The 121896-nt window shown below is 34.8% G+C and overlaps 14 protein-coding genes across 15 annotated transcripts; 3 read left to right on the top strand and 11 right to left on the bottom strand.

Moving 5' to 3' along the window:
- Positions 1–4108: 4108 nt before the first annotated feature.
- Positions 4109–5156, bottom strand: LOC104892545 (uncharacterized). Of its 2 annotated transcripts, none has more exons than XM_010678508.4 (3): positions 4980–5156; positions 4687–4716; positions 4109–4596 (listed from the first exon to the last, which is right to left on the bottom strand). In XM_010678508.4, exons 1-3 carry the CDS (start codon positions 5092–5094, stop codon positions 4424–4426), a joined length of 318 nt encoding a protein of 105 aa, XP_010676810.2. In that variant the 5' UTR covers positions 5095–5156; the 3' UTR covers positions 4109–4423. The 2 variants fall into 2 exon arrangements, with proteins under 2 accessions (XP_010676810.2, XP_010676811.2); XM_010678509.4 differs by having other exon boundaries at positions 4687–4713; positions 4980–5148.
- Positions 5157–10165: 5009 nt separating this feature from the next.
- LOC104892544 (40S ribosomal protein S4-1) lies at positions 10166–12904 on the bottom strand. The gene is made up of 5 exons (XM_010678507.4): positions 12747–12904; positions 11675–11752; positions 11399–11579; positions 10970–11067; positions 10166–10772 (listed from the first exon to the last, which is right to left on the bottom strand). The coding sequence occupies exons 1-5, from the start codon at positions 12747–12749 to the stop codon at positions 10341–10343; spliced, it is 792 nt and encodes a 263-aa protein (XP_010676809.1). The 5' UTR covers positions 12750–12904; the 3' UTR covers positions 10166–10340.
- Positions 12905–26701: 13797 nt separating this feature from the next.
- On the bottom strand, positions 26702–29850 carry LOC104892543 (uncharacterized). Its single transcript, XM_010678506.4, has 2 exons — positions 29174–29850; positions 26702–27865 (listed from the first exon to the last, which is right to left on the bottom strand). Exons 1-2 carry the CDS (start codon positions 29718–29720, stop codon positions 27804–27806), a joined length of 609 nt encoding a protein of 202 aa, XP_010676808.1. The 5' UTR covers positions 29721–29850; the 3' UTR covers positions 26702–27803.
- A 2238-nt stretch (positions 29851–32088) lies between these two features.
- On the bottom strand, positions 32089–43270 carry LOC104892542 (protein TIC 56, chloroplastic). Its single transcript, XM_010678505.4, has 6 exons — positions 42430–43270; positions 37913–38110; positions 33693–33975; positions 33264–33426; positions 32577–32777; positions 32089–32459 (listed from the first exon to the last, which is right to left on the bottom strand). The coding sequence occupies exons 1-5, from the start codon at positions 43118–43120 to the stop codon at positions 32577–32579; spliced, it is 1536 nt and encodes a 511-aa protein (XP_010676807.1). The 5' UTR covers positions 43121–43270; the 3' UTR covers positions 32089–32459.
- A 2467-nt stretch (positions 43271–45737) lies between these two features.
- LOC104892541 (hypothetical protein) lies at positions 45738–50866 on the top strand. Its single transcript, XM_057394945.1, has 5 exons — positions 45738–46170; positions 48882–49024; positions 49110–49210; positions 50122–50195; positions 50541–50866. Exons 1-5 carry the CDS (start codon positions 45993–45995, stop codon positions 50645–50647), a joined length of 603 nt encoding a protein of 200 aa, XP_057250928.1. The 5' UTR covers positions 45738–45992; the 3' UTR covers positions 50648–50866.
- A 60-nt stretch (positions 50867–50926) lies between these two features.
- On the bottom strand, positions 50927–51590 carry LOC104892540 (gamma-interferon-responsive lysosomal thiol protein). Its single transcript, XM_048645022.2, has 2 exons — positions 51392–51590; positions 50927–51323 (listed from the first exon to the last, which is right to left on the bottom strand). Exons 1-2 carry the CDS (start codon positions 51515–51517, stop codon positions 51111–51113), a joined length of 339 nt encoding a protein of 112 aa, XP_048500979.1. The 5' UTR covers positions 51518–51590; the 3' UTR covers positions 50927–51110.
- Positions 51591–52895: 1305 nt separating this feature from the next.
- On the bottom strand, positions 52896–53508 carry LOC125497938 (gamma-interferon-responsive lysosomal thiol protein-like). The gene is made up of 2 exons (XM_048645657.1): positions 53233–53508; positions 52896–52991 (listed from the first exon to the last, which is right to left on the bottom strand). The coding sequence occupies exons 1-2, from the start codon at positions 53506–53508 to the stop codon at positions 52896–52898; spliced, it is 372 nt and encodes a 123-aa protein (XP_048501614.1).
- A 1211-nt stretch (positions 53509–54719) lies between these two features.
- LOC104892539 (NADPH-dependent pterin aldehyde reductase) lies at positions 54720–60890 on the bottom strand. The gene is made up of 5 exons (XM_010678501.4): positions 60586–60890; positions 59768–59837; positions 58786–58979; positions 55843–56015; positions 54720–54991 (listed from the first exon to the last, which is right to left on the bottom strand). Exons 1-5 carry the CDS (start codon positions 60823–60825, stop codon positions 54922–54924), a joined length of 747 nt encoding a protein of 248 aa, XP_010676803.1. The 5' UTR covers positions 60826–60890; the 3' UTR covers positions 54720–54921.
- A 10806-nt stretch (positions 60891–71696) lies between these two features.
- LOC104892537 (ubiquitin-activating enzyme E1 1) lies at positions 71697–81949 on the top strand. Its single transcript, XM_010678500.4, has 7 exons — positions 71697–71854; positions 72148–72526; positions 74250–74467; positions 77100–77894; positions 78967–79835; positions 79922–80354; positions 81083–81949. The coding sequence occupies exons 2-7, from the start codon at positions 72166–72168 to the stop codon at positions 81677–81679; spliced, it is 3273 nt and encodes a 1090-aa protein (XP_010676802.2). The 5' UTR covers positions 71697–71854; positions 72148–72165; the 3' UTR covers positions 81680–81949.
- Positions 81950–82091: 142 nt separating this feature from the next.
- LOC104892728 (WAT1-related protein At1g43650-like) lies at positions 82092–87714 on the top strand. The gene is made up of 6 exons (XM_048645023.2): positions 82092–83507; positions 83656–83835; positions 84589–84835; positions 86310–86468; positions 86735–86886; positions 87305–87714. Exons 1-6 carry the CDS (start codon positions 83329–83331, stop codon positions 87516–87518), a joined length of 1131 nt encoding a protein of 376 aa, XP_048500980.1. The 5' UTR covers positions 82092–83328; the 3' UTR covers positions 87519–87714.
- Positions 87715–87794: 80 nt separating this feature from the next.
- Positions 87795–92180, bottom strand: LOC104892535 (importin subunit beta-1). Its single transcript, XM_010678498.4, is given in 4 exon segments — positions 87795–88401; positions 88502–90287; positions 90290–90917; positions 91864–92180. Coding segments are annotated over 3 exon segments (2601 nt in total). The 5' UTR covers positions 90906–90917; positions 91864–92180; the 3' UTR covers positions 87795–88202.
- A 9092-nt stretch (positions 92181–101272) lies between these two features.
- On the bottom strand, positions 101273–102693 carry LOC104892534 (hypothetical protein). The gene has a single exon (XM_010678497.4). It carries the CDS (start codon positions 102261–102263, stop codon positions 101544–101546), a length of 720 nt encoding a protein of 239 aa, XP_010676799.2. The 5' UTR covers positions 102264–102693; the 3' UTR covers positions 101273–101543.
- Positions 102694–103076: 383 nt separating this feature from the next.
- On the bottom strand, positions 103077–111521 carry LOC104892533 (ethylene-overproduction protein 1). The gene is made up of 4 exons (XM_010678496.4): positions 109019–111521; positions 106635–106926; positions 106246–106555; positions 103077–103859 (listed from the first exon to the last, which is right to left on the bottom strand). The coding sequence occupies exons 1-4, from the start codon at positions 111073–111075 to the stop codon at positions 103549–103551; spliced, it is 2970 nt and encodes a 989-aa protein (XP_010676798.1). The 5' UTR covers positions 111076–111521; the 3' UTR covers positions 103077–103548.
- Positions 111522–115616: 4095 nt separating this feature from the next.
- Positions 115617–116456, bottom strand: LOC130591326 (uncharacterized). The gene has a single exon (XM_057394599.1). It carries the CDS (start codon positions 116454–116456, stop codon positions 115617–115619), a length of 840 nt encoding a protein of 279 aa, XP_057250582.1.
- Between the last annotated feature and the right edge of the window lie 5440 nt (positions 116457–121896).

The raw sequence follows: 121896 nt of genomic DNA, 5'->3' as shown, positions 1-121896 counted from the left end.
TAGACAGAAATTCTTGAATTCATATTACTTATACTTTCTCCGTTCTGTTTTAAATCAAACATTTGCTTTTTCACGCAACCTTATGCATTTCTTTAATCATTAATATTTTTAGTTGTGCACATGTAAAAAAATATAAAAAGTTATAATTTAATAGTATGCATCGAGATGAATCTAAAAAGATCCCACTCGACTATGTTTTTCTTCATATAATGGCGATAAATTAATGTCAAAATTGATCAATGAATAGTGTATTTCACCCTAATATTTTATTTTAAACAGAAGGGAAAGTATCTACTTTGACAAAAATTATTGAAATAGACGGTCTAATTTTAATATAAAAGTAGATTTTTTTTAGGGGAAAGAGAAGTGCATTAATCAAAGGGACAAGGTGTCCATAAGTACATAAGGTCGAACAATACTGGGACAGTGACGCTCCCAACATTGCTCAACACCAAAAGGCACTACTCTAGCAAGGTTATGGGCAACAGAATTCCCATCCTTTTTAACATGAGAAAAAAAAATAGAAGAAAAAACATTATACATAGAAAGAATGTCCCCAAGTATTGCATCCAAATCAGAAAAGAAGATTGCTGCTTTTGTTAATCTTTTCGTGGCTACTAGAGAGTCAGACTCGAAGATCAAAGCTACCTCGAGAGGTCAGTAGGCACGCACACGTCTAGATGCAGCAAAGCACACCTTACCTTCCGAGTCGCGGGCTACCACTCCAAGTCCCACCCAACCTTCATCGGCCAAGCTTGCATCCGTGTTCAATTTAATAACGTCATCAAGGGGAGCATGCCAACGACCAGAACTAGGAACCGCAGGGGGCCGACCTCCTCCATAAATCCTCACAACGTAGTTATTAAAAGCATCAACTTGTCTCATAATCCTCTGGCACACAACAGTGGCAGGGTGGCTTGTATGCTCAAAGACTTTCCTATTTCTTTCAACCCAAACATTCCATAGGATATAGCAACCCTTTTGAACCACACATGCCTCCATCTCACTCCATGAGGATATCATACATGGCTTCATCTTCCACCCCTAGCAATAATATAAAAGTAGACCTAATCACTAAATGAATTAAACTAGTTACTATAGAGCTAATTCTCTTTTTAATATTGGGCTTATCATTGCCTAATTTTAATTTAAAAATAGGCGGTCTCTCACACGACAAACTAAGGGTTTATATTTATATTTTTTTAAAAATTAAAATTCATTCATAAGTCATAGGATTTTTAAGAGGTTCGTTAATTGTGTGACTCTATACTTCAATAATTATCATAATTGATAATTATGGTTAGTTTTAATTTTTATTAGAAATATGAGTTATAATAAAGATATGATAATCCCCTTATAATATATTATTATCTTACGTAAATTTCCAATGAGTATTGGATTAGGATAGGAATAAGAAATATTTTCCTAGTAGGACTCCTATTATACACCTATATATTGTACTCATGATTCAGTGTTGAAAACAGAACAACCATCAATGTAATACAAACTCTCATTATTTCTTCTTTGACCCAACTTTTGAATTTCCGAACTTTCTACGTATATAATTCAATTCAGTTCAGCTGTTTTATGCCGAAGAGAACAAGCCTTAATAGAAGTCCTTTTACACCGATATATATTGTATGGTTGTACCCAAGATTCACTGTTGAACACCAAGTAATATAATATACACGCTTATTAGTTTATTCCTCGACACAACTTTTGAATGTCCGAACGTTCTACGTATACAATTACTGCTTTCTTTCAAAATCTTGACATGGAGCATGATCCTTCAGTAGAGTTAATTAATTGGGTTCGTCCACCTGTTGGATTCATTAAAATCAACACAAATGCAAGCATTCGAAGGGTAGCAGTGATTTTGGAGTTGTTGTTAGAGACGATCAACGATGTTGGTTAATGGGACATTGTGGTTATTATACCGGGGATGAATTTAACAAATATATCGGTTCATATTCAGGAAAAGTGATTTTAGGTGAAGCTAAAGCGATTTTGATTGGACTTTTGGTAGCACGAGCAAGTCAGTTTAAGAGTGTGATTATTGAATCAGATTCTAAGACTGCTATTGACTTGATTAATCTTGCATCTAACATGGATAAATATCGTTGGTTAGATAATGAAACTGTAGAGATCGTTTTAATATGTAGGGAATTGTCGAACGAGCTAGGTAATTGTATTTTTCAACCTCAAAAGAGAGAGGTAATTACTGCGCCGATACATTGGCTAAACTTGGTGCTAGAAGAAGTGAAATTGTGCAATGTTTTCAGGATGCTCCGGAAGAAGTTGTTCTGTATCTACTTGCAGATCAATTAGGGACCCGTTTTCAAAAAGGTGTGAGATTGACAAAGCGAAAAGTGTTAAAATTAGTGGGCTTGAACAAGGCTGTTAAAGCTAGAGGTAATTCAATGGTAAAGATCAACGTTTTTTAGGTACAGTATAGGAGTAGAAAGGGGTAAATTATTGACAGTGATTTTGACCTGAAGAGATGGTCAAGTGTCAACTACCAGTTTGTTAGATGTCTCAATGAAATCGGCATCAATTTGCAAAGTTATTTTTACATGGACGAAGTAGTTATTTTGAGTATCTTTTATTTTGCCATATCTTTTATGTAAAATTTATATTATGAACAGTTATGTGTGTTATATGTAAATTTTGAGTACGATTTATTTTGTCATACCTTTTATGTAAAATTTATATTATGAACAGTTGTGTGTTATATGTATATATGAAGAGTATATGAGATGGATCACCATTCCAACTTTAACCCATATGAATATAATGATGGGACATTTCTTGAAGTAGTCAAAGCACCCATCGAATGTAAAGCTAAGGTTGCATCATTCATAAGTTTCCTGGGTGGTTGTATTTTTGCAGGCAATTATTCAGATATGTTTCTCTCTATAGTGTAGCCGTGCAAGTAAACATATTGATCAAAGTTTCTTATAATTATCCCTTCATATTATTAATCTCGTTGTATTAACAGGCGGCACTAAGTTGTGATCACTGTATTAAAGTTGTATGCCTTCGTATAGGGAGATACATCTTGTGTCAATATCGATGGTAATGCAAAAACTCATAATTAAAGATAGAGAAACATCATTACGGACATTAGGACTTTCTTCAAGTAAATGATATGGGTGGAAACAGAGCGGAAAGTAAAGAAAGTGCGTAGATTAAAATGAATTGGACTGATAAGTGATAACATAAGTTGCTTAACAACTTGTTAGTTAGTTCTCTTTATAAGGTTCTGGAAACACAGTAGAAACCTTATTGTTTATCAGAATATAAGAGGACAGTTAAAGCAGATTATAATAGAGAATCATACTTCTTTGAAAGATTGGGCATGTTGGAAAAGAAGACGCACTCTATGTTATTGCTATGCCTTTATTCTTCCTCTTTTCCACAAAGACTGGTGAAGAACATCTGATTTGATGCTACAAAATGGAATATGTACTCCACTTTTCTATACAGTTTCATCAATAATTTTTCATCCAAGACCAACTTTTCTCATCTTTTGAATTACTTGAAGGTTTCGGATGCAAAAGGAACGAAAATACTCGTGTGTAGGTGTAACAAGTCATCTTTGATTGATGATTAACCTCATGATTCTTGAACATGGCATCTGAGTTAAAAGATTGTTTTTTCTTTGTAGATTATTGAGAAGAACACAAGGTCTAAATTGTTAATAGCAGCTAATTTTAATTAGATTTAAGCTAGGTAAACTCAATATCAATCTGCTAGGAGAGCTATAAAATGGGCATTTTCACTTGTAACTAACAACTTTAATTAACTTTCAAGGATTCTCTTTGGGGCTAATCAATCTTTGTTTAGTTGTTTATCGATTGTGTCACTCGATTGAGATTGTTTTCGAAAGGATGCAGACTAATTTAATGTCTGATAAATCTTCCCTCGCTGTTTGCCTTATTGGTTGGCAGGCAAATGTCATTCTGGAAAATGTTTTTCGTCCAACCAAACAGATTTTTTTGTCTATTCAACAATGATCTAAACATAAAGCTTTCACTAGCCCTTCATAAGCTTCTGTCATCTAACTCAGCTCATCTGTTGTTCGAATTTGTAGCGAGAATATAGGAGATATTTGGAAAGATGTGTTTATGATTATAGCTATAAATGATCCACATCTTCTGTTCTATCATTTTTGACAGCTAAAGCTTCAATACACAAATCAGAACTTTATTTTACACAAAATTCCCCTGACATGATTGTGTTTATATTCTCATTTCCTTCAGCTGTCGGAAATGTTCTTAAATATAGCCTCAGAAATACCTGATTTAACATCAATACTGAGAATCAAAGACTTAAAACCTACTTATTTTACAAGACAGTCATCTGAAGTAATCCATATTTATCTCAAGTACTAGTGTACTACTATCTCTTTCAGAAATTTCTGTCAGCTTGGCTTGAAACAGAATACTAAATATCGCGGTCCTCTGCAGTTTTCGTTGCTGTGAATATCCTTAGAACAAGTCGAATGGATCATCGACCACATAGTTTCGATATCAGCATATCCTTCACATAACTCCTTGTCTTTGTAAAGACTCACAAGCCCTTTTCTTTTAGTAGCTGCCAATTCAATAATCACATTAGTGTGCTAATAATAGAACTAGCAACAAACAATCAGTAAGAAAAAAACAAATGTTACTGCAGTTTTACCTTGTTTTGCTCCAAAAGTATCATATCCTGCTGATTTAAGCATATATATTAATACAGAATCATTGATCAGAATATGAATACAGAATCATGTGGTGAACAATAACATATTCCTTTATTCACAATAATGTTTTTCATGTAGGAAAACTGCATGTTTTATGGGCTTCATTTGGTTGAATAAATGAAATTCGATTTTCCAAAGGAAAAAACACAATTGTAGATTTTATAACCAATGTTTTTCATGAAGGAAAACTACTCGTTTTTCGAGCAAAGAGACGTAGGAGGAGGAGATTTACCTTTGGCCTTGAGCCAAAACCGCGAAGGAAGCTTAGTTAGCTTGATTGTACTTTGTAAGATAGGTGAAGATGAATTGTTGAGCTTGAAGCAGAGGAAGCTTCTTAGTCTCTCCATTATCTTAGTTAACCTTACTATGCTTTCTTCACTCCTTTTATATTCACTCAAAGTCAATGATGTTCCTAATAAAGATAAAATGAAATAAGAAAATAAACAAATTATTATGTCCTAGAAGAAAACAAAAGGTGTAAATAAGGAAAAGGAAGGTTTTTTTCATAGTAAATCAAGGCTTTTTTTTTTTTTACTAACTTTTGCCCTTTACTTTTATTATAAGATTTCTAATGATAAATTAAATAGGAGATTAAGGAAATAAGCTTGAAGTTTCTGGGGTAAACCTGTTTCAACCAACAAATTATGATACCTCATAATTAAAGTGGGGTTTTTAAATACATTAGTGGCTACAGTTGGTAGAAATTTAAGTGATAATAGCAGAATAATGATATAATCTGAACAATATATGAGTGGTGTACCAAGATTATGTTAGGAAAAAACTTTATCTACCCAGTGGGTCAACAACCCACTACTAATAGAAATGAATAAATAGTGGAATCCAACTCATCAATTCTAATAGTTTTTTAATGCTATATTTCTAGTGGGTTAACTACCCACCGGGTAGATGTAGCATTGAAAGCGCACCATCAAATTTTGAGTTATGTTTGAGGAATGAGCACTCAATTGTCATTTTAGTGTTTAAATATTATTTCCTCCGTCTCAAAATATAGTTCTCATTTCTCTTTTTTCACGTTAATTTATGCAAGTAGAATATAAGAGAGATAGTAAATATTTGTTGTTTATTTAAATAAATATTGTATGAGAAAATATGATTTTAGGAGAGGGAATGGAAAATAATTGTGAAAGAGCATTAATTGTAACATTTTGGTTGAATAAACAAAGGAAAAAACAAAAATTCAAGGAGCAAATAAATAATGGGACACGGTTTTTCTAGACAAATTACAAAAAATGTGGAACTAAATATGGAAATGGAAACTATATTTTGGGACGGATGGAGTATCTTACTTGAATTATGTAATAATGACTGAAATCTGAAGCAAGAATATCACAAATATTGAGCTCACTAATTTGTGATCCACTTAGGATATGGTTAGTTATTAGTTAACCTTATTTTTACTGATCTCTAATCTGAACTTTGTGATATTTTGATCATATAAAATGTTAGATAATTTGCCAAAGATAAGATATATGAACAAAAGGGTTTTATATAATTAATCAAAATTCTAACTCTAATGGTCCCAAACTTATAGGTTACATTTCGAATTTAGTATGTTAATATTCTATAGCAAAGAATTCTGAAGATAACATTGGTAAGAGTTGTAAAAGTTTACAATGGACAATTATCTTGGAATTATACCTCGATTCTTATTATAAAAATAATTCAACCTATATGTGACTTATTATTTGGGATCAATAGCTGTAGTAATTTATTCAAATTTTGTAGTGAAAGATTGGTAAGCTATCGTAAAAGCATAGTCAATCAATCCTAACTGAGTCCACCCACTGTTTTAGTGGTAAATACTTTTGAAAATAAAAAATCGATCTTTAACTATAAATAGTAACATGTAATCACATAAAAGAAGCAAATGGAATATAGACATATAGTAGTACACTTTCTCTATTTATTTTTTATCTACAAAGTTGATTATCACAATAGTCAAGCCATAATTTTTTTTATATACTTAATATTCAAGCCATAATTTAGAACATTAATTTTAATTATCAATGAATCAAAATTGTAAATAATAGTTGAATTTTTTAATTAAAACATACACTAAGACAACGCTAACAAGATCGTACATCACTATGATTTTAACATATACTCTACTTTCTCCGCTTTACAAAAAATGTAATACTTGAGTTTTCACATTCTTTAATACATAATTTTCAACATAAATATCTTTTATTACGTATTAATAAAAATTATCAAAACAATTATATTTTGAAACTACTGTTAGAGGACCAACTTAACCAAAAGTTTAAGTTGATGTTTGGAGTCCTAGGAATAGTTGGCTTGAAGTGTGGATGCAGCACAGGCTTCCCTTGTACCTGGCGCTAAATATTCCACTTAGAAAGGAGGGGGTGGATGAGATTTGAACCCATGACTTTTATGTCACGCTGGCTCTGTTACCATGTCAAATGACCAACTCAACCAAATGTTTAAACTGATGGTTAGAATCCTAGGAATAGTTTAATACTCTATCAATTATACATTAACATAAATCTAATAAAGTTTCACATCACGATATTATTATTTATATAGTGACGGAAATCCTCGATCAAAAATTGTAAAGTTTAACTCTAACAGTTAGTCTTGTAAGAGACCGTCTACTTTTAATTTAAAAGTAGGCGCGGCCCAAGCCCAATATTAAGAAGAGAATAAATCATCTTTTTCAATATAGTGACTAGTTTAATCTATTTAGTGACCATTTTAATCTATTTAGTGACCATTTTAATCTATTTAGTGACCAGTTTAATCTACATTAATAACATTCTTTAATTCATTTAGTGACTGATTTAATCCATTTAGTGACTAGTTTAATCCATTCTGTAAGACTGTCGGAATATTTTAAAAAGTGTTTGTTCTAATTCGAAATTCAAAGGGAAATAAAGGAAGGAGAAGAAATTGACGACTATGATGGTGCAAGATACCTAAAAATAGTGTTAGGTTTGAGAGAAATTGAATGGGCTTATTAGGAGAATGTAGGCTTGAATTGTCTAATTTTATAATAAAATTAGACCGTCTATTATAATAATTTGTGTAACTCTAAAAATACAAGTGTTGCAACGTTTTTGGGGCGGAGGAAGTATAACTCAACCGAGCTCCTATGATAAGCCATGGAAGTTAAGATCGAATTTCTTAAAGCATGATTGGTGCATATGCTCATCATATGTGGACATGCGATGATATGGACATTATGGTAAGGCGGAATTTTTACCTTTGGAATTTGCTTTATTCTTTCCTCTTCCTTATCCTTCTTTACCAAAGATTCCCAATTGCAATGTTTTATGGTGTAGGTGGGTCCAAGTCAAAATACTATTTTGGTGTCTTCTATATTTGATCTTTGTGTGTCAAAGTTGCATAAATTTAATACTCTTCTTGATTGACACCTAAAACATCTAGCACTCTAATTATTTCATTAAGGCTCCGTTTGGTAGGGTGTAAAACGTTTTACCGGAAAACTATTTTCCTCTATTTTCAGTTTTACATTGTTTAGTTGGCAAAAGAGTGTAAATCCACTTTCCCTTGGGTAAAAAACCTCTCCCAATGATGGAAAACCATTTTCCTTTCAAAATGAAGGGAAAACTATTTTCCTTATCACTCTTGTACACTCCTCTCACTACTTCCTTACTTTCCCTTTCATTTTCCTTTCATTTCATCATTTTTCTTACATCAAACCAAATAACGGAAAACTAATTTTGGAATTGTGTTTTCCATTGTAAATTGTTTTCCATGAAAGTTATTTTACACTGAAAATGTTTTACGTCCTAACCATATAGTAGTATCACTTAAAATAATGTGATTCTTCATTTAATTGTCACTTATAAATGGAGATTATATTGGCGCATGTAATATATCATACATTTATGGTCATGTCTTCAACAACCGCAATGTCGGTTGCATGTGAGTTTAACCACTTTATAGTGTTGATAAACCAAGTAGTAAGTATAGAAGATAATGGGTACTAAGTCATTTCACTTCCACTAAAGCTACACAAGGTGGTTGCACTTCTCTAACTTCCCCCCTTCTTGATCCTACCATATGTGTGTAACTTCCCCCTTCTTCATCACCATATACGTGTCTTAAAAGAATTGGAAAACGAAGTTATCGGATACTTTGTGGTTCAAAGCTCATTCGTTTATATCTTAATATATATTGGAAGGGAGGCGAGTAAGAAGTGATAGTTTGTTTAAGGTATTTTGTACTTTTCTTTGGAACTAATAAGCCCTTATTCCACCTTATATTTACACCCAACTGAATTTGATCAACCCGAAAACTTGACTTTTTAGGTAAAGTGAATGTTATCTTAGTTCGCCCAGGACTCATAATGTTATTTTCGTCGGTTCTAATTCTCAATTGTATCACTACTCCAATTTCACTTCAATGATAAAAGATCTTCATACTTTTCGCATTTGGAACCTTCTTAGCCAAACTGGCCATGATAGGGTCAAATCGTATAATTCCTCACCGTCATATTCCAGATTTAGTGGTTGATGTGCTCAATGGCGTGGTTGTGGTGGTAAATGATAGTAATATTGTCGATTTTACGATGGTTTCAAAGGATGGTGCCCTTGGATAGATCTCGTGACGTAGCTTGTAGTGGGTGGTTTATGGTGGCATTGGGTTCATGATTCATGGTGGTTAGGATGCTGGAGTTTTGGTGTTGATAAAAGAAGAGTAACGGGGTTGAGATGTCGAAATCCGAATTGGGGGGTTGTCGAGAATCATGAAGAGACCTCAAAAACAGCATCAAGAGAAACAAAAGTTACAACGTTTTGCAAATAAAAATGAGATTACTATGTCACATTAAATCAAGACATTGCCTTATGTTCATAAAAATGCCAACTAGTTTAGTTAGTAAAACCTTGCACATGATACTCCAAATCTTGGATCACATTGCAATCGCACAAAATCGAGCTCCATTCTCACCGTACGTTGGTAAACTAAGATGGCATTTCGATTAGAAAGATTGTCAATGGAACTCATGCACATTTGATGCCTTGAAGATCAGATAGCAACCTACTTTCACTCCATTATTCTACATGACTACATGTGACTGATATAAGCATCCAACATTATTCACCACAAAAGGAAGTTTTAGGCTTCCAGATTGGTACAATAGTTAGGTTGTTGATGGCTACAACACAGAAGCACCCAAGTACTTGCAACGTTATCGTCCAAAAGTTCTAGTATACTGCCCTCTACTAAGCACATGATTCAGTCGTCCAACAAAAGGCATATATGCATTCTCACAGTTAAACTATGAACTGGTATATGGGCTTTAATAAAACAACTAAACTTAACAAGGAGATCAACGCCTACGAGTAAAAGAATTTACGATTTTCGCAAAGCAGCAAATCCTGATACCACAATATCCCAAAACATTAAAAACACTTCTGCAAAGGGAACAAAATCTTGCAATGAAGAATAATAAGGTCGAGCTACAATCATGTTCATCTCCAATATAGCAAATAAACATCTATCACCGCAAGTCAAAAAAGCCAAAATTGTACTGAAATAGGAGTAAAAAATAACGCGTACATCGTATAGAAGACTATTACCAATCCAACTAAGCAGTTGTAGCTTCCTTTTGCTGCCTCTTCCTAGCCTCCTCAATAATAGTCAATTTAATACCCTTACCCTTGGGAACAGACACCCATGGTTTGGTGCCCTTGCCAATGATAAAAACATTGCCCTGACGAGTAGCAAACTCATGGCCAGCGGCATCTTCAATGTGAATGGTCTCAAAACTTCCCTTATGCTTTTCTCTGTTCTTGAGGATTCCAACACGCCCTCTGTTTCTCCCTCCAGTCACCATAACAACATTTCCAACATCAAACTTGATAAAGTCAACAATCTTGTTTGATTCCAAGTCAAGCTTGATTGTGTCGTTGGCTTTGATTAGTGGGTCAGGATAGCGTATAGTTCGGCCATCATAAGTGTTCAGATAGGGAATGCCCTTCTGGCCAAACTGAATAGATCGAACCTTGCAGAGTTTGTACTGCAAACCACAAAGGCAAGTCTCAAAATAAGTATACTAGAAATGCAGTTGTAGTATTGTACAAGAACGGGATATTAACTCTTTCAAAAAGATCGTTAGAAAAAAGAGAAGGGAAAAACTTAAGAAAAAAGAGAGCACATTAAAATAAATCAATAGGAGCTGAACATGGTACAATTCAAAAGCAATAGCTATTAAACCTTAGCCTCTTCATCTCTGACTGAGTGCAAGCGGAATCTGCCCTTTGTGTCATAAAGCAGACGGAAATTTTCATTTGTCTTGGGAATCGAGACAACATCTGAAAACAAAACCCTTACCATTAAACCAGTGCCAAAGAAATTCAAATGATATTAGGTTCTAAGATTGTTCTACGAACAAATTGAAAACCAGCAACACTCAATATACTTCCTCCGTTCTAAAATAAGTAGAACACTTCTCTAAAAAAGCTCTCACATAAAAGAGAGAAGTGTTTCACTTATTTCAAAACGGAGGAAGTATGTTACTAGACACAGCACCTTTGAGTAGAAATAGAACAATGAACAAAACAAAGTATTAAATTTTAAATATATATACATATGATGCTTAGAATTATAAAACAAAATCTTAGTAGCACTTGAAAGAGAGCATACCCATGAAACCAGCAGGGTAGGTCTTATCAGTCCTGACCTTGTTATCAACAAGGATATGACGTTGCATCAAGATAGCAATGACCTCCCGGTAAGTAAGAGCATACTTTAGCCTGTTACGCAGGATGAGGATCAAGGGCAAGCATTCCCTAGACTTGTGGGGACCTGATGAGGGTTTAGGTGCCTGCACAGCAATTGAACAGCATGATAAGAAACAATTAAAACAATGATTGACGTGCTTTAGCTAGCTACACAGATAGAAAAAATTGATCCACTTACAAATGCACCACCAAGTTTATCAAGCATCCAATGCTTTGGGGCATTGAGCCTCTTCATGTGCTTCTTCAACCCTCTCGCCTGCAATTCAGAAAAAGAACAAAGCATGAGAATATGCATATGATCATCAATGAAGATAAAACCAATAAGCTCATTTCCTAAACAACCTGACATTACCATCAGTTCAAAAACATAACTCTGGATGTTTCACCAAAGAAACAATATGCCTACCACAATGGAAACTAATGGAAGGAGATATCTGAAACAAGTCACTCCGAGACACAGTTACGCTTACGCACATTCACAACACCACACTATTTCAACCGCAATTTGTAATTCATGGTGGCAATCAGTTGCACATGCAATTTCCCAACAAACCGAAACTGGTAATCCCATTTTTTCGACATAAATTATGTAGAAACATTGTCACTACACGATCCCCAACATTAAAAACTCTAGTCATTTCCCCGCCTGGGAACTACATCTATAGATCCCTCACGCTGTAAACATCCGTTGGCAACGACGAAAAAAGGTAGTTACCATCATCAGCATTCCCAGCACCACCATCCCCACCAACCTACTAGTCAACCAATAATGTCGTATACGGCAGCAACTAGCCAACTAGCTAATACAGCATCACCTTACATACAATCCTCAGTCAAAAATTTCCTCCACTAATAACCCGAGCTCAAAAGCAACGATACATATCTAAAATCAAAACTTCTACCAATTTTCAACATCAAATAAACCCAAAAAACAAATGTACCAAAATCACTACATCAAACTGTAATTGAAACTCCTCTTCTCTAACCCCAGATGATGATCAATCCACACTTACTCATCACAACATCATCAACTAAAATTCCACTCAGAAAAATAATACCCAGTTCATTTTTTTTCAAGGAAAAATCAACCCACGTCGAATAATTTACAAACACAAATAATAATATAGATTGCAACAGATCTAAATACTAATCCATATTATACATTATAAACATTTATATTATACAATGCGGAAAATTCATAATCTTAAGAACGAATTGTAGAATAAGAGAAGAGAGAGAAAAAGACTGACCATTGTTAAAGATTTGAATGAAAGAGAGAAATTAGTGTTCTCTCTTCAGCCGCGCTACTTCTTCAATGTTTCAAGAAATAAGAGAGAGAGAGAGAGAGAGCGAGAGATCAGAGCAAAAACCCTAATTTCTGTTCTCAAGTAGTATAACATCTTTGCTAGGGTTTCTTCAATTTGGGCCGTTGTTTTTTTCTTCTATGTTTTTTGTATGTTGAGATGTTATAATGTATAGTAATCTTAATATTTGGCCCAATGAAGTATTTCCTTAACATTTGATAGTGAAGGTTGTTTTTTTTTTGGTAGTGAATAAGTTTAAGTCATGCTTGGGTAGAGTGGGTAAACGGGTTGTATCGCGTCGAATTTGTCGGTAAACGGGTTGAAAATCCTTAATCCTTGCTCTAGCCGTTTATTAAACGGGTTGTCGGGTCAGTCCGTTTATTTAAACATGCTAAAGACCTTCGGGCCGAGTTAGCGGGTTGTGTTTATTTTTACTACTTGTATGCTTGATGTATAAAAACTTCATTAAATAAAAGCCATGAGAAATTTGTTATAGACAACCATATTGATCGATTAATGTTATATATAAGGAAAAAAAAATCCTAAATTCAAGTGAATTGCTACATCTACCTTTCTATTGTTTTTTTAATATTCTGATATATTTTGGCCCAAGTGTGGATTATGCACTAGGGTGCACAATGCTCATTATGCATCCAAAAAAAAAAAATAACATTTATATAAAAGAACACAAATTTTTTTCAACAACTTTTATAGTTTAAAAAAAAAACACACGACTTAAAATTAAAGAATGTGTAAATTTATATTTATAAAAGAGCAAAGGTTATAACGAAAAGAACATATAGTAAATGAACATCTACACTTAAGGTAAAAGAACATATATCTTTTGTAAATTTGAAAAATGAATCTTTAGTTGCAAAATTTAAGGAAGCAAATAACAATAATTTTTCAAAATTATAGACTCTAAAAATGATAAAACGACGTAGTTTAGAAAATGATGCACCATGCTCTACATGCACTTGGGTGCATGTACTTATTTGCGCATTTTGTCACCAAGGGATACTAGTTGGTAGTATATATACTCTTTTCGTCTTTTTTAGTTGCCACAGTTTACCATTTAGACATGTTTCTTTTTAGTTGCTACATTTGCTATATATTTCTACTTTTACAATGTGATACCCACATATTATCTACCTTTATACCCTTATTTTTGTCTTCATCATAAAAAAAAAACTACTTTATGCTTTATTACTCTACTTTTCAATGGTCCCCACATGTTTTCTTGGTCTGGGTGCTAAAGTAAATGTAGCAACTAAAGAAAGACAGTGGGAGTATATGATACGATTAGGGATGGCAATTGGACGGGTCTGGCGGGTCCATAGTACCTTTTTTTTTTTTGAGGGGAGAGTCAACGGGTCCTAAATGGCTCTTCTTATTTTTAGGTTTTCATCACATTTTGAATATATGTAATTAAAAAAATTCGCCCTAATATATATAGTTCCTACATCCATGATGAAAGCACTATCTAAAAAAAATTTAAAATTAATTCATAAAATCTTAAAATGTTACAACTTTCAAAGTTACAAGTCTTAGATGGAGTTACAACACTAACGAGTTCACAAATCACAACTCATAAAACCTTAGAATTTAGGTAAAAGAAAAAATTATAATATGTAAATGAGTCTGTGTGTGGGATATGGGTCTAGCATATGTGGGCCCGGATCGAGACCCGACCCATGCTCTCTGAGACATAGACCCGACGCGGACCCATTGTGTCTAAAATATATGGACCCAAACCCTTATAACTGGGTCGGTCCTAGCGGATTTGGATCGGGTTGATTCCAGGACCCATTGTCATTTCTAGATACGATCAATCTTGACACTAGTGGAAAAATGAAGAAGGGCTGCGCTAAAAAAGGCATGTAGGGCTGCGCTTTTTGACAGCAGCCCTTTCAGTAGCAGCCCTTCACTTTTTAAGTAGGGCTGCGCTAGAAAAGCGCAGCCCTTCTGGGCTAGAAGGGCTGCGCTTTTTCCTAACTAGCGCAGCCCTTCCTACCAAAAAAAAAAATTTTTGTCATTTTTTTACTCATAATCTCACATTTTCTGAAATTAAACAGAAGAGAAGAGAAACGAAACGAAAATACTAAACCCAAAACAATTAAAAAGAATGAAACGAAATGAAACAAAAGGAACAAAAACTAATATACAAAGAGAAGTATACAATAAGTATACAAGAACATTAATCAAAACAAGATGAAAATACAAGAAATTATATACAAAGAGAAAGTATACAAGAAATTAATCAAATAAACAAAGAGAAGTATACAAGAATAACATTAATCAAAATAAACAAAGAGAAGTATACAAGAATAACATTAATCAAATAAACAAAGAGAAGTATACAAGAACATTAATCAAAACAAAGAGAAGTATACAAGAACATAACATTAATCAAAACAAAAAAGAGAATATACAAACATAATCAAAACAAAAAAAGTAAATAAGAAACATATAAATATAAACAAAGAGAAGTATACAAGAACATTATAGATCTGAAAATACAAGAACTACAACCTAATAATGTTTAAATATATAAAACAAAACCCAAATACATAATTTAAGGGGAAAAAATTTTTTCGGAAAAACTTAAAATGGGTATTTGGAGGCTTAAACGAACTCGGATGGCTTAAAAAGCCTAAACGTCACGGCATAGCGGTGAGTTTGACTCGTTCGCTCGTTCCGCTTCCGAAAAGGTATCACAATAGGCAATCGGACTCCGTCGCCATGTTTAGTGCAAATCATTTCAAGGTTTTTGTCGCAAATGTTTATGGGAGTTTTTGAGAGAAAAGAGAGGATGAGAGAGAAGAGAGGATGAGAGAGAAGGAGGAAAGGAATAATGAGGGACGTGAGAGAGGAGAGAGAATGAGGGATAATATATTTGACGAATTCCGTTCAATATTTCAAAGCCCGCGATTCCGAAATTTCAAATTTTTTCAGGAAGGGCTGCGCTTTTTTAAAAAAGCGCAGCCCTTCACTAGTAGGGCTGCGCTTTTACGAAAAGCGCAGCCCTTCCTGCGCAGCCCTTTATGTTTTTTCCCCTAGTGTGAGAAGACGAATTAAGTAGTTCAAGCTCTCTGGATTGGAATCTAAACTTAGGTAATACTTCCTCTGTTTCTCAATAATTATGTTGACTGGACACACTTGTTGATGTACACATTTGACCATCAATATCCTCAATTATATATTATTGAAAATTACAAAAAAAAAAATATTCTGCAAATATATATACATTGAGATTAACCCAATAACAATTAGATGATATTTTTCTTTGTAAATTAGTAAATAAATATGGTGAAAATTAATATTTTAATAGTATAAAAAGTCAATATGATGCATCTATTAAGATGCGGAGCAAGTATTTTCGAGCAAATCAACAGAAAAAGAATGTCTTTTTCAAATGTTTCTCCTACCAAACTTCAGCCACCAGCCACCAGCCACCAATGTTGCTCATACTAAACGAATTGGTATAAGAAGCATAAAGAAAAGATGCATGATGGCTTAGACGTTGTTGTCCGTCTTACGCTAGCCATTATGATTCTTAATTATTTTGTGAACTATAACTTACATTATCTCAACAAGGCACTAATCAAGCTACATTTTTTTTTTGTCCTTTTTCGAAAACCTGTGGTAACTGGTAAGATGATTTTTTTATGGGTGTGTTCGTACACGGTTACTCACCCACATGTCCAACAAGCTCCAAACCTCCCCTCCCCCCTCCCCCCCCCCCCTCCTTCTAACAACACTGAAATTTTACTTCCACTAAGATTTGAACTTTGATCTCCCATATAGAAGATAGAAAGTTTATATGGAATGCTCAAATTGTTGAGTGAAATATCAAGAAGGAAACTACCAAGGTCAGTATGAAGCTAGACAAGAGCGTCGCTTCTTGTGTTTACTCTCAAGTATCAACCCCATATTAATCTTCCTATGGGGAATATTCACGATCTATATACAATGTGCCATCGATCGATTATGTCTTTAGTTATTTGCTAAGTAAAAATCATAAATTATAATTTGGAAATTCATATTGAGATGAACTTTATAAGATTATATATGTAATTTGAGGGAGGGGTGGTAGCTCAGTGAAGTAACACCCCGAATTTCAGTGTATTTCTCTGGATTCGAATCCTCATCCCAACAATGTGTTGGGACATTACTTTTGGATTGTTTAACCTTGTACCTAGCCTCTAAGCTAGTGTGCCCTGCCTGCTAGTAGCCTAAGAGGGGTTGGTATTCGGACCAATTATCTTTTCTACATATAATAATTTTACTTATAACTCGTTGAGAATTTGTCACCATCTTTTATACTCTTTGAAAAAGACAAAGAAAACTTAAAATAAAATAAAATACGAGGGACAGAGGGCCATTACGATAATATAAATGTTTAAGTTATAAGACTAGAACGGAGATTATTGTAGATGATGTTTGACCTTCAATTAATGAAAATTTTCGTTACAAGAAAAATACTAAAACGTACACGAAGCATGATGCACAAGAGAAATTTCATTTAATTCTCACTGCATGCATTATATTCCCCAATTTTTGTTTAGTATAGTGTAAAGTAGGAAGAATATTTTCAAATCATTATATCAAAAAGGATTACATTAATAATCCTACATATATATATTACGTACTATGCAATATGCACTCCATTCTTACACTCTTTTATAAAAGAATAAATTAAATCTTACAACATAATCACAAACCAACAATAAGTACTTGAAAGAATCCTTGTATACAAAGTTTATACATATAACTAAGGAATAAATAAATAAATAAATAAATAAACCATTAAATTATTTCTTTTGTTGTTATGTACCACATATAATTCTTGCATGACCAATTTCCTGACCTCGCAAAAATGATAGAGTAAGACTCATTTACGTGTACAAACAGGAGTATTGCATGTAGGGTTTGAAGTCGATGGAGGAGATGTGCTTTTAACTTGGAAGAAAAGTTTAGCGACCTCTTTAAACCACATTTTGTTGCTCTCATCTTTAACTTCATGATCAAGAAAGCTTTGTTTTAGCATCCTACAACTTGCATGTTGTATAAAAACATTAAAACTTAGCAACAAAACTAAGATTATCAAAGGCTTAGTTACTTTTTTGAGGGTTTTCACGTTCATTTTGGTAGATTATATTGATAATGTATGTATGAGTGTATGTGTGTATGTAATAATGTATGTTGTAATGTAATTGATGTATTGGTTGTTGTAATAACTGGAAATGAAAGCTTATGATTTTGAGAGTTTGTAATAATACAATCAGTTTGGATTGTAATTTATAGTGTTATGAAGTATATTATGGATTGTAGAATTAAGAATTTTCTTGTTATATGACAGGATTTGAGACTTGGACCATTGAAAAGTTGTGATTTTGTGATTTAGTACTTGTATAATAACGTTCTAATTGAGTAAGAATTGGTAAAAGGCTTGAATTCTTTCAAACCGCGCTTTGACAATCAAGTGTTTGACATCATCGTATAACAAAATACTGGTGTAAACGGACATATTCACTAGTAAGATATAGTAATATTGCATAATACTAATCAACATCAGACCCCTTATTTAATTTTGATAATACAAGATCATATATTTAGTTAAGATTATTATTCTGGTAAAAACTTATAAATCTGTTACATCATCTTTTTTTAAAAAATTAATCACCGTAATCTTTTTCATAACTTAAACAACTTACAGTTGGTCTTGTAAGAGACCGTATACTTTTAGTTTAAAATTAGGCATGTTTTAAGCCCAATATTAAGAAGAGAACTTGTAACCTTTTTTTAATATAGTGACTAGTTTAATCTATTTAGTAATCAGTTTAATCTATTTCGTGACCAATTTAATCCACTCAGTGATGACTTCTCTAACCCATTTAGTATTAGTTTAATCCATTTAGTGACTAATTTAATCCGTTTGGTAAGACTACCGAGTTATTTTTTGAAATTGTGTGTTGTAGTTCAAGAATGAAGAAAACAAAGAAAGGAATGAAAAGAGAAGGGATGACTAGAATAGTGTTGAGTTAGAGTAAAATGGAATGGGCTTGTTAGAAAAATCGGTATTGGGTTCGTCTAATTTTATGTTAAAATTAGACCGTCTATTCTAATAATTTGTAAATAACTTAGGGGTTTCTATTGATTTTTAATTATGCCTAAATTATATATATAAATATATAGTGAAACTATTGGGTCAGACCGTTTGACCCAATATGTTTCGTCGGACGAAGCCGCGAAAATGATGCTTCTTCATCTTCTTCCTCCGCTGAACCCCATTAAACAAGTAGCTTCGTCGAAAAGCGAATGCCATGAGATCAAAGTCTCTCTACTCTTTCGTCGTTGGCATGAGATCCACCAACATTGCAACAACCCAAAATCTTCTTACCAAGAAGACCATAATATCTTTTGCAAGGTACCTCAAAACAAAGTTTTTTAATTTGGGTTACTTTTACTATTACACCAGAGTATCCCGAGATTCTTGAGGGTTACATTACAGGTGCTCTAACTACTTGCAAGAATGATTTTCCTTCTTATGTGAGTTGTGGAGTTTTGAGTTACGCCAAGGCCAATGTTACGCAATACCTTCGAGAAAATATCGATTTTGATGAGGATCTTCAAGGGATCAGATTCGAGATGGAGGCCGTGGTTGATGTCTCCACTGTTGATGATGGTCACGTACGATTGTTGAACAGCAGTATGAAGATCAAGTTACGGCAAACAAGTACAACAATGTATACCAACTGAAACAAAGGTTAGTGTTTTGTTTTTTTTCAGTTGGACTTTGTTTTGTTTCAGTTGGACTTTGTTTTCTTTCAGTTGGACTTTGTTTTCTTTCAGTTGGACTTTGTTTCGTAATATGTATACCAACTGAAACAAATAATGGACCAACTGAAACAAATAATGGACCAACTAAAAGAAATAATGGACTAACTGAAAAAAAATAAAGACTACCTGAAAAAATGAAGACTACCTGAAAAAAATTAAGACTAACTGGAAAAAAAGTGGAACCACCTGAAAGTCGTCCAACCAAAGATTATGATCGGACGAGTCCGACACAATACGTTCTCAAATATATATATTGAGATACTAAGAATCTATATATTTTCCAAGTCAAATATACATAGTGTGGAGATATAATCCTAGTAGGATTCTAATTACAGTGAGAAGATCTAGACAATATTAACAAAATGTTTACGTACAGGATGATATCATATCTAATATCGTGATTATATTGTTTATATTGGATGTAGGACTATCATAATCAAGTGGTCAACTTTGAACTGATTTGGCTTGAGCCTCAAGGCTCAAAGCATTGAGACTATTCCGGGTTAACTCATATTATGGATAATTTTTTTTTTTTTTTTTTTTTTTTTTTTTTTTTTTTTTTGGACATCGGAAAAACGTACCAGAAAAGAAAAATAACAAAAAGCAATTAAAGGTGGAGCAGTGGTAGTTGCCCCTGTCTGGCCCTTTTAGCGAGATCATGTGCCAGTTGGACCGTAGAACGAGTAACTTTGGTGATCCGACACCATTGAAATTGCTGGCCGATTGATCGTATATCGCGGAGCGTCCAAGTTATTGAAAGTGGTTGTGTCAGTGGTTGAAGTAAGCTGCGGACGATGATCTCGGAATCGGTATGCACTGCTATTGCTTGATAACCTTGGCCTTGTGCCCAAAGCAAGGCCCCAAGACAAGCTTTAGCTTCAGCAAGCAGAGCAGAATCGGCGTGAATGCAAGTAGCTTCCCCTATCTTAGTCGCAGTACTGACATTTTCAGCCACCCATGCAATACCTGCCAAGGCTGACGTAGAAACCCATGAACCATCAACTTGGATGTGTATTTGTGGAACCCCGCAAAAGGAAGATCCAAAGTGTGCCATTAGAAACCCTGGTGGTCCTGACCCGTCTTCCAGGACCGGAGGCAAGGAGACGGCCCTGCCAAGGAAAGTGAGATGTTGCTGCATAACTTGGTGTGCCATTGATTGTAAGATGTGAGCATCAGGCCTAACATTGTTGAAGACCAAATTATTCCGACACTGCCAGAAGTCACAGGGTGGCGACAAATTTAGGTAGGCGATCCCCCGAATATCCATCCATGCGATAAAGATATAATATCCATGCAATGAGCCAATCTCTGAAGGACACATAGATGACGGAGTTTGAAATAATGCCCAACTGACCGGTCCGCCAGGCTGTAGTAGCGAGTGGGCACAACCTGAATAGATGTTGGCAAGTTTCAGGTTCCCTCGCACAACAAGGGCAATCATTCGAGACAGACATGCCCCGAGATGAAAGGTTATCAACTGTTGCTAAACTGTTGTGCCAGAGTTTCCATAGGAAAAGCTTCCATTTTGGCATGATGCGCAGTCCCCATAAGATTCGAAAAAAATTCGAAATCCGAGGGGACGTCATGCTACAGATTTCATTTTGTCGAGATAGTAAATAGTACCCAGACTTAGTTGTGTAGTTTCCCGAGGCTGTGAAAGGCCAGTATGGAATGTCAGACTGGTGACCCTGTGTTGGCAATTCTAAACCTCGGATAGCACAAGCCGTCTGAGGAGTGAATAGAGAATGAAGGCGGGAGATATTCCACCCTTGCATTTGCGGTAATATGAGAGACCCAACATTTACCGTAGCTGCAGTACGTAGTGTAATCTGGTCGCGGAATATCGGGACTTGGCCATTAACCCATCTATTCTGACCTGCCCGTAGAGTGGAGTTAAGCCCAATTTTCCATGCATAATTATCAAGAAGGATTTTTTCAGCTTGACCTAACCCTCGCGCCCCCCAAGAGCTCTGGCCTCTTAATGGATGTAATGTAGATAAGGTTGGGTGAGCAGGAATCTTAGTGGAGGCAAAGACCTGGCTGATTAGAAGATCCGAATGCCGATGAATACGCCAGACCTTTTTAATCAGTAAAGCGCGATTATGAAACGTCACACTACGTAGTCCGAGTCCCCCAGCACCTTTGGGCGTAGTCAAAATATCCTTCCGTCGCCACGCAACCCCTTGACCTGAATGATTTTTCCAAAAGAATCTAGCGACCATGGCATCCACCTTGTTCGCAATGGTTGTAGGAAGCAAAAAAACCGAGAGTATGTGAGCAATTGAAGCGATGAGAACAGAGTTGATAAGGATCAACTTGCCAGCTTGAGATATGGGGAGTGACTCCATGCAGTAATACGTTGAGAGATTTTATCCAATAAATAATTAAAATGCTGAGTCTTTTTCCCCTGTATGTCGACTGGTGTGCCGAGATATGTTCCCATAGAAGTTTTAGCCTCCAACTTTAGAATGCCTTTATACTCCGTACACAGAGAATCAGGAATATTTGGGCTAAATTTAACGTAGGACTTGGTAAGACTTATCATTTGACCGGAGACCAAGCAGAAGCGCTCCAGAAGTGTTGAAATTTTCACACAGGAAGAAGCAGAAGCTTTGAAAAAAGAATCGCATCATCAGCAAAAAAAAGATGGGAGATAGGAGGTGCATACCTGTGTGCTTTAATTCCATCAATGTGCCTAATGTCCGTAGCAAGTGTAAGCATGCGAGACAAGATATCCATACAGAACAGAAACAAATAGGGGAAATGGATCACCCTGCCTAAGGCCGCAATGGGGTCTGAAGGCCTCCGAAACCTGTCCATTGACGAGAATCCGATATGTAACTGTAGAGATACATTGATGAATCAGCCGTATCCAATGCTCAGGAAATCCATACGCACGGAGGATGCGTAAGAGAAACACCCAGTTAACACGGTCATATGCCTTGTTCATGTCTAGTTTGAGGGCAGCCAGATGAACATTGCCGTGTCGGTGTTTATTAATAACATAAGTGAGCTCATGACTAATCAGAATATTATCGTCCATATGTCGTCCCGGAATAAAGGCACTTTGATATTCACTGATCAGATGTTGTAGGAGAGGCCGCAGCCGGTTCACTAAACATTTTGACGCACATTTGTAGATTGTGTTGCATAGGCTAATTGGCCGAAATTGCGTAACCTCTTCAGGATTAGGACCTTTAGGTAGTAAGACAAGAAGCGTTTGGTTCCATTCGCGCAGAATGAAACCCGTGGTAAGGAAGCGACTAACAGCTTGGCACACCTGTACTCCTAGTAGGTCCCAGTGGGTTTTAAAAAATTCCGCGGTAGAACCATCTAACCCTGGAGATTTAGTATTCCCAATCCCAAACATTGCATCATGAACCTCTGACTCTGAAAAAGGAAGAAGAATGTGTTGTTGCTGGGTAGCAGACAATTGTGGAAGGTTCAGTTCCCGAAGCAATAGTCCAATAGTGTCCTCATGCACCGGATCAGGAAACATTGGAGTAGAGGAAGTAGTGTAGGCCGTTTTAAAATGGTGGAGGATAGTATCAAAAATAGTATTGACGTCGTCTATCCATTCACCTTCCGCATTTTTCAGGAGATAAATGTATGCAGAACGTTGTTTCTGCTTCATTTTGTTAAAAAAGAACTTGGTAGAGAGGTCACCATCCTGAATAAACTTATCCTTAGAGCGTTGTGACCAATAGGAGTGGGCCAGACTAGCCTTGTCCAGTAACTGTTGTCGTTGGTGCATGAAGGCATTTCCTTGGGAATAGTATCAATATCCATGGCAGCAGGTGTTAATTGCATAGAAATGTCCTTCCAATCAATACCCCAGACCACCTTATGATCCAAACACCACGTTTAATTTCTTGACGGAGTAAGGAAAGATGTTTGGTGAAACAGTACATTGGAGAGCCGGCAATCGGTTTTGCCAAACAGAGGTAATTATACGCTGAATGTCGGGATGTGTGAGGCACCAATTTTCAACTGGTATGGCCGCCGTCGATGAGTTTGGACGGTTCTGATTGGTAAAAAATCGCTGAATGATCAGAATGTAGGATCGGAAAGTGTTTGACGTAGCTAAGGGGATATTTGTCCAACCATGCTGGTGACACGTATGTACGATCAAGACGCTCAAGAATCAATTCTGATCCTTCGCGATTGTTAGTCCAAGTAAACCGAGGGCCCACAAAAGGAATATCTTGTAATCGTAAATCATGTTTCCAATTAGTAAATTCCTCCCAGCCTCGAATACTCGAATCACCACCCAACTTGTCCTCATAATGATCTAGTTGGTTGAGATCACCAATGATTAAGAACTCGGGATAAGGAGATAATACTTGGGAAAGGTGAGCCCACATCATTGGCCGTAATTGCTGACACGGTTCCCCATACAAAAACAGAACGTACCATATCATTCCATTATTAGCTGAGATTTTACAAAAAACGTAGTTACACATGGTACTAAGGACAGTACATTGGAGATTGTTAGTCCATAATAGTAGTTTTTGTTGGGCTTATTATGGATAATTTTGAAAACATTAAGTTGTTTTTTTAAATTAGGGCTTGTTCTTTTCGGCATAAAACAACTGAACTGAACTGAATTGATGAACGAATCGAACGAACTGAATTGAATTGAAAAAGAAAAAAACTAAAATAATATATAATATAATAATATATAGTAATGAATAAATAATATGAATATTAAATAATTATTATAATGATAAGTAATAATAATGAATAATAATAATAGTATTTTGAATATTTTTAAATGATAGTTATAAATAAAAAATATTAATAATAATAATAATAATTAATGATAATAATGGTAATTAATAATAATTATTTTATATTATTTGTATTAATATATTAATACTTGATGATGATATATAATAGCAATAATATCTAAGAAGTAAATTAATATTACTATTTTAATAATTAGATTTAATAATATAATAATATTTAGTAATAAAAATAACGATTGGGTTGGACCGCGAAAATTACATCATAAACCGTCTTGACGCAATTTGATTGGTTTATGGGCTAAAAAACGTGGGTTTATTTGTGCTTTGACCTAAACCATGTTCCTCCTAATAATAATATAATAAGAGTAAATATAATATAAACAAATAATATATAGAAACAACGAACAAACAACAAAACAACAACAACAATAATAATAATAATAATATAATAATAATAATAATAATACTTAATAGTAATGATATAAAAATAAATAATAATAATAACAGTAATTAATAAAATAAATTATACCAACATAATAATAATATTTAACAAAGTGGTAATAAAAGAATGAGCTGAACTAAACTGAACTGATTAGAGTTGAGCTGAACTGAACTTATTGGAACTGAACTGAACTGAATTGAATTGAACTGAATTGAATTGAATTGAATTAAATTAAATTGAATTAAACTGAATGTAATAAATATATAAATAATATTTTAAAAATATCCAAAATACTATTATTATTATTCATTATTATTACTTATCATTATAATTATAATTTAATATTCATATTATTATTGTTTAAAATATTATTTAAATATTTATTACATTCAATTTAATTCAATTTAATTCAATTCAATTCAGTTCAGTTCGGTTCGGTTCGGTTCAGCTCCAATAAGTTCGGTTCAGTTCAGCTCCAATAAGTTCAATTCAGCTGTAATTATCATCTCTATTAGTTATAATTTAGTTCAATTCAGTTCTGCTGCGATTCAATTGTTTTATGTTGAAAAGAACAGACTCGAATTCTTTTGATAACTATGTTATTTGCAAACCAACTCGTCCCAACTCTCACGAAACTCTATTTGCATTGGTTGAAGTCTTGAACGCTATCTAGCTAGAACACAAGTCCCCATGGGGGAAACTACATGTAACTGATTTGGGGTTGTATTACGAGAAAGAACTAGTCCGAGACATGATGCGTACGTTGATGTACAAAAATTCGTAGAAAAAATAACTTTGAAATTAATTTTATCAATAAAACAATGATATTCTTTTGACAATAATGATTTAAACAATAATTATATAAGGATGGTCTAGGCATTTTAGGGGGACACTAAAGTTCTCATGTGTTCACTTATAAAATAGAGATTTTATAAGACGGTGTAATTGTAGTAATAATTTTCTAAAAGTTCTTTTTTTTGCATTTTTGTTTTTTTTATTAGTGTCCCCCTCTTTTTCCTTTAGGGAATAGAGATATTGATATTTTTTTCGAGATACAAAGAATAATAAAATTAAATATTATAAAGAACTATATATATGTTATTGCTAGGTTGTCGTACACCTGTCAAAAATAATTCCTGCAAAACCTTCTAACAATGTAGTAAGGTAATTAGGGTCGAATCCACAAAGAAATGGTCGTTTTAATCTAATTTCTAAATTACGGCAAAACTAAATAAGATCAAAAATATGTGAATTAAGGTTCTAAACTAATAAATAAAGACAATCAAAGTAAAAAGATCTAGGAGAATGGTTCACCATGTTTATACTTCTAATCTATCAAAATATCCTAAATAATTCAATTAATCAGATATCTAGAGCACAAGTTAATCCTATAGTCAGGTCTTAACGCTCTCAAATCAACAAATGCTAGTACGGTCGCTTAACATAATCAGATTTGCTAATTGTAGGTAAGCCTCGAAAGAGTATAATCTCTCGATCTATGACTCAATATTAGCAATATTTAATCAGACGATTGATCATATTGCAAGATTAACAATAAAACACTAATCAATTAGAGAAATTAATAACTAATCAAATCATGAATCAATCAATCAATAATCATATCATATAAGCATGAATTGCCAAACCCTATAAATAAAAACTACTCTATCATGAAATCTAAATTTACAAAGAAAAGCATAATCAAAGAAATCAATGAAAGAAAATAGATAAAAATAATAAACTCATGAATTAAAGATGAAAAATAACAACTAGGATTTACTTAAAAACTAGTAGGGAGGAAAAGGAAGATAAAACGAAACTAAAAACTAAGAATATAAAAACTAACGTGAAAAGAGGAGAAGGAGAGAGAAAGAATAAAAACCTAATATAAATAATATTAAATAATCTCATATGACTAGCAAAGTAATTTACAAAGATAAGAAAAGTCTTGAATAAATCATTAAATGGGCGGAATAGTGATCCGCGCATACGCATGACAGATTCCAGCAAAATCAGTGCAACATTCCGAAAGACATAACTCTTTGACTAGAAGTCTACTCGAGGCGTGCCACCTATCGTTCGAAAACTCTTCAAGTCTAATTTCCGAATATACTAGAATCATTCAATTCTAAGAAACACATCAAAAGTTATCATCAGAAGAGTAGACGTGAGTCGTGACTCCTTTTTCACATTTCTTCTAATGATTTTCCACTTTGTTTTTGCTCAAACTCGTTCTATGACTTTTCCATAGTCCGTACCATCCTTATTCAGTTTAGCTTCTTTCCAAGTGCTCCTAGTCACAAGCTTAGCTAATCATACTTCAAATACGTTCTCATTACCTGAAATTTATCAAAAACAAGAAAACATGCCGAATAGGAGTAGAATAACATAACTTAATAATATGATGCAATAATGAACCTAAATATGAAACTAAATGCTCTAAAATGCAACGTAAATGCACCTAAAAACTGTATATATAAAATGACTTATCAAATTCCTCCAAGCTAAACCATTACTTGTCCTCAAACAATAAGACATAAACACGGAAAAAGTAAAACAACCTACAATATAAGACTACACAACAGGGCTAAACACTCAATTGAAAACAAGAGAGATATAATCACTACAAAATGCGGATCATAGTAACCATAACAACCAACAGAAGGTAAAGGCTTAACAGGAATGAGATTAATGATCCAAAACTAGACTACTGAAACAGAAAGTTGATTAATCTCATACTGCACATCGTAATAAACAAATTTTACATGACCTTAACAGTAACAGAACATAAACTCCCATCTCATCTTCCCTTTAAACATCAAAGAAAAAAGAAACACAATCTTCTCATACTTCCTAAAACTTTTGAGAAGAAAAAATCATCCCAAATTTAACAACATTAAAACTGAAATTAGAAATGTTAGTTAAACATAACATAAAATTGCAAACAAAAAAAGAAAAGAGAAGATTGAGCTAGTCATGAACCACAGAGTGAATCAGGATAGAAGCCTCATCAGCTTCAGGAGCCACCATTTCTGCCCAAAAACAAAACCATTTCTATTGTTAGTCATCAATTTTAACAATTACAACAATTACTAATGCGTAAACGGCCATTTATAACTTACACAAATTCTTGTATTAGACGGTATGACGAGTATTAGTTTAAAACAGGACGAGTATAAATTACAAAGCAAAATATACGTTATAAATCTAGGCTATGCAAATGATAGAAATAAAATGTTAAGAATTAAAAACTTCATCGAAATGTCGAATTCATTTTAAGTGAAAAAAGTACTAAAAACCTTAAACACATAAAAGCTGGAACATGAGGTCTCCTAATGTTCCCGTTTTCAATATATAAAAAAAAGCTGTTTTCGTGCTAATAAAGCTCGGAGATAGCTGGTACCTAAGGTTTACTTGTTTTGAAAATATTTTCATTTATAAATCCACGAATGCAGTATAAAGTACAAAGAAAGGGAAGGAGGATTTAAAGCTGTGACCTATTGCTTATAGCACATCAATCTTAACCACTAGGCCAAGACATCTTTGACATTTTCCTTTGATTCATAAGAAGCAGGAGAATCTATATGACATGAGATCTTTTTAATTCTTGTTATGGAAGAGCTTCGTTTCTTGAAACCTTAGCAGTTTCCGTGCTTACTAAACTCGAAAATATTTGAAAATTAAGGTACCCCGCTAAACATTTTTGTTACCAAACCATTTATATATTCCGGAGCTATAAAGATAATATACTTCATCTGTTCTGTTTTAAACGAAACATTAAGTGAAATGACACTATTTATTGATCAATTTTAAAGCTAATTTATCACCATTATATAAAAAAATAGTCAAGTAAGATCTTATTGGATTTCTCTCGATGCATACTATCAAATTATAACTTTTTTATATTTTTTTACGTATACATAGCTAAAAATATTAATTATTAAAAAAGCACGTTGAATTATGTGAAAAAGCAGACATGAACATGCTACATGAAAAAGCATACATTTCATTTCAAACCGAACCAAAAAAATATATACAACTTAAAGAATTTGAAAGCCATGCTAAGATGAGAGAAACTTGTAATAAAAATGCATATAAAATATATTAAGTAATTAAAGCTCATGCCTACAAAAAAAAGCAAAAGTTGACCCCTCAAATACTTCATATAGACAGTACTCCTAAATCATAGTCACACAAATCTTACAATAAATCACTAACCTCCATGCTTCAACAAGTGACAATTTTTTTTTCACTTAAAGAGCTTTTTAAGAGAAGTGTATCGATTATTATAATTACTATCAGAAAATGAAATACAAAGAGAATATAAATCAGAAATATACCTGGGACAAGACTAGAGATGATACTTCCACCACCACCACCATTATGTTCACTCCCACCATTTTCATTACCACTTTCTTGATCAACCTTGTTAGACTTATTAATCACCTCATTTCTACATTTCACATCCTCTCCACTATTATTATTATTCTTCACATCTTCACTCTCACTACTTCTACTGAAGAAATTCGATATGAAATCATTAATCACTCCACCACCTCCGCCACCGCCTCCGCCACCACCACCATCAGTGCCGCCGCCATCGATGGAAATGGAACCTTGAAAACTATCATCTTGATGATCAAAAGGATTAATATTAACCTCATCAAAAACATGATTATTATCATTATGATTAGTAGTACTAGTACTACTTTTAGGAGTCCTAGGTGAAGCTAATTTAGAAAGGAGATTATAACATAAACCCCCACCATTATTATTTGCAACTCCTTCACTAACTTTTTGCCTCTTCTCCCTTTCTCTCTCATCTTCATAGTTTTCACCTTCTTCTCTTTCTCTCACTTCAATTCTTGAAACTTTGATATCTTCCATTTTTATTTCTTCAATTCTTTCTAAGTTTTGGTAAAGTATGAAAAGAGGATAACAACAATATCTCTATTTATACGCGAAAAAAAGAAGTTTGGGTTTAACCGATTAAGGATAAGTTATCCCACGATTGTTATATTTCTTCAGTTTCGATTTAGTTATGATACTTTTAAAATCACGGATTTTTTTGACAATTTTTGAAGAAAAGAGAAATAGAGAAAAAAATGAAAGATAAGGAAAAGTTATTATCCAAAATGAAAGCGTCGCAACTGAATTGAAATTTTCTAAAATAGATAAAAATATCACAACTAAATAGAAACGGATGAAATAATAGATTATTTTTTTCCTGAAATGAAAAAGGAAAAGTAAAAAAATAAAAAAGTACTTAAAGACACGTGTATCGAAGGTGTTGTCTGTTTAGCTTGTAAGACCATTTAAAACACTCCACGTGGTGCCATTTATCTCTCCCATCCTCCCAAATGGTCGGTTTATAATCTTTATTATTTTCACAGCAACTGTTTTCGCTTTTCTGTTTCCCGAGTCCAAAGATATTCCTTACAACAATATAAATGGATATAATACAATCTGGACAACTTAGGAGAAACAAAGAGAATTCCAGATTGTTAAAGGTGAAAATCGATCTCAGGATCTCTTGTAAACGGGAGAAAAATTCTAACTACTAGACTATCCCTCATTCTTATACAAGTGATACAACTAACTCCACTTGGTAACTTGAAAGATTCTAATTTATTATTTTATCTCGTATTTCTTATCAAATACATCATATTAATCAGACATACGTGTTAACCTATACTAAGGACCCTAAGATCAAATTATACCACTTCATATTTTCATTTTCCCATATGGGAGACCAATGTTCAAATCTTAATCGAAGCAAAATTTCAATATTAGAAAGGGAATGAGGACTTATTGAGCCTTTAGATAAGTGACCCTATGCGAGGCCGCCTAAAAGAAATTCTTCTTATCAAGAAGTTCCCGATAGGGACCCCGCTAATAACTTGTTAATTTAGGGTCTGTTCTCCTCAGCTTATTTTCAATTCAGTTCAGTTCGATTCAGTTCAGATCAGTTCAGCTCTTGACAATACTTTTATTCTCACATATCACTATTCATTTCAGTTCAGTTCAATTCAGTTCAGTTCAGATGTTTTATGCCGAAGAGAACATGCCCTTAGTTACTAGTAATATTTTTACTATATATTATTGAAGATTACAAAAATATATGTACTTTGAAACTATACATTTATCGAATTATCTTTACATATTAGTAATTGGATATGGTATATTACGGTACTTGGAAGTAGGGATTCTTCTTACCTTTTCGACTTTCCCCTGCTATCAAGTGTTTGACCAGCAAATGCTAAGCCAAAGCACCGTATAAGTTAAAATCTAAACATGGTCCTCCTCCTTACCAAAAAAATTGATTTAAATTAGTATTCAAATCTTTATTATATAAGGCAACACATGGGAGACACCAAAAAAAAAAAAAAAAAAAAAAAAGCTTAACTACGTGCTTCAATTTGAAAAAAAAAAAGAAGATAATTGTATCTCTATCTCTATTACTCCTATATATAAAAGAAAAACTACTTATTAGGCCCGGGCTATGCCCCGAGTAAGAAAATTTTTCATTTATTAATATTGTACTTAGATATGATAACAATAAATACAAATTGGTCTAGTGGTTAAAACTTTAGTTCCCTAGGGAGAGCGCCACGTGGCATCGTTCCTCGTTTACCCACGCCTTTTAATATATTAGTATAGATTATATGCTTTCATACGCATATCGTACATATAAAACTAATAGGATAAAAAGCCAATATGATACATCTATTCTAAAATTCGAAGGAAATAATTTACTAATTCTAAGGGGTTTACCACTTCATCTTCCTCTGAACTTCTCACGAGCTGAATTTACAAATAGATTGGCTTATAAACCTTCATTTTTCTGATAGGAAGGCTTATAAACCTTTCTAGGTAGAACTACTTTTCATAATGAAAATACAAAACAAAGGATGCGCGAAAGTAATAAGTTGGTGAAAATCAAAATATTACAAATGAGAAAACAAAGAGAGTATCAAATAATCAAATTCACAACAAAAAATTATTAAAAGAGATGGTTTAATTTTAATATAAAAGTAGACCTAATCACTAAATGGATTAAACTAGTCACTATTGCGCTAATCCTCTTTTTAATATTGGACTTACCATTACCTAATTTTAATTAAAAAAAAGACGGTTTCTTATCAGACAAACTCATCAACTTACAGTAGGAGTAACATCATACATTTATATATCTATCTTAATAGAAAGCACTTGCATGAAATTATCCTTTTGTTGGAAGTAATCTGGAACAAAGTAAGAGAATATAATAGCCAAAGTTCTAATAATATGACCAGCAAAGCCATAAAACGAAGTAATTCAGGTGTTTATCTAAAAAGTATCAAAGTAATTACAAAACTCAACCTACACAAAGGTTAAAGATGACTTAAATTGTGAAGCAATCTGTAAAAAGAATAGCAGCAGATATATCAATAGCAAAAATGATGAAATATACTATATGATATACAAGGAGAAAAGAGATGAATTACAACACTACGTACAGGGTATCTGATGAACAAACCATCTCCTACACAACAAGATTCACCATCAACAGCAGAACCCGAAACACGGTTGCTATCCTTTTCACTTAACTTCACTAGTAAGCAAGTAGTATAATCTGATAACATTCTGCAAAATAAAACCCAGATTAAGTAAGCATTAAACGTCAAATCAGATCCTCGAAAAAAAGAGTTTGAATTAAAAAGGTGGCCATGAAAAAACAAGAATGAAATGATGTGAAGAGACCTAAGATGGACGATGTTTATATCCCCCATACAATGCTTCTGAAATGGCCTCCTTCTCTTCTTTCCTCTTTCTCACCCTGTTTCTTAATCTTTCTGAAGAATCGGCTTCGACTTTGACCCTGAGTTTATCCAAACCGGGGACAAAACGCTTCAGTTTCTTGTTGATCTGGTAACTTAGATCACGGAATATATTGAAAATCAGCTGCACAAGCAAAAAACCGTAGTTACTTTAATCAGCTACAGAAGCATGCAAAATACTCCCTCCATAGGTTCACCCAGAACTAATAGTCACGTATACTATTTCGGGAAGTCCTGCAGCAATTTTCACATTTCCCAAAACAGAAGTGGATTTTGATAGTTTTTATAAACAAACTCCCTCTTAAATGGATTGGAGTAGAGAGGATGAGAATGAGACAACTATTGTAAAGTACAATATAGGTGAAAATAAGGAATCCATAATTATGATGGATTAAGACAATGTGTAACTTTGGGCAGATGGAGCTTATCTATTCCCCTGTATGACATGGGTTACTATAGAAAGTTTCCTTCTAATAACAAAAATGAAGAGACGGAACAGTTATTTACAAACCTCCTGCAAACTACTTACAATGGAATGACAATAAGTTTGAAACAGTTTGTAAGCTACCATATAAAGTGCTCCAAAAAGAAAATAGCACAAAGGATATACCTTAACATCTTCATTCCAGTGGCTTATATATGGAGGACCAGTTGTATAGCTGCCAAGAGGCTCACGATACCATTGTCCGCCGTACGTTATTTGGTCCATGGCCTGTTCTACACTAAGAACCTCCCAGGGACGTAAACCAGGGATGGCTTTGGCCAGTTGCTGCCTGGCTCGGAATTAATTGTCACACATCATCAACACAGTGAGTGAACTAAAACCTCAAGTGCAAAAACAAATTCTTCTAAACTTATCAACATTGAATCAGAACTTCAATTAGAGAATTCAGTTACACTACATTATAGAGGAGAGAGATTCCGCTAAATATATAGCACTAATTGAAAGAACTTCTAAGTAATTTTCAGTTACACAAATAACTTGAAAACACTTGTCAATTAATTAGTCACGACAGTAGAAGAAAAGAGAAAAAATCACCTCAGCTGTTTTGGTATGTATTTGTTCGGCATGTGATCACCTTCCAACATTGTTGTCAGCTCAGAACCACTAGCCCACAGAAAGAGAGCATGACTTGGCGTTCTTACTCCAGGCCAGTAGCCATCATTGGCTTTGAGTACAGCCATATCACGCTTCTTACTTTCTATAGCTTCCTGTTGCAGTTGCTTATAGGTTTTCTTTTCATGCCCCTTCAATGGGACCCAAGGAGACATTCCTTTCTGAAGCTTATGGAGAAATGCTGTAGCAGCTGCTCCAAACCTGACTGAACAGTGCAATACAACACAGATCAAGAACTCGAGAACAAAAGCAGTACTGCAAATCAGGTAAGGTTCCACACTTGAGCAACAATATCAGCTTTGCTACAAGTTAATTTTGAACTTAATTTATTAATAGACGACGAACCTTTATATGCTCATGTCAGACTATGTGCTATGTGCCAACCCAGAAAAACAAGGAAAATAATGAAATGACGGCAAAAGGGATGGATTCTATTAGACTGAATAGGGAAAACAATCCAAATACAATTCTCACATTTGATGAGTGAGAGATCTCCAACAGTTACTTTCTCTTTCTACTTCTCTCAATAGTCAATACCTTTCCTACTGCCTCAGCCTTCTATTTATTACAAGATCCTACCACTCACTACTCATCCTCTGTCATATAGCAGATTTGACAGAGAATCTGTTTAGGGAATAATAATAAGAAATAACAGAAATGTCAGAGACACTCAGCAGTACTAGGAAAAGACCCAATGCCCGTTGGATTTGTTGTTCATTTCCCTTCTGCCCTTTCTTCTGCCTTCTCTTGTAAGTTATCACAAGAGGAGGTTTGGGTTGATTCATGGCACTATGATCCTGAGGACAAAATGTTCCTGGAAGTCTAGATGTACTGCATGTTTTGAGCTGTATTAATACCGTTATATGAAAGGCATAATAGCTTATATACTTCAGATGTCTCTGTCTATATCCCATCCCCTACCAGTACAATATTTCTTCCCTCCTTCCTACAATCCTGCGCATTCAAATTCTTATATACTTTCTCAAAATTCATATCCTGAAATTCTTTCTCCAATGCAAAAATTAAGTTTTGCAGAGATAACACGTACCTTTAAACAGCCAAGAAAAACTCTTGGAAAGCTGTCAATCTGACAAGTGTTTGAAGTAGCTTTCCAATCAATTTTTCAAAGATATAAGAACAATACACATGGCCCTTGAATTGTTTTGGTCAAGCCTTCTGGATCAGCCTGGTATGGGGTTTAAAGAGGGAACTTCACGATTGCAGTTCATTTTTCCCCCCAAAAGCGGCACAGTTCAGTTAATTCTAATTATGGTTAGAACCTTTTAAATTAAGATCCGAAACACTAGCTTATAACCATAAAGTCCCAGTTCCAGTTCAGTGGGGAGTTGGGGACTGAATCAGCCCCGACCTAGCTATGGCCAGCTCTAGGCGACAGATACCAAAATAGAAGAGATTTATTTTGCACATCTTAAACTGAAAATATATTTTGCTTTGACAAAGCTAGGTAAAGAGTTAATGCAAACTCGAGTTGCCCATCCTTAAGAGCTGAGACTAATAAAATCATATCATTTAGATTAATGTTTTTTTTAGCAGCAGAGATGAGAAGTACAGCGTAATAAAGAAAATGAAAGAAAGAAATCAAGGCAAATGCAAAGGAACAGCAAAGATAGTGAGAAGACAGAACAAGAAGAGAGATAAGAGCGCATCGATAACATCTTCTATCAAATGCTGCTATACCAATTCATGCTGAACCTCATTGCTGATACAAAAATCCAAATTTCTTCTCACAGAAGACTTAAAACAGTGGGATACACAATCCCTTCACATCCACAATATATTATCCTAGATATATGTATACGAAGAAGAACATTATTGCAAGAATGACATACAGCAACTTCAACTACAGACAAGTAGACAACTATAAATGGTGATCAGACAGATAGCACCATACAGTCCTGCTCTTCTTGTCTTATCCCTAGACCATAGCCTGGAACTCCGACTGAAAACCCCTTGGTCTGTTGGTATCACTGCTCATATGCTGGAGGGAGACCAGAAGCAGCAGTTTGGAGGTAAGGGGAGAGGTTATTGTCCTTAGTTTCTAGGCATGGGTTGGAGCCCTCAGAGAGGGTAGGCCCACATATTCTGCGTACCTATGAGTAAAAGAGAAAAACCTTGAAACTCCAATTGATTCAAAAAATCCAATATACACACATTATTGGACCTCTTGAATAACAGTCAAGAAAATCTCATTAAAACGGAGCATGTTCGCATAGAAGACGTAAAACAAATATTTGGCACTTTAAAAAAGCATTTTGTAATTGATTTTAAAAATAAAAGATGAAAATAATTTAATTGAATAGATGTATCTAGGGAAAATTCATTTTGAAGCGACTATTTTTTTTCGATATTATATCTTTATTTTTCATTTTCTTTATTATAAGAATTTATTTTTTTCATATTGGATTGCTAAAATATGCCGAATTCAATAAAAAGAAAAAAAGGAATTCTCGCGGGAGAATATTTACTCTTTCAATATCTATTTCAGCTCTAGAGTTAGCTTCTCATTTTTCAGAACCATCTGATTTGATTCATTCTCAATAGCCATGAGATGATCATCTTATGGTGATCCTTTTGTCGACGGATGTTCCTATTACACTCGTAGTCTCTGATAAAGTTAGGATTTTATCAATGGGTAATGTTGCTCCAATACCTAACCAAAGGGCCACTACGGTACCAACCAAAAAGACAGTTGTAGCTACTAGCTACTAGCTACTAGACAACGAAATGGATTTTGGAATTTATTAATATTCTCTGAAAAAGGAACTGTTAATAATCCCGCAGGGACTGGTTTTTGTTCCCTGTCCCCTCAAAAGAATACGAAAGTCTCCAGCAACTTGTTACATGATTTCTTCCTAAATAACAATCAATAATCGTATACCTAGATTATTTTTTTCCACTAGACTCCTCTTATCTACACTTTACGAATGGAGCGAAAGGACAAGGCAAAGAGAACACAGCCAGAGCATTTATGTCTTAGAAATTAGTAACTACATAAAACTTGTGCTCCTCAAAATCCTTCACCCCATCATTATCCCTTCTCCGAAAGAAAGTGAAAAACAAACATTTGCATTCAAATCTTACGATTTCTGGAATCAAGCAACCATACACTTTCCCAGAGTTTACATTTGAAGGTTTCTTAATCAAACTGCCCTTTAACATTTCGCCACCCCACCTGGCTTGGAGAAAAGCCATATGAAAAATTGCCCCAAAACACTCTGCCCCCCTCCCTCCCCCTATTCCAGCACATGGAGAAGGGGATCTAAACATTACCGAGCTTGAGCTTTTGGCAAGCTTATAATTCGCCAATTGACCAACAACAGGCTGAACCTCATCTTAAGGAGATAACTCAAGTACTAAACAAGTTCAAGTCACCAATTCCTCAGGCCAAATACATACAGGTTTACAAGGATAGGATTTTCCAATGGACATAGAGTATTTATCAATTACCTAAGGTTAAAACCAAACTGAAGTTTGCCTAGCAGTTTCTTCTCTAAAGAAGTTAGTGGAGTGTCAGAGCCGTGTAAAGTCCCAGGTCCAGGTAAAATTCAATTCTAAATTCTAAATGAGCAGCGATTGGAGGATCAGCAAATTGCAGACATGTTCGCAGCCTATGATGGTATAGATTGTAACAAGGAAAATACTGAACTCAAAATGAGAAGCAGGCTATATCTGATAACAAAATCTGAAATAAGCCTTGTCTAAGGCCAAATGATCATATTACCCCCTCATGTAATAAGTTTAAGTAGACTAATATTTTCCTTTGTGGATTATAGTTGAACAATGCCAATGTTGAGCAATGTTGTGCTCCTGTGCCAGCCACTCAACACCACTACATCCCATCAAACAGCCTGTAGATTCGCTGATTTGCTCCACCAAGGGGAAAGAAAGGGAAATTAAACAGGAATTCTCCGTGGATGAATGGTCAAGTTAAAAACCATCTTCATCTATATATTCGCATTCGGTGCAGCTCTTCAGAGTCAAATTGTCGATTAAAAGCTATAGCTACAAAATGCAAGCATTAACCTGCATTTAATCATTCTATATAATGCATTGATGGACAGGTTAACAAACTGCACTTACTGTTGTAAAAGCCATAAAAAGATAATTAACAAGTAGCAGACCTTCCCAAGTCGCAATTGCGCGCTCTAAGCCATAAATCATGCCTATAGGCGCCCACTCGTCCATGTCCTCTCCCCAAATGAAAGTATGAGTGTCAATTATGCCTGCACCCCATGCAGTCTTTAGTTGAATCAGCTCACATGGTCCTCGCGAACGACCCAAACGATCCTTGTAGAACCAGCCACCAGTCTTCATTGCAACTATAAGAAAATTATATATATTATTATTTAGCATGTTAAAGGAAACAGACATGAAATAATAGTACATCAGAAACTGGATTGGGCACCAAAGAAATGGGAACGACAGGGTTATTAGTCATAACAGTTAGCTTCATCAATTAAAAGAATATGGTTGTCATGGATTACATCAACATTTCTCCATACAAAATTATTTTCTGCGTCAAAGAAGACTTTAACTACCTTAATTTCAATATAAATGAAACGTTGGGTCGTAGCACACTTATTAAGGAAAGAGAGAGATAGAAAGAGAAATTTTACATCATTGCTAGGAGGTCGAAGCCATACATCATGTTTCAACTGTGCAGAGAAAAAGTGGAAAGAAGATCTAAAATAGAGTTGACATTACGAAGTACGAAGAGTTCTTTCTCCCAAAACAATGATTGCCAACTCCTTCTGCTAATATCATATAAAGTTTTCCTTATTCTGTAGGATTCAGAATTTCTTTTCTTTTCAGGAAGATTATACGACTGTTGCGGGGAACTTCCAGTCAGTTGCAACACAGCTTGTACACCACACAAAAGTACAAAACTATTCTTAAGTGATAAGCGATGTTATGTGACAAAAACCACTAGCTCAACTAACTTACGTCCCATTTATTGATAAACAACATGTTGCAAATCAGAGATCACTTGGCATATGCGCCATTGAAAAATCAGCATAATCAAAAACCTTGAAACTCCTGAATTTTCCACAATGGTCAAAACTTCTTTTACTAACATTTCCATAAAACATTCAGGGTGCGTTCTCTTCAACTTATTGGCCCTGAACTTATCTGAACTCAACTTATTGAACATGAACTGAACTTATTGGACCTTATTAAACCTGATTGGACCTGATTCAACTTATTAGACCTAATTGAACCTGATTGGAACTTATTGGACTTGATTGAAACTTATTGACCTGATTGAAACTTATTAGACCTTATTGGCCCTGATTGAAACTTATTAGATCTTATTAGACCTGATTGAAACTTATTAGACCTTATTGGACCTGATTGAAACTTACTTGACCTTATTAGACAAAAAAAATGACAATTAATAACATAAATATTACCCCTAACGTAAATACTACCGAGCAAAATTTATTATGAAGTAATAATTATTAAAAATCGTCCTTTTAAAAAATTATTATTATTAATTATTTATTATGATAATTAATTTAACAAAAAAAATTTACTATATATATATTTGCCTATACTCGGGCAAAAATTGCAGATGAGATATGGTTGGATGTTGGTGAAGAAAACGTATTGATTGAAGAGGATGATGTAGAAGATGAAGAAAGATACTCCGATGAAGAAAGATACTCCGGTGATGATAATGAAGCAATCAATTGATAACACTTATATCTTTCATTGTTATTAGTAACAAAAACATGTTATCTCTAGTTATTTAAAGACGAATTGCAAAATATTGTAATTATAATGATTATTATCGTTAACCTTAATTATTTGACCATGATTATAATATTATTTAATAATAATATAATCAACTAATAGTAATATGAATAATCAAATAATAGACAATAATACAAGTATAATATTATACATTGTGGTACTTTAATAAAAAATTCTAATAATAACATAATCGGCTGATAATAATATGAATAATAAAATAATAGACAATAATACAAATATTTAATAAAATAATAGACACTAATACAAGTATAATACTATATAATCATTGTGGTACTTTAATTAAAATTCTAATAAATAACATAATCAGCTAATAGTGATATGAAATTATAAATAATAAAATAATGGACAATAATACAAATATTTATTGAACATTGACTATTTGGACCTTATTGGACATTATTAGATCTGATTGGAACTTATTGGACCTTATTAGACCTGATTGAAACTTATTGCACCTGATTGGAACTTATTGGACCTTATTAGACCTGATTGGAGCTTATTGCCCTGATTGGACCTTATTGCAACTTATCTGAACTTATTGGACCTGAAACTTAATTTTTTAAGTTGAGGAAAACGCACCCTCGGAAGAGTATAAAGCTCCAACCTACCCTAGTTTTAGAAAATACGCCTTGGGCGTTATGCAGATGCAAATCGCATTTCGCATCTGAAAGTGAGGTTTAAAATGAATGATGCACGCCTCCGGCGAGGCTGAAGGTGCTATGGAGTGGCTACTTTTAGTAGAGAGGTGCAAAAGAGAGTAGATTTGAGTAAACAGTTCTTAATAAAAAAAATTACCTAAGCTCAGATGAAAAATAATTTCAAGCAAAAGCCATGTGTTAATTGCATAAATTATCATCAAGCTGAACGCTAATTCGAAGCCCTCATTTGAAAAAAGAGGCTCCTGAAGCCTGGCCTAGTTTATGCATTTTGGCTCAAAAGGGTAATTTGGTAGCCATTCATGGTCGCCAACTTGCTGTATATGACCGAGAATGCCAGCCAGCCAGGGATCTATCTCCAATAAGCAACATAGTTCCAGTGGCTGTTGCCGGCAACCGATATTTAGGTTAGTCACTCTATATCTCTCTTCAAATCTGTCTCACTCTCTTTCTCATGGTTTAAAATCTCGGATGTGATAGAGATTACGATAACAGTCGCATAGCATTTTTGTGGGTAATGTGGATGGTTTGTGAAGATGCAGTCAGTATAAGCTCAAAAAACTTTATAATGTAGTCCTGATGCAGAGTTGTGACGAAGATTTAATACAACGCTCCCTCGCTGTTTCTGAAGTCAAAGTAACCCAGGCCAGACTAGAGAGGCAGCCATGTCACCCTCCTTTATCTCTTGAAGCCTCCTTTATCTATGTGCGCCTTTCTAAACTGAGCAACCCACACAACCTGCTCTCGTTGTAAGCCAGACTCAACATCTCTTTAATATTTAGTCATTTCAATAGCTTTTCCCTCTCAAGTCTCAACCTTCTGTATATCAAATATAATGGATAATAATGGGTAAAAACTGTTCCCAATTGGTTACAGAAAGGTAAAACTACTCACAAATGTTGAATACTATACCTCATTTCTACAAATCTTTGAGGCAGTGATTGTTGAGACTTGGAAGGAAGATATCTACAGGAACGTTTTTGAAATGTTATTTTGCTAGCTCTACAGGAGAGAATTGATGTTTTTCTTGGGTGATAAAGAATCTTCTAACAGTGTAGAAGTTTGCCTTCATGAAGAAATGTTAAAGATGCTCCTCTTGCTAGGCATTAGAGCAAGATGACTAAAGAAGCTCAGATGTTCAAAAATCAGTCCTGAAAATGTCAAATGGGAATAGCAACACCTATCCCACATGCAAAGTTCAGGGACAGTCCAGCAGAAGCTCCAGTAAGTCAGTGCATGAGGCAGATAGACTGACTAATTTCCATAACGAGCCATCAGCACAATCATCGAAAATTCTGATTCAGGCTGAAAGAAGAACCAAGGGAATAACTTTTTCCTCCAGAATAATTTATTTCACCTGATTAACACAGCTATAGAAACCATAACATTGATGCCTACTCACTACTGCAATCGTGCTATACCCTTTGCAAAGGGCTCTTAAAGAAAAAGTGACAAAAATCCATTCAAATCCTCCTTGCTGTATTTTAGGCGGTTGGGAGAATATGAGCAACCTTTAGTCACTGATGCACACAGTGCCATGACCATTTTCAGCAACTAACCCTATCAAAAGATTTAAAAGACCTTGCTTGAGTAGTGAGAATAAGAGTAGAGATGCAAACTTTTGGTAGGCCACCTCTAGCTCCAAGCAAAGATAAACATCACTTGGAAGTTTTCTTTCTCCCTGCCAGGAAAGCGATGAATCATGCTTGAACTCCTATACACCATATAGAAATCACTCTCAAATTAGCAACGAAGGTGCTAAATCTGAATTAACTTCTAGACTAATTATCTAACTCTATTGCAGGAAATCTATCTTAGCCAAATGTATAAATAGTCCCATGATGCATCACCAAAAGAAAAATCCTTACTAGATTACACTCTTCATTTCACTATAACTGCACATTAAGACAAGTAAAGGACCAATTACCTGACATTAGGGTTGTTACTTTCAAACATGGAGAAATCAGTTGTCATATGGTCTATATAACTTCATTTCAGATGTGTTAGTGGCATTAGATAACAACAATGCAAAGAAAAAACCTCATGGAATAACTTCAACTAAATACCCCATCAGACAAAATAACTTCACCTAAAACTTAAAAACATCATCAGGATATAATTGCAATTTGCAATGCAAACTCAACATAACAGTACTATAATGATCAATTGCATAAACAACAAAGACATTAAAGTTCACCAAAACTCACAATCATAATACCGATTTTCGAGCCTTTTATACCCAATAGCCTGAGCAGCATCAATAGGCCTTCCAGGAGGATAAGGCCTTTGGCTAAATCCCCAAAGGCCAAAAAAGAACTGCTTTGCAAAATCCCAAAACTTATCATCAGATTCCTCCTGAGACTGAATAGCTTTCCTAGGCATAGGCCTCCCATCCAAACCCGGAACATTCGGAACCGCCTTCCAAAGCTTAGCATCCTCTCCTCTATAAGGTCTATCATTCTCCTTAAGCTCCATTTCATTATAAGCATCAGCAATCTCCTCTGCCCTTATTAAAAACTCAATAACTGGACTACTCCTAAACTCTTCCCACCATTTTTTGTTCTCTTCAATCTCTTCTAATGTAGGGTTTTCTTTGGTATCAAAAACTGGGTCTTCATTTAATATCTTTTCTACTTCTGGGGTGTGACGAACATCTGGTAAATTTTCACATTCCCACCAGAATTGGTCCAGCATTTGCTTGTATTTTGTTGTGGGTTTTGAGGGTTTTTTGTTCTTAGGGTTTTTTGGGTCGGAGAGAGAGAGGGAGGAAAATAGGGGTTTAGGAGGGTTTTGGGAGAGAGTTAGAGAGAGAAAATTGGGGATTGAAATTGGGTTTGAGGGTTTTTCGAACCAGTGAAACCAGTGTTCACCAATTGGTCCCAAGTTAATTGAAGCCATTTTTGGTGTATTTCTCGAGCTTTGAGGTTTTAGCTATGGAGTTTCAGGTGAGAGAAAGAAGAATTAACGGGAGAAGATAGGCTCAGGCTCACTTACCCCCTGGGCAGTGTAGGAAGCAGCTTGAACCCTGTATTGTGTTCAATATGGATATCTTTGTTATGCTTTGTTTGTCTTTACATTTTCTAAAAAATTAAAAAAACACGAACGGAAGATCAAACGGCATTTACAATAAGAGGTTGTTTGGTTAACATTATTACATAGGAAGTTAGAAATCCTAGGAATTGAAATCCTTTGGTATTGTTTGGTTGACAAATTCATGGGAAATAGAAATTCCTAGGAAGTTTTACTTCCCACAAAATGGAGGAAATTACTTACCTAAGGGGACCTAGGTTAGTGGAAATTCCCATAGAAATTTTCATTTCCCTTGAATCACCGAAACCAACATCTAGCAATTCATAGGAAATACAATTACATGGGAAGATGATATTCCAAGGAATTTGCACTTCTTACATTCAACCAAACGAGCACTAAGTATTAAAGAAAATAAGATATAATTAAATTATATTAAATTATATTTGTTTTAGAGAAATTACAATGAATCAGATCGAGCAATGTAGAGCAGGCCCATGTAATTGCTGAATCAAGCATCTATTGATGAGAATGTCTCTATCATTTTGATATGGTTTCAGGAAGAGCATTTTTTATCGAGTCTTATCGGCTGCATTCGAGTTTACAATACCTTCATGTTGATAGTCTCGAACTTCTACCAATTAGAACAGTTTCTCATACCTAAGACAAATAAACTAAACTCACAACTCGCATGGGGAGAAAGAGATTTCCACAATAGAGATTGGAGTTCTCATAAAGGGGGGTCGAGAAACTCTCATAAAAAGACTTGTGTATTTAACAAAACAATCAAATAAACTAAAAAGGGAAAATAATAAAAGGAAAAGGGACTTACCATGCATGAAAATCATCCATGACAACCCCTACATGATGAAAAGGAGTAAGGGAGAAGAGGGGGTGACTAGAGAGAAAACTAGGTTTACGGTGAAGGGGGTTGATTTTTTTAAAAAAAAGTTATTTCACCTCTAGAGCCTATAGTATGATAAAAGAGGTATATATTAATAACTTTTTTCATGTAGAATCAACCACCTAGTTTGCTCAACTTCAGTAGTTGTAAATTTGGACCTGCTTGCAATATTTGAAAATAGTAAGCAAGTTGCTTAACCATTAGAGCAAAGTAATTGAGCTTGTATCTGCTTAAGAGGAAGGCCCACTCCACCAAGCTAGTTGTTTTGCTTTAAAAAGACAATATGACTTGAAATTGAAAAACAAAAAGGTGATGTTCACAATTCGTATGATTGATGAGTGCATCTCCATCAACAATACAAAGCACAATTTTTTTTGTTCCCTTTCTCATTATGATTGAATAAAAAAAATAAAATTGAAAATATTAATTGACATGTGGACCATACAAAGAATAATATGTTGTAGCTATAAAGCATTATGGCTTAAAAAACTGATGTACCAAGTAAAGCTACAAGACTATTGGAGTTGCTATATAGGAGTAATTTGAGATGAAGGGATTTTTGTGGATTTCAGAAGTTTGATATTGCCTCTAAATTTTAAGTTTTCGTTGGCAAATTCTTCGTAATGGCCTTCATATTCGAGTCAATTTGTTAATATTAAATTATTGATTTGCATTGAGTTGTCCATTTTATGATAATCAGGTGGAGTCTTAGTTCATTTGTTCATACTCTGACCTAAAAGTTATAGAATTATGCAATGTAAATGTTTTTATCTAATAATTGGGTTGTAGACTCCAAAGTAGCTATGTCCTCTAACTTTTTAGAGATACCCGTCCTAACATTGGGCTAGCAATATAAAAGATAATAACGGTACTTTGAGAAGTCTTGTAATGCTCTTGTTTGCTGATAGTCTTCTCTTCTCATTTATGAATATATATACTAGGGGTTAGGGCCTTCGAAATTCTATAGAATGGGATATGCATGCTACATTGATTCATGCATGGAACCAGACAATATTTATGCATATGTTCAATATACTCATTAGTATTTCAACAGCATGGATCCTCCTCCCAAATCCCTCGTATGTTGAAGGTTAAATTGATCAAATCTGTTCGTGGTCACTCTAAAATATTTGGTGTAGTTACCACATATTACTTTAGCACTAACGTTATTAGTCGTATAACTTTTAATTTATGAGCTTCTTCGCCTTTTATGGCTAAAACTACCCCCTTCCAAACAAACTCTTATTAGCCATCAAACATAATTTAAGGCATCAAACACTGAACAAGATAATACAATGGTTATTAGTCGTTTGCAAGTCTCATGCACTTATTACCATTAGGAAAATCGTTGAAAAACATGAAACCTAAAATACATCTATAAATTATATTTCGACATAAAACACCAATAATGATAATTTATAATTACTCACTGCAAGAAATAAATGACACATATTCTATACAACCAATAATTATTTACAAGCTCTTGTTGTATTGATAGTTATGTCTAATAATAAGTTCGAAAGTATTCTTAAATTCTAACAAAATAAGTTCAGTTCAAATAAATTCGGCGTGATTTGGATTCGAAAAGAAAAGGACTCCACAAGGGCAAAAGTGAACCCATGATTCCATGAATACGTTGACAAGAGGTTGAGTCGACGACAACGAAGGCGCCAACTACCATTTTTCAAATTACTTAGCTTTATCACTCCATACTCTTTCTTGCTTTCCACAAATTTTCTTCCTTGTCATTTCTCACTAGTACAAATTTTCTTTCTTGTTTTTCTCCTTCTTCTCGAATAATTTCAATCGAAAACCCTAGAAATTTCTCAGTGCCCAAAAATGGGCGAAAATTCGCAACAAATCGATATAAAGCAGCTACTTTCTTACTGCGACGACCTCGTTGGAGTTCTTAGAGATAATAGAACTTTTGATGTATTAACTCAATGTGTTGAGCAATCTAAATCCATCCAATCTTTTTCTGATTCTGATTTCAACACTACCCAGATCTCAATTTCAGGTTCTTTTTCTTGGATTTCTTTGTTTTTGATATGTGTTTAAGTTTATGGGGGTTTTATTCATGTTTGTTGGATAAATTTTATCAAGTGCAAACAAAGAAGAGGACTTTTAGGTGTACAATATGATGATTAAGCTTTATATTTTGAAAGCAATTTGATGATTGAATGTTAAAGGTCAAGTGTTTTAATTTTCTTTGGTAATTAGTGGAATCGAATTGAGTTTTCTTGTTCGAGATGGCGAATGTATTGGTGCTGGCATAATTAGATTGCAAAATTTGTGTTTTGCTTAGTTATTTGCTGTTTGTTGAGTAGGGTAGCATGTAATATGTATAAAATTTGGGGCACTAGGTGCATTTAATCTTCTGAATTGTGGCAACAATTTATCTTATTAGTCCGTTTATCTCGTCCTAAATTTAATCCTGTAATTCTTGAGGGTTTAGGTTAGGATTTCAGATGTAGTCTTTGCTTTGTTTTCCTTAGATTGATGGTTGGGTTTAAGTAGTCATAAAAATATGGCTGTTTGTGCTAGATGTTGTATATTATACCTCAGGCATTTCCCATGTGTTCGGTTGAGTTATTAAGTGTGTTTAAGATTATGTATTCGAATATTTGAACCTAATAAGTCACAGGTCACTAACTTATTGCAAAGCAAGCATACCTTAAGGTGGTTACTGGTTAGTGTTGGAAAAGGATATGGAGGTCTAATTTAAGCATCTCATTTTCATACGGGCTCTAACTTTTATAGTGGTTGTTCAGAGCATCTTAATTGTCGAGGCCAAATTGAAGTCCCTAAGCACATAGGGGAGCATTAGTGTGGATTGAGCCTTCTAATGTCTGTGAAGCAATGAACTTTTTGCATAATCTGATTTTGATTTTATACTGTTATTTGATTCTCAATACGTGACAATGATGTAGAAGCAAAGTGTTTCTGAATTCTCTACATCATGTCATGTGCAAAGAGGCGGGCAGAACGGCTTCCCAAACATGTTGGAAAGGCTGGTTGTTGACTCTTGGATATGCTTGTCCCGTGCTCAATCCATGCGACACATTCAGTGGACATAGATCTTTGACCATGATCCATATTAAAAATCTTGGATAATTTAGTGAATAAATGTGAGACTTCTAGTCCAGTGAGAGAAGGGTGCCCTAACATTTCTCATGTACCCAAAAAAATTTTTTTTTTAAAAAATGTGAGACTTCTAGCTACCCGGACACTATTGGCGAGTCCTAGTAACATTGTTTGAGTTTAGGATGGCTAAGATTGTAAGAAACATTAAGTGTAATAGATATAAGGTATGCAGAATATATGACTTTGTCTCTAAGAAAATGATAATGCATCTCCAACTACTTATATACTGCCAACAACTTTTTTCTGTAATTAATGGAACAAAACTAATAATGCCAAGCTTCTCGCTAAGAAATTGAATCTTCATTTTCTAACTATAAGGTAAGAGCAAGATATACAGCTGTTACCTACAAAACCTGTTTGCTTTGGATGAGTTATGTTCTCGTGTCATTTGGTTGTTCTGTAATTATGTCACACGAACAAAATATAGTGTTTATCCTAGAGAGCATAAATTCAATTTTGAGATATTAATATGTTGACTGCAGCTTTTGGGCCCGTCACATTAGAGATTCCTTGGCCCTAATAGGCTAATTCCTTCATCTAAATGTTTATTTATTTATGTTGCGACCACCAAATACAGCTTTGCTGATTTTTGGTAGTTCCATATACAGATTTTGCAAACATTTGGGCTCACTGTGGGAAGCTTATCTGAATTTTAATTTTCGTAGCTCTTTGGGTTGCAATAACCATGGGTTGTGAGTTGCACAAATCATTATGACTTTCTTTTGGGAGTGGCGAAAACAAAGCTAAACCATAACAGGAACCCTTGACATCTCCAAGTATATCTGTGCAATATTTTAAGCATTCTCTGCTTCTCAAAATTGCATTCTTCTGTATGTGATTGATTTTTTGTTTTAAAAAAGTTTAAAGCAATTACTCCCTCTTTTGTTTGCAATTATGTATGCCTGTGCATGTTAATTGTTACTTTGCATGACTAGTGACAAACTGGCAATCAATTGTATCTAATAGTGTTTTTGGGACTGGCATCACTATTCATGACACTATTGGATAAATTAAGTCAGAACTGTAATCTGTAAAATGCCATAAAGCTCAAGGGAGGTAATCTTTTTTATTTTCTGAGAAGTTCTAGTATATAGGGCTAGCAGGTTTCGACATGAAAAATATGTTTTTGCTCTGAGGGATATGGTACTCTAAGCCCTTGAAAGTTAAATTATATCTAAGAAGGATGTAGTTGACAATGCAACAACTTTGATTTTGTCCTATAATCTCCCATCTTAATTGGCAGTGCCGCACTATGCTTATATGGCTAATGGGAAGAGTCTTGTTGAAGAGATCTGATAAATTACCTATACGATCAGTCTTTTTTCACCTTTATTTGATTATTCGTCGTGCTGTCTGTGAAATTATTATTATTTTATATTGATGTCTGTGACATTCTGTTTCTGAAAGGATATTTATGCTGTCACTACTTTAAAGCATGCAAAGGAAACAGTTTCCGTGTGTATATGTATATAACAGTGTACATTCTCCATATGTATGTCTTAGTTTTGTACTTTTCGTGCATATGATCACCTTGATGCCTTTGAAGAAGTTGTTACTTATTCTGGACATGCTCATCTTACTTAGATTATCAGAAAAAGATAGATGATTGCAAGCATAAAATAGAAGTGGCACGATCTGAAGTAGTTTCCAGTGAAGAAATAGACCGCCTTCAGGAAGAGCTCAAGGAGGAACTCAAAAAAGAGCGTTTGCTTCGAGAGGATCTTAGATAAGTATTCAGTTATCTCAGTTACATGTGCTGGTCATCTGTTAGTACTGTTCTTTGGACTGATTGATATTCATCATATGAACACAGAAATCGTTGACAAGATTAATGACCTAGATCATCAGCGGTATTCAATAGAGGAACAGAGTCAGAGGCTGAAAAAACTTGAAGAAGAACAAGAGAAAGAACAGTAAGTATCAGGAGAAATGTGATGCAAGTTTGTCATAGCTTCACAAAACTTACTTCACATATACTATTGTTAAAGCATGCTTTGATAGTGAGTGTTGAGTACTTGCTTGCATGACAAAGTTTGTGGCGAAAATTATCAAGTTATCTCTATGATTAGAGGACAACTCTTTAGTGAGGCCTAAAAATTAGGCTGGAAGAAAATTCTCTAGTGATCAACATACAAATTAGCTGAACATGAACGCGCATTGTAGATCTTTTGCAGCTTTGATATTGGGTTCTTTTATAAATTCTACTTTTGTGTTTGATTGCTTTTGTCCATGCGTTTTCTTTGCTGCGTAGTTCAGTCGTTGCTTAATCTTCTTTTCCAAGTAGCGATTGAAAACTAGCAGTACAGGAGATGTAATTACGAACTGCTAATCAGGGTTATAAAGGCTAAACAGGATTGAATTCTTAATGAGTGAAAGATTGATTCCTATATCGTTCTAGGATACTAGGATTTGGGGGATCAGCTACCATAATTGGCCTGTTATACCGCTGGCAGAAAAATATCGTAATGGATATTTTTCTAACACAGAGAGTACTAATACATTGTAGTCAGTTTCAATATGCATCTAGATTTAAGAATTCAATTTGATGGTTTTATATGGCAAGAGCTTCGTTGACTTCAGAGATATCCTTTTGTCCTTCTTGATTATGGCAGTAAGACCCTACTCCAAACAAAATTGGAACACTAGACACACCAAAATGTCCTTAATCCGGATCATGATATACTATGAAATTTGGTACTTGAAGATTTTGTTTATATTGTACATCTTCCAGTCTAACATACTAAACTTATTTTGGTTTTCCATGGCTTGATTGTAATTGATATACACCTATTCCTAACACAAGAAGATTCTTATGGTATTGCAGGAGGAAACTTTCTTTTTATGCATCTGTCACAAAGACTATTCCAAATCTGGAGAGTAAATCAAAAATCTCTGGACGTATCCTTTTTTTTTATTATTGCAAATACATTTTGGTTACAGTTTATGCTTGTAATTGCTATACGCCTATACCTCAATTAATTTATGCTACAAAAATTATTAAAAGAGACCGTCTAATTTTAATATAAAAGTAACCTAGTAAAATGGATTAAACTAGTCACCGAAATAAATTAACCTAGTTACTATTGGGGTAATTCTCTTTTTAATATTGGGATCACCATTGCCTAATTTTAATTTAAAAGTAGGCGGTCTCTTATAAGACAAACTCTTTATGCTATTTCAGACTATGCAACCTTATGACATTTCTTTTTGGCAAACTACGTTGTACCTTGATCTGTATCCTAGATATTGTGGAGCGTGATAAGAAGGCAGTGCAGAAGTTCGAATTCGATCCACTGCAGGAAGATGCCTTTGACATATGCAACAAGACTTGGAAGATGATAAATCAATAACTCGGTTGGTAGCATTCCTCCATGCAACATGTTATATCCATCTAATGTATGATTGTATCATTTTGCAATTCATTTATTTTCTTGCAGTGAGACTAGCTTTCCTGTAAAGTTTGCAATTCAGAGCTTGCTTATTAGTTCTTAGTTTGGATCTTAGGTGTATTGTAATTATATGCTTTTGAATGGAGATTAATTGATCAAAAGTACTTGTCAAGGCCGCAATTTTCTCTTCTTAATCTTATGCTTTATATTCTTGGTTCATTCTATTCAGAGACATGCAGGAAGCCAATAGACTGATGTTTTTTTCCCCATTGTAATAGATCTCTCGGCTTGTTTGTTTTCTGCTTTCACATGTGATTAATACATACGGGAATTGTCTACAAGTTAAAGCAAGCTAACTACTGGACAAGTCTTAATGCCTTTCGCTTTCTGAAAGATAAAAAAACTGTTGATATTAGAGTTCTCTTCAGGTGAACACTTCTCTGTTCTGCTGAAGAATTTCTGTAGGCACGAACGAGGTTAAGTTCTGCTGGTCTTCTACATAGCAGGCCTGCTGAGATGCACTCAATGTCTCATCACCAAACGCGTTGATCACAAACTGAGATGAACTTCTACAAACTGCGGGCACTGATGTCCCCCTGTACGCTTTGCAGATGTATGCGATGAAATTCCGGTAGTCCTGCAATGACCTACATTAGATCATATTGTGCCAATGCGAGAGAAAGAGAGAGAGCGGCTAAAACAAACCTCGCGGAGTGGCTGATTGTTGACAACAACCCATGGCACATACGCATGAGGTGGGTTTAGCTGATTAGTCTCATATGCATATTGTAGCTCAAGCTGCAGGATCAATTTAAAACACAGAATGTACATAAGAGTTGCGGAATCTTTTCAACTGTTTCATAAAATCTTGCATCTTGAACAACTTTTTGGCAATATTAAAGGAGAGGAAGTGACTGACCCTTTTACCATTTCCTTGATTGTAGCACTCGAATATAGGGTTGGAATCAAGTGATACTTTAGTTAAGCAACTTTGCCATTCTGCTTCTCTTTTTTGATAAGCCAGACTTTCTATGCATTGGATCAAGAAGTAGTGTTTGAACTGCCACAAATATCGATTTCTTATAATAAAATATCTATCTAAATGAACAAAAAAACTTATAACTTTTTTATTTAATTTATTAATGTATATATAGACATTCTTTATTATTAGGAAAGATAATTGGTCCGAAGACCAACCTTTGCTAGGCTATTAGCTTGCACAGTACATCAGCTCACAAGCTAAATACAAAGCTAAACAACTCAAAAATAATTGTCCCAATATATTATTATTATGAGGATTCGAATACTGAACAATGTATCAAATTTTGGTACTCCACTACTCACCTCCCTCATGTATATAGACATTAAAATCAAGGAATTGAATTCTGTCCCTGTATTTATAGCATAACAGTTCTAGTTTTGCACAATTTTAGAACCTTAGTGCCACTTGTCATCTGAGTCTAACTTTAAGACAACAAAAAAATATTATCTTGGCACATGCAAGTATGCAACATATAAAATGAATATTTTCTGAATATGTCAATCAATTAATTACTGTATTTCTCACTAATGGAAGTTATATTTATGATTGTTATATAAAATGTGATCTCACAATGTTTGATTATTGCTACAAATCAATCTCGATTTTGGGAGACTGAGATTTGATTAACAGGTAATGGAAGTAAAACAGTGGACTGGTGGTGGTGGTTGTTTACTAGGTTAGATCTATAGAATAATAATATAGATAAATGGAAAAGTGAATTCAACACAAATTTCTTAAATTCTTACTTTTTTGTTCACTTAAATATTAATTTTCCCATTTTTTTTCAATCTAGTGGGTCAAACAATGAAAAAGGACATATGAAGTTCCACCTCAAAAAATCGATAGACGTCGGAAATTAAAACTTGGACCACAAATTCACAAGAAGGATCCCGCCATCTCACCAAGCAAACTATAAAAATGTGTAAGTAAAGATATCATCTAGAACCTAGCTCAAATGGGAAAATATAAAAGATTACTTACCGAAATCTAAGATAAAATTTCGTCTATAACTTAAAATTTTTACTCATGGAAATGCATTCAAAAATTATAATCTAAAAGTTTGAAAAAGTTTAACATGGAAGTTTGCCCTATACATAACCATAATCCATAAACCCTCTTCCCTCACCTTCCCAACTTGGTGAGCCTTAAAAGAAGCATACAAGTTTTTCAATTTACAGTAGTGACAGGAAGTCTTACAGTATCAGGATAAGCATCAATGGCACAAGCCTCAACAGTATTCAGCAAACACTCTCCTGAGCCATGCTGCAAAAACCACCCCAAAAGAAGTAAAACAAAAAAAAGACTACATTATTATTCTCTGAAAACATTAAACCAAAAACCCACAATAATTAATAAAAATGCACACTCTGATTACTTCATCCGTTTCGTTTTAAATACAACAAAGGGGTATTGTTAGTGAGATGTAAATTATTTATTTGTTACATTTAAAACGAAACGGAAGAAGTATACAATATCATGCATCATGCATTATGATAAGAAGTACCTGACATTGAAAATACCCAGAAGACTGAACAGCAGCATTACCCCAAGGAACTAACCTAAGATTAACTATGGAAATTAGGCCATCATTAGTGAAAAGTCTTACTAAATCATGGGCAATAAAGTAAGAACAATAAGGGCAAAGTGTTTCATAATACAAAGTCAGATCAACTTTCTCCTGATTAAGGTCAGTTAATTGAGCATAACATGTAATTATGTGAAGAAGTAGAAGAAAGAAAAGGAGAGTTATTTGGTGATACCCATAAGATTGAGAAGCCATTTTTTTGAATGTAATAATGAAATGAAAGATGCTATCTTGAGTTAGGAGGAAGCTGAGTTAAGGAATACTGAATAGGCAGGTTTGGAAGTAAAGAGCTTAGAAATGAAGTAAAGAACAAAATAACTAAAGAAAGAAAGAGCTTTTAATAAATACAGTAGTGTATGTGTATGTGAGTATTCTTTAATTACATTGGGAGTTTTCTATTCAAAAGGAGTACTTTGTAAAGAAGAGTTCATCGGACTGTGAGTCTGTGACTCTGAGTTTGACTGTATGAACTAGAGTAGGGTAGTAGGGGGAAAGAAAAACATCATAAAACTTATTCTTTTTACTCTACACGTCCTAATATCATGGCCACATGAGATAGGAAGCTAAAATAAATGGTTAGATCTCCAAGTTTGAAATGAGAGGTCATGGATCAAATCTCGCCAGATTTCTTGTAGGAAGGATTGTCCTTCATTAGAGCACTTAAAATGTAAAACTACGACCACTTATAGCTTTGTGTGTCACATCAGATTTTCAAACTATAACATTATCAAGCTACAACCTCTTCCAATAAAAAGCTACAATTACTTCTAGTTTTTGTAGATCTTAATGTAAAGCTACAACTAATGAAAAGCGAAAAGTGGGACCCACAAAAAGTAGAACAAGACAAGTAGCTTTGTGGAGCTATTTGGCTTCCTCAAGCAACATGTTTTTCACTCCAACAAGCAAGAAACTAACTCTAACTTTCTCATGCTTGCAAACTGATACCTCAAATGATCCGCTGGAGTTGCTCTTACCCCCTTCCTAGGATGAATCTTCTTTTAGAAAAAAAAATCAGAGCCAAGCTAAAACATTTATGTGCTTTGACTTTTTGCAAATTGCACTAATCATGAGCCTATGCTGACCACGTTTTCTTATCTATGTATTTTGCCTCCACACTTTTTCATTGCAACATTGTCCTATTATGAAGTTTATATATTACTCGCAACATTGATTTTTTTTTTTTTTGGCAATATATACTTTATTTCTCTCTTCTAACATATAAGGTCATTTTTTTATCTTAAATTTGTACGACATGCTCTAATTTTGCAATTAAAATAGAAACAGAGCTAAGGAATTAGGATTGTGTCACAAAGGAGAAATAATCAGATAAACACGGGCCAGCTGATTTGTTGCCAAATCCCGAAAAATATATGGCAAGAAGACTGATATTCAGAAGGAAGTCACACTTTGCTTGAAACGCAAGAATCCATCATCTTATTTGATATAATGTTGTATCTTACTTCACAAAGTCCCAAAATTTGCAATTGTACCGAAAGAGCAATAGAATTCTTTGATGTTAACATGAACTAGTTACAACTTACAATCTTATTACAAAAAAACAGTGTTAAGGAAATAAATCACAGGTTAGGTTAGCTGTTACTCAAGTCTTTACACAGTCAGTGATGCACCGTTGTCGGCTGCTGTCAGATTAAGTATCATGTTTGCTGCCCTCGGAGCCCTGTTGAAAAATATGAATAGATTTAGTATAAATGATAAGTGCATGAGTTAGAACATCAGTATTCCTATGGCCAAAGGTTCCGATTAGTTTCGAGCTTTTCGGAAATTCAATGACCAACATCAATCAACCTATGTCAACTTATCATGCAAAGAATCAGACTTAAGTAACAGAAAAAGTAGCTTCCGCTCAACTAAAAGCAGCAAAGAAAAGCATTTTTCAGACAAAAATATGAGAGTCTCACAACATAGTGCAGTAAATATGAAAATTCTCTTTAATAAGATAAGCGAAACAACATATTGTAGCAGTGGACAAAGAAACCATGCTGTGGCTGTGCGGCATCATGATATACGAAACTTCAGCACATGAAACAATCAAGCGTACAGGCAAAATGCTTCAGTGTACGGTTGCAATCACTCGTAGTATGATAACCAGTTCCGTAGAATTGTTTTGAGACCACAACACATAGAAATGGCCTTCAATTTTAGTTTGGTATGAAACAACCAACATACTGGCTCACTAATCCTGTCAGTGTCCCCTCCCAATATATATAAAAGTCTAAGTGGGAGCAGCCAATAAGTAAGTATTCCTACGTCCTACCTTCTATTAGAAAAGCATAGCCATCTACAACAATCACAACATGTTCACAGCCACCAAGAAGGTACTTCCCACTGGGTTAAGGATGCCATATCCACTGACTTTATTGTTTCAGATAAGCCGATCAAAAACAAATGCCAGCAAATGTCATGAGAATGTTGAACTTAAGCTCTTAGAAGAACAAACAGCATATGATAAATGGAAGAGATAAGCATTACTGACACTAACTTGCATAAAGAAAAGATAAAAAAAATTACCACTGATCAGGCTTTTGGTAGACATTTGCTGAACTGCCAAAGCATGACTCGAGCATTTCTGTATGTATCACTCCAGGACTAAGAGCAACAATTGCCACACCACTACTCAATTCCTTTGCAACTGCTCTACTGAGACCCTCAATCGCCCATTTTGAAGCACAATAAGGGGAAACCTAGAAACACAGAACCAATTTCAGGATTTATGTTGGCTTAAGAGGCTATCCAGACTCCAGAATGTCACCATTTTTTTTTTTTTTTTGAGGGGACCAGAATGTCAACATTAAGTAGGGGAAATCTAATGAACTGCCGAAACTGAATAATATGCAGTTTTTACATTTTCACTAGTAAAGATAAAGACGATAAAATATTCAAGCCTCAAGTACACTGTACTCATGATTTCCTAATTATGTCCAATACTTTCCATGACGTCCCTAAAGTATAAGCCAGAATATCATTTTAGGTCATCCCCATGGAATACGCTGCTTTCTTAATGAAATTAAATTTTGCACTATTCCAATAACGCCTATGATATCTTCACTAAGAACTCCATGCAAATTGCACCAAAAAAAAAAAAAAGAATATCACGCAAAACTTAGGATCCAAGAGTTATGATTTGCTAAGAAAGGAAAAGAAGAGAATGAAAAAAAAAACTTAAGCTTGATTATGCACGAGAAATATTACTGAGATGTCGAAAATCTATCTCCAACTTACTGAAGTATCAACATTCGCTTCATTAAAGTGTACACCAATGGAACCAATCCTCATTCTCATCCAGGATCTTCTTAAGTACTACTGCCCTCATAAATCTCCAATAATTAATCAAGTTTTTGTGTGCAATGCTTTAATTATTTCACAAACAAACAAAACATATCCATTAAACATTCCTCATCTTCATCAAGCTCATAATGTGTATAGTGTCCCTTCAACTGCAATAACATCCTCCAAGCACAGGATCATCACCATCTTCATAAGCTCAACTATATGTTGCACCAAAATTGTTCTCTTGAGCATGCACCTAATAATACAACTAATTACAAATTTCTACCTTGTGGTTATTTGGTTGAACGCAACTTCCCAAGAAATTGCAATATTAACCGAGTTCTCATGTAAATTGCTTTACCAAATTCTACTTGTGGAAGAGGAAGGATATGTAACTTACTTCCTCTGTTTTGTGGGAAACATAAATGACCATGAGATGGCACTTCCTATGTTTTTGTCAACTAAAATACTCCACGATTTTTTACATACCAAGAACTTTTTTTCCAGGACTTTTCGTAAAATATCAAACAAGCACTTAATGAGTTCATTCGACTTCAAACATGTCCATAGTTGAGTACTTCTGATGTTATAAGCTAGACTCCACCTTGACCATGTGTTGCAATAGCAACAATATGAAAGTAATACTAGTCAGAAAGAATAAATCTGAAGATAGTTTCAGGCTTTCAAGCGATTCATAGCATATATCAAATGTAATTTAGAGATACAAAATATGTTTTCCAGGGAAGAAGTGAAAGAATAGGTGTATTTGTCCAGGTGAGGCTGAAGCAAATTTAGTAATCAACTAAAGGCTGGTCTCACAAAAACATCTGTGACAGCATATACAAATTAAATTGTCATGCAGAAAATTACCTCATCCAAGAATATATATATAGAGACCCAAACAATGATTTACCACATCATTTCAGCATATCTTATTCCTTGAGTTGTTGCAACTTGCAACTAGACAATTACCTATCAAAGGCATCCTCCCCCTTTCCGAAGTCCAACCATCCGGGATATTATCAATGCAAATACAAATATAGAACCATCATTACTTTGTATGCTAGGCAACGTCACCAACTTATATCATTCTATTGGCTTAATAATATAATGTTTCTTCCATAAGGAAAAATCATCATGAACATCGCAAAGTTCTAATAAATCATATTTTTCACTTATGACAACAATACAGAGTGTCATGGGCATCTACTAGGGTTTACACCAAGTAGGATTTCTGGTAAGATATTTGACCTTCATTTCTGTTTGATGATTATTTAACCCATATTATAATTTTACCCCACATCTCAATTGTCTTCATAAATTGTTTACTTGACATTTTTGAAAGATGAATATTTGAGAAAAGAAAAATTGGTTGCAACTGTATACATACTAGAAGGTAGTAAATCCTTAAAAGCCTGAAAAGCGCAATGCAAAAACATCTATTTCAGGCTCTTCTAGGTGTTTACATTTGTACAAAAAAAATCTGCTTATTAAGTAGCAAAATTTTAGAAAGTCCAACATCTTCCTCACTTGTTAGTTGTTAGTAATTGCAAAACATATATGATGCTATCAGATCTCTTCATTCTCATATTTCATGAATGTAAATTAGTGGTAATTTACCAACATCACATTAGTGAAGCTCCAACCTCACTCCCCCATCCTCATACGACTATTTTCACCAACTCAAATCAATTTTCCGTACTACTCTAGAAGAATTGGCAACTTGCTTACTGCATGCGTTTGCTCCCAAAAGGTCAATCCTCTTCTTCACACTTACTATAGGCTAATTCCGTTCATTATGTGTTAATCTATCTTACTTTGAATATTTGTTCTTGTAACACTTGCCTAGAAGCACTCTAGGATGCACATAAACCTCAAGGACATGAGGTTTAACCATTTCTGATACATTTTCGTTCCCAAAATCCAGCCATTTTCGTGCTAATGAAGCCTGAAAATGGCTGGAACTTGAGGATTCCCCATTCTAAATATTTTCCTTTTTGTGCCCCGAACCATTTCCTTACTACATAAGAAGCACTCCAGTGTTCTCAACTCATTACTTGAAACCCAATTAGTGTAGTAGCAAATAATTCATGTACAAGAGCTTTTATTGTAACCCCAAAATTAAAGGACACAAGTTTTCTTTGCATATACATCTTAAACCAGCATATTAGCAAGATAACTCACCTGAGCAGCAGCAGATCGCCCCCAGCCAGATGACAGATTAACGATGATACCATGCTTCTTCTCATTCATAAGAGGGATGAAGTGACGAAGCATGTTAGCAACCCCTTTCACATTAGTATCAATCACAGTATCAAACTCTTCTGCTGGAACCTCCCAAATGTTGTTATTTTTATTGATGGTGCCTGCATTATTTACTGCAAGAAAATATATAATATCACGTACTAGAATGTCGGTTTAGATGGTAGATGCTAGCATGAAAAGAAATCATTTGACAAACATCCTGTCTCTTCAACTAGGAGAGAGAAGATTAGAAAAAAATACACGAATATCAGTTGCTCATAAGCAACCTAATTCGAGACCACATGTTCATTGCTCTTATAAAGTGCTTAATTTCACATAAGCTCCAATGTAGTAGACTAGGGGTCTTTAGCATTAAATTCACTTGATAATCAATTGAATGCCTTGTTTATACCATACCTTAATTTTACACACTATCAAACACCCATGATCAACAGAAAGCAGTTGGTAAAATGATTGGTCGCATATTCTTTAAATCTATAGGACATAGGCCGGTACTTCTAAGAGGCTCCACTCTATGACAGGATAAGTGGTGTCCATGTATACACATAGTTGCACCCACAACCATGGAGATTTCGATTCTATTATCCCCTTGATTGGAAAGACATTGAGTCAGTAATATTCCACAAAATAAGAAAATTCAGGGTGACAACATTTATAATAACATAACCAAGTGTGAACCCCAATCATACTTGCCATTGATTGGTGTTTTAGGACAAGAACTCCAATATCTTTTACAACCAAATTAACCTAATTCAAAGCCACATTCCAAAAACAACTATTGTACTCCTACTAGTATAATCCTCTCATCTAAAAACCCAATTAAACCCATCTAAAAAATATATAAACATCAATAATAATTTGTGGAAACACAAATTCAAAGAAGAAAAAGAAGAATCCTTACCAATAATGTCAGGAATGCGCTTCTTCTCAGCAACCAACTTTGCAAGTTCCTCCACACTACTATTAGACCTCTGCAACCCAAATTTCCAATCATCAATTCAATCTTCTTCACTTTTTCCCACAAATCCATAATTGCCCAAATCACAAAAAATAGACTTCAAACAGAGAAATTCCATCACTACCTACAAAATAAAATAAAAATAAATAAACTTTCTACTAATATAATGAACCTGTATTTTCTTACTAATGCTCTGTATTTTATACATTTGTACATCTCCATTCCCTCCTTGGACTATTAGGTGCTTACATTATCTTATTTAACAACTTGTCCTTTAGAAATAGTTGCACTGTTACATATTCCACGTCTGTCGATGCATGATTTCAAACGTTAATATGATGTTTAACTATCAATGAGTAAAAATTATAAAAAAAATAATATGAAAAAAAAAAATATATTGAGACAAATCTAATAAAATTTCATATATACTTACCCCGTTTCAAAATACTCGCTACACTTTTCGCTACACTTTTCATTATAGGAAATTTCACATTACTTACTATACTTTTTTTGAGCAATAAACTCTCTCCATCTCTCTCCTCCCATATGTGTCCCTTTTCTTTTTACTTTCTACATATCTCCTCCAAAAATTGTCTAAAAATCCGTTAATTGAAAAGTGTAACGAGTAATATGAAACAGATGAAGTACTATGTTTTTTCTAAAATATAAATCACCAAAGATAATCAAAATGTAAGATGTAAATAGTAATCACTATATAAATGGTACAAAAAATTCTAAACGGAGGAAGTATATATATGTACCACATCGACATTGAGTAGGAGATGGGAAGAATTGTCACAAGAAGAGGGAGAATTGTGGAGTTGTTGTTGAAGAGAGTTGATCAAATCTTGAGAGCGGCCACATCCAATGATGCAGTGACCTCGCAGCGCTAACTCGAGAGCTAGGGCTCGACCTAAACCTCTGCTAACTCCTGTTATCAATATTGTTTTCTTTGCGCCTGATACTGCCGCTGCTGCTGCTGCCGCCGCCATTGGCGTCATAATCGTTAGTGCGACAGTGAGAATTTACGCTTCTCTTTCTCCAACAGTTCAGATGTGACTCCGGTAGGGTTTTTTATAGGGGTACTTATCGGTCAGGTTGAACTTTTAAAGTCTATTTACTTCCTCTGTTGCTATATTTCTCAATTTACGGATTCTCTTACGTAATTTTTGGAGAAAGAGATGTAGAGAGTAAAAAGAGAAAAATCATATAAGAGTCTGAGGAGAAGGATAAAAAGAGTTTATTGGCAAAAAGAAAGTGTAGCAAGTTAAAATTCCCATAATTTTAAATGATTTTATAAATATATTTTTGTATTTATATACTTCCTCCGTTTTTTTAGATGTTAGACTTTCAAAAATTGTGGTTTTCTAGGCAAAAATTGGAGGAGTGATTAGGAGAGAATAAGTGTAGGGGATTAAAGGTGTGGGGACCATTGCACATGAAGGGTTTAAGGGAAGGGAGGAGAGAGAAAAGAGGGACCACTAGTTGGTTCCCTCCCAATTTCACTCGGCTGAGGAGAGAGAAATGTGGGGGAGCCAAATTTTTTTCGCACCAAATTGTTTTCCCTCTAAAATTTTCACAAAGCTGAAAATTTGCAAAAAATTTAAATTACCCAATTTCAAAGTTACTTTAAGCATACCATTACCATACTCTATCCTCTATATAAACCCCCAACATTAAATGGGGGCTTATTTCCCAAAATGAGGAGAGAGAAAATATTGTTTAGCACCATGGTTTAGTTTTTTACAAAAAATCAGATTGTTCCCACAATTCACTGCACACACATTGCACAGACCAATTACAAAAAAAAATCTATTAAATTAAGAACTGAAGTTTCCTACAAAAAACTTCACACTTCAGTCTTCAAAAAATCAGCTTCAGCTTAACCACATGGGGTCAGCAGATGAGGGACGCGAGTTTGGCCTTCAAGAGCTGCTGGAAATAGAAGGCATGGAGGATGAGTTGCTGATGCATGAGATGTGGACACATTACAACAGTGATGATGACACAGAGGATGATGATGATGGAGGTACAGCAGCAACAGATGGCATTCAAGCAGACCAACCAAATCAGCAGGGTAACCCACAACAACAAAACACAGAAATAGAAAACAATGTAAGTTCAACAACCCAAAAACCACATTTAACTTTAACAAAAAGAAGAATGTTGGTTGATGACCTACTTACCTCTGAAATAAATGGTAAATTTGCATGGGGTTTAAAAAGAAATAGCAAAAAAGCATGGCATAAGTAGGATGACATTAGATAGGATATGGAAAGATGCAAAAAAACAGAGAGAAGCTGGGCATGCCATAGATGTGAGAAACAAAAAAGCAGGAAGATGTGGTAGGAAGCTTAAAGTATATGATGACAAATGGCTTCAGTCAGTCCCACTTAATCTGAGGACAAGTATAAGGGCATTTGCTGGATATCTTAAAATCCCCCCCTCCACTGTTTACAGTCTACTAAAACGGGGCAAGCTGAGAAGTCACACTAGCAGCACCCACCCAAAACTGACATAAGATCATAAGATTCAAAGAATGAAGTGGGTGTTACAACACATATTACCAGCAACAAGGACACAACCATCAAAATTTGTTGACATGCAAAATGTTGTGCACATAGATGAGAAGTGGTTTTATTTAAGTCCAGATATGAGAAGGTTTTACTTGCTTCCTGTTGAAGATGACCCTTATAGTTGCTGTCAGTCCAAGAGGTTTAAGATAAAAGCCATGTTCATGTGTGCCACATCTAAACCTATTAAGGACAGTGAGGGAATGATGATACATGATGGGAAATTTGGTATCTACCCTTTTGTTGAGTATGCAAGAGCTAAGTATTCAAAAAAAACAGAAGGGCAGGTACTATGTTGACAAAGGCAATTGAAAGTGTTACACTACCAGTTATGAGGGATATGATAGTTAACACTATCATACCTACCATAATGAGGAATTGGCCAGAAGGTGTACGTGTCCAAAGAAATCTACATACAACAAGACAATGCTAGACCTCACATTCATGCATCAGACCCACAATTTATAGCAGCAGCAACTCAGAATGGATTCAATATCCAACTCATCAATCAGCCAGCTCAGTCCCCTGACTTAAATGTGCTAGACTTGGGGTTTTTTAGAGCAATTCAGGCACTACAATATCAATCATTTCCTAAGAACCTAGATGAACTGATTTTAAGAGTGCAGGACTGTTATGATTTCTTTGACCCAGAAGTTTTGAAGTACACTTGGTTGCAATTACAATATGTTATGGTAGAAATACTAAAGTGCAAAGGGGGAACAATTTCAAGAATCCACACCATGCAAAAAGAAAGTTAGAGAGACTGGGATTACTTCCAGAAAATGTGGAAGTGGACCAAGCTGTGATAGATGAGGCAGTTACATACTTGAATGACGGGTTTGTGAATGTAGGAGAAGCATTTGACTACTTAGATGCACATCAAGAGTAGAACGGGCAGAAGATGTGGCAACTTATTTTTGAACATAACTACACTGTGTATGAAGGAAAAGAATGGGGAGCAACTTTTTGGTATATATCTAGTATAGAAGAAGATGAAGGATCAACTTGCACAAATACACAAGTATACTATTTACAAGACTTTTTGTTAAAGATTATGGACAACATGAAGCAACACTTCTAAGCAAACCAGGAAGTTTTTGGGGGGTTCTTGTTTAGTTATTAGACTATTTTGTACATGTTGAAGGATTGGTTTGTATAAGCAGTGATGCAAGCATTTAATGAAGTTAAGCATTTATGGTTGTTTTTATTCTTTTGCATGCCAACAAGTTTAAAGTAAGATGTGTGTTTTAAAAATCCATCAGGGTTAATTCAATGGCTCATTGAGGAAGCAATGGATGATTTAAAACCTCAACTTATTGGTTTAACACCAATAAGGAGCAAATCATCTATTGCTCTTCAAGCCCAATGTATGAGTCCCTCCATCATTTGGATTTAACTTTTTAAAATAATTTTGGGACTCAAGGGGGGAAGCAAGAGGGACTCATTGTGTAAACAGTGGGGGACTTTACTTAACTCAGCACCCAAAAACAGAAGGCAACCAAAAAACACAAGGCAACTAAAAACAGAAGTACATCATTAGCCATTTGTTCATCCTCAAACCTCCAATCCAAACCAACACCCATAGGCTTCCCAAAAATACATGGCAACCAAATACACAAGGCAGCCAAAAACAGCCAACCAAAATACACAATCCAACCAAAAACAAAAGCCAACCAAAAACAGAAGCCAACCACAAACATAAGCCAACCAACAGATTCATAGGCAACCAAAAAGAGCCAACCAAAAAGAGTCAACCAAAAAATATTCATAGCCAACCAAATACACAATCCCACAAAAAACAGAAGCCAACCAAAAACAGAAGCCAACCAACAGATTTATAGGCAACAAAATATATTCATAGGCAACCAATATTAGCCAACAACCATAAACAGAACTCAACCAACATCTTTATAGGCAACCAAAAACAGAACCCAACCAGCATATTTATAGGCAACCAAAAAACAGAACCCAACCAACATATTTATAGGCAACCAAAAACAAAACCCAACCAACATATTTCATAGGCAACCAATATTAGCCAACAACCATAAACAGAACCCAACCAACATCTTTATAGGCAACCAAAAACAGAACCCAACCAGCATATTTATAGGCAACCAAAAAACAGAACCCAACCAACATATTTATAGGCAACCAAAAACAAAACCCAACCAACATATTTATAGGCAACCAAAAAACAGAACCCAACCAACATATTTATAGGCAACCAAAAACAAAACCCAACCAACATATTTATAGGCAACCAAAAAACATAACCCAACCAACATATTTATAGGCAACCAAAAACAAAACCCAACCAACATATTTCATAGGCAACCAAAAACAGCCAACCAAAAATACACAAGGCAACCAATAATAGCCAACAGCAAACCAATAGGAATTTCAGGGACTCAAATTAATTAAAAGGCAACAAAAAACAGAAGGCAATTAAAAGAGTTAGGATGATAGAACCTCAGGGAGTCAAAGTACTCTCCTTTCTCCTGAGAAGGAAGCAATGAGTATCAGGATCAAGTTCTGATGAAGTGCAGGGACTCTGAGGAATTTCAAGCTCACCCTCACCATCCTCAGCCTCCTCCTCATCCAGCAGTTCTTCAACCACGTCGAAGACCTTAAACCCCCCATCAGACTCAACATACATAGCATAAACAGTGTCTTCATCGCCATAGACGTTGAAGGCCGTAGAAGTACAACCCAAACACTGACATTTTTCCTTCCTCTTACACCCCACAATTTCCTTCTCCTTCCCCTTATCCTTCTCATTCTCCTTCACCTCTTGAACTTTACCATTTTTCCCAACAAGTGTAAAAACACGGAGCCTTTAAAGCGCAAACAATCTCATGGGTAGAACGGAGAATTTCCTTACCTTTTTCCCCATCCCCTTCTTCCTCAACCCTCGATCTAGGCCTCAACCTGTGTGAAATTAGTCTGGGGTCCAAGATCTGCTTAAATTGGGGACTCATTTTTTTTGGGTTGGAAGAAGAAGAGGGATGGAATTCCCTTGGTAACCCCGTAACCAGATATAACTCATCAACCACCACACCCAAAGCCTTGAAGGCATAAGGGCGAAGCAAGTGCTTTGCATCTCCACTGTCATAGAGCCTCCTTGGCCAAGGAGACCCAGTCTGAAATGCAAGCATCAACTCGCGAATGGAATCAGATTCATCAGCATCGTCAGTTTGGAACAAGGCGTCAACAAGGGGTTGGAGATCAGGCACATAATTTTTTGGCATTTTTTTAGGGTTTTTTTTTCTGAAAAGATGAAAGAAGATCTAGGGTTTTTGAAGACTTGAAGATGAAATACAGAGAAAACAGTGAGGATTTCAAGAGAAGAATAGAGAATTCAAAAGTTTAAAGGGGAAATTTGAAGAGGAAGTGAAGAAATCTAGAGAGAGAAACTGAAGTCCAGTAGAGAGAGGAAGAGAAGATCAGAAGAGGAGAAATGGAAGTGGAGAGAGAGAGGATGAAGTTTTGAGGGAGAGAGAGAAGGTCGAAGTTTTAGGGTTAGGGAATAGGAGGGGTTGGGGAATTGGGGAAGAACTTTAATGGGGGGATGAATCAGTTGGGGGAGGGGGGTTGAATGTATTAAATGATCATGGGGAAGATGAAAAGGTAGTTGGGGGGTTTTAATTTTGGTGGGAATGGTTAAAATCTGATTAGATTAGTTAGGGATTTAATAGGATAGATTAAGAGTGTTTTAATTTTTAAATGGGTAGTTAGTAAGGGTAATATGGACATTTCACAAGGCAAAAGTTACTAAATAAGGAAATTTTAAAAAGTGTAACATCTATTTACAACCATGCAATTTTAGGAAAGTGTAACATCTAAAAAAAATGGAGGAAGTATTTATATTATATTTAGTATTTATATATTTATATTTAAACATAAGTTAGTTTTAAATTATTTGATTATTTAAAGAAGGTTGATTATTTTTAAAAGTCAAATGAAATTATTTTAAGAATTTAAGAAAGTTAAAAATATTTTATTTAGACATGCTTTGATAAATGTTTGAAATATACTAATTTGATTTGGAAAACAAGTCTGAGTGGACTTGAGGAACCCGAATTCTAAGTAGATTAGGAAAAATACACGAAATTATTTTTCGGTTCTTCATTCTTCAAAGTTTTCTTCTTCTTCAAATAACGTTTCTTCTTCAACAAGAAACGTCACTAACCCTTCAAACCATTGATCTTGGGCGTGAGGTGTTGCTGCGTGGCCCTGTTTTCCGGCGCCTTCGTTATCTTCTTCCTTGTTCTTTGATTGTTGGTTAATTTATTTTCTTCTTCCTCAAGTTTTCATTAAAAGACTATGTTTTTATGCTTTATTTTAATGCTAATCATGATTATTGATTTTAATTTACTGTTTTAATAAATAATCTTGAATCATATATATTATATATTATAAGAATAAAAATTCAGATTTGTTCATTATTGTTAGATTGAAGTTTTAATCATTAAAGCATGGATTTTTTGGGTGTTAATTATTAGAAAATCATAGTAGTATGTTGTACACTATGAGATTGTTTTAGATTATGAATTTAAGCATGTTTACATATGTTTAAATAGGATTATATGATTTTATAAGTTGCTGGAATTTCATAAAAGACTTTATTAATGGAGTTTTAAGAATTTTAATTACTAGTATGGTAGTATTATGCTAGGAATTAAAAGTAATTGAAGTTTTGATAGTAAAATCAACTTTTTAATATGTTTAAAGGGGATTTTAAATATTTTAAAGTTGTATTTTTTATTTAAGAGTATTCGTTTTAGTTTATATTGAGGAGGGGACTTTTAAGGAATTAAAAGTGGTCTGCCAACTAGTTTACACAAGGTACGTACATACCTGTGTGCGATGTAATAAGTATCATGATTTAAGGAGAAAAGTTGCAGTATCATGTATAGGAACTTTATAAGTTCATATGTAATTTCTAGTATGATTGAATTCTACATGTTTTACATGGTTGCTAAATGCAACCTCACTTTACTAACGTAGTCCAGTAAAATACCTAAAATATCCCTCATAATTCCATTCACCATCTACCAATTTATGCCTGCTTTCTCCCTCTACCATTTCTCTGGCTTTTTTCTAGGATTGTACCAATTTAATTTCTAAGAATTCCTCCATTTTCGAGTGATTTCTCCATAACAGTACAACAAATTCAGTGATTTCTCTTCCTCCTTTCTCCATTTTCGTGGTTTCAAAACAGCAAACAGCGAATTGCGAGTTACAATTTGGAAGAAAACTGCGAAAATTATTGAAGGTTCGAATTTACTATTTCGTGCAATCTGCACGAAACAGTATAAACTATTTTGTGCAATCTGCATGAAACAGAATAGACTGTTTCGTGCAATCTACATGAAACATAATAGACTGTTTCGTGCAGATTGAACGAAACAGTCTATTCTGTTTCATGTAGATTGCACGAAATAAGGCAAATCAATGCATAATAATCGCCCGACAATGCATAATGACGAAAAAAAATGAACAACATAGATCAGATTGAAATTCGCTTGAGTCAAAATTATCGTCCATTGAGTATCAGATTAAAATTTGTGAATTAGGTCTTCTATGAAGTTTTTTCCTCTAACAGTTAGAAAGGAGGAGAGAATATTTTTTTAGAGATAAATTTTTTTAGAAAGAATATGATTATAAGGGTTTTTTGGGCTGCGTTAGTAAAATGAGGCTGCATTTAGTAACCCCCATGCCTATGTGCAAGCATGTTAATTATGAGATTTATTATGAGTTAAAGATTGTCATGTTTGTATGGATTTATTGATACAAACATGTGGATGAGAACTTTATTTATTAATTGGAATTAATATGTTATTGAGATTGAATCATATTTATTCATATGTTCCCTTATTTTATTAAGTTCACTAACTTATGAAGACTATCGGCCTTATTTGGTAAGTTGATAAGTTATGTACTTATGTCTTTTAAAGGTAAGTTTGATTGTTGGCTAGGTTCAACAAATAAGAAAGATTGAGATTAAAAGAAAGTAATATTGGGTTGTAAGTTGTGATCACTTATTAAATCCTAAGATAAAAGAAGTTCAGTTGTGAATGTTTGATTTGTATTTCTGTGTTACTTGTATGTGGATTATAACAAGTAATAAATTGTAAATAACGTAAAGTGTAACGAGTATAGTTATACACTTTAGGCTGGTGCACGTCTAGAGTTGGACATTAGTAGTTGGGGTACATGATGGAAGCCCATGACTTTTTCTAGGAGATGGATTGATCACCATCCCTGTTATTATTATTGTCAAAGGTTCCTCGATATCGCAGGTCATTCTGGAATACGTGGTAGCTCCCGTATTTCATCTTCTTAGTGAAGGCATTGGTGGATAAGACAACTCAAGTCTAATAACTATTCCATTAAAGTACTAAAAAGATGCTTAGAGTTTAGTTCAGCAAAAGTTATATGCAGAATGTTATATGATTATATTATTTATTTATCCTTGAATGTTATTTATTATTATTATGTTAGGAATGCTTATGTATTAGTATGTAGTAATCAACTTTGCTAATTACATGCTTTGTTTGTGATTGTGATCATGGCTTTGCCTTATTGGTCCTATGATGACCTATTTTGGTGAGCAAATTTCTTTAAGCATTGACATTTACAAGTTCGCAGATGTATTTCATTGAGAATCTAGGAATGGATAGAAAGTGTAATCGAGTATATCTTATTTTCTGCATTAGTAGGAATGTACTTTAATAAGTTGGTTTAATAGACATATTTAGAATGTTTGATTTTAAAATACTTATTTATTTACTTATGATAATAAAGTTTAAAGTTTAGTTATATGTTTTCCGCTGCAAAATTCTGAATAAGCCGATACGTTATCAAACGGGCGATAATGCTTTGGTGATTCTCTAAGTTTTATATTAAAAGATATTTCTGAAAAGAGAGAATTATCGGGGTGTTACACACGTAATGTGAAACTTCCCATAATGAAAAGTGTAGCAGGTATTATGAAATGGAGGAAGTAGATGAAAAAAATGGAGGCAATCAGAGTTCTGAATCATTTTTAGAGTTTTGACTAGTCAAAAACTCTAAAAGGGGTGTTTGGTAAAAGAGAGTTATAAAGAGATTTTTTGGAATAAAAATTCTCAAAATAAAAAAGCTCATAATAGGTGTTTTGTCTTTAGAGGATTAGGTAAAAGAATGTTCAATGATTTTAATAATACTAAACATATATATTAAAATGTCTATAAATGTCATTTCAAACAAATAAAATTTTAATAATCAGTTAATTGCTTGTTACATAACACATATATAAATGAAATTGACAAATCAGAAGTCAAATATGTTGAAAAATGAGTTAAAACTCTAACAGCAAACTCTAAACTCTAACAGCTAAACTCTAAACTCTATTTGTCAAACAGGTCAATTAATTTAATTATAGGGGTACTGAGCCCGAATTTTTGCAACTTGACTTGTGTTCATTTGAGTTTATTCGAACACGAGCCGAGCTTGAAACTTGACGAATCGAGTTGTGACTAAGCTGTTTATATAAATGTCCATGAACAAGCTCGACCTATTATTATCTTTAATTTTACTTGTTTTCTTTGAATTTCTATTTTGAATATTATTGTATTTTTTAGTTTATTATTTGACAATAAACTATTAACTTATTATAGTGTAATATCTAGAATAAGTATATATATATATATATATATATATATATATATATATATATATATTATATTCTTTTTCATATATAAAAAAAGTAATCGAACCTCCACGATCTTTTCGAATAGAGTGTGTCATAACTCAGTTCGGCTTGATAAGATCCCAACCCGATCTTGAACCTGAACCGAGCTTTTACCGAATTATAACTGAGTTGAGTTTGAATAATTCATGAACAAGTCTGGCTCATTATCACCCCTAATCCCTATATTGAAATAATAAACTACTTAAAGTATCAATTTGGATATTTTAGTTATATTACATCTTCGATTTTAGTTTTGATTACGATAACGATTTCAATTGAATAAAACGTATAATCACATGCTATTTAGGATTGTATTTTAAATATTTAATATGTATATTTCAAGTTGTATAATTACGTGGCATGCTAATTTTTTTACAAGATCAAAACATCACCTATATCAATCCAAAGTTATACATAATACATTTTTGAAAAGTAACAATCAATTGAAAAGTCAATCTGACTTGCGTGGATCCGGTTTACATTAAAATTAGTGTGCACCAGGTCAATATCACGTATCATTTATGAACAATCTACTATATTATTCGAAAACCCACTATATCATTCAGAAACATATTACTACATATCACAAACAAATAAAGGAAAGAAGGGCAAGTCGCCCAGAAATTACATTTCTAAACAATCCACTATATCATTCGGAAACCTACTGTATTATGAAAAAACTCACTATATCATTCAGAAAAACACTACATCATGTAGAAACTACATCATGTTTGAGTAATTCACTATATCAGTCAAATACTCATTATATCATGTTGAAACTTACTATATTATTCAGCAATCATTATATTATGCACAAACTACATCTTCTTGGATGTTGAAACATTAAAATTAAATTCCCCACTTTATTGCATACAATTTAATTAACAATATGTTTTCCGTTAATAAAATATATCCACTATATTGTATATAAGTTTACTATAGTATTATCTATAAAACTCACTATATGAATTTAATATCAATTACCGACCTAGTGCACACTAAGTTAGTATGCACCGGGTCCATTTTAGTTTTTTATTTTAAAAGTTATAATGAAGCCTTTTATTCCGGCTCCTAATTTAAAAAATGTATCTATCATGCCTTGGATTATGCTTTTCATATTCATGTATAATTATTAGAATTTATTTAAAATATTTTTTGTTATGAAATAAAAGATTCCATTCTAGTAGAAATTGATGGTTTACGTGATTCACCATGACGTGAACGATATCCATTTGTTGGTTCAGACTAGGCTCACAAGCAAATAAAATGAGCTCTGGCCAAACTCTGAACAAATTGCGTACGCAACGCAAGTTCGAATCCTGGTCCATCGACGTCCCTGCACAACATTTTCTCTCATCTCTAAATCTTCTGCAATCAATTAACATCCAAAGAATCGATAATGTCTTAGTTACATGTTCGACTCCTACTCTTTCCTTCTTTCTATTTTGTTCCGCCTTGATCCAAAAAAATTAACATCCCAAGAATCACCCGTCTTCCATTTCTACCACCTCATAATAATAATAAAAAAAAGAAAAACTAAAGCAATCTGCGCATATATTCAAAGTTCAAACCCTTTCACTGCTCTATATATATTCACTACAAATCACTACACATATTAAAAAAATTAATACCTACCTAAACCAAACCCCACTTTCAATTCTTCTTACCCCCTTTTTTCTCTCTCCTCACTCCATCTTCCACCTCCTCATCCCGCAGTCGGTATTTTCTCTCTCCTCCTCCATTTTTCTCTCTCACTTGCTTCTTTCTCAAGCAATACGTTACTTTCTTTATCAATCACTTCTTGATTTTCTTCAGCTAAATCGGAAATCGAAACTGTTATTTTCAATTTCAATCGTAGTTTTCTTGAATTTTCTCAAGTTTATTTGAGTTTGATCATAATTTTCTTGAATTTTCTGAAGTTTATTTGAGTTTGATCATAATATCATAATATTTCTTGAATTTTCTGAGGGTTTGTTTGTTTTTGTTGTGGAAAATGATGAAAAATGATGCAGAGTTGTTGAAAGCACTATATGCTTCCAGTTAAGAGACCGGCGGGAGGAGAGGCTGACAACGACGAAGTTGTGGAGGTCACCGCCATTGACGTTTCTCTCAAGAAACCTTGCAAAATCTCTAGTGCTACTTCATCTTCTTCGAATACTTCAGTTTCAGCTGATTTTACGCCGTCTACTAACGGTAACGGAAAAGATTCAGGTAACGGTAAATCTGAACGGCCGATCATGGGGCTAGGTGACGGTAACATCAACAATCCGAATGACATTGATGAAGATTTGCACAGTCGTCAGCTCGCCGTTTATGGCCGTGAGACGATGCGCCGTCTTTTCGCTTCGAATGTCCTCGTCTCTGGTTTACAAGGCCTCGGTGCTGAAATCGGTATACATTTCGTTTTTTTTCATTTTATTCTTGTTTTTTCAAGTTAATTTTCTTGCGATTCATTTTAGACGTTTATTTCGCGCTTTTTAATTATATTATACTCGTTTTTAGGAGCTTTTGATGTATTTGAGATGTTTATTATTATTATTGTTATCATTATTATTATTATTATTATTATTATTATTATTAATAATAATATTAATATTATTATTGTTAGTTTTGATTTGATGATTGTGGTTACTATACTTAAAATGATGGAAGGAAGAATGTTCGTTTTTTTTTCATTGTTATTTTTTAGTTTATATCTTGTGATATTATTTTTTTGCGATTCATTTTTGATGTTTGTTTCGCGCTTTTTAATTTTATTATACTCGTTTTTAGGAGCTTTTGCATTATTTGAGATGTTTATTATTATTATTGTTAATTTTGATTTGATGATTGTGGTTAATATACTTAAAATGATGAAAGGAAGAATGTTCGTTTCTATGATGTCTTGGTTCTTATTTTTTAGTTTATTTTCTTGTGACATAATTTTTTTGCGATTCATTTTTGACGTTTATTTCTCGCTTTTTAATTTTATTATTATACTCTTTCTTTTGAACGTCTTGATTTATTTGAGATGTTTCTTATTATCATTATTTCAGATGTTTATTATTATCATCATTATTATTAATTTTTTTAGTATTTCTTCTGACACTATGGTCTTCGTTTTGGACGTTATTTTGCGCTTTATAATTTTATTATACTAGATTACCATGTTGCTTTCTTGGACCTTTTGATTTATCTGATACGTTTATTATTATTATTTTTAATTTGATGATTAGTTGAGAAAATTATGGATTAATGGTGGTTACTACTTACTATTCTCAAAATGATGAAATGAAGAATGTTTGTTTTTAGGATAATTTGCTGAAGGCAATATGTAAGTATGTGGAAATAAAGATGAGAAGATATAGTTGCCTTATAGTGGAAGTTGGTGCTATGAAGATATGTAAGATCATAAGATGTTTGTTTCTTGGGGACCTCTTTTAGAATGAAGTGTTGGAAGTTTGTTGTTAATTTTTGTATGATTAGAAGTCTCATGTGCTAGGTACTTTGTTGGCTTGATATAATCTTCATAAACAGGCAAATTTAGGCAATGGATTAAGAGTTCTGCGTGTCTAATTAGAGTTTAATTAGATTAAGTTCAACTGCACTTGATCTGATGTCGAATTGGTGTTATGGTTTGTGATTTTGAGTGTCTTAACTGTATGGTTTTATTAGATTGGTGTCTTACTGATTAAATTAGCTAAAAGAAGTTGTTTTGCGACTTGTCTATACTTGATGGAGTTGGATGAGAAGTATAATTAGGGGATCTCAATGCTTATATTTGAAATCAGCTGTTGAAAGGTCTTGAACAGGAGCAAATGAGCAATGGTGCATTCGATTGTCTTGTATTTTGGTTTGGGCTTGACTCTGTGCTTTGGAAGGTGGAGATTACCCTTTTGTAACTAGAGCAAGAAGTATGTAATGCTGTGCTGACAAATCTTTGAATTGGCTGTCAATGATTGATTGGCAAGAAAGTTTGTCTCGATTTGGTTTTCTTTCTTGATAGGATAGAGCTTTAGGTTCATGTTATTCATCATTACTTCATTGCAAAGCATAATAAGTCTTTTATATCTAGTTTGTGATTTTTATAGAATATGGTCTAGGATGCTAATGCTATAAATTATGGGTGTTGCAGCGAAAAATCTTATCCTTGCTGGTGTCAAGTCTGTGACATTGCATGATGAAGGAGTTGTGGAATTGTGGGATTTGTCCAGCACTTTCGTATTTTCAGAGGAAGATATGGGAAAAAATCGTGCCCTTGTTTCTGTTCAGAAGTTGCAAGAACTGAACAACGCTGTAGTTGTTTCAACTTTAACGACTGAATTGACCAAGGACAAGCTTTCTGAATTTCAGGTAAATAGCCAACAGATCACAGATGGTTATTGGTTGTTATGTTGTAATATATCCATTTGTGAATTTTGTATTTGTTAGTTCTAATCGTAGAATTTTATTTGAAAGCTAAAGTTTTGTATGTTTCTATATAGGCAATCTTGTTGACATTGAGTTACCTAATTTGAGTTATGTGCAGCTAAGGTTTGATTATATTCATTTTCTTGTTGATTTGCTTGTACATGATGTCTACCAGTGTGACTTTAGATTCTCCGTGCATTATGTCTGTGTGTGTGCTATTACCGATGCATGTATTCTAATTCTCCGTTTCACCATTTTTGAAGCCTGCCCAAGCTGACTATATTTGCATGCAATTTTTCACACCCCATACGTTTAATGTTTACTAGTTTGACTTTAGATTCTTCGTGCATTATGTCTGTCTGTGCTATTACCAATGCATGTATTCTAATTCTCCGTTTCACCATTTTTGAAGCCTGCCCAAGCTGACTAGATTTGCATATTTTTTCACACTCCATACGTTTAATGTTTATGTTGATGTAGAGTGTAGACATGTAACTCTTGACAGTATTACAGAGTACTCAATAATGTGCTCCATCTTAAGGAATTGTGATATTGATCAACCTCATCATGGACAATATTCAGGGAATTGTTTATGTGGCTTGTACTAGTCTAACTCTTGACATATCAAATTCACCTAGACAAGAAGCTTACTTGTATAACCCCTTGTAAGTAAATGTTAGTTGGGAAGGAAACCGATAATCCGGGTAAAAAATCGGGAAGGGTGTAACCTGTTTTTGCTTTCGTTAAAGTTCAGACATGATGATGCATCTTTTGAAGCCTTTGTTGGCAGGCAGGCATATTTCCGGCGAATATATAACCATTTTGGTATGAGATTCGTAAGATGAGGATGCTTGCTCGCAATGGAGCTATATATAGGAATATATTGTTAGGTTAGTGAAGCAATTGGACTTTCTCCACCGAGATTAAATGGCCTTATTCAATGAATTTTGATATGATAGAATCATAGAACCACTTGTTAGTTTCTGGCGTGGAATTACATATTTATAGTATCTCCTAGAGGTGGACTTTCTCTTCTGTTTTTGATCGTTCTAGACTTGTAGTAGAGATGGATAAGTGCCTTTTTTCTTTGGGGGTGGGGGGGGGGTTGTGTTTGGCAGCATCATATAGCTAGCTCATTGGTAGTGTAGGTATGTACAGCAAGGTTGTCACTGGTATTTTTTTCCCTGAAATGGATAGATGTTAAATTGAAAAAATGAGGGTGGGACATCGAAGATTGATTTGTGACAATAGTATTTGTTAGATTTAAGATACTTTAAGGACTTCTAGTTTCTACTTCCTTTAATCCTTAAGGATATGAAGTTTGAACATGAAGGTGACTCCATATTAATGGAAGTCACAAGATTTTATGTGGTTTAGAATAGATGATACCTAGATACCCGTACCTTATGCCACTTGATTGAATATATAACGTTCAACTAGCATCAACTCCAAACCCTCGCTCCACCATTCTGTCGGTGGCCAAACAACAAAATTCATTTTTTTCTCTAACCTCCTCCATCTCTTCTTCCAAGAGTCCGGATCACATTCTCCTCTACACCTCCCTATAACATCCATGATCCACACCAACAACATAGTTCCTTAGCCCCCAAAATTTCCGTCTCGCTTCTTCACCTCCCCTTGCTATCCGCAGCTCCCTGTCTTCTCTTCTCACTCAACCTGCCAAGTTGCTTCCCAACTCTCCTTCATCTTTGCTTTTCCTCCATCAAATAATGTGACAATTATGACTTTTGTGGTTGATTATGACTATTAAATTTCTGAGACCGGAATCTTAGTGGCAAAATTACATGTCTATATTGAAAGGGTTTGAAGCTATGTCAATTAATTCAATTATGGCAATTCTGTTTTATTTTAAAGGTTGTGGTGGTGCTTGTTGCGGTTGTTCGTGGGGAAACTTTAGCTTGTTGGTGCTTTGCGTGGAGGTTTTTGGGTTTTCGATGGTGGCATTTTCGAAAACTAGTGGTTACTTAGATGGTAGTGTTTGTATTGCGGTGGTGATGTAGGTATATCAGTCTTTCGGGCATTGGAAGGGGCAGGGCAAGTTAGGTGAGGGAAAGAGGTGGCAGAGGCGAAGAGAGATGGGATCTGTGGAGGAGCTCTGAGTGGTGGTTGGATCATTGGACTAAATGAGTCTATGGTGAAAAGGCTTGCTTACCATGTTGTCATTTATAATGCTTTTTGAGTATTTCTGCAGTGTTCTGTGGGTTATTGTTTCCATAAAAACAGGTTCCAAGGACAAGTTATTTTATGTTATGTAGGTTTTGTCAATGATACATTTACTGACACTGTCTTGATAGGTATGTCCTTTCCTACCTTAAAAAGTGACTTAGGAGGTTGCAAATAATCTGAGTGTTGCTTTCTAGTTCGTTCTGTGGTTCTTGGTGTTTGCAATTCTTTTGTCCGATATGCTTCTTTGTTGAGGATACAAGTTGTTCTTTTGCCGGCAATGCGTCTTTGTTGAGGATACAAGTTGTTCTGTTGAGCGTCTATAATTTCAGTAGTCATAAATAAATACTATAACTGAATAATCTGTTTTTGTTGCATTCTTATGTTGCAGGCTGTTGTGTTCACTAATATTAGTTTAGATAGGGCAATTGAATATGATGAATATTGCCATAATCATCAGCCTCCTATTGCTTTCATCAAGTCAGAAGTATGTGGCCTCTTTGGCAGCATCTTCTGTGACTTTGGACCTGAATTCACTGTAGTTGATGTGGATGGTAATGATCCACACACAGGCATAATTGCATCTATTAGTAATGACAATCCTGCTCTGATTACTTGTGTGGATGATGAGAGGCTTGAATTTCAAGACGGAGATCTGGTAATGTTCTCAGAAGTCTGTGGGATGACAGAATTGAATGATGGAAAGCCTAGAAAGATCAAGACTGCTAGGCCCTACTCATTCACTCTTGATGAAGATACCACAAGTTTTCGCCCATATGAGAAAGGTGGGATTGTGACACAGGTGAAGCAGCCAAAGGTGGTGAATTTTAAACCACTGCGCGAAGCTCTAAAGGACCCTGGTGAATTCCTGCTTAGCGACTTCTCCAAGTTTGATCGCCCACCTCTTCTTCATTTGGCTTTTCAAGGATTGCATAAGTTCATTTCGGCATTTGATAGGTTTCCTGTTGCTGGATCGGAGCAGGATGCTCAGAAGCTGATATCCTTCGTGAAAGAAATTAATGATAGTTTGACTGATGGTAAGCTTGATGATATTGACCAAAACTTACTTCAGCAGTTTGCTTTTGGTTCGAAGGCTGTTTTGAATCCCATGGCCGCTATGTTTGGTGGCATTGTTGGACAAGAAGTTATAAAGGCATGCTCTGGGAAATTCCATCCACTTGTTCAGGTTAGTGACTTATACTGTATTTCTCGTGAAACAAGTTGAGATTTTGCTTACATCTATAGTGACTAAGTAGAAGCTCATCATACTATAACAGAATATTTATAGGCTTATTACATGCTATGTTATCTACAGAATAAATAGCTTTTTATAAATAAATAAATTAATAATCTGTCAACATATCTTGTTCTCGCATCTGCCCCCTCTCTCTGCAGTGTGTTCTTCTGTTTCATTTAATGTTCTCCTTTATCTAATAGGCCTTTCACTTTAAAGTAGAAACAGCCGGAGATGTTTCTCTAATTAAGGGAACAGCTAAAGAAAGAACCCCCCCGTAATGGTTAGTGCAAAAGAACTGAAACCTCAATGAACGTGGTCATGTTCCTGGCTCATATTCCATACTGCATATATATTCATTTGTAAAATATCAATTACTTGATAATGCATCAGTCATAAACTTTTTAACTTTTGAGGAAAAAAGCGTAGCTTGGTTACGCGTAATTGGCCTTACTGCTTTGTTACAGAAGTCGCTGCTATATCTTCTTTCTTCATTTTATAAGTATATGGGTAATATATTAGAAAGACAGTGTCACCAATATGTAAAGGAAGGACCTGTATCTGGCTATCATCGACTGAGATTTTACCCCCTTTTTATATCTTACTTTGCTGATCTCTTCTCCCTTCTGGTCTCCTTGGTATTTGGGGCATTGACTGGCTAGTGCCAATTGATTAGAGAGATCATGGGCACTGAAGGTGGTTGCTCGCATGTCTCTTATAGGCCATAGTATCCTCTACCTTATTCTTTGTCACATCTTGTGGAATTAAGATTGGCCTTAAAAAGGAGAAGATCGGCTTATTAACAGGATGGAAGAATGTTTTTCCCCCCTTTTCTTTTCTGATCTACAATTTCCCCAATCAATCCTTTAGAAGTGTTAAGAAAGCGAGAGCATGTCTGCCAGAATCTATGTTTCTGGCCTTCTGTGTTTGTCTTGAAAATTTCTACTTCATATAATCTGTGTTTCCAATCCTTTAGAAGTTTCGTATATCTATTTTCTGATGTTTGCATGTGGCTTGTTTGCAGTTTTTCTACTTTGACTCTGTGGAATCCCTTCCCACAGAACCCCTGGATCCAAGTGATCTAAAGCCCTTGAACAGTCGATATGATGCCCAAATTTCTGTGTTTGGAGCCAAGCTCCAGAAAAAACTTGAGGACACAAAATTATTTGTCGTTGGCTCTGGTGCTTTGGGTTGCGAGTTTCTGAAAAATCTGGCATTGATGGGGGTTTCCTGTGGCAGCCAAGGGAAATTGACAATTACAGATGATGATGTGATAGAAAAGAGTAACCTAAGCAGACAATTTCTATTCCGTGATTGGAACATTGGGCAGTCGAAATCTACAGTTGCTGCTGCAGCAGCTGCTGCAATGAATCCACGTCTTCGCGTCGAAGCTCTTCAAAATCGTGCAAGTCCTGAGACCGAGAATGTTTTTGACGACGCATTTTGGGAGAATCTGAATGTGGTTGTCAATGCGCTGGATAATGTCAATGCCAGGCTTTACATTGATCAGAGGTGTGTGTATTTTCAGAAGCCTCTTCTCGAGTCAGGGACCCTTGGTGCCAAGTGCAATACGCAAATGGTCATACCTCATCTAACAGAAAACTATGGTGCTTCACGTGACCCACCTGAGAAACAAGCACCTATGTGTACCGTCCATTCTTTCCCCCATAACATTGACCATTGCCTGACATGGGCACGCTCTGAGTTCGAGGGACTCCTTGAGAAGACGCCTGCTGAAGTAAATGCCTTCCTGAACAACCCCGGTGAATATGCATCTGCTATGAGGAAAGCTGGTGATGCTCAAGCCAGGGAGACCCTGGAGCGCGTCATTGAGTGCCTTGACAAAGAAAGATGTGATACCTTGCAGGACTGTATTACCTGGGCACGTTTGAGGTATTGTAGCTTGACTCATGAGGGCTTCTTTTACTTTGTAGCTTTGTTGTCTCCATTACCAATATTCATGTACTCCATGTGTTCAGGTTTGAAGACTACTTCTCCAACCGTGTGAAGCAATTAACATTTTCATTCCCTGAGGATGCTGTAACCAGTACAGGGGCTCCATTCTGGTCTGCACCAAAACGTTTTCCACGCCCATTGCAGTTCTCCATTAATGACGCAAGCCACCTATATTTTGTGATGGCAGCATCAATATTGCGAGCACAGACTTTTGGTATCCCAATACCTGATTGGGCCACATCTCCTCAAAAATTTTCAGATGCTGTTACTCAAGTGACTGTTCCTGATTTTGTGCCGAAGACGGATGTAAAAATCGTAACTGATGAGAAAGCTACAGCACTTTCTACATCTTCAATAGATGATGGCGAGGTGATTGAACAATTGATTGCAAGGCTAGAGAACAGCAGGGGACAACTCTCTCCTAGCTTCAGGATGAACCCAGTGCAGTTTGAGAAGGTTCGTGTTGTTTATTGTTGTTCATGACCATTAGTATGCATTTATCATACCATAATGAGGCCCTTCCAGTTTACCGTATAGCTGTTTATCAGATAGAACGGAGATGCTGTTCCTATTTTTACGATTGATTAGACAGCCAACTGCCTGGCCATAAGTTTCCCTGTTAAATAACATATGGTTTCTAATATTGGTTCTGTTGCCTTGATTGAAGTTATCGCAATGTTTCTTCTTAAGGGCTAATTTGATGGCCGATTGGTTTTGTAAAGGTCGACTGTTATCACCATACTTTCTCTTTGCTAACAAACTCAACATAGTGGGAATTCTCAGTTATCCTTTCACTAAACGGGCTAAAAAGGACTTTCACCATACTTGAGGTTGACTTTAGTCGTTCTGGTTCCCTCTCCCTTCTTCTGGTAGACTTTCTTCGTTCTTTTCTTTCGAAGCAGTGGGACGGTTTTGAAGTTTTGTTCAAGTTAATTAATGCAGTATCTACAAATGTAATTCAAGTTGTTGCTTGTTTTGAACATTGTAGCACAGTGAATACGTGTTTACACAATAGGTCTGAGAAGCTGAAGATTAAGGCCAGTAAACATGCTAATGATGGAAAGTTGGTTTATTGATTCATACTAATTGATATCATTGATTTGTTCGTAGTTTTTGCCCTGCTGACTCAAGTTCATGATTTCAATACTTATCCTGACCATGCTGTGCTTCCTATGAATCTGAAGGATGATGATACCAACTACCACATGGACATGATCGCTGGACTAGCTAACATGAGGGCAAGGAACTACCAAATTCCGGAAGTTGACAAGCTCAAAGCAAAGTTCATTGCTGGGAGGATCATCCCTGCAATTGCAACGTCCACTGCAATGGCCACGGGTCTGGTCTGTCTGGAGCTCTACAAAGTCATTGACGGAGGGCACAAAGTAGAGGACTACCGGAACACTTTCGCCAACCTTGCACTCCCTCTCTTCTCAATGGCTGAACCAGTCCCTCCCAAATTGATCAAGCACCAAGACATGAGCTGGACAGGGTGGGATCGTTGGATTGTAAAGGACAATCCAACATTGAGACAGTTCCTTGACTGGCTCAAAACCAAGGGGCTTAGTGCTTACAGCATCTCATATGGCAGTTGCTTGCTGTATAATAGCATGTTTGTGAGGCATAAAGACAGAATGGATAAGAAGTTGGTGGATGTTGCCAAGTTGGTTACCAAGGCTGAGCTGCCTGCAAAACGTAAGCATATTGATGTTGTAGTTGCTTGTGAAGATGAGGACGACAATGATGTTGATATTCCCCAGGTCTCGGTCTACTTTGAGTAGTTTCATTTTTTGTGGTCAGTAAGGCAAGTAGGATGCGGAACTTTTGACAGAACACTAGTATATCTGCAGTGCTGAGAGGCTGATAGAGGGTTCGTGATAAAAACACAATGTGATATAAACTGAGATCTCTAGACATTTGCTACGTTTTAATTTGGCTCATCTCTGCATAATCATTGGAAGGCATTCACCCTTCTAATTGTGACTTCAAAGATAGAAGTTAATACATTTGTGTATTAAATGGAACTGCAGAACATTAGTCTTTTGCACGCACTTCCGTTTTCAGCTATTAGCAAGCATATGTTGGAGTGTATATTGGTATTCATGCATAGCAGTTGTAACAAATCGGATTTGTAGGTTGGACGACTAGCAAATACTTGTTAACAGTTCTAACAGATGCTGTAACCTGTAGGTGTCTGATATTAGGTGTGACCGTTTGAGAAGAGCATTTGGAAAGTAGCATAAAATCAATATGCTCTCACTTAAAACACTTAAAACATATCGGGTCAGATATGCTGAATTGTTCATATATGTTGGCACAAATTGAAGAGTAACCTTATGATACTTTAAAATCATCTATAGTTAGAAGTTACTTTGATGCCAGACCTGCAATAACAATGAGGTTGTGGATCAGCTCAATTTGGTTTGGGTTGTCAATCTCTTAATCTTTTGTTTCTGGTCGACCAATAGGTTCTTTCACTATTAATTTTTTCTGGCAAGTATCATAAGGCATATATGGTATTGATAGCTAAGACATTTTTTTATATAATGATGATGGATCATGAATACTAACATACTCTAATTACGACACGAGTTATATTGTCAAGCTTAAAACTAACACAATAGTTAATTTTAACTTGTTTAATATAGAGGCACAAAAGTGAACTTGCCTAGCTATAATCGGAAAACCAAAATGCTTCAAGGTTCAAACACAATACATAACAAAAGATCATGTATGACTTTTGTTCAAATATATTTTCGGCATTTCAGAATGTATATGAGTTAACAATAAGAAGTGACGGACCGAAAGTAGCGAAAATATTGCCTTCAAAGATTTAAATAAGCTCACTTGGCCAAAAAAACCTTGGCTAATTAGCGCTTTATTTCTTTTCCTCTATTTCCTATCTTTAGATACTAACAAAAGAATATAAATTACAAAAATCCTCCCTATTGGTCCTTAATCAATAGCTACTAATCGCTCTGAATAAGCTACATTTCATGGGGTGTTTTTCTTTCATGCATCCCTAACATCAATCAGCAAATTTCTTTTTGGCAAGTTAGAATGGCTGAAAATCGATTAAAGATGCTAATCTGTCTGCTAATGCAACATCTACTCTTACTAGACAAAAGAAAATCTGCAATAGATGATTTAAAAGTTGATTATGTAATAGATGTCTTTATTAGTATTCTTGCATATCCACATTTTACCAAATTAAGTATTAAAAGGTATTTTTAGGACAAAAGATGTGTTGATTAGTTTCCCCCAAGTTGGTAAAGATCATCCCTAGTGGTGTAATTGCTGTAGTGATTATGAACTCCACTGATCATTGTGGTTTATAATTTTATATGAATGCTTATAATGATACTTGATTATGCTTGTATTATACAGCTGGTCTTACGACGACAAAAACTTAGCATTATAGTGATCAAGTATGGGAGTGCAAAATTCTGTAATATATGTAGCAATGATTATGGTTCAATTTGCTTATGCAGCAGCTAACGTCTTAACCAAAATTGCTCTCGTAAAAGGACTCGATCAACTCGTGTTTGTGGTGTACCGGCATATCATTGCGCTGCTCGTGCTGGCCCCTTTCGCCTACATCCTAGAAAGGTATACCATACTGGCATACTCATTTCTGTTCATGGTTTCATACTTTTGTTTGTTCATTGTCAATTGTCATGTTCATGCTTATGTAGTTATGTAGTTATGTATCAGTTGTCAGTTGAAGATTTCATAGTTTGTGTGTTTAAATGATCAGGGATCAAAGACCTCCATATTCATTTTTGGTGATGCTGAAGATTTTTGGTCTAGCTTCTCTTGGCACTACTATACATATGAATGTGTATTATGCTGGTTTAGCATGCACATCTCCAACAGTTGCCAGTGCTCTTAGTAATGTCATTCCTACCTTCACATTTCTCATGGCTCTTCTCTTCGGGTACACTTTCTATATGTAACTACAAGTATATATATCAACTATGATTTAGAAATAGTTCTTGTCCTGAGCCATACGTACGGGATTATTTATTAATGCGCATTTGAAGTCTTCAAAAACAGATATATTTGTCTTCAAATGATTTTTTCCCTACAAAGACCAACATGAACATTGTAGTATAATTGGTTAGTGCATTAACATATCAAATGAGAGGTCATGGGTTTGAGTTTTGAAACACACATTTTTATTGTTTAGTGTCTTATTTGATTGTGTGGTGGAGGGAAGAGTACATGTGGCAGCATGACATCTGTTTGTCTTGGGTTTTAGTCTTTTAGATATATACATAGATTTTGAAATCAGGGTTGAGAATAGAAATGGCAAGAACAATATATACTTGACCAAGTTTTGGACGTTACATGTTTTCAGAAGTTATAAATTTTTGAATCCATTAAAGCATGTTTTTCCGTCAAAACAGAATTAAAGGTAATAAATGATTGCATGCATGGTAAGTCTTAATAATTGCACGAATTAACATGATTAAAATATCCAAAATCTAATATACTGAAAAAGAATGGAATGAAAGTTCATATAATCTAAACAATAGGAGTTAGACTGTTATAGTTAATTAATAGGATTCCAACTGCGAAAATACGTACACTGTTTGTCTGTTTGAGAGTAAATTTTAGGCTTGAAATGTGGCTTCTAAGCCAAAGTGAAGTTGTATTTGATGGCATGTGTTATTACTATATGAAACAGGATCGAGAAAGTTACATTGAGAAGTAGAATAAGTCAAGCCAAAGTGATAGGAACACTCTCTAGCATTGGGGGATCACTCATTTTTACACTATGGAAGGGTAAGTATCTTTTCAAAGGCTTCAAAACTCCACTTCTAAGTATTCTTGGTTATAATGAATTGTTCAGACATGGCAAAGAAAATTGGATCAAAGGTTCTTGTCTTATTTTGGTAAGCAACATTGCTTGGAGCGCATGGCTTATCTTCCAGGTTAACTCAACCCTCTCTTTTTACCAAATCAACTTTTTTTTTGGCCCCCTTTCGGGACTTGCGGTAAGATGAATTACTAATCTGGACTGTTCTCGCATAGGATCACTCACCTAGAGGCCCAACAAGCCCCAACCCTCCCCCCAAACAATATTAAAATTTGCTTCCACCAAGATTCAAACCTTGGTCTCCCATTGTGATGCATTTTTTTTTCTTTTAAAAACTGTATAAGATGGCACAAAGGTCACTAAATGCAAATCGATTTGTAACGTGTACTACACATACGCATGTACACAAATGTATTTTCGGCATTATAATTATATCAAGTACATATTGTTAGTCATGTGAATCATCACCACATATAAATATATGATATAGTACTTCATTATATACAATGAAAAAGGTTGCACGACAAACTATAAAAACAAGGGGGTTGCTAAATGCAACTTTCATTTACCATGTACAACCCATCTAAATTCCAAAATTACCCTTATTCACTCACAACTCATTTCTCCCTCTTCCTCTCCTCTCTCATCACCCTCTTCCTCTTCGAAGATTTATGGTTCACGAAATTTCACAAATTCGTCCACCATCATACCCCAAATTCGTTTCCAAGCTCTTCAATCTTTTCGAAAATGTTGGAAAATTGATAAATTACTAGATATTATACACATTTCGGGTTCAACATCAAGCTAATAAGTTTTTTGAATTTCGTCCAACTTTCTTTTAGAATTTCGAAGGGAATATTGGTATTTCGTGCAAGGTGCACGAAACAGATCCAATTGTTTCGTGCAGATTGCACGAAACAGAATCATCTGTTTCGTGTAGTCCACACGAAACAGAATCAATTGTTTCGTGTAATCTACACGAAACGGAATCATCTGTTTCATGTAGTCTACACGAAACAGACATTTTGAAAAAAAAAATTTACAACTTGAATCTGCGAAAAAAAATTCACAACCTGCATCATAATCACGAAAAAAAATTCACAACTTACATCAAATTGAAATTCGATTGGGTCAAAATTATGGTCCATTGAATATCAAATTAAAATTTGTAGATCTTCGATGAAGTTTTTTATATCTAACAGTTGAGAGGAGGAGAGAATATTTTTAGAGAGAGAAAGGGGTTTTTAGAAAGAATATGATAATAAAGGTTTTTTGGGTTTTTTTTAAAGCTGCGTTAGTAAAGTGAGGCTGCGTTTAGCAACCATGAAAAACAAAAGAGAGCGTATTTAGGTAATTCCACTTATATAGACTCTATTATATTTCCTTTTTTTTTTGTTTCCAGACAAATTGTTTGCCGTTTAGCCATACTCATATACAAGTCTCCATTTATTCACGTAATCTAAGAATGCTTAGCATGACAACATTAGGTCTCCGTATGACTCGTTATTTCCCTAACTTTACGCATGTTTGTGGGTCGTGTGAGATCAAAGTTAGTATTAACATGACATCCTCTCAATTTCGAATTTCAGGTTCACGTGCATACAGTATATCCAGCTATTTTATCGCTCAATGCATGGATTTGCTTTTTCGCAGCCCTTCAGTCTTCCCTAATTGCCCTGTTCTTAAGCAACAACATTAATGTCTGGAGACTGGAGTGGAATGTTCAGCTTCTAAACATCATCTATTGTGTGAGTAGCAAAAACATACTCAAAACTTATATAGCATGGGTACTTCTTCTAGGTCACGTACTCATACCCGCATCCACACCCGATAAGATATATATCATGTATAGATACGCGTACCTTTTCATAAAATTTCAAAATCTTGTCCTTTTTTTGTCCTCGTATCCGAATCCACACTCGTATTTGTCTATGTGCAACCTAGTTCAAAACTGTCAAATCAAACTAATATCTGCAGTTTATGTGGCACTAAACCTCAATACTAATATCAACAGGGAGTTGTAATTTCAGCAGTTGTGAATTTCCTGCAGCTGTGGTGCATCAACAAAAGGGGTCCAGTTTTTGCCGCAATGTTTAACCCACTCCAACTCGTTATAGTTGGATTTTTCTCCGCCATTGCTTTTGCAGAAAGACTTCATCTAGGAAGGTCTACACTTTCTATTTTGTTTTGCAAAACGATAGCAAGAGATTATTAGCGACATTCAAATCTAGATATTCCAGACGGAAATGGGCACATGTCCAAGGGTTCATCTCAGCTAGTTTACAATAATACTGTACAATGTCGGCCTAAATTGAAGTGTTTGTACATGTTGAAGTATCAAGAACTTAACATGGGTACTTGAAGTAAATAAAGAGTCGGAGTTAACATAGATTATTAAAAATTTACTATCATGGTGCATTGTCTCACCTTAAAAAAGTAAAGTTCAATTTAAATATGTTATAAAAAGATATAATACCTCATAAAATAAATTCGGATAGTACCAATACATTCAAATAAGATTAACAAAAATAAGTACATGTACAACATTGCATTAGAACTTACTAACCATTGTGTTTATATGCAGTTTGGTAGGGGCATTTCTTATTGTTATAGGGCTTTGTTCTTTCTTATGGGGCAAAAACACAGAGGCTAAAGCACAGCACCGGAAAAGCATGGCTGAAATGTGCAGGAACCCTAAGTTCGAAAATGGCGAGGAACAGCAGACAAAAGAGAAAGAAATAATAGAAGCTGCTTCAAAAGATTCAATAAGCAGAATTGATGCAGTAAGTGAGAGCTAGCAAATTTACCATCCTTGAAGCCTATATAACGAGTTGGAAATAAGTTAATGGCGCCTCCTTAAGTTAATAGGGTTCAGATAATAAGCATATATATGTACAACTAGTAGAATCAAGTTTACATCATTGTATATTCAAAATTTACAGTTCTGCACACAGGTCACAAGTGTTGTTTCCATAATTCTTACTGAGTTTGAAGGTTTAATGAAACATGTTGAACAGCAATCAAGGACAATACAAGTCCGTAATAGTTTAATTTAAGATTATAACTGGCTATGATGATCATGCAAAAATTTATGAAATTACCAAATAACTTTACATGAAATAATAATTAAACAATGAGCAAACAGAAGACTCAAACCACCAAAGTAGTGGATGCATTGAATTAATCAAAGTTTCACAAGGCCAATAGTAGGCCACCCCTTGATCCAGTGACCTGATAGATAAGGATCATCCCCTGACACCCTTCCCCCACCCCAACCCGACCTAGATCCCGACCCCAAAACGACAAAGGCGACTACAAACCTTGTGAAGACCAAAATTTACGTCTGTGAAGACGTGAATACTGGACCTCAGACTCTTTAACCCTGACATGACTCATTCCTGATACCCCGCAAGGCTGAGAACAGAGGCAATGACACATTGAATTTTTTCTTTCTGGAGCAATACAATAATACTTGCTTCACCTCATGAAACCATAACATGACCAATCATACCCTGAGTCCATAATGCAGTGTCCTTTAGCTGTTCATCACCAGATTCCAGACACTCATGGATGAATTCAACACAAAATGAGCAGTCTTTCAAAAATGTCTTTGCATTTTGACCAAGTGCATCCGCAAGATCACCCAAAACTGCGATTGCAGCTCTTGTCACGCTCTCATCTCTGCACCAAAACCAGAAGATAAGTGACATTAGACAAAAAAAAAAAAGCGATGTAGGAAAGCAAGTGATAGATGCCAAGAATGGGTGAGATTTAGACATACCTCTGTTTGTCTCTAAAGACAAATTCTAAGAATTGCAGGAGATGTTGTGCATGTGGTACAAGGAGATCCGGCTTAGTATCCTTCAAACCCTGCAGTATCCCAGAGTAAGCTTCAAATATACTGCGCCTGAGAAGATTGCCATATTCCATCACCTCATCATCATTTGTGTCCATCTGAGCACACACCTCAGATGCACTCTGAAGCATGGGTATAGCATAGCCAAAGTACTTCTCAAACTGTGCTCCTATTGCAAGAGCAATATCACCAAAGCATGAGAATATTGGTGGTTTGACAGAACGATGAAGGTCACCACTGGAGAGATCCTTGAGAAGGAGGGACATAATACCATCACAGTAAGGTAAAATCTTATCATCCAGAGCACGGCATATATCACCAACTACCCCAACTGTAACGCTACAGACCTGGTATTCTTCAAAGTTCTGTAAACCCATCTCCAAATACTTGTAGAACTCAGACATGTACTTGCCAAATTCTGGTCCAGTTGCATAAGCTAATGCACCGATAGCAAGCATAGCCTCTTCATGAACTGTAGAACTGCGGGAAGCAAATATTTTAAGGAACAAGATCATGATCTGATCAGCAAACTTAAGAATGATCTGCTTCGTCGAATCATCATTAAGTTTCTGGATGATGACCTGTAAGACACCACAGAGTAGTGCTTGCAAATCTCCTTGCTTTTCTTTATCAATTGGAAGATCAAAAGACTGCTCTAACTTACTCCTAATAACATGAAGCAGCTGTTCAATGATTTGAGCTGTTTCTGGCACAATAGCGCACCTAACAACCTCATTCAAAGTTTCATATGCAGCAGACCGGAGTTTACAGTCATTGCCATCTGTTCTATCAGCAGCAGCAATGAGAGAAGCTATAATTTGTGGGAGATAAGGTGTGATGATAGATGAGATTGCTTCCTCGTCTTCAAAACCCTGAGCAAGGTAATATATAGCACCACATATCTTCTCAGCCACATGTGCAGTGTCCTTGATGCTTTCTAGCAGAACAGCCAGAATAGGTTGGAGGTTGGCAGCAGTAATGACTGAAAATCCAGAAGCTGGACAATGCAACAGCTCAAATATACGGCTCAACGTCCAAGCAGTTGTGTCCTTTACATGATCATTTTGGTCATTCATTGCCTTAAGAAGGAATTCTAAGCCTGCATCAACTAGAGGCGAGAGCTTCTGAGCACTAGGGCCTTCCAGGATTGAGCCAAAGGCATATGTAGCTGCTTCACGGCACCGCCATTCTGGACTAGATATGTTTGCCTCCACAAAAGGCATCACAAGCCCCACAATAGCATCACCAACTGTCCTGGCCACAAGACATAAACACGTCCCACCAGCCATTGACAGATTCCAAATGCTGTCATCCTGGTCCTGATCCTCCTCTTGCTTCAATAAAGTTTCCAACAGCATCGGTACAAGAAACTGCAAAGCCTTCTCAATGAAGCGAGAATGGGGAGGTTCAGACTGATCGCTCTGGCCACCAAATGATTCTTGAATCTCAATCTCTTCATCACATATGGAGCTCCAAAATTCAATTGCTTGAAGAGCAACGACCTCTTCATCTCCTTTTACTGCTTTTGATGTAAGCTCAAACAGAGTCTGCATGTAGGGCTCAAGCACTTCATAGTACATTGATGCAATCGCCACAAGACATTCATAAGCAGCCTGCCTAATCTGCACCTCCTGGGATGCTGCAGTTTCACAAACAACTTTCATAATGTAATTTCGTTCCATCTCATTCTCAAAGTTAGTTTGTGCAAAGCAAGAGCATTATATAAAGCCTTTGTTGCCGCAAGACGAATTTCAGGACTATGTTGAACAAGGCTCATGCCCTGAACAACCGCTGTAAGAATGGCATTCACTTCACTTTGCTCCAGCTCCTGATGTGATGTCTCCTCGCAAACATACCCAAGTGTCTCCAATGTTGCTTGTTTCAATGAAGCTGGACTATCTGGTTGAGTCATATTGTTAAGCAAAGATGCAATCAGGTCAGGCCATTCCTTTCTAGGAATTTCAATGGACGCGATTTTCGCAATAACTTGTGATGAAGTGTGCCATGCTTCCTGTATCACAGATCTTAGTGTCCTCAAAAGTGACTCCTTTATCTGCAACTTCATAGAAGCATCGATAGACACCCACTGCTGCACAAGGTGCTCCTTCCGAGAAGAATCTTTAGCATCCAATGAATTCTTCAGCACTATACCAGCCAATCTCCGAGACTCAATTGGCTTTCCATCATTTGAGAGCTCAACAGACAATGCCAGCAGAAAACCGGAAGAGTTCTGTTCCTGAAACTGTCTGAGGCTAGCCTCAGCTTCCGTGCGGACTTTTGCATCAGGTGATTGTGCTGCCAGCAGATATGAAGTAATATCCATCGACATCTTCTACTACCACTGCTTGCAAGAAGACAATACAAATAATGATTAAGCAAAAAGATATAGCTAACACCTACACAAATGGCATAAATGTCCAGATAACCATATTACATTCAGTTGAAACAAAGACAACATGAATGATTAGATACCACATTCAGAATTCTCATTATAGATACATCAGGTCAATTGTGTCATGAAAAAAGCTTCATTTTCAAGCATTAAAAACCTAAATCGGAAAAAAGGAAAAGGCTCCACATAACCCTTTTGATAGCAAGAGTTGTAAAAAACTAATTCATCCAAACAATTACATCTTGCTGAGCAAACATCATTCGCAATACTACTTGCTAAATGCCCAAAACAACGAAACATTCAGTAATAGCATAGTATGATATAATCATCAATTTCTGTCTCCTTGACATAGGAAAACAAGAAATGATACAAATGGAGAATCCAGGACCACTTTCTAAACTAGAACCCATCGAGTCCGAACTCTCACTTCAGCAAAGATCCGATATCTGCAGCAACATAATAAACTAAAGTACAATCTAAAATTTTGCAAATTAGATAGATAGTAATCACCTTCACTAGCATAATAAAGTTTCAAATGCCAATTAAAACCCTTGTATTCAAACATGTAATCATAACCTAACATCAAAATCAGCTTCGATTCCACAAAATAACATCCTACCAGATATTGCAATCCACTATACAGTAACAAATTAAAACATAAAAAACCCTAAAAAAGCAAACAACCGAAAAAATTCAAATAAAACAGTGGAAACCCCTAAACTTACACCATACCCTACAATCCGCAAAAAAAAAAACTCCATTAAAAACAAAAAACCCTAAACAATCAACCAAAATGAAGCAGATCTACCAAAACTTACACTCAAAAATAGTAACATAAACCTCCAAATTCAACCACAAAACCAAAAAGAAAAGAAAAAGAAAGAGATAGATTTACCTTTAAACAAATTACTCCTTGAAAGAATATGAAAGATGAAGAAAATTTCCTGATTGAAACCGCTAAAACCCTAATTGTGGATTATGAGAAGTGTCGGAAAAGTGAAGAGGAGAGAGAAAGAGAAAGTTTTTTTGCAGTGAAAAGAGAAGGAAGAAGAAGAAATTGTTTTTCTATGAACCAAGTTTATAGTGAGGAGAGAGAAAATGGGGTTTTTTTTTCGAATGTGTTTTCGAAGCGGGAGGTTGAGTTTTTGTGTTTGTGTTTATGGAGGAAGAGAAAAGAAGAGAAGAGAAGAGAAAGAGTGGAGGTTTTTGCAGTCAAGCTGCCCGTACTGCCCGTTTTCATCTGACAAACCCTAGATTTTTGAAATTTCGCACGTATCAATTAGTTTCCCGTTACGTGTGTTTAGGGGTATTTTAGGTATTTGAATTTTATTTTTTTTGAGTTTTGAAATGGGTCTTTTTTTAAAAAAAAAAATGTAACATTTTGATTTTTCTGTTTGTTAATGATATATATAATATCTACACCTTTGAATATTTATTAATATATGTTTTTTTTTACTTGGAATAGTCTGACTTTTATACTTGTCGACATAGAATTTTAACCAGTGCAATGAAGAAATCGCATTTTTCGATCTCGAATACAATATCCGTTAGCCTAGTAAGACAAGACGGTATTGGTTGTCACGGTATAAAAATACTATTGTGACCCCCAGCTTCCCCTCTTGACCCCCTAAGAGGGAAGTGAAGGAAAGGAACAATTATTGGCGTTTAGCTTCTTCATAAAGGTAAAGGTTCGGGCGCCTTTAGAGGACTCCCTCACTTAGCTTGTTGGAAAACAGTAGCAACATGATCGAGAAATCAAATTCTTTAAACTCTTAAACTTCCTTTTTTTTTTTTAATTGTACCATTTGGGTCGGGTACAAAAAACAAGAAGTGAGGAAAGAGAGTGAAAATGGAGATAAATACCCTTAATTACTATGGATAGGTTGAGGGTGCGTTCTCTTCACCTTAATAAATTAAGGGTTCATTCTCTTCAGCTTAAAATATTAAGTTTCAGGTCCAATAAGTTTAGATAAGTTCAGCTAAGTTGCAATCAGGTCCAATCAGGGCAACAAGTTCCATTCAGCTCTAATAAGGTCCAATAAGTTCCAATCACGTGCAATAAGTTCCAATCAGGTCTAATAAGGTCCAATAAGTTCTAATCAGGTGCACTAAGTTTCAATCCAGTCTAATCATGTCAAATAAGGACCAATTAGTCAATGTTCAATAAACATTTGTATTATTGTCCATTATTTTATTATTCATATCACTATTAGCTAATTACGTTATTATTATAATTTTAATTAAAGTACCACAATGATTATATAGTATTATACTTGTATTATTGTCTATTATTTTATTAAATATTTGAATTATTGTCTATTATTTTATTATTCATATTACTAGTAGCTGATTATATTATTATTAAAAAAATATTATAATCATGGTCAAATAAGGTTAACAATAATAATCATTACAATTACAATATTTTGCATTTCGTCTTTAAATAACTAGAGAACATGTTAGCAAAAATATTAAATTTTTCATATGTGCCAATTTCTCACTTGTTAGCAATAAATGTTAATCAAATTTTGATTTTCTACTAGTGCTTTATGAAATCAAAACAAGACTATTAGATATATTGGTGGTGAAAGTTATGTATAGGCAAATATATAAATAGTAAAAAAAAAATTCTTAAATTATTTATCATAAGAGATAATTAATAATAATTATTTTTTTAAAGGATGAATTTTAGTAATTATTACTTCATAATAAATTTTGAGGGGTAGTATTTACGTTAAGGGTAATATTTATGTTATTACTCGTCATTTTTTTTGTCTAATAAGGTCAAATAAGTTTCAACCAGGTCCATAATGTCTAATAAGTTTCAATTAGGGCCAATAAGGTCTAATAAGTTTCAATCTGGTCAATAAGTTTCAATCAGGTCCGATAAGTTCCAATAAGGTTCAATCATGTCCAATAAGTTGAATCTGGTCCAATCAGGTTTAATAAGTTTCAATCAGTTTAGTTCAGGTTCAATTAGTTCAGTTCAGGGCCAATAAGTTGAAGAGAACGCACCCTAAGTTTCAGGTCCGATAAGTTCAGATAAGTTTATTCAATCAAGTCCATCAGGGCAATAAGTTCCAATCAGGTCTAATAAGGTCCAATAAGTTCCAATCATGTGGAATACGTTCCAATTAGGTCTAATAATATCCAATAAGTTCCAATTAGGTCTAATCAGGTCCAATAAGTTTCAATAAGGTTCAAATAGTAAATGATCAATAAATATTTGTATTATTGTCCATTATTTTATTATTCATATCACTATTAGTTGATTATGTTATTATTAGAATTTTAATTAAAGTACAACAATGATTATATCATATTATACTTGTATTATTGTTTATTATTTTATTAAATATTTGTATTATTGTCTATTATCTTATTATTCATATTATTATTAATTGATTATGTTAATTAATTTTTTTGAATTAAAGTAGCACAATGTATAATATTATACTTGTATTATTGTCTATTACTCCCTCCATTTCCTAAAGATCTGCCCACTTACTGTTTCTACGGATACCAAGGAAAATCAAGTTGTGTGGGGCATGGTGTGAGTAAAGTAGGAGAGAGAAAGGGGTTAAGATAAATAAACAAATAAAAGGGGTTAAAGTAGGAGAGAGAAAGAGAGTAAAATTGGATTAATAATGTAATGGTGGACCATATGATAGTGACATGAGAGGGTAAATAGGGAAATTTGTTTTGCCAAATAAGGAATAAAGCAAAAGAGGGAAGATCTTTTGGAAACACCCTTAAACGGAAAGAGGGAAGATCTTTTGGAAACACCCTTAAACGGAAAGAGGGAAAAACTTTAGGAAACGGAGGGAGTATTTTATTATTCACATTACTATTAACAAGATTATTAGATATATTAGTGGTGAAAGTTTGGATAGGCAAGTATATAAATAGTATATTTTTTTTGTTAAATTGCTGATAGTAAGAAATAATTCATAATAAATATTTTTTTAAATGGTAAATTTTAATAATTATTATTTCATAATAAATTTTGAGGGACAGTACGTTACGGGTAATATTTATGTTATAACTCAACAATAATTTTGTCTAATAAGGTCAAATAAGTTCCAATTAGGTCCAATAAGGTCTAATAAGTTTCAATTAGGTCCAATAAGGTGTAATAAGTTTCAATTAGGTCCAATAAGGTGTAATAAGTTTCAATCGAGTCAATAAGGTCTAATAAGTTCCAATCAGGTCAATAAGTTTCAATCATGTCCAATAAGTTCCAATAAGGTTCAATCAGGTCCAATAAGTTGAATCAGGTCCAATCAGGTCTAATAAGTTCAGTTCAGGTCCAATAAGTTCAGTTTAGATAAGTTCAGGTCCAATAAGGTGAAAAGAACGCACCCTAAGGGTGCGTTCTGTTCAACTTAAAAAATTAAGTTTCAGGTCCAATAAGTTCAGATAAGTTCAGATAAGTTCAGATAAGGTCTAATAAGTGCAATAAGTTTCAATAAGGTCTAATAAGGTCCAATAAGTTCCAATCAGGTGCAATAAGTTCCAATCAGGTGCAATAAGTTCCAATCAGGTCTAATAAGGTCCAATAAGTTCCAATCAGGTCTAACAAGGTCCAAATAGTTAATGTTTAATAAACATTTGTATTATTGTCCACTATTTTGTTATTCATAATTTCATATCACTATTATTAGTGGATTATGTTATTATTAGAATTTTAATTAAAGTACCACAATGATTATATAGTATTATACTTGTATTAGTGTCTATTATTTTATTATTTATTTGTATTATCTCTATTATTTTATTATTTATTTGTATTATGTCTATTATTTTATTATTTATTTGTATTATGTCTATTTTTTTATTATTCATATTACTATTAGCTGATTATGTTATTATTAGAATTTTTTATTAAAGTTCCACAATGTATAGTATTATACTTGTATTATTGTCTATTATTTGATTATTCATATTGCTATTGAATAATATTATAATCATGGTCAAATAATTAAGGTTAACAATAATAATAATAATAATTACAATATTTTGCAATTCGTCTTTAAATAACTAGAGATAACATGATTTCGTTAGTAATAACTATGAAAGATATAAATGTTATCAATTGATTGCTTCATTATCATCACTGGAGTATCTTCCTTCATCGGAATATCTTTCTTCATCTTCTACATCATCCTCTTCAATCAATACGTTTTCTTCATCAACAGATACCAAGGAAAATCAAGTTTCATGGTCAAATATTTCATCTGCAATTTTCGCCCAATTGAAGCTACTGTGACTTTGAACATTTTTTTTCTCTTTCTTCTAGTAACATTCAAATAAATGAAAGGTGAAGAAAGCTGAAGAAATGAAGGAAGGAGTTGTTAGCAATAAATGTTCAGCTTATTTTCATTGATTAGGAAAAGGAGAATCAGGCCCATAATCAAGCCCTTTACAATGAAAGTTCACTGCCTTTTTTGCTCAGCTTAAATTAGTAACTACTAGTATTTTATAAGATTAATTTTTTGATTTTCTACTAGTGTTTTATAAAATTAAAACAACACTATTAGATATATTAGTGATGAAAGTTATGTATAGGCAAATACTCCCTCCGTTTCCTAAAGATCTTCCCACTTACTGTTCCTACAGATACCAAGGAAAATCAAGTTGTGTGGGGCATGGTGTGAGTAAAGTAGGAGAGAGAAAGGGGTTAAGATAAATAAACAAATAAAAAGGGGTTAAAGTAGGAGAGAGAAAGGGAGTAAAATTGAATTAATAATGTAATGGTGGACCATATGATAGTGACATGAGAGGGTAAATAGGGAAATTTGTTTTGCCAAATAAGGAATAAAGCAAAAGAGGGAAGATCTTTTGGAAACACCCTTAAACGGAAAAAGGGAAGATCTTTAGGAAACGGAGGCAGTATATAAATAGTAATTTTTTTGTTAAATTAATTATCATAAGAGATAATTAATAATCATTATTTTTTAAAGGATGAATTATAATAATTAGGGGTAGTATTTACGTTAGTGGTAATATTTATGTTATTCATGGTCAATGTTTTTGTCTAATAAGGTCAAATAAGTTTCAATCAAGTCCAATAAGGTCTAATAAGTTTCAATCAGGGCCAATAAGGTCTAATAAGTTTCAATCAGGGTCAATAAGTTCCAATAAGGTCCAATAAGGTCAACCAGGTTCAATCAGGTCCAATAAGTTCCAATCAGGTTGAATCAGGTTGAATCAGGTCCAATCAGGTTTAATAAGTTCCAATAAGTTCAGTTCAGGTTCAATAAGTTCAGTTCAGATAAGTTCCAATAAGTTCAGGTCCAATAAGTTGAATAGAACGCACCCTAAATGGGATGGATCAATAGATGGGTAAGGCAACAGAGGGTGGGAAGGTAAATTTGGAACAAAAAGCTTATCATGATAGGAAATGGTGCAATTAAAAAGAAATATCAATAAAAGGAAAGTGGTGTAATTAAAAAAAAAAAAGAAAGTATGAAGAATATGTAAAAATGATAAAAATTTGAATTCTTGTAAATATATATTGTGATAAATCCAACAACATTTTACATGCTAAAATTTATATTGTATATTATTCACAAAATTTCGATCAAAGTGAATGTGTGAATAGTGAAAAAGTCAAAATGTTACAAATAGGAAACAAAATGGAGGAAATATTTGGTTATTTATGGAAAGAATTATACTTTTGAGACAGTGATATTTTAAATGTGTTGAGATCCTCTAGAGTTTACATGGTTACTCTTGTTTTTTTAGTACTATTAATGTCAATGATACTGAAAGATCATGTGCAATTAGCAATTTCAAGTACCTTTTTCATATTTTTTGATGATAATATATCATATATATGGTTTGGTTGATTGGTAGTATCAGATATTGCACATATGCTATATTTAGTTTCCGTTAGGAAAAAAAACTTGACAATTAAAAGAGGTGTAAAGTGTTAGTCAAATGCATCAGTTTTTATCGATTTAACTAATTGTTTACTTATTAAGCGACGCTCCAAATCATTATATGTAATTCAATATTTGTTAATTAAGTTTGTTAGCAAAAATGGGGGAAACACATGGTTGCCTATATTGTACCATGTGAAAACAATAATATATCATTTATACAAATTATTATAAAAAAAGGGTCTAATTTTTATATAAAAGTAGACCTAATCACCAAATGGATTAAACTAGTCATACGGGCTATTCCCACTTATGTGATAGGGGTTTATAGGTTCCCAGTTGCTATCATTCGCTCAATTCATTCTGTGATGGCTCGATTTTGGTGGGGTAACAAAGGTGACCAGAGATCGATGCATTGGAAGAGTTGGGCTACTTTATGTAACCCAAAATGTTTAGGTGGTATGGATTTTAGAGATCTCGTGGTATTTAATGAGGCTTTGCTCGGTTTTCAAGCATGGCGCTTGATTCAGAGTGAAAACTCTCTACTTAGCGGTGCTCTAAAAGCTAAGTACTATCTGAAGTGCAACTTCCTCGAGTCCTAGTTGGGACTCGTGGGTAATTACTCGTGGCGCAACATATGGGGGTCGAATAAAGGCCCTTGTGAAAGAAGGAGTGTTGTGGCATGTTGGAAATGGAGCAAATATCAAAATTTGGGAAAATCCTTGGGTGATTAATGATGAGATCAGATTTATTACAAGTGAGAGAATTGAGGGACTCAAGTATGTGTGCAACTTAATTGAGTATGAGTCTATATATGGAGTGGAAAGTCGATGTTGTGAGTGAAGATTTCAGTGCGCAAGATGGCAAAGCTATTATGGCGATTCCTTTGAGTGAGCGGCGACCGTGTGGCATGGGCGTTTACCAAGGATGGAAACTACTCAGTTAAGACTGCTTATATGGTGGGGAAGTCGGGTAATCTTGACTTTTTTCATTGGGTATGGGTTAAAATTTGGGGCTTGGAGGTCTCCTCCAAGGATAGGCACTTTTTATGGAAGATTTGCTCCAATTCTTTGCCGGTCAGAGCTGTACTTAAGCATCGACACATTGTTGATGATGACACTTGCCCTTTGTGTAATGAGGAGCTCGAGACTATAAGCCATGCGTTGTTGTACTGTTCGAAGATGAGAGAGGTGTGGGAATGTCGAGCGTGAGCTGCAAGCTGCCGAGAGAAGAAGGGGACACCTGGCTGGATTTTTGGGACGATTGACAAGATGTTGAGGATGTGAGTCTGGGGGGCTTGAGCTACCTAGCGTACTATGTCTGGCAGAGGCGCAACAAAGTGGTTATTGAGGCTTGGTGTCGCCCAAACGAGCAGGTGGTCTATTTCGCAAAAAACCGCAGCTCATGACTATGGCGTGCATGCGAAGAAGTTTTATTGTGGTTCGTTAGCTGCCCCTCTAAAGCTCATGAAACAGTGGCAGCCACCACCTGCTGGGTGTGTGAAAATTAATGCAGATGCGTCACTCAGTGAAGATGGTTGGGTGGGCTTGGGAGTCGTTGCCCGCGATGAGAAGCGTGAGGTCCTATTTGCAGCAGCTACGCGAAGAGTTAAAGCTTGGTGGCCCATTGAAGTAGCAGAAGGAAGAGGATTGTGCTTTGCGATCAAGTTGGCTCGTAACCATGGTTTAAATGATGTTGTATTCGAAACTGATTGTTTTTAATAGGTTGTCTAGAAGTGCCTTTTATTTTTCAGATTTAGATGATGTGTTAGAAGATGCTCTTTTGTGGTGTAGAGACTTTTGTTCTGTGAGGTGGTCGCATGTGCTACGGGATGGAATTTGTTGCCCATCACCTAGCTCGACTCATACTCTGTGGTGTTGAACAACGCTGGGAATATCACTGTCCAGCTGAGGTGTCCCCATATGTTTTTATGGACATGTTGTCCAATGATTAATATATTTCGACTCTGGATTTCCCTCAAAAAACAAAAAAACTAGTCACTGAAAAAAAAATCAAACTAGTCACTATTGGGCTAAATCTGTTTTTATATATAGAACTAGTTATTAGGCCCGGGCTATTCCCCGAGTAAGAAAAAATGTCATTTATTAATATAATATTTTATGATAATAACACTAAATACAACTTAGTCTAGTAGTTAAGACTTTAATATATGTACTTGAGATCTTGGGATCAAACCTCATACAGTCATACTACACAATTTCTAAAAAAAATTATTGTACATGGATTACATGAACTAAAACTCCCTAGGGAGAGCGCCACGTGGCACAATTTCTTGTTTATACACGCCATTTAATATATTTATTATAATATAGATATATAGATTTGTAATTGCCTAATTTTAATTTTAAAAATAGACGGTCTCTTACAAAACTAACTTGTTGATTTATTAGTAGTATCCATTAAGTTTGTAGTTTAATACTTATCTCTTTTAAGGTAAGTGAAACTTCTCATGTCAAACCAAACTTTTAAAACATCATTAGAAACGAAACTACATAAGAAAAACCACTCCATAAAAAATGGAAGTACACGAGAAAAACAACTTCATAGAAAAATGCACCCCTCTCAAACGTTTTTTTTAGCATAAGAAATTTATATGTTTTGAAAGTAAAGGATAAAAGTTCACATAATGTTGAACCTATTTTTTATTGAGTAAATGTTCGACCTAATTTAAGTATTGGTTTAATTAATTGGCATAAACAAAATGAAAAATTGAAGCTTTTAGGAAGTGAAAGAATTCGGAGTTATTTAATTGACCAAAAAACATTGGAAATGACCTCTTTTATAAGGAAGTTCTAGTTTTTACATAATCTGACTACATATAAACCCAATATGATTCGATTCTAAAACCCAATTAGTAGTACTCCCTCCATCTCAAAATATAGTTCTCATTTTCCTTTTTTCACGGTAATTTATGCAAGTAGAATATAAGAGGAATAGTAAAGATTTTTTATTTATTTTGATAAATGTTGTATGGGAAAAGATGATTTTAGGAGAGAGAGTGGAGAATAATTGGTGAAAGAACATTAATTGTAACATTTTGGTTGAATAAACAAAGGAAAAAACAAAATTCAAGAAGCAAATAAATGATGGGACACGGTTTTTCTAGACAAATTACGAAAAAATGTGGAACTAAATATGGAAATGGGAACTATATTTTGGGACACCCAAAATGGAAATGGGAATTATATTTTGGGACGGAGGGAGTATGTGAGATGTTGAAACGTGGAGTAGCCACTAGACTTATATGTTAGTAATATCCTCCCTCATTTTTGACTCACCATCTGAGTTTCACTTTAAACACTAATAAGTATAGTGAAAAGGCTGAAGTTCAAACAACGGTTAGCGCAAAAAAAGAAGGTTAAACTTGGTCTTGCTAAACTAGGAGATCAAACATAAATGTAGTAGAATAATACGGACATCCTTTATTTCTCATCATAAGAGCCATAAGAATTACATGAAAAGAAAATTGCATATGCATATACAGAAGGCCATAGATGTCAGATAAAACTGCAACACCTAATATTACCATCCTTTTCTTTGGTTGCACATAATACAAAGCATAGTGTAGTTAGACATACATATATATAGTGTACATACATGATTATATTGATCCTATCTTCTATTACTTTGTTGTAAACACTGCAATATTATACAATCATCTAAGTATTACTTATTTCTTTGGACCATGTTGAAGTTTCAAGCTGGTTTGAACTCTTCTTACTGGACTTTTAACTCCACAAATCCTATGTTTTGGACGCCATGGAAAAAATACTTGGAAGCCACAACCCTTTGAAGTAGAAAATGCTTCTCCTGTTACTTTCGGCACGCATGATCCTTCTCTTATATACTTGCTGCTTGAGTACACTTCCATCAAACTATTAGTACTACTAGAATTGTTGTTATCATTGTTAGTAGCCAAAGCAGATATTGATGATGCAGCCAATGCAGTTGCAGCTGGAAGAAATCTTTGGATCATGAAATTTGGTGACAATGAACCATTATCTCCATTAAAATCACTCTCTAAATCGAGTCTTTCGCTCGTGTTTAATGACCCTGCTAACGAGAACAAGTCTATGGCATCCGAAAAACTACCATCATCATCATTTTTTTCACCACAATCTTCATTATCATCTTCTTGCCATCGTATAACTGGTGGCTTAGGAAGAGGCAAAGCCTTATCACTTTCAATAACATTTTCTCTTGTTATTGCATCTTTAGGCTTCCCGGGACTCTGCTCCCATGAAAAGGGAACTCGATCACACGAGCCATGTAGCGAATTTGTGCGTGCAAATTCGATGCTAGTGATGGACATAATGTTACATCGTCGTGCTGACATGAGTGGAGCATCAAGATCTAACCTTCTTGGGCGTTTTGTATCAATGTCTTTCATCTCTACTAAGTTTGTCTAGGATATATGTATGTGGTGCATTAGTGATATATGATCATATGTTAAGTTTGTAGTGTGATTTTTTTTTTGGAGCAGAGATGAAAGTTTAGGTGGTTGAATCAATTTATTGTAAAGGAGATGGAACTGTGGTTTCTCGTGCATTCAACCAAGTGATCTTTTATTTGTGTTTTTGATGTGTTATGGCTTTTGGTAAGTCACAAGTGGCACAAATGCAGTGACGATTTCTCAGAAAGTAGTTACTGCAGAAAAGTGTGGTTGATAAACAAACTGATCAGTAGCTAATGATTTTCAGGCAGTGACTTGCTTCTCTTTTGGAATGAAAGAGACTTAGAGTTGAACAATGACAACAAATATTTAGCTTATTTTGGTAGAAGATTGATAGCTGCATCATTCAGCATGGATTTGCCACATGTTCCGATCTCAGTTCGTCAGTCATTAGATTAATTTATTGGGTGTTTTACTCGGAACGAAATCAGTCAATCACAATACCTTAATTTCTTGGGTGTTTTACTCGGAACGAAATCACAATACCTCGATAATCGGATGATGAGATTTGAACACCCAACCACGAGGTAGGAGCTGTACGCCTGTACCATTAAGCCCCCACTTGATTTTTTCTTTTTGTTTCATTATGAACCTCATTACTTTTGATACAATTTGCTTCACTTTGAAACACTTGATTAACTTGTTGTCTTAGAAGGTTTTTTGTGTTAAAACTATTTCATAGACTAGCAGTTCAACTAATTTTTGTAACCTTTATGACTATGTAGAACGTATGATACATAAATCTGCGACTACGATAAATAGAAATAGTATTGAAGCTTTCATTATCGATTGACTGAATTCGAACAGAGCTGAGTTCAATTACAAGAAGAATGTTCGTGTAACACAGTTGGTATGAAGGACAAACCTTGTGTCATTCAAGAGGGGAAAATCGCCAATCCGCCGATGCAAAACAATACAAAGAGGACATTCATAATGTTACAACAAGACAGGAACCCTGTGTACAACTGCCATCTACACAAAAACCAAACTCCTCCGCTGCAGCACAAAACACAGCTGCAGCAGCGGTAATGTCACTGCTAGTCTCGCTGTGACCAAGTCGATAGGATATTTACATCTCGACTTCCCTATATCATCCTGTTTTCACGAAATCAGATGTTCTCTCTCCTGAACATCTTATACATGAAGCCAGCAACCAATCTGCAAACATATTTGCAAATGCCGACTGGTAATGGCCAATTTTCGTTTTCTTTTTTCTTGTTTTTTACTCAGAAGCTCTTGCAGCATAGTTAAGATTGCCTTGAAAATCAGGGAAATCTTTTCTGCTCATGCTGTCTTGCCTGCTGAGTTGTTGATCATCAACTCGTTCTTGAGCCTCACTATAAAGCTTAAGCGTATCCAAATGGGTAGGATCAAGAGAAAGAGCTGCTTCACAATCTCGAAGTGTGGCAGCATAGTTGCCCATGGAATCATGAAATGCAGCTCGGAGATGGAGAAGCTGCAAGTCTGGTTTGAAGAAGATCGCTCTTGAGAGTTCTGCTATTGCCTCGTCTTCTTTGTGGTCATCCATTAGTACTACAGGTAATTTAAACAGTTAATAAAATAACTATACAACTTAATAGCATCCGAAAAAAGATGGAAGTCAATTTATTAAAATGAAATGCAGCACTAATTCCGGTGGGGTACAAATTTTGAACTTCACTGATCTACTAGTACAGATGCAATGCAACTTAAATCAATCAAACACTGACATTTCAATAATACATAGCCTGCTGTGTGGTGACTATCACTGTGTTTATTTCTCCTGAAATCACATCAATTTGGATGAAACTTGAAAGACACAAGTTCATAAGAGATCAAGTCATTAATTATAAGTTCAAATCATATGACGCCTATATTAACAAAAAAACCTATTCACGAGTTATTATTACATTGTTATTGCTATTATTTTTGTCCTTTTTATCATCATTAGTTGTAGTAAACTAGTTGTAATGACTTATAACTATTATAATTTTGGTAATGATAGTAACAGTTTTTTTATTAAGTTCTTTATGTCGGAAAAGTAAAGATCAGATATGTAAGTTCACATCATATGAGATCAAGTGCATTGAGGCGAACTAAACATAACCTAAGAACATGATGGAAGAATAGTAGATGTGCTTGTAAAGAATTCCAAATAATCTTAAAATATCATGTACGCATAGACCTAGAGGTTTCTGCTCATACACAAGCAGTGCATAGTCCACTTGCAGTTGCACACCTGCATGTTAGAAGAAAACACAATAGATATGATAATCAAAATAGATTACCCTACAAGTTAGGACCAAAAAGTTGAATGCTAGCATCGGTAAAACCTTTTCTGCCAACGCAAGATCAATCTTTAACAAGATGTCAAGGAAAAATTGTGTTCCACCAACATATCATAAGTGAGGGTGTAATGTAAGAATCACTTGAGAGTTGAGACGATCACACTGGCTATGTTCTGATCACCTGACATAAGGTGATAGAGCCTGAATTTATTAAGATGTGGTTTGGTCTGATGTGAAACTTTTGGTCTGATAAGGCCAGGTCTCTTCCAATCTGACTGAACTTTGACATATTTTGACGCTAAACTATAAAAATAAATAAATTCATGTGGGATCTTGTTGGAATCATCTCCGTTCTTTACTTTTCAAAAATCTAGTATTTAATTTATAATTTAAACTAATAAGGAATTGAATATATTTAATGATAAGTAAACGGAAATAAGGTCTGGTGTAGTCTGAATATCTATGGTCTGATCTGATATGATTCTAACAAAATTAAGTAATAAGTTTTTAAAATTAGATGAAGAGAACATAGCCTAAGAGGCAAGGTCCTGTCAAGCTGCCACTTGCACAAGCAGAAAACATGATAGTATTCAAGCATTTAATCGATAAACCCTTCACATGTATTTAGGTCATATGAAAATTGACATGAGATTGGTACATGGGGGACTGTCACAGCCTGGGTAGAGCACAGAAGACAGATTTCTAAGGTACCCCATTTTCTGTTAAAAATGGTCCTTTTCACTCTCCTGTTTTTCGGGGAGGCAGGGGGTTGTGGGAAACTTTGTGATTGTATTTTTTTAAGACATGCAATCGGATGGATGAAAAACTGTCATCTGCGCAATCCGAGCTAGTCGTATTCCTCAAGCAAATAAGCATTGTACACTTTAACAGAGGCTACCACTCTTTAGCAATAAGACGACAGAGTAGCATCTTCTCATAGTACAGCGTAAAAACAATTACAGCATTCTGAAGATACTATATCCCTAACTCGAGTGTCGGAAATCTTCCACCAAAGAAAGTTTAAAGCCTTGACATCCTATTTTTCATTAAACATTCATTTACACATTCAAGCAGCCACAGGTCCTGATTTCAGTGATGGGATACTAGTTGGAAGACTTGGAACCACTTATTTTAGAGACCACAGGAAGCTTTAGCATGAGCACCAATCAAAGTATAAAAAAGATGGCCAACAAAAATGGGGAAACCGATATCTCCTTGGCTTTAAGACCTGCTTCTATCTTAAACCAGCAAGCTCAAGCTCCTAACTCCTTTGTATTACTACAAAAGGCCACAATAGAAGTTGCTAACTAGAATAGCATGTACAGAGAGCTGCAACCAAGTGTCTTGGTATCCTAATCCACACAAGGAAGGTTGCCATGACTGCATTTTAGACCCAAAAATGATAATAAAAATAAAACTACATGTCCCAGAGCTAGAGAATCCAAATGTGTTACATGCGGACCTCATTACCATTAAGACACATGACTATCAAGCATTTATGCGACACGGATAACACAAGTTGACTTCATAAAAATTCAGATTGCAAACTTCAGAGACCGTTGTGATGACTAACAAGGGACTGTGATGAACCTAAAAAGTAATACTTTAAATGTCAGAAACCAAAGGAAAGAAAAGATGAATAATAAACGTACCAGCTGCTCGATATCTATATGGGTATGTCCTCAGGGGGTCAAGTTGCGTTGCCATGGTAAGATCTCTTTTTGCCATTTCACGGTCACAATATTCTGAACGTTTTTCATATGCTGATGCATTGTTCCTAGCTTTTTCTATCAACTTTGTCATCTCGTCATATGCAGCTTTTCGCTGATTTTTGAGATGATATACCCGTGCTAGACCTTGATGCGCTCTGGTGTGCTTAATGTTGAGAGCATTCATGTAGCAATCAGCAGCAAGATCCAGCTTTTCACAGTCTACGTAGACACTACCTAGATTATTTAATGCCTGCAGAAACGCAAAGCTCGGTGAATAACATCATAGGATACATCCCAAGACCGATTGTGTGAAAAAATTTAGAACATACTTGTCCTTTACGTAAACCATCTGAAGGACATCTAAGAGCTTCCTCCAGAAGATGGATTACATAAGATGAAGAATCCTCATCAAGATTTGAATCTGCCAAAGCATATGCTTTCAGGAAAAATGCTTCAAATGATCTCTGGATAGATATCGAATCTTCAGCCTTTGCTAAAGCTTCTTCACGATGGCCTGTATCATATAAGATCCACCCTTCATAAACAAGCCTTTCGTGGTCAGATGTGGAGCAGTTTCGAGCCAACCGTAGACTACGCATTGCAGCCTTCTGGCAGTTCAACCTGTCATTTATGTTTCAAGAGAGAAGGAAAAACAATCATCAGGAAGAGAGAAAAGTCTAGAAGGTGAGTGCATAGGGTTTTCCGTTTTCTTCAGGAGATGCTTAACAAATAAATAAAATGCGAACGTTTTCCCGAATTTCTAAAATTCCTTACTCTTTAGTTTTATCTCAAATCGTCAGTGCAAATATAGATATGGTAGTACATTCTCCCTGAAATCTGACAGGCTGATCAGATATCAATAAACTCACAGAATTTTTCCTTTAGTATGATACTCCTGATTATCGCTCAACATCACACTTATAACAGGAACCCCCATCACAGAAAAACAAAATGTCTTTGGGTCATGTAAACAACTAGGTGGATTTATGATATACATTTTCACTCTTTCCTTTTTTTCTCTCTCACTTTTCACTCCTATTTAACACCCAAATCACAAAGGACTAGTTTCAGTTCCCACTCATCCCTAAATGAAGAAAGTGAGGAAAGCAATAAAAGAGCCTTTGTGTCAGCATCAGTATTAGATAAATTTACGAGCCATCTATCTGAGTGTCTACTTTCTTCTCGAATCAACCAAGACCAGTTATTTACCGCACTCAGGGCTTTATGTTGTCACCCAATGAGAACATATACAAACTGCTGGACTCAGATATATGAAAAAGGAGAGAGAGAGAAATCAAGTTCATAAAAACAAAGTATAATCAGAGTTGTGAAAGCTGTAGAAATCAGGGACATTACGAATCTCCCTGATTTATCCCTCCTACTGAAAACTTTTGCAGACTCTACTTTACTACGACAGAGTAACGCCCATAGGCATTTTACTGCACAACCTCCCTGCAGAGTAGTGATTAATTCTACAGAGTAGTGATGCTCAGCTCCACAAAACATAGAAATTAGCACACTTCAGAGAGAATACAGAACAGCAGAAGACCCAACATGCAGAACACATCAATCATTAGAGATTATGTATTACACTCTGTTCCATAACTTCTCTATAGCATAAAAGAAAATAGAGATATCATCTATATGATTGTTAGTATTAATAATATAAAGTATATTAATCAATATGGTGCAAATGGAAGAAAGAGAAAATACGGTGCAATAGGATAGATAGTAGGAGCGAGTTACTGTTGGTCATCTATTTGCGTAGTTGGTCATGAGTTTGGCATGGCTTCGGATTTAGTGAGGAGGAATGGAAAAATAGTAATTGTTATGTTGGTGCCGCCCCCGTTGCTATTTCTAAGCAAATGTTTGGTTGGGGGAAAACATTTTTTCGAAGTATGATCTTTCCATTTTCCTTCAGTTGATTTCTAAACGGTAGAAATGAGTTTCACTCAAGGGTGGAGAAAAAATGCCACATGTTCCACTCTACTCCATACGTTTCTCTTTCTGTTCTCCCATTCAAGGGAGCATTCTAAATCCAGAAGCAAAATTGGGCTGATCATAAGTCTTCATTACTTCCCAATTCCCAATAACATTATGAAGTGGAAAAATTTGTACATGGAACATTTGTTAGCAATAAAGCATAAGTTGGTTTGCATGGTTCTTTGGATAACAACTCAAATGAGATGAAAACAAAGTACCAGATGAGGCTATAGAAGTAAGAAAGGGATGGACATTTCAGATTATAAAACTACCAAGATAAACCTATAAATCAATCAAGGGGTGTAACTAAGGAAGAACATGGTAACTATGCAAAGGTTTTACAGAGTCCAGAAATCAGGACAGATCTGAAACTCAGGACAGTGCTTAGAGAGTTTAAAGTTAACAATTTGTAAGGACTCCACTTTAGTCACCCCTTACGTTATTGAGATTCTAGAATAATCTTTCTACTTATATTCCATGACTACATGTCTCAATATGTTTAAAAAAATTGGAAAAACATATCAGAACTACTAAACAGACATACAAAAGTCTTAGGTATCATTAGATCAAAGCTAACCATTTATGGTAACTAATGAACTGAATAGGCTCAATGAAGACAAATAGCATATCTCTGTAGAAAACTGAATCACATGAACAATCAATATTTTGTTAGCTTAATTCCATCTAGATTTAGCAAGAGGAAAGTGAACAGACGAAAATGTGCACATACCGCAGGAGAAGGAGAGATTGCCGAAATCGAAGGAGACTCTTCCCTGGGTCAATTGCTAACATATGGTGCACAACAGCCAAAGACCCAATATCATCAACGGATGACCATCGATCATACAATTGCATCCAGCAATCAGCCTGACCCCATTGCTGGACATGAGGGCGAAGGAGCTCAACCAACTGCTCTCCGGGCATTTTACCATAGAACATCATGTAACCTGGGTCCAAAGTCAAAAGTGCACGGATGTCCTTAAGAGCCCCTTCATAATCTTCGGAAGCAATAGAAAACCAAGCACGCAACTCAAGGCAGTCTGGAGAGACCTTGAAACCAATTATTTTGTTTATCTCAGAGATGGCTTCTCCTAATTTAGTTTCCTCCAAAAGTGCAATGGCTCTATACTTGTAAGGAAATGATAAAGTTGGATCCAATTCACTTGCCTTATCGAGATCTGCCAATTTCTCCTTCCCTACACAGTATAGAGACCGTTCCTGATACATCCACCCAGTGGGATTATAATCAGATATTAATGAGTTCATCAGCTTGTATGCTGTATACTTGTGTCCGCGCTTGTACTTTGTCCTAGCAATACCTACTAATGAATAAACATGACCTTCCTCAGCGGCTGCCTCAAACCAATTCTGGGCATCTTTATATTCTTTCCTCTCATACATTACACACCCCAGTTGATGAAATACGAGTTGTTTCTGCCATGACTCCGTTGCAGAATCCACCAGCCTCTCCAACAACATTACTGTCGTATTAGATTTCATGTCCTCTTCGATAGCAGTCTGACTAAGAAAATAGTACAACTGGAAGGAAGAATGCCCAGTCAATGCCAACTTTTTACTAGCATCCGAGCTGCAGAAGTATTTCATAACATTCTGATCGTGCAGCGAACCAGGAAGGTCTCTCAAGAACACCTGCAAACAAGCAGCCACTAAAAGAGATGCTGCCTCCTCCAACCCATAATCCATCAGCACCAAAGCTCTCTCTTTATTAACAACCAACGACGATAAATAAACATCACAAGCAGATTTCAACTCATCACAACAAAACCTGTTTGCCAACGAAAGTAGCTCTAATACAAGTTGTGGATCCAACATATCCACTTTCCTCCTCCTACTATATAACTCTAAGGCTCTCATAACCTGCACAGATATCCCATTCTGGGTGAAATTAATCTTCTCTCTCCTCGATTCTACAAAGCTCCCATACAACAATGTCTTAAATGGCCTCGAAAGCAAACCGATCTTTTCCCGAATACACCTTACCTCCTCCTCTCCTATAACAAAACACATATCAAAATCTTCCTCAGATGTCGAACATTCTTCCTCCTCCATCCTACCAACACATTCCAAATCCCCCCCTTCCTCATCCTCACCCTCACCCTCACCCTCACCACCTTTATTCCTCCTACAACAACCACAATCGTCGAAAACAGATTCCGGGTCATACCCAGATACCAAACTAGCTTTAGGACATTCACTCTTCCTCCCACAACAATCCAATGGAGATGACCCATTCAACTCATCCTCCCTCCTCTCAAACCTCAACCAAGCTGCCAAAACAATCTTTGTATGCACATCCACAGCATGTTGTCTAGCTGATCTCAAACTTCTCCTAAACAATTTTGGATCACCAACACCCTTAAATATCCCACATTGCTCAACATAAACATGTGATTTCTCAAATTGTGGACATTTCTCAATTCTTCTATATATATCAGCTAGGGTTTCAACAAAATCAACAAATTTTAAACATGCTTCTACCTGTGGTTCAACTAGATCTGTTGATGGTAAACCATATGGTAAAACTGCTTCTTGTAATAAATTTGCTTGTATTATCTTTGCATCTATATTTGATGATGTCCGAGTTTTGGATCTTACTGAGTTAACTCGGAGATGATCTTGAAGTTGATGAAGAAGCTTCTCACCTGTTCCACCACCACTATTTGCGCCGGAATTTGCGGTTGAAGGATTAATGGCATAAACTTGTGTGCTTTTGCAACCATCAATTAGCTTCAAACTACGCATCGTTGACAAAATGTTGTTCTGCATTTTTTTGTGGGAAAGATTAAGTCTTTTTTTCAAGATTAGTTCAACCCACAAAATATTTTATAATATATGAATCAAAAAATTAAAAAAAAGGAGGAAACTTGGAGGAAATTAAAGAAATTTATGATGTGGGTATTTCATTAAATGATAAGAACAACGAAAATGGAGTAATGGGTGTTGGAATTTGTTGTTTGATTGACGAATTCTTTATGGGAAATTTCTGGGAAGATTTTAAAAAATGTTTTAAAAATTGAGAATAATTTTTTTATTTTTTATTTTTTTGTTTTTGGGTTGGAAAAAAAAAGGAAGAGTGATCGGAGCACGTAGGCCGGCCAACGAGAAGAATGAGAGTGGGGGGTGGCCGTTAAAACGGCCACTCTGTCTAAATTTTCTCTCTCTTATTCCTTTCTTTTTCTTGTTTTTTAGATCAAGTTATTTTAAATATTAATTTATTTTAGTGTTTGTTTTTTTAAATTGTTTTGTAAGTTTATTACCTTCTGTAATTCATTATTTTCCTTCGTTTTTGCTGTGTTTGTATAGGAAGTGATGGTGTCGTGTGCGTAAAAACCGTTGGAATTGGAGAGGCACTTTCTGTACCTCTTACATTATTAAATTTGCTAGGTATAATTGTACATCGTTATTTGTAATACTTTCTATGTTTTGTTTGAGATGAAGTGTTTGTTTTTTTCACGCAACTTAACGCAATTTTTTAATCATTAATATTTTTAGTTGTGTATACGTAAAAAAATATAAAAAAGTTATAATGTAGTAGTATGTACCTAGACGAATCTAACAAGATCTCACTTGACTATGTTATTCTTTATACAATGGCAATAAATTGGAGTCAAAATTAATCAATGAATAGTGTTATTTCAGCCTATGTTTCATTTAAAACAGAACGGATGAAGTATAAACATATGTACTCCCTCCGTTTCACAATACTCCCTCCGTCTCTTTTTATTTGCTACATTTTGCCATTTAGAGCTGTCTCAATTTATTTGCTACATTTGCCAACATTACTACAAATGATAATAAAACAAAAGATCCAAAAGTTCAGCCCAAAAAATTAGCCCACTTAATCAATTCCCTAAACCTACCCACCCACCTAACTCTATTTATTACCCCACTCCCTCCATTTAACCCTACCCCAACCCCCTATAACTACTCCCTCCAAAACCCTAATCTCAAACTTCCGTCATTTTCTTCTCTCTCCTTCTGACTCTCTCTCTCCTTCTGACTGTCACTTTCCTCTCTCTTCTTCTTCTTCAAACCCTCAGATCTAGGGTTTTTTACTCCAAAATTGTTGAAAAAAACAGTAGATTAATTATCTACTCTTTTCTGCGATCATTATAAACCTAGATTTTGTCATTTTGGAGTGATTTCAGAAACGAGTCCCCTGTTTCTTCGGTATTTTTGAGTGATTTTGGGTATTTCATGGATGAGTTAACTCCGAAATCAAAGAAACGGCTCTTTGATTTGATGGACGAGTTAGATGCGGAGGCTAAAAATTCTAGGGTTGCAAAAAAATCGTTGGATTTTGGTTCGTTTTGTTGGTCTTGTGGCGCGCCTTCAAGAAAACCACCAGATCTTGAATTTGGTGGTGTATTTGAGGGCAAAAAACCTGAAAAATTGGAAGAACCACCTCCGGAAGGCTTTAAATCATGGCGAGCTTACCTCTCTTGGTATAAAAACCATCTCGAAATGGTTTCGGAGAGTCCCCTTTCAAATTTTGACTCAGATCGGTCCACTCCTTAACTTAAATCTTTGTTTTTAAAATTTTAGGAAGTTTTTTTAACTTGCTTTGCCTGTGGGGTTGCGTTTGATTAGATTGCATGTTTAGGTTTTTGTGTTTTTTTCATGTTTTAGCCTCGATTTGTTTATACGCATGTTGTTTATGCCTCGATCTGTTTATAAACTTGTTTATTTTGCCTTGATTTGTTTAATTTCTGTTTATTTTGCCTTGATTTGTTTAATTTCTGTTTATTTTGCCTTGAGTTGTTCTGTTTATATGATATTTTGCCTTCATCTGTATATATATGTATTTTACCTTCATTAGTGCTGTTTATATGATATTTTCACTTGATCTGTTAAAACAGTTAATTTAAGCCTTGAGTTGTTCTGTTTATATGATATTTTCACTTGATCTGTTAATTTAAGCCTTGATTGTTCTGTTTATATGATATTTTCACTTGATCTGTTAAAACATGTTCATTTAAGCCTTGAGTTGTTCTGTTTATATGATATTTTGCCTTGATCTATATATATATGTTGATTTTAGCCTTCATTAGTCTGTTTATATGATATTTTCACTTGATCTGTTAAAACATGTTCATTTAAGCCTTGAGTTGTTCTGTTTATATGATATTTTGCCTTGATCTGTATTATATGTTATTTTAGCCTTCATTAGTCTGTTTATATGATATTTCACTTGATCTGTTAGAACATGTTCATTTTAGCCTTGAGTTGTTCTGTTTATATGATATTTTGCCTTGATTTGTTAAAACATGTTGATTTTAGCCTTCATTAGTTCTGTTTATATGATATTTTGCCTTGATTTGTTAAAACATGTTGATTTTAGCCTTGAATTGTTCTGTTTATATGATATTTTGCCTTGATTTGTTAAAACATGTTGATTTTAGCCTTCATTAGTCTGTTTATATGATATTTTGCCTTGATTTGTTAAAACATGTTGATTTAAGCCTTCATTAGGTCTGTTTAGTTGATATTTTGCCTTGATTTGTTAAAACATGTTGATTTAAGCCTTCATTAGGTCTGTTTAGTTGATATTTTGCCTTGATTTGTTAAAACATGTTGATTTAGCCTTCATTAGGTCTGTTTAGTTGATATTTTGCCTTGATTTGTTAAAACATGTTCATTTTAGCCTTCATTAGTCTATTTTGCCTTGATTTGTTAAAACATGTTCATTTTAGCCTTCATTAGGTCTGTTTAGTTGATATTTTGCCTTGATTTGTTAAAACATGTTCATTTTAGCCTTCAATCTTTAGTTGATATTTTGCCTTGATTTGTTAAAACATGTTCATTTTAGCCTTCATTGTCTGTTTATTGATATTTGCCTTGATTTGTTAAAACATGTTCATTTACCTTATTGTTCAATATTTGCCTTGATTTGTTAAAACTGTGCATTTTACCTTGATTAGTTTTAATATAGCCTTGATTTGTTAAAACATGTTCATTTAATCCTTGTATTGTTCTGTTTTTATGATATTTAGCCTTTCTGTTAAAACATGTTTATTTTTCCTTGAATTGTTCTGTTTTTATGATTATAGCCTTGATTTGTTAAAACATGTTCATTTAATCCTTGTATTGTTCTGTTTTTATGATATTTAGCCTTGCTTTGTTAAAACATCATTTTTTTCCTTGAATTGTTCTGTTTTTATGATATTAGCCTTGATTTGTTAAAACATGTTCATTTAATCCTTGATTGTTCTTTTTATGATATTTAGCCTTGTTTGTTAAAACATGTTCATTTAATCCTATTTGTTCTGTTTTTATGATAAGCCTTGATTTGTTAAAACATTTCATTTCCTTGATTGTTCTGTTTTATGATATTTAGCCTTGATTTGTTAAAACATGTTCATTTAATCCTTGAATTGTTCTGTTTTATATATTTAGCCTTGATTTGTTAAAACATGTTCATTGAAGCCATAAACTTTTCTGTTATATGATAGTTTGCCTTGATTTGTTAAAACTTGTGCATTTGACCCTTGATTAGTTTGTTTATATGATATTTTGTTATATATTGTCTGTTGCCTTTATTTGTGTGTGTGTTGGTGTGATCCTCTATGATGAAATAGGATGTTACATCCAAATAGTTACTCCATTTTGCATTTAATCAGGGGTAAAATGAATAGAATTGTAGTATAAAGAATTGATGAGGCATTTGTGTTATATTTTGGTTTTTGTTTGGCTGTCCAATTTAGTTTTAATGACATATACAAAGTTTACATGAGAGGTGCACTATGTTCCTCAATGATGAATGAGGTCAGATGATTTATACAAGGACATTATGCCTTTTAAGACCAGTATACTCATGTTGCCACCAATTTTTTGTGCTCTTCTTTTCAACTTTTCCTCTGTTTTAATAGCATGTGTTGAGTAATATGGATGAGTGGGGACTCCCTGAGAGGAACTTAAATCATGCCTTATCTGTGTTTTATTGAAATTGGCCTTCATTATCATTTTGTCTTAAATATGATCGAGAAAAAAATGAAATCTAATTGAAGTTTTTGTGAAACAATGTTCAATTTGATTTTCTTTTTTCTCGATCATTTGTTTGATACAATGATACCCTGTTTTTTGTTGTTAACCTCACATGAACTTTTATTTTTACTAACTGTTTTTTGCACTACAGTTTTTGTAAACCTAACTAAACTTGAACTTTTATTTTTACTAACTGTTTTTTTATGGATGATATATCAAGTGTTTTATTTTTTTAACTTAACATAACCCAACATGTTTACATATTATAAATGTAAGATTTAGTACAAAATGTTTTTAACTACATATACAAAATGTTTAACAACCTATATATGTTGTATTTTACTTACAAAATGTTCTTGCACTCTAATGCCCAAAAAATTGGCCTTCAAATGCCCATTGCTTGCTGTTTTTGCTTTAATTATCCCAAAACCATCATCTGAATCTTCATCCCCATAGTTTGCTTCTTCTTGATCATCTTCAAGATGACCTTCTTCTGCCCATTTTCTGCTCTCTTCTACTAATTGTGGGCTAATGACAATACTTGTTGGTAACTCACCCCTCCTCTCAAGTGATTTCTTCCCCATATGTGGTATGTGGTAATTGTTGTTACCCTTAACTATTAGAGTCTCCTTCATCACTTGTTGTAGAGTTAACCAAATGTGATTGCATAGCTTAGGATCATAGTTGTCAAATGACTTGTTCACTGCCTTCACCAACTGTTTCACACTCCTAGGTGCTATTTGATCTTTTAAGGTTTGAATTGCATTAAAAAAACCAAGATCTAACACATTCATATCTGGTGACTGTGCTGGCTGATTGATTAATCTGATATCAAAACCATCTTTTTGTGCTTCCAACATGAACTGCTCATCAGTACTTGCTATGTGTGGCCTTGCATTGTCTTGGACAATCCATATTTGCTTGCATCCATTATCTGGCCACTTGTTTCTTATAGATGGCAGTATGTGATTTATGAGTTTCTCCCTTATGACATCTTTTGTGATGCTTAATTGAGCTTTGGTTTCAATCACCCCAGCATCTCTGTTACAACTTGACCTCTTTGCTGCCACCTCTTCTATGAATGGGAAGATTCCTATCTTCCCATCAAAACTGACCTCTCCACTTAGTGCTATGTGTGGCCTTGCTAGTGCAGCTATGAACATCACTTTGACAATGAACCTCTTGCTTTTGCATCTTCTTATGGCTCTGTTTCACCAGGAGCTAGGTAGTACCTTTGAGAAATTTTGCTCATGCAAAACCATTTCTCATCCACATGCACCAAATTATACATGTTGCTGAATTTTGGTATTGTTTGGATAGTGTTTGGTATGATAGAACCCAAACACCACAAAACCCTTGCAATTTTATGTGCTGGAGTCAGGTGTGGTTTTATGGCATTAGTGTGTTTTTTGATTGCTCCCCTTTTCACCAATCTGTGCAATGTAGACCTGTGTATCCTAGGGATGCTGCTGTTGCTCTTATAGTAGTCCTCTTTCTTAGAGGAATTGCCATTAACCTTTGAGGATCTAATTGAATTCTTTTTTTCCTACCCTCCCTGTTTTTCTGTGATTCACATCTATTCTTGCATCTTCTTGAAGTTGTTGTCTTAACTTCTTCCATATTCTTCCAATTGTCCACCTTGAAGTATTCAATTCAATGGCAATTTTTTTGATAGCCCCTTAGGTATAGTGAATATGCCATTAAATTTTGTGTAAGCTACTTGTTGTAGCCTGTTTGCAACATGACATCTTGAGTTGTTGTGCAAAAAATGTGTGCTGTTGACCACTATTTGTGGCTGTTGCTGTTCTTCATGTTCTTCATGTTCTTCATGTTCTTCATGTTTTCCTCTGATCCATATCTGTCCATTCATATTCTGAGACGTGTACATCTGAATCATCATCTAACCATTCAGCCACCAACTCTTCTTCATCATTCCCATGTTCCATTGCTGAGAAGTTATTTTCTTCTTCTTCACTTGATGTTGCTGGTGCTCTGTTAAGATCAAAGGCCTCTTGTTGTGGTTGAACTTGTAAGTCTGGTAATGGTTGTGGTTCTGGTTCTGGTTCTGGTTCTGGTTCTGGTTCTGGTTCTGGCAGTGGGTCATTCAGATCAAAAGTTGGGTAAGTTGGTGGTGAATTAAGAGCTGATGGGGATGGTGTTGAAGTGTTATCAGTAGAACTGTCTAGGGGGGCCATAGCTAAGCTATGGATGCCAGACATGTTCAAGCTGAGAAAGCTTCCACACTTTCCTCAAGTGAAGCTATGAAATCAGAAATGGCTTTTAAAACTCTATGATGATTTTGCTCTGAGAGTTAATCTACCCAAACCCCCCCCCCCAAGGAAATGGCTACTGCTGGGTGGTTTTTATGGTGGTTTAAGCTGCTGGTTGGTGTCTTTGATGGTGGTGGTGGCTGCTGCTGTTGGTCTGTTTGGTTATGTTGATGGAAGTGGTGAAAATAATAAATGCAAGTGTAAAAGTGGTTGTGTATATATAGTCCAGAATTTGTTAGGATTTTTTTCATGTTTTTAGGGGGAAAATTCAATTCCCCCTTAAGTTCGAATTTTTTGGTAAAATTTCAATACTCTTATGTAATCTACCTTTAAAATTTTGGAGGGAAAATTTTTGTTCCCTTTGGTTGTATAATTGTAACAGAATATTTAGTTGTATTGGTTGTATAAAAATTTTGGAGGGAAATGAAATCCCTCTTTCTATTAATTGGCGCCTTCCTTAAAAAAAATGTGGGCCAACTCTTTTTTTTGCCTTCTAATCTGATTTTTCACAACTTAATTAACCACAATTATTTTTCTTCAAAACACCCACTGCACACCACTGTACACCCACTGTACAGTGGTCCCCCCCCTTTTCCTTGGTCTTTGTGATAAAGTGTTTGTAGCAAATAAAAAGAGACAGAGGGAGTATAAGGCACGCACGATGTTCGAGGTCGAACTTTGACCGTTAATTACTCTCAATTTATGTTGATATAAAATTTTAAAAAATAATATTATTAAGTATTTTTCAAGACGAATCCAACGGTATAATTTTTATAATTTTTACTTTTCGTATTTGAGAGATATTTGTGGTCAAAGCAAATTTTCGTAAAGCGTAAATGACTTATATTTTGAAACAGAGGGATTATAATAGAAAAGAAAAAAAAAAGATATTTGAGGTATTTTAGGTGGATATCAAGTTGCTCAAGAGTTACCAAGTAGTACTTGGTCTAGTAGTTTGATTTGTATCTCACAACCTTAAGGTTGCGGGATCAAACCCCATTAGAGCCTCTTTGGGGGTGGGGATTTTCCCTTACCATTCCCCTCCCTCTACTAGCTCCCAAGGGGCCTTGCCTGCAAACCCGAGTTGGGTTGACCTGTGCGAGGTTCCGGTCCGATTAGAGCGCATTCTTCTTATATACCTAAAAAAAATTGCTCAAGAATGCTTATATGAAGTATTGGAAAATTTACGTTTTTTCAGATTTTCCGTCTTGTAGTTTTTCTCAATTAATGTACATATTATATAATTCTTTCATTCTATAGCAAATGAAAAAAAAAAACTATGATTCGATAATTGGCTCCACTTTTAGTATATATCAACAAATATTACTATGTAGGATCTTATTACATCATCTAATACGCATTTTAGAATATAATAAAGCTTGATTATGTGCATCAGTGCATGGGAGATTGTAAAAGGACAAACACGATAAATTTCATAGGACGATCGATCAGAATTTGTAGTACAACATTTTCAACTAATCTGATAGGCTTTGGATCAATTTCAATGCAATTTGCAGAAGATATTTTCCAGTCAGCCTTATCCTAATGACCTTGCTTAACTAAGAGATTAATCGAGTGCACATATTGAAACCACGTGCATACTTCAACCTTCGCATTTACAAGTCTCAATCAAAGTTCGGGATTCTATAGACACACAAATTTGTCTCTCCTATCCATTGAACACTGGATGATAACATTATATTGTCGTCGACTTGGTCCAAATCCAAAAAAGAATAATATATAAGTTTCAAAATATTTCAAATTAATTTCCGCTTATTTCAATCAGTCCCAAAACTAGGTCGATTATCTCAAAATATATCAAATCATTTCATAAAAATCAATCAATTAATATTTTAAGGTTGGATTTCTAACATATGGGATGAAAAATCGATATTAAAAAGATAAGATCCCCTAGAGATTGGGGACATGCTTTGGTTTGCCACGTTATATGTGGCCTTGCTTGTCAGCTAATTAACAACTAGTTTACGAGAGACAGCTACGTGACACATAGCTCCACACATGTTGCACAACATGCTCGTATATATGATGCATATATAAAACTGAGCAATGATCTTCCAACTCGATTTTTTACCTAATTTCTTATACTGCATAGAAAAAAGTGAGAATTTACATGGTTTTTATAGCATACAAACATTTAAAGCCTCGTTTTTTTTTTCTCGACCTCTAGTATTCAATTCAATACTGTATATATATGACGTGCAAAAAAATGGGTCTGATCTGAATCTATTGTCCCTATACCCTTTTTTACTCCCATACACAAATCCAATTAAGATCCAATGGATCTCAAAATTCTAGATCAAAACCCTCAAAATGGCTCGGGTTTAACATAGTCTGGATCGAACCTTGGGTTAAGAGTTGGTCTTCCACATTGGTGAGCTTGGCACATTTTTGTTGAAGCTTTTTCTTATTTAAATTTTGTTATATTTATAGTTCTTCATTTTGAGGTCAACTTTATTTAAGTGTGTGAAAGATATGGGGCTATAGTATTAAAAATGTAGAGTAATGGACTCATAGGCCCCATTAATCTTAGCAATTCATAAAACTTGTCATCAAAGTTCCAAGGTCCTGCGTTAAAACCTCAAAGAGGCCCATTTAATCTTAAGAACGACTAGTTGGTCGGTGGCTACCTGGCTGGTGCATGATTAGAGCATGTAAAGGGTCTATAGTCTATACTACATACGACTATACGAGGTTTTAAGTACGGAAACCAAGTTACTAACCATAGAGTTTAGGGAACGTTTGGTTAATATGATTTTGGTATAAGGTATAGGTTTAGACTGATCAAAATTCATTCATAGAGTTTGACTCAGGCCCGATCCTGAGCCTTGTTTGAAGGGGAAATGGCCAAGGGCCCAAGCTTAAAAGGGGCCCAGTTGTAGGAAAAAAATAATTTAGCTGGCAATAATTTAGAAAGGGGCGTGAAATACAGAAGAAAGAGAAAGGGTTTAACCTCCCCAAACGCTTCTTCATCTTCATTTATTCTCTCTCCTTCCAACTTCCAAGACCCAAATTTAATATTCTTTTAATTTCCATAATTTTCTCTAATCACCATTAAAATCATGGAAAATTTCCATATTTCCCAAAAAATAGTTGTTAACCTCCTCTTAAATACATCAATGAGAGTTTTTTTTTCTACAATTTAAATACAGAAAAATTGCATTTGTATAATGCATTGCTCATAAATTTTACTCTCAATCCATAAGAAATTTCGAAATTTTTTGGGAATTTTGGCTGACTATCGACTGAAAAATTGCGTACATAAACTCAAAAAGTCAAGAACAATCGAGTCCAGTTCAGAATTCTCTGCTTCATCGACTGAATTTCTTTGTTTGCTACTGGTTTGGCTTTTATCCTTTGTTTGTTTGATTCTGAATGTGAAATCTTAGCTTTCAAAGTCTCGGAAAGGTTGTTAATATTCGTGAGTTTTACACCCAGATGGCAAGGAATTGCCTTGTTGCAAAGGGGGTTTTTTTTTCCAACTTTTGTATAACACTTAGAATTGTTTGTTTTATTCTACTAAGATGTGTCATTATTATGTTGAATTTTGAGTGTTAATTGTTTTAGGGGAAGTTTGAAGAATTTGTTGTTGCTATTAAGTTTATCTTTGCTTTTGAAGGAATTGTAAATGGAGTTATTAATATTGGGTTTATGAATTTTTGTTTATCTTGTGGATATTTTAGTCATATATATATTTTTTTGAATAGGAGGATTTTATTTGTAAAAGTACATAAGCTTCAACAACTTCTATATTTTGATAGAAGTACCATCATATATTCATATGTTTTTAATTTGTTCTACTATAAATTGCATTTTTAAGGGGCCCCAATCTACTAGTTTGCCTAGGGTCCCAAAAAAATCAGGACCGGGCTTCGTGTTTGTTTAATAATTTGATAGATTTAAAACACATATCTCAAACCCATAAGGTATGGGATTTAGAAACCTAAGGGGGAAGGTGAGTATGACTCATACCAATACATTTAAGATTAAATAGAAGAAAAAGTTTCATTCTCAAATAAAACAAAATACATAGTATTAGGTATCAAGTTCTAAACCTATACCACCTTGGTTTCATTATTTCTGATTCCAAACCCATACCACTATATGACCAAACGCCATCATTTCTTTGCAAATTAGTTATTAGGCTCGGGCTATGCTCGGATAACGAAAACTTTCATCTATTAATATTATACTTTAAAATGGTAACACTAGATATCACTTTTTCTAGTAGTTATTAACACGTTAGTATATAAATTTAAAGTCATGTGATTAAACCCTATACTAGTCAATTTCTTTTTTTATTATACGTGAATTA

The sequence above is a fragment of the Beta vulgaris genome, chromosome 5 (genome assembly GCF_026745355.1).
Source record: "Beta vulgaris subsp. vulgaris cultivar EL10 chromosome 5, EL10.2, whole genome shotgun sequence".
NCBI classification, from domain to species: Eukaryota; Viridiplantae; Streptophyta; class Magnoliopsida; order Caryophyllales; family Amaranthaceae; genus Beta; species Beta vulgaris.
The sequence above is the reverse complement of the archived record's forward strand: the minus strand, read 5'-3'. Positions and strand labels throughout refer to the sequence as shown.

Excerpts from the sequence above, each read along its gene's own strand:
- LOC104892728 (XM_048645023.2), top strand. The coding sequence starts at position 83,329 with ATGGGAGTGCAAAATTCTGTAATATATGTAGCAATGATTATGGTTCAA. Across the intron at positions 83,836-84,588 it reads CTCATGGCTCTTCTCTTCGG|GATCGAGAAAGTTACATTGA; the intron begins GTACACTTTCTA and ends TATATGAAACAG. Across the intron at positions 86,469-86,734 it reads TTCTAAACATCATCTATTGT|GGAGTTGTAATTTCAGCAGT; the intron begins GTGAGTAGCAAA and ends TAATATCAACAG.
- LOC104892537 (XM_010678500.4), top strand. The coding sequence starts at position 72,166 with ATGCTTCCAGTTAAGAGACCGGCGGGAGGAGAGGCTGACAACGACGAA. Across the intron at positions 72,527-74,249 it reads AGGCCTCGGTGCTGAAATCG|CGAAAAATCTTATCCTTGCT; the intron begins GTATACATTTCG and ends TGGGTGTTGCAG. Across the intron at positions 74,468-77,099 it reads ACAAGCTTTCTGAATTTCAG|GCTGTTGTGTTCACTAATAT; the intron begins GTAAATAGCCAA and ends CTTATGTTGCAG.
- LOC104892540 (XM_048645022.2), bottom strand. The coding sequence starts at position 51,517 with ATGTACATTCTGTGTTTTAAATTGATCCTGCAGCTTGAGCTACAATAT. Across the intron at positions 51,324-51,391 it reads ACAATCAGCCACTCCGCGAG|GACTACCGGAATTTCATCGC; the intron begins GTTTGTTTTAGC and ends AGGTCATTGCAG.
- LOC104892534 (XM_010678497.4), bottom strand. The coding sequence starts at position 102,263 with ATGAAAGACATTGATACAAAACGCCCAAGAAGGTTAGATCTTGATGCT.
- LOC104892545 (XM_010678508.4), bottom strand. The coding sequence starts at position 5,094 with ATGGAGAGACTAAGAAGCTTCCTCTGCTTCAAGCTCAACAATTCATCT. Across the intron at positions 4,717-4,979 it reads GTTTTGGCTCAAGGCCAAAG|CAGGATATGATACTTTTGGA; the intron begins GTAAATCTCCTC and ends TGCTTAAATCAG. Across the intron at positions 4,597-4,686 it reads TACTTTTGGAGCAAAACAAG|CTACTAAAAGAAAAGGGCTT; the intron begins GTAAAACTGCAG and ends TTGAATTGGCAG.
- LOC104892539 (XM_010678501.4), bottom strand. The coding sequence starts at position 60,825 with ATGACGCCAATGGCGGCGGCAGCAGCAGCAGCGGCAGTATCAGGCGCA. Across the intron at positions 56,016-58,785 it reads GGCGATCTGCTGCTGCTCAG|GTTTCCCCTTATTGTGCTTC; the intron begins GTGAGTTATCTT and ends CTGTGTTTCTAG. Across the intron at positions 54,992-55,842 it reads TACCAAAAGCCTGATCAGTG|GGCTCCGAGGGCAGCAAACA; the intron begins GTAATTTTTTTT and ends ATTTTTCAACAG.
- LOC130591326 (XM_057394599.1), bottom strand. The coding sequence starts at position 116,456 with ATGTTCATAGCTGCACTAGCAAGGCCACACATAGCACTAAGTGGAGAG.
- LOC125497938 (XM_048645657.1), bottom strand. The coding sequence starts at position 53,508 with ATGGCTTCTCAATCTTATGGGTATCACCAAATAACTCTCCTTTTCTTT. Across the intron at positions 52,992-53,232 it reads CTGGGTATTTTCAATGTCAG|CATGGCTCAGGAGAGTGTTT; the intron begins GTACTTCTTATC and ends TGGTTTTTGCAG.
- LOC104892543 (XM_010678506.4), bottom strand. The coding sequence starts at position 29,720 with ATGGAAGATATCAAAGTTTCAAGAATTGAAGTGAGAGAAAGAGAAGAA. Across the intron at positions 27,866-29,173 it reads CATCTCTAGTCTTGTCCCAG|AAATGGTGGCTCCTGAAGCT; the intron begins GTATATTTCTGA and ends GTTTTTGGGCAG.
- LOC104892544 (XM_010678507.4), bottom strand. Across the intron at positions 11,580-11,674 it reads ATAAACTTGGTGGTGCATTT|GCACCTAAACCCTCATCAGG; the intron begins GTAAGTGGATCA and ends ATTGCTGTGCAG. Across the intron at positions 11,068-11,398 it reads CTACCCTGCTGGTTTCATGG|ATGTTGTCTCGATTCCCAAG; the intron begins GTATGCTCTCTT and ends TTTTGTTTTCAG.
- LOC104892533 (XM_010678496.4), bottom strand. The coding sequence starts at position 111,075 with ATGCAGAACAACATTTTGTCAACGATGCGTAGTTTGAAGCTAATTGAT. Across the intron at positions 106,556-106,634 it reads ATGGTTTACGTAAAGGACAA|GCATTAAATAATCTAGGTAG; the intron begins GTATGTTCTAAA and ends GCGTTTCTGCAG. Across the intron at positions 103,860-106,245 it reads ATATAGATATCGAGCAGCTG|TACTAATGGATGACCACAAA; the intron begins GTACGTTTATTA and ends AATTACCTGTAG.
- LOC104892542 (XM_010678505.4), bottom strand. The coding sequence starts at position 43,120 with ATGGCTTCAATTAACTTGGGACCAATTGGTGAACACTGGTTTCACTGG. Across the intron at positions 33,427-33,692 it reads TACATACCAAAACAGCTGAG|GCAGCAACTGGCCAAAGCCA; the intron begins GTGATTTTTTCT and ends ATTCCGAGCCAG. Across the intron at positions 32,778-33,263 it reads ACTGGAATGAAGATGTTAAG|CTGATTTTCAATATATTCCG; the intron begins GTATATCCTTTG and ends TTGCTTGTGCAG.
- LOC104892541 (XM_057394945.1), top strand. The coding sequence starts at position 45,993 with ATGGGCGAAAATTCGCAACAAATCGATATAAAGCAGCTACTTTCTTAC. Across the intron at positions 49,211-50,121 it reads GAAGAACAAGAGAAAGAACA|GAGGAAACTTTCTTTTTATG; the intron begins GTAAGTATCAGG and ends ATGGTATTGCAG. Across the intron at positions 50,196-50,540 it reads TAAATCAAAAATCTCTGGAC|ATATTGTGGAGCGTGATAAG; the intron begins GTATCCTTTTTT and ends TCTGTATCCTAG.